At 48.3% G+C, this 142,426-nt stretch overlaps 1 protein-coding gene, 14 non-coding genes and 12 pseudogenes across 15 annotated transcripts; 14 read left to right on the top strand and 13 right to left on the bottom strand.

The window, feature by feature from the left end:
* Positions 1-15,056: 15,056 nt before the first annotated feature.
* LOC139229529 (small nucleolar RNA U3) lies at positions 15,057-15,273 on the top strand. Its single transcript, XR_011587733.1, has one exon. It is a non-coding gene; the product is annotated as a small nucleolar RNA U3 (small nucleolar RNA).
* Positions 15,274-18,710: 3,437 nt separating this feature from the next.
* LOC139229517 (U2 spliceosomal RNA) lies at positions 18,711-18,940 on the bottom strand (annotated as a pseudogene).
* A 141-nt stretch (positions 18,941-19,081) lies between these two features.
* LOC139229522 (U2 spliceosomal RNA) lies at positions 19,082-19,313 on the bottom strand (annotated as a pseudogene).
* Positions 19,314-38,461: 19,148 nt separating this feature from the next.
* On the top strand, positions 38,462-55,417 carry LOC139229322 (tumor necrosis factor receptor superfamily member 9-like). Its single transcript, XM_070861018.1, has 8 exons — positions 38,462-38,612; positions 41,213-41,338; positions 43,741-43,848; positions 44,151-44,240; positions 45,814-45,892; positions 48,736-48,821; positions 51,407-51,538; positions 53,129-55,417. The coding sequence occupies exons 1-8, from the start codon at positions 38,462-38,464 to the stop codon at positions 53,269-53,271; spliced, it is 915 nt and encodes a 304-aa protein (XP_070717119.1). The 3' UTR covers positions 53,272-55,417.
* A 10,189-nt stretch (positions 55,418-65,606) lies between these two features.
* Positions 65,607-65,823, top strand: LOC139229533 (small nucleolar RNA U3). Its single transcript, XR_011587736.1, has one exon. It is a non-coding gene; the product is annotated as a small nucleolar RNA U3 (small nucleolar RNA).
* Positions 65,824-68,776: 2,953 nt separating this feature from the next.
* LOC139229540 (small nucleolar RNA U3) lies at positions 68,777-68,993 on the bottom strand. Its single transcript, XR_011587743.1, has one exon. It is a non-coding gene; the product is annotated as a small nucleolar RNA U3 (small nucleolar RNA).
* Positions 68,994-76,142: 7,149 nt separating this feature from the next.
* On the top strand, positions 76,143-76,360 carry LOC139229542 (small nucleolar RNA U3). Its single transcript, XR_011587745.1, has one exon. It is a non-coding gene; the product is annotated as a small nucleolar RNA U3 (small nucleolar RNA).
* Positions 76,361-78,751: 2,391 nt separating this feature from the next.
* LOC139229570 (U2 spliceosomal RNA) lies at positions 78,752-78,931 on the bottom strand (annotated as a pseudogene).
* A 3,486-nt stretch (positions 78,932-82,417) lies between these two features.
* Positions 82,418-82,634, top strand: LOC139229538 (small nucleolar RNA U3). The gene has a single exon (XR_011587741.1). It is a non-coding gene; the product is annotated as a small nucleolar RNA U3 (small nucleolar RNA).
* A 2,386-nt stretch (positions 82,635-85,020) lies between these two features.
* On the bottom strand, positions 85,021-85,200 carry LOC139229568 (U2 spliceosomal RNA; annotated as a pseudogene).
* Positions 85,201-88,641: 3,441 nt separating this feature from the next.
* Positions 88,642-88,859, top strand: LOC139229534 (small nucleolar RNA U3). The gene has a single exon (XR_011587737.1). It is a non-coding gene; the product is annotated as a small nucleolar RNA U3 (small nucleolar RNA).
* A 2,401-nt stretch (positions 88,860-91,260) lies between these two features.
* On the bottom strand, positions 91,261-91,440 carry LOC139229574 (U2 spliceosomal RNA; annotated as a pseudogene).
* A 3,486-nt stretch (positions 91,441-94,926) lies between these two features.
* LOC139229541 (small nucleolar RNA U3) lies at positions 94,927-95,143 on the top strand. Its single transcript, XR_011587744.1, has one exon. It is a non-coding gene; the product is annotated as a small nucleolar RNA U3 (small nucleolar RNA).
* A 2,392-nt stretch (positions 95,144-97,535) lies between these two features.
* Positions 97,536-97,715, bottom strand: LOC139229567 (U2 spliceosomal RNA; annotated as a pseudogene).
* A 3,441-nt stretch (positions 97,716-101,156) lies between these two features.
* LOC139229535 (small nucleolar RNA U3) lies at positions 101,157-101,374 on the top strand. Its single transcript, XR_011587738.1, has one exon. It is a non-coding gene; the product is annotated as a small nucleolar RNA U3 (small nucleolar RNA).
* Positions 101,375-103,773: 2,399 nt separating this feature from the next.
* Positions 103,774-103,953, bottom strand: LOC139229572 (U2 spliceosomal RNA; annotated as a pseudogene).
* A 3,457-nt stretch (positions 103,954-107,410) lies between these two features.
* Positions 107,411-107,627, top strand: LOC139229539 (small nucleolar RNA U3). Its single transcript, XR_011587742.1, has one exon. It is a non-coding gene; the product is annotated as a small nucleolar RNA U3 (small nucleolar RNA).
* Positions 107,628-110,020: 2,393 nt separating this feature from the next.
* Positions 110,021-110,200, bottom strand: LOC139229391 (U2 spliceosomal RNA; annotated as a pseudogene).
* Positions 110,201-113,680: 3,480 nt separating this feature from the next.
* LOC139229532 (small nucleolar RNA U3) lies at positions 113,681-113,897 on the top strand. The gene has a single exon (XR_011587735.1). It is a non-coding gene; the product is annotated as a small nucleolar RNA U3 (small nucleolar RNA).
* Positions 113,898-116,298: 2,401 nt separating this feature from the next.
* LOC139229575 (U2 spliceosomal RNA) lies at positions 116,299-116,478 on the bottom strand (annotated as a pseudogene).
* A 3,486-nt stretch (positions 116,479-119,964) lies between these two features.
* LOC139229537 (small nucleolar RNA U3) lies at positions 119,965-120,181 on the top strand. Its single transcript, XR_011587740.1, has one exon. It is a non-coding gene; the product is annotated as a small nucleolar RNA U3 (small nucleolar RNA).
* A 2,392-nt stretch (positions 120,182-122,573) lies between these two features.
* LOC139229566 (U2 spliceosomal RNA) lies at positions 122,574-122,753 on the bottom strand (annotated as a pseudogene).
* A 3,441-nt stretch (positions 122,754-126,194) lies between these two features.
* LOC139229536 (small nucleolar RNA U3) lies at positions 126,195-126,412 on the top strand. Its single transcript, XR_011587739.1, has one exon. It is a non-coding gene; the product is annotated as a small nucleolar RNA U3 (small nucleolar RNA).
* Positions 126,413-128,813: 2,401 nt separating this feature from the next.
* LOC139229571 (U2 spliceosomal RNA) lies at positions 128,814-128,993 on the bottom strand (annotated as a pseudogene).
* Positions 128,994-132,450: 3,457 nt separating this feature from the next.
* LOC139229530 (small nucleolar RNA U3) lies at positions 132,451-132,667 on the top strand. The gene has a single exon (XR_011587734.1). It is a non-coding gene; the product is annotated as a small nucleolar RNA U3 (small nucleolar RNA).
* Positions 132,668-135,061: 2,394 nt separating this feature from the next.
* On the bottom strand, positions 135,062-135,241 carry LOC139229390 (U2 spliceosomal RNA; annotated as a pseudogene).
* A 5,958-nt stretch (positions 135,242-141,199) lies between these two features.
* LOC139229563 (U1 spliceosomal RNA) lies at positions 141,200-141,361 on the top strand. Its single transcript, XR_011587762.1, has one exon. It is a non-coding gene; the product is annotated as a U1 spliceosomal RNA (small nuclear RNA).
* The last annotated feature ends 1,065 nt before the right edge of the window (positions 141,362-142,426 follow it).

Raw genomic sequence — 142,426 nt, 5'->3', positions numbered from 1 at the left:
GAGAATTTGAGTATAAGAGTGAAGATGTCTTGCTGCAATTATATAGGGCCCTGGTGAGACCACACCTGGAGAACTGTGTGCAGTTTTGGTCTCCTTACCTAAGGAATGATATACTTGCCACACAGAGAGTGCAACAAATGTTCACCAGACTGATTCCTGGGATGGTGGGATTGTCCTATGAGGAGAGATGGAGTAGACTAGGCCTATATTCTCTAGAGTTTAGAAGATCTCATTGAAACATACAAAATTCTTACAGGGCTTGACAGCGTAGATGCAGAGAAGCTGTTTCCCCTGGCTGGAGAGTCCAGAACCAGGGGTCACAGTCTCAGAATAAGGGTTCGGCCATTTAGGACTGAGATAAGGAGAAATTTCTTTGCTCAGAGGGTGGTGAATCTTTTGAATTCTCTACCCCAGAGGGCTGTGCAGGCTCAGTCGTTGAGTATATTCAAGACAGAGATCAATAGATTTTTAGATAGTAAGGGAATTAAGGGATATGGGGATAGAGCAGGAAGGTGAAGTTGAGGTAGTAAATAAGCCATGATCTCATTGAATGGTGGAGTAGGCTCGAGGGGCCGAATGGCCGACTCCTGCTCCTATTTCTTCTGTTCTTATGTTCAACTCCTCAGAAATTGAAGCAAGCCATGCCGGCATGCAGTAAGACCTGGACGACATTCAGGCTTGAGCTGAAAAGTGGCAAGTAATATTTGCACTAAACAAGTGCCATGCAATGACCATCTCCAACAAGTGTGAGTCTAACCACCTCCCCTTGATATTCAACGGCATTACCATCATCAAATCACCCACCACCAATATCCTGGGGGTCACCATTGATCAGAAACTTAACTAGATCAGCCACATAAATTCCGTGGCAACAAGAGCAGGTCAGAGGCTGGGTATTCTGCGGCGAGTGTCTCACCTCCTGACTCCCCAAAGCCTTTCCACCATCTACAAGGCACAAGTCAGGAGTGTGATGGAACAGTCTCCACTTGCCTGGATGAGTGCAGCTTCAACAACACTCAAGAAACTTGACACCATCCAGGACAAAGCAGCCCACTTGATTGGCACCCCATCCACCACCTTCAATATTCACTCCCTCCACCACCATGGTTGCAGTGTGTACCATCTGCACAATGCACTGCAGCAATTTGTCAATGCTTCTTTGGCAGCACCTCCCAAACCCGCGACCTCTACCACCTGGAAGGACAAGGGCAGCAGACGCATGGGAACACCATCAATTGTAAGTTCCCATCCAAGTTACACACCATCCTAACTTGGAAATATATCGGCCGTTCCTTCATCGTTGTTGGGTCAAAATCCTGGAACTCCCTCCCTAACAGCACTGTGGGAGCACCTTCACCACACGGACTGCAGCGGTTCAAGAAGGCGGCTCACCACCACCTTCTCAAGGGCAATTAGGGATGGGCAACAAATACTGGCCTTGCCAGCGACGCCCACATCCCGGAATGAATAAGAAAAAAAAAAATTCTCTCCCTAAAGCGCTCTGTTTCTCCACCTCGCTTCCCTCCTTAAACCCTACCTCTTTGACCAAGCTTTTGATCATCTGTCCTAATATCTCCTTATGTGGCTCGGGTTAAAATTTTGCTTGATAATGCGCCTGTGAAGCACCTTGGGACGTTTTACTACGTTAAAGACGTTATATAAGTACAAGTTGTTATTGCTGTGGTTGTTAATCTTCATCAGCAAAGTCCAACAATCTGTATACAACAGTTAGTTGAAAATCAATTAAAACACAATCATTTCAGTTCATACCTAACCCGACAAATTCATGTAGGCTTAAGATGTGGATCCTCTATTGGTATATGGTGTGGTGTCTACCTGCCTTTCTTTCACCACATTCCTGTGCCACTCTTTGCCAGATTTACCATGCTTCCCTCCCCCTCTGCTATTTTAAAAAATGTATTCATTCACAGGATGTGGGCAGCGCTGGCAATGCCAGCATTTATTGCCCATCCCTAATTGCCCTTGAGAGGGTGGTGGCAAGCTGCCTTCTTTAACCGCTGCAGTCCCATGTGGTGACACACTCCTACAGTGCTGACTTTCTCGTAGCTTTTTTTTAAATTTCAAAATATACTTTATTCATATAAAAATTTGCACAATACATTCGAAAGCAGTTCAGTACATTTGGATACGGTCAGCAATTCCATACAATACATTTGGATGCTGACCGCAGTTCCGTTCAATACATTTCTTTACTTTACATTTCAAGGTACGATTCATACAATCCAGGATACATTGTGGTATGTTCATCAAGTTACATTACATGTGTCACCAAACGGTACACAGTGAGGGTACAGTTACATTTGTTTCCAACGTGCATTAAGCAACAGAACTTGCATTATACATGGCACTACATAGGTGTTTGCAGATTATAGTGCTCGATGTATACAAAAGGTTTACCATTGCAGCCCGAGGGGAGTTTTATACTGATTCCATCCCCTGGGTTTACCGTGGCAGAAGGGTTTTAAACTGTGGCCCTTCCCCACCGTGCCTTTGCGGCGACTGCACCAATTTTAAGTGCGTCCCTCAGCACGTAATCCTGGATCTTGGATTGCGCCAGTCTGCAACACGCAGACGTGGACATCTCCTTGCTCTGGAAGACCAGCAAGTTTCGGCAAGACCAAAGTGCGTCTTTGACCGAGTTGATGGCCCTCCAGCAGCAGGTGATGTCTGTCTCGGTGTGTGTCCCTGGGAACAGCCCGTAGAGCACAGAGTCCTGTGTTACGGAGCTGCTCGGGATGAACCTCGACAGCAACCACTGCATCTCCTTCCAAACCTGCATTGCAAAGGGGCAATCTTGAAGGAAGTGGGTGACAGACTCGTCCGCCCTGCAGCCGACTCGGGGGCACCGTGCCGTGTTGCTGAGACGTCGGCTGTGCATGAAGGCTCTGACGGGTAGGGCCCTCCTCACCGCCAACCAAGCTACGTCTTGGTGCTTGTGTGAAAGCTCTGGCGATGAGACGTTCTGCCAAATGAGTTCGACAGTCTGCTCAGGGAACCAGCCGACAGGGTCCACCCTCTCCTTTCGTAGGGCATCCAGCACCTTACGTGCTGACCACTGTTTTATGGCTTTGTGGTCCAACGGGTTTTTTGTGAAAAACCTTTCCACGAAGGACAGGTGGACAGGCATGGTCCAGCTGGTGGGCCGTTTCGCGGCAGCATGGCCAGGCCCATCCTTCGCAACACCGGGGACAGGTAGAACCTCAGCACGTGGTGACACTTGGTGTTTGCATACCGGGGGTCTGTGCACAGCTTGATGCAGCCGCACACAAAGGTGGCCATTGGGATGAGGGCCACGTTCGAAACATCCTTTCCTCCACTGTCCAGAGATTTGTACATCGTGTCTCTGTGGACACGGTCCGTTTTGGACCTCCAGACAAAGTGGAAAACGGCACGGGTGACTGCCGCAGCACAGGAGCGAGGGATGGACCAGACCTGTGCCACGTGCAGCAACCCCGAGAGCACCTCACTCCTGATGACCAGGTTCTTTCCTGCCATGGAGAGGAAGCGCAGCTTCCACCATCCCAGTTTTTGCTTCACTTTGGCGATACGCTCTTCCCAGTTTTTGGCGCACGCCCCGTCCGCTCCGAACCATATTCGCAACACCTTCAGGTAATCTGGCTTAACGGTGAAGAGAATAAAGGATCGGTCGGCCCAGTTGCCAAAGAACATGGTCTCGCTTTTGCTGCGATTGACCTTCGCTCCCGAGGACAGTTCAAACTGGTCGCAGATTGTGACCGACTGCGGATCCGAGCAAAATATGGCCACATCGTCCATGTACAGGGAGGTCTTGACCTGAGCGCCTCCGCTGCCTGGGATCGTCACCCCTCTAATGCCCACATCCTTCCTGATGGACCCGGCAAAGGGCTCGATACAACACACAAACAAGACAGACAAGAGAGGACAGCCTTGCCTGACTCCAGATCTGATCGGAAAGCTTTCAGTTTCCCACCCGTTGATTAGAACTGCGTTACTGATGTCTCTGTAGAGCAGTTGGATCCAATTTGCGGATATCCTCCCAAAACCCCATTTTGGAGAGCACGTCCATCAGGTACGTGTGCGATATCCTGTCAAAGGCCTTCTCCTGGTCTAAGCTGATTAAGCAGGTGTCCACCCTCCTGTCCTAAACGTAGGCGATCGTATCCCTGAGTAGCGCCAGGCTATCAGAGATCTTCCTGCCGGGGACAGCGCAGGTCTGGTCCGGGTGAATCACCAGCTCAAGAGCAGACTTGACCCTGTTGGTGCTGACCTTTGACAGGATCTTGTAGTCCACATTGAGCAGCGAAATGGGCCGCCAGTTTTTGATTTCCTCCCTCTCCCCCTTCTGCTTGTAGATGAGGGTGATGATGCCTTTCCTCATTGATTCTGACATACTGCCAACCAGAAGCATACCGTCGTACACTTCCAGCAGGTCTGGGCCCATCCAGTCCCACAGAGCCCAATACAACTCGACCGGTAAGCCGTCGCTTCCGGGAGTTTTACTTTGTCATAGCAGTTTGGTACAACTGAGCGGCTCGCTGGGCCATTTCAGAGGGCAGTTAAGAGTCACATTGATGTGGGTCTGGAGTCACATATAGGTCAGCCCGGTTAAAGATGGCAGCTTTCCTTCCCTAGGGGACACTCGTGAACCAGTTGGATATTTATGACAATCTGGGAGTTTCATGGTCACCATTACTGATACTAGCTTTTTCTTTAAATTCCAGATTTATTTAATTAACTGAATCTAAGTTCCCCAGCTGCCATGGTGGGATTTGAACTCATGTCTCACAGATTATTTGTCCAGGCTTCTGGATTACATCAGTCCAGTAGCATAACCACTCTGCCTCCGTTCCCCTTTTGGGTGTACCCATTCACGCATCCTCTGGACCCATCTCTTGTTTCCTTAATTATCACCTCTTTTTTGCCTTGTGCCATCATCACCTGTCATTTACTCATCTCCTGACCTCCACCTGTAGAGTATTTGCTTCATGGGTTCTTTGCTTAAGAATTCACAGCTATACATTTGCTATAAAGAACTAGTTGGTTTATTAGCAAAGGTTTAACAATCAAAAGGTGGTACTCAGTAAGATAATGGGATTAAAGGCAGATAAATCCCCTGGACCTGATGGCTTGCATCCTAGGGTCTTAAGAGAAGTAGCGGCAAGGATTGTGGATGCATTGGTTGTAATTTACCAAAATTCCCTGGATTCTGGGGAGGCAGACAAAAAGCAGGAAACTATAGACCAGTTAGCCTAACATCTGTGGTTGGGAAAATGTTGGAATCTATCATTAAAGAAACTGTAGCAGGACATTTGGAAAAGCAAAATTCGGTCAGGCAGAATCAGCATGGATTTATGAAGGGGAAGTCATGTTTGACAAATTTCCTGGAAGTCTTTGAGGATGTAACGAACAGGGTGGATAAAAGGGAACCAGTGGATGTGGTGTATTTGGACTTCCAGAAGGCATTTGACAAGGTGCCACATAAAAGGTTACTGTACAAGATAAAAGTTCAAGGAGTTGGGGGTAATAAATTAGCATGGATAGAGGATTGGCTAACTAACAGAAAACAGAGAGTTGGGATAAATGCTTCATTCTCGGGTTGGCAATCAGTAACTAGTGGGGTGCCGCATGGATCAGTGCTGGGATCCCAACTATTTACAATCTATATTAACGACTTGGAGGAAGGGACTGAGTGTAATGTAGCCAAGTTTGCTGATGATACAAAGATAGGAGGAAAAGCAATGTGTGAGGAGGACACAAAAAATCTACAAAAGGACATAGACAGGCTAAGTGAGTGGGCAAAAATTTGGCAGATGGAGTATAATGTTGGAGAGTGTGAGGTCATGCACTTTGACAGAAAAAAATCAAAGAGCAAGTTATTATTTAAATGGAGAAAGATTGCAAAGTGCTTCAGTACAGCGGGACCTAGGGGTACTTGTGCATGAAATGCAAAAGGATAGTATGCAGGTACAGCAAGTGATCAGGAAGTCCAATGGAATCTTGGCCTTTATTGCAAAGGGGATGGAGTATAAAAGCAGGGAAGTTTTGCTACAGTTATACAGGGTATTGGTGAGGCCGCACCTGGAATACTGTGTGCAGTTTTGGTTTCCATATTCACGAAAGGATATACTTGCTTTGGAGGCAGTTCAGAGAAGGTTCACTCGGTTGATTCCGGAGATGAGGGGGTTGACTTATGAGGAAAGGTTGAGGAGGTTGGGCCTCTACTCATTGGAATTCAGAAGAATGAGAGGTGATCTTATCGAAACATATAAGATTATGAGAGGGCTTGACAAGGTGGATGCAGAGAGGTTGTTTCCACTGATAGGGGAGACTAGAACTAGAGGGCATAATCTTAGAATAAGGGGCCGCCCATTTAAAACTGAGATGAGGAGAAATTTCTTCTCTCAGAGGGTTGTAAATCTGTGGAATTCGCTGCCTCAGAGAGCTGTGGAAGCTGGGACATTGAATAAATTTAAGACAGAAATAGACAGTTTCTTAAACGATAAGGGAATAAAGGGTTTACGGGGAGCGGGCGGGGAAGTGGACCTGAGTCCATGATCGGATCAGCCATGATCGTATTAAATGGCGGAGCAGGCTCGAGGGACTGTATGGCCTACTCCTGCTCCTATTTCTTATGTTCTTATGTAAACTGAACACTACCACTTCATCCACCAGGCTCACACTGCACACCTCATCGTGGCGAACCTGAACTCAATTAACTGGGACTTTATTGTGAACATCACGTTCACAATGCAAGTGCTCCACAAGTCCGTGAGCATGCTCACAGATACATAAATTACACCCCCCAATCACTTTTTCTTTTCCTGCCACCTACCCGTTTCCACCTAGCTCTGTGGCTGCTTACAAGTTCTTTGACCATAAAGGTCATCGACCTGAAATATCAACCCTTTGATTCTCTCTCCACAGTTGCTGCCTGACTTGCTGAGTGCTTTCTGCATTTTCTGTTTTTACTTCCTACAAAGTTCAATACTGTTTCCATGCAGATATTTATGAGGCCTCTTTTGAAAGAGTTAAGTGACTCAGCCTCAGCTGCTTTTGCTCCGAGGATGTTCCATATATTTTGTCAGAAATGTTGCTTTCAGAGCTGACATCAGCTTTTACTGTGGTTGATTTTCACTGTAAATCATTAGTCCTTGTCAATTACGTTCCTACCTATATGTATTTGGTTTCAGTGCTGCTTTCATTGCAGTCAAATACTTCCCATGAGAAATTTAAATAGTGGCATAAAAGGCATTTAACCTATCGTGCCTGTGTCGGCTCGTTCAAAGAGCAATCCAATTAGATCCACTCCCCCTGCTCTTTCCCCAGAGCTCAGCAAATTTTGCCTTTTGAACCATATATCCAATTCCATTTTGGAAAGTTACTCATAAATCTGCTTCCACCGCCCTTTCAGGCAGTGCTTTCCAGATCATAGAAAATAGGTACAGGAGTAGGCCATTCGGCCCTTCGAGCCTGCACCGCCATTCAATGAGTTCATGGCTGAACATGCAACTTCAGTACCCCATTCCTGCTTTCTCGCCATACCCCTTGATCCTCCGAGTAGTAAGGACTACATCTAACTCCTTTTTGAATATATTTAGTGAATTGGCCTCAACAACTTTCTGTGGTAGAGAATTCCACAGGTTCACCACTCTCTGGGTTTTGAAGAAGTTTCTCCTCACCTCAGTCCTAAATGGCTTAGCCCTTATCCTTAGACTGTGACCCCTGGTTCTGGACTTCCCCAAGATTGGGAACATTCTTCCTGCATCTAACCTGTCTAAACCCATCAGAATTTTAAACGTTTCTATGAGGTCCCCTCTCATTCTTCTGAACTCCAGTGAAAACAAGCCCAGTTGATCCAGTCTTTCTTGATATGTCAGTCCCGCCATCCCAGGAATCAGTCTGGTGAACCTTCGCTGCACTCCCTCAATAGCAAGAATGTCCTTCCTCAAGTTAGGAGACCAAAGCTGTACACAATACTCCAGGTGTGGCCTCACCAAGGCCCTGTACAACTGTAGTAACACCTCCCTGCCCCTGTACTCAAATCCCCTCGCTATGAAGGCCAACATGCCATTTGCCTTCTTAACCGCCTGTTGTACCTGCATGCCAACCTTCAATGACTGATGTACCATGACACCCAGGTCTCTTTGCACCTCCCCTTTTACTAATCTGTCACCATTCAGATAATAGTCTGTCTCTCTGTTTTTACCACCAAAGTGGATAACCTCACATTTATCCACATTATACTTCATCTGCCATGCATTTGCCCACTCACCTAACCAATCCAAGTCACTCTGCAGCCTCATAGCATCCTCCTCGCAGCTCACACTGCCACCCAACTTAGTGTCATCCGCAAATTTGGAGATACTACATTTAATCCCCTCGTCTAAATCATTAATGTACAATGTAAACAGCTGGGGCCCCAGCACAGAACCTTGCGGTACCCCATTAGTCATTGCCTGCCATTCTGAAAAGTACCCATTTACTCCTACTCTTTGCTACCTGGCTGCCAACCAGTTCTCAATCCACGTCAGCACACTACCCCCAATCCCATGTGCTTTAACTTTGCACATTAATCTCTTGTGTGGGACCTTGTCGAAAGCCTTCTGAAAGTCCAAATACACCACATCAACTGATTCTCCCTTGTCCACGCTACTGGAAACATCCTCAAAAAATTCCAGAGATTTGTCAAACATGATTTTCCTTTCACAAATCCATGCTGACTTGGACCTATCATGTCACCTCTTTCCCAATGCGCTGCTATGACATCCTTAATAATTGATTCCATCATTTTACCCACTACTGATGTCAGGCTGACTGGTCTATAATTCCCTGTTTTCTCTCTCCCTCCTTTTTTAAAAAGTGGGATTACATCGGCTACCCTCCACTCGATAGGAACTGATCCAGAGTCTATGGAATGTTGGAAAATGACTGTCAATGCATCCGCTATTTCCAAGGCCACCTCCTTAAGTACTCTGGGATGCAGTCCATCAGGCCCTGGGGATTTATCGGCCTTCAATCCCATCAATTTCCCCAACTCAATTTCCCGACTAATAAGGATTTCCCTCAGTTCCTCCTTCCTACTAGACCCTCTGACCCCGTTTATATCCGGAAGGTTGTTTGTGTCCTCCTTAGTGAATACCGAACCAAAGTACTTGTTCAATTGGTCTGCCATTTCTTTGTTCCCCATTATGACTTCCCCTGATTCTGACTGCAGGGGACCTACATTTGTCTTTACTAACCTTTTTCTCTTTACATATCTATAGAAACTTTTGCAGTCCGTCTTAATGTTCCCTGCGAGCTTCCTCTCGTACTCTATTTTCCCTGCCCTAATCAAACCCTTTGTCCTCCTCTGCTGAGTTCTAAATTTCTCCCAGTCCCCGGGTTCACTGCTATTTCTGGCCAATTTGTATGCCACTTCCTTGGCTTTAATACTATCCCTGATTTCCCTTGATAGGCACGGTTGAGCCACGTTCCCTTTTTTATTTTTACGCCAGACAGGGATGTACAATTGTTGTCGTTCATCCATGCGGTCTCTCAATGTCTGCCATTGCCCATCCAAGTCAACCCCTTAAGTATCATTCGCCAATCTATCCTAGCCAATTCACGCCTCATACCTTCAAAGTTACCCTTCTTTAAGTTCTGGACCATGGTCTCTGAATTAACTGTTTCATTCTCCATCCTAATGTAGAATTGCACCATATTATGGTTACTCTTCCCCAAGGAGCCTCGCACAACGAGATTGCTAATTAATCCTCTCTCATTACATAACACCCAGTCTAAGATGGCCTCCCCCCTAGTTGGTTCCTCGACATATTGGTCTAGAAAACCATCCCTTATGCACTCCAGGAAATCCTCCTCCACCGTATTGCTTCCAGTTTGGTTAGCTCAATCTATATGCACATTAAAGTCACCCATGATAACTGCTGCACCTTTATTGCATGCATCCCTAATTTCCTGTTTGATGCCCTCCCCAACATCACTACTGTTTGGAGGTCTGTACACAACTCCCACTAACATTTTTTTCCCTTTGGTGTTCTGCAGATCTACCCATATAGATTCCACATCATCCAAGCTAATGTCCTTCCTAACTATTGCATTAATCTCCTCATTAACCAGCAATGCTACCCCACCTCTTTTTCCTTTTATTCTATCCTTCATGAATGTTGAATACCCATGGATGTTGAGTTCCCAGCCCTGATCATCCTGGAGCCACGTCTCTGTAATTCCAATCACATCATATCTGTTAACATCTATTTGCACAGTTAATTCATCCACCTTATTACGGATACTCCTTGCATTAAGACACAAAGCCTTCAGGCTTGTTTTTTTAACATCCTTTGTCCTTTTAGAATTATGATGTAGTGTGGCCATTTTTGTTTCTTGCCTTTGTTTATTCGACTTTCTACTATGGCTTTTTACCTTTCTACCATCTGTTTCTGACTCCATATTACTTCGCCCTATCTCGCTGCATAGGTTCCCATCCCCCTGCCATATTAGTTTAAACAGTCCCGAATTGCATTCGCAAATGTTACCCCCAGGACATCAGTTCCAATCCTGCCCAAGTGCAGACCATCCCTTTTGTACAGGTCCCACTTCCCCCAGAACTGGTTCCAATGTCCCAGGAATTTGAATCCCTCCCTCTTGCACCACTGCTCAAGCCATGTATTTAATCTAACTATCCTGCCCCCTCTACTCTAATTAGCACGTGGCACCTCGCTGTGTAAAAAAATTCTCCTCATGTCGCTTCTGGTTCTTTTGCCAATTACCTTAAGTCTGTGTCCTCTGGTTACCGACCCTCTTAGAACCATAGAATGACACAGCAAAGGAGGACATGCGGCCCATCGTGCCTGTGCCGGCTCTTTGAAAGAGCGATCCAAGTGAGTCCCACTCCCCTGCTCTTTCCCCACAGCCCAGCTAATTATTTCTTTGCCTTCCCTCCTGCTCGCTATTTTGGTGGATCTGGCTGACATCAGCTTGTCTCTTGGTTTACAGGCTGAGCTTTTCAATGTCTTTTTTTTAAAGAAGCAGCCCATTGAGTTTCATTGATCTTTTAATCAATGTCACTTTCAATAACAAGCTCAAAAAGCGATATTGTGTGCTGCAATTAACCATTTTGATGTTAAAGTCTGAATTACAAATTACAAACCTATGTACTCTATCAAAACCCTTCATAAATGTGAACACTTTAAAGAAGACATCCGCTGTTAATGCGTTAATAATGATTTAGAGCATTTTTCTTTTTTTCTGAGTCTTTTGGGGACTTTATTGCACAGCAGGTGACTTCAAATGTTTTTTCTTCCTATTGGCAGTGACATCAAGGCCATACCCAAATAGGAAGGTAGATTCACCTCTTAAACACAGGGCAAAGAGCTTGGCACAGCAGAAACTGATCTGGGGAGCCAGTGCCTGATTTTGCGACGAGATCTTCTGCTCCGCAAGGCTCTTTGCCGTGACAGTGAAGAGGAAAATTAACCTGCCCTCTCCCCGCCCTGTTTATGTTTCGCATTGTGCAGTTTGAATGCACTGTCCATGTTCCCAACGTTTCAGCGGAAAGTGATGTTGCTCAGAACGTAACCTATGGTGATTCCCCCGACAGTCGAAGAGCGTGGCAACACCCGCCGCCTGCGCCCACGCACGAAGAATAGTCACATGGGTGAGATACTGGAGTGAGACCGGCAGCCAGCGCAACTCTCTGGAGGTCCCGCGTAGCCTGCTCGCCGGCTTTTCAAAGGAGAAACCGCGCATGAGGAGAATTTTGAACGGGCCACGCAGCCCGTTAATGGCGCAACAAAAAATTGGTCAGCAGTACTTCTGAAGCTGTCACGACCTCCGGGAGAAAGAGGCAAGAAAATAGGGGTTGGGGAGGAGAAGGTGAAACAGAACAAATAATAATCCGTTCATCAAAGTTCAGTGTAGTAAATACTCAGACTCCTCCTCTCCCCACAGAAAGCTATTTTGTGTGTGTTTAAAAAGCACCAAAAGCAGAACAGTCACGGGGGTGACTCGATGCTGACATACTATGGTTTTTTTTGACAAACCAGACTGCCCTTTAACTGCCATCATTGTCTAATACCATAAATAGCCACGTATTGTCTGAGACAGTTAGGAATGGCCAAGAACCAGATGTCACAGCCCTTCTAATTCCTCCCCTCACCTCTTGAAGATGGTATTTCATGATAGATATAGATCCACTGATACCCACACCCGTTCACTATCTTGTCCCATTCCTCAAGAGTCACATTTGGCTCATTTGGCACCTCATAAGAACTTAAGAGCAGAAGAATTAGGAGCGGGAGTAGGTCAAATGGCTCATCGAGTCTGCTCCGCCATTCAATAAGGTCATGGCTGATCTTCTACCTCAACATCACTTTCCCGCCCAATCTCCAAATCCCTTGAATCACGAAATCATAGAATGGTTACAGCACAGAAGGAGGCCATTCGGCCCGTCGAGCCTGTGCCGGCTCTCTGCAAGAACACTTCCCCGCCCTTTCCCCGTAGTCCTGTAATTTTTTTCCCTTCAGGTACTTATCCAATTCCCCGTTGAATACCATGATTGAATCAACGAACTGTCCACCATTTCGGACAGTGCATTCCAGATCCTAATTACTCGCTGCGTAAAAATGTTTTTCCTCATGTCGCCTTTGGTTCTTCTGGCAATCACCTTAAATCTGTGTCCTCTGTTTCTCGACCCTTGATTCCCCTAGAGTCCAAAAATCTATCTATCTCAGCCTTGAATATGCTCAATGACACAGCATCCACAGCCCTTTGCGGTAGAGAATTCCAACAATTCACACCCCTCTGAATGAAGAAATTCCTCATCTAAATCTTACATTTTTCGAGGAGGTAACCAGGAGGGTCGATGAGGGCAGTGCGCCTGATGTAGTGTATATGGGTTTTAGCAAAGCTTTTGATAAGGTCCCAGATGGTAGACTGGTCACAATAATAAAAGCCCATGGGATCCAGGGCAAAGTGGCAAGTTGGATCTAAAATTGGTTCAGAGGCAGGAAGCAAAGGGTAATGGTTGATGGGTGTTTTTGTGACTGGAAGGCTGTATCCAGTGGGGTTCCACAGGGTTCAGTGCTGGGTCCCTTGTTTTTTGTGGTATATGTCAATGACTTGGACTTGAATGTTGGGGGTATCATTAAGAAGTTTGCAGATGACATTAAAATAGGCTGTGTGGTTGATAATGAAGAAGAAAGCTGCAGACTGCAGGAAGATATATATGCACTGGCCAGGTGGACAGAACAATGGCAAATGGAATTCAATCCAGATAAGTGTGAGGTAATGCATTTGGGGAGGTCTAACAAGGCAAGAGAATACATATTAAATGGTATGACACTGCAGAGCGTAGAGGAACAAAGGGACATTGGAGTGCAGGTCCACAGATCCCTGAAGGTAGCAGGCCAGGTAGATAAGGTGGTTAAGAAGGCATATGGAATACTTGCCTTTATTAGTCAAGGCATGGAATACAAGAGCAAGGACTCTGTGCTCTACGGGCTGTTCCAGGGACACACACCGAGACAAGACATCACCTGCTGCTGGAGGGCCATCAACTCGGTCAAAGACGCTCTTGGGTCTTGCCGAAACTTGCTGGTCTTCCAGAGCAAGGAGATGTCCATGTCTGCGTGTTTCAGACTGACGCAATCCAAGATCCAGGAGTACGTGCTGAGGGACGCACTTAAAATTGGTGCAGTCGCCGCAAAGGCACGGTGGGGAAGGGCCACAGTTTAAAGCCCTTCTGCCACGGTAAACCCGGGGGCAGGAATCAGTATAAAACTCCCCTCGGGCTGTACTTGTAACTTCTTTTTTGTGTACATGGAGCACCATGATCTGTAAACACCTATGTAGTGCCATGTACAATGCAAGGTCTGTTTCGTAATGCACGTTGGAAAGGAAAAATGTAAATGTACCGTCACTCATTCCGTGTACTGTATAGTGACACATGTGATGTAATTTGTTGAATGTACTACAATGTATCCCGTATTGTATCGAATTGTACTTGAACTGGAAAGCAAGGAAATGTATCGAACGGAACTGCCGTCAGCACCCAAATGTAGTGTATGGGAATGCTGACCGCAGCTAAATGTACCGAATGTACTGCACAAATTTTTATATGAATAAAGTATATTTTGAAATTAAAAAAAAGGATTCTCCCGCTCGCTGTCGTCTAAGACCTACGAGGTAGACGACAAGAAAGACTGGGAGGCCGCGCGGTCTGTGGGCTTGACGTCATACAGCCCGGCATAGAAGGATTTGCTGATCCTCAGCATGTCAGGCTGTGAAGACGTCACAGAACCATCTTCTTCCTTTAGGCTGGTGATCACAGAGCTCCCTCTGTGTACCTTTTGGAAAAAGAAACGCGAACACGTCTCATCCTGCTCGACGGAGCAGAAGTTGATTTTGGAGGACTCTGAGGCAAAGAGCGAGGCTTGCTGGCCCTTCACCTCTTGGAGTTTCTCCGCGACATCGACCCCCATCGACTGCAACAGGAGCAGGTTTTGCATACTCTCCTGGAGTTGGGACAATTACCTCTGTCTCCCTCTCGCCTCCTGAACACCTTTGATGATGAAGAAACTCTCAATGTTTGTCTCGATTGTTTCCCACCAGTGCATCGGGGAATCAGAGGGGTTTTACGGCTCTCCAACCTTTGTAATCCCCCTTGAGTTCCTCAACGTTTTTTGGGGTCAACAGTTTCACGTTGAGCTTCCATATCCTGCCAACTTTCTGGTCTTCCTGTGGGAGGCAGTTGGCCAGTAGGAGGCAGTGGTCGGAGAAGAACACCGGCGAGACATCGGTGAATGAATAAACAGAACAGTTGCTGGAGACTGGTGGCTAATTTATGCAAATCACCTGCCTGCTGGGTAATGGCAGAACGACAGAAAACTGTATTTCTTTTTCACATAATTCTAACTTGACAAATGGTGAAATGAGATTAACTGTATTTATATTGGATTTTGTATTGGGCACTGTGAAAGGGCGAGAAGTGGATCGGAGCTCAGCCTGTGTTAAAGGGGGTTTGCTGAGGGTGGAGAGCGGCACGGCGGCAGTTTCAAGTTAAGACTATACTTTTAGGGATCATTTCTATAGGTTTTTACTTGAGAAATGTGTTCTAAAGTGTCTGGTCTCACGAACCACGAGGAGGAGTTACAGCATTTCCTTCTGAGCGTGAAGCAGGCCATGAGTGTTGCTTTTTGCAAGAGCTTGTGGCCATTGATGATCGTTCCCTTCTCTCAGTGTGAGAGCTGTGGAGGGAGGAAATGCATTCTGAGTGGTTAGTACTTTAAACATTAAAAATCAGATCTTTTTTATTTGTACAAATGAATTCTTGAGTTTGTAATTCAAGCTCTATTTCAACGTGTTCACTTGTATAAAAAGGTATCCAGGTTTTTTTTATTTCAAAATATACTTTATTCATATAAAAATTTACACAATACATTCGAAAGCAGTTCAGTATATTTGGATGCGCTCAGCAATTCCATACATTACATTTGGATGCTGACCGCAGTTCCGTTCAATACATTTCTTTACTTTACATTTCAAGGTACGATTCATACAATCCAGGATACATTGTGGTACGTTCATCAAGTTACATTACATGTGTCACCATACGGTACACAGTGAGCGTACAGTTACATTTCTTTCCAACGTGCATCACGCAACAGTTTTATGCTCCAACAAGCTGCTTGTATTGTATAACCCGTGTAAAAAACTTGTGCTCGCATGTGATGCGTCGTTGGACGGAGTCGTATGTGTATTACAACAAGCTAACGTTGCGGGGAAGTTGCAACCTGTCACCTATGTTTCGAGGAGCTTGTCTAAGGCCGAGAGGACCTACAGCATGATTGAGAAAGAGGCATTAGCGTGTGTGTTCGGGTTAAAGAACCTGTTTCCCTCAAATTTGAGCTGGAAACCGATCACAAGCCCCTCACATCCCTGTTCGCTGAAAACAAGGGGATAAATACTAATGCCTCAGCCCGCATACAAAGGTGGGCACTCGTGCTATCAGGATATACCATCCGCCACAGGCCAGGCACCGAGAACTGTGCGGATGCTCTCAGTTGGCTACCATTGCCCACCATGGGGGTGGAAATGGCGCCGTCTGCAAACTTGTTGATGGTGGCGCAGCCCGCAGACTTGTTGATGGTCATGGAAGCGTTTGAAACTGATAAATCACCTGTCACGGCCGGCCAGATTAGGACTTGGACCAGCCAAGATCCCTGCTGTCCCTATTAAAAAACTGTGTACTGCATGGGAGCTGGGCCAGCATCCCCGTTGAAATGCAAGAGCCAATCAAGCCGTTCCAGCGGCGAAAGGATGAGCTGTCCATTCAGGCAGACTGCCTGTTGTGGGGTAACCACGTAGAGCTACCAAAAAAGGGCAGGGAGACGTTCAACTCAGATCTCCACAGCACACTCCCAGGTATAGTATTGATGAAAGTGATAGCCAGATCCCATGTGTGGTGGCCCGATATCGACTCTGACTTAGAGTCCTGTGTACAGCAATGCAGCGTATGTGCTCAGTTGAGCAACACACCCAGAGAGGCACCACTAAGTTTGTGGTCCTGGCTCTCCAGACCATGGTCGAGGATCCATGTTGACTATGCGAGCCCGTTTCTCGGTAAAATGTTCCTGGTAGTCGTGGATGCTTTTTCAAAATGGATTGAATGTGAAATAATGTCAAGAAGCACCGCCACCACCACCATTGAAAGCCTGAGGGCCATGTTTGCCACCCACGGCCTGCCTGACATACTGGTCAGTGACAACGGGCCATGTTTCACCAGTGCCGAATTTAAAGAATTCATGACCCGCAATGGGATCAAACATGTCACCTCGGCCCCGTTTAAACCAGCCTCCAATGGGCAGGCAGAGCGGGCAGTACAAACCATCAAACAGAGCCTTAAATGAGTCACAGAAGGCTCACTCCAAACCCGCCTGTCCCGAGAACTGCTCAGCTACCGCACGAGACCCCACTCGATCACAGGAGTGTCCCCGGCTGAGCTACTCATGAAAAGGACACTTAAAACCAGACTCTCGCTGGTTCGCCGCAACCTGCATGATTAGGTAGAGAGCAGGCGGCAGCAACAAAATGTAAATGATGGTCGCGCCACTGTGACTGCAGCTAAATGTACTGAACAGCTTTTGAATGTACTGTACAAATTTTTATATGAATAAAGTATATTTTGAAATGTAAAAAAAGACACCACGCCGGACCAGGAAATCGAACCCATCACGCCCAACAGCCCAGCAAGGCCAGGCCAACAACACTCCAGCCCAGCGAGGGCACAGCCAACACACCAGAACAGACATTTGTACCGAGGCGGTCCACCAGGGAAAGAAAGGCTCCCAACCGCCTCACCTTGTAAATAATTTTCATTTTGACTTTGCGGGGGGAGTGATGTTGTTTATCTGTAAAGCATGCACTCCCATGTTCCGCCACCAGAGAGCTCATCCCCTGAAGTCCCAAGGGATCCCAGCATCCCTTGAGAGCACTGTATATAAGCCGGCCCCTAAGGCCTGTTCCTCATTCTGGAGTGTCTTATTAAAGACTGAGGTCACTGTTAATTTAACCTCCCTGTGTGTGGCCTCATCTGTGTTCAGAACACAATAGGATTTACTTTAGGTGTCTTAGTGGCGGCATTTATTGTTTGTCAACAATCAGTGTAATACTGATAGTTATTCGAATGGGGCCTGTCATTTTTCAGCCTGTCTTGATGACCACACACATGCTGCAGACTAGAGATGGCAGAAGGTATATTCGACAGCATTATGTGCCCAATCTAACATGTGCCCAGACTGATGAGGAGGACCAGACCTTACACCCCCCGTACTTACAGGGAGAAGCGGTCTTACCTCAACTTGTCCGATAATACCTGTCTTTGGAGACCTGGCTTCTACAAGGAGGTTATCAGTGAGATATGCCAGCTCATCGGGGGAGATCTGCAGCCTGCCAGCAACATCAGGACCGCACTGTCCGTCGAGGTCAAGATCACTGCAGCACTTTCGTTCTACGCATGAGGTTCCTTTCAGACCTCAGCTGGCGACATTTGCACTATATCTCGGCACGCCACACATTGCTGTATTCGTCAGGTCACTGAAGCCCTTTAGGCATGCAGGATGGACTTTATCAGCTTCCCTATGACCAGGGAGGCTCAGACTGAGAGGGCTTTAGGATTCTACCGATTTGCTAACTTCCCCAAGGTGAAGGGAACAATAGACTGTACGCACATCGCGATGCGGGCACCTTTGCAGGATGCAGAGGGTTTTAGGAACCGCAAGGGATTCCACTCCCTGAATGCAACTCGTTGTCGACCACCAGCAAATAATTATGGCAGTGAATGCCAAATTTGTGGGCAGCATCCATGATGCTCACATCCTGCGTGAGAGCGCTGTATCTGACATGTTTACCGGTCAGCCACAAGGTCAATACTGGATGCTTGGTGACAAACGATATGGCCTCGCTACCTGGCTGATGACTCCCCCTGCGTAACACCCTCACTGAAGCCGAGAAGCGATACAACAAGAGCCACAGAGCCATTCGCAATATCGTCGAGAAAACCATTGGAGTGCTTAAGCAGCGCTTTAGATTTTTTTTTTTTTTTATATTCATGTCCAATCGTTATCCAATCGTTCCAATTCTTTGTCAAACGCCAGAGGTCACCCTGCACCAGTCAAGGATCACTCTGCGCCAATGCTCTTAGCCAAAAGGCCTAGAGCCACTGCACCGTTCCTGGAAGTACTGCAATACCAGGTTCGTGCCATGGAGGTGGATGGGTCAGGTCCCCCACACACCTCCGTGGAGGTGGATGGGTCACCAATCCCACCCACCTCCTGTTTACAAAAATGTAAGCATATACCTTCCTGACCAGGGAGAAACCACCCGGAAGTCATGGTGGCTGGTCAGGTTAGTTATGCAGATCTTAGCCAAAAGGCCGAGAAGCAGCGCTTTAGATTTTTTTTTTTTTTTTTTTAAAAATTCATGTCCAATCGTTATCCAATCGTTACAATTCTTTGTCAAACGCCAGAGGTCACCCTGCACCAGTCAAGGATCACTCTGCGCCAATGCTCTTAGCCAAAAGGCCTAGAGCCACTGCACCGTTCCTGGAAGTACTGCAATACCAGGTTCGTGCCATGGAGGTGGATGGGTCAGGTCCCCCACACACCTCCGTGGAGGTGGATGGGTCAAGCCATCCCACCCACCTCCTGTTTACAAAAATGTAAGCATATACCTTCCTGACCAGGGAGAAACCACCCGGAAGTCATGGTGGCTGGTCAGGTTAGTTATGCAGATCTTAGCCAAAAGGCCGAGATATTAATTATTTAGACGAAGGAATTGAATGTAATATCTCCATTTTTGCAGATGACACTAAGCTGGGTGGCAGTGTGAGCTAAGAGGCTGTAGGGTGACTTGAACAGGTTAGGTGAGTGGACAAATGTATGGCAGATGCAGTATAGTGTGGATAAGTGTGAGGTTTTCCACTTTGGTGGCAAAAACAGGAAGGCAGAATATTATTTGGTGACAGATTAGAAAAAGGGGAGGTGCAATGAGACCTGGGTGTCATGGTACATCAGTCATTGAAAGTAGGCATGCAGGTACAGCAGGCAGTTAAGAAAGCAAATGGCATGTTGGCCTTCATAGTGAGAGGATTTGAGTATAGGAGCATGGAGGTCTTGCTGCAGTTGTACAGGCCTTAGTGAGACCACACCTTAAGTATTGTGTTCAGTTTTGGTCTCCTAATCTGAGGCAGGACATTCTTGCTATTGAGGGAGTGCAGTGAAGGTTCACCAGACTGATTCCCGGGATGGAAGGACTGACATGTGAAGAAAGACTGGATTGACTAGGCTTATATTCACTAGAATTTAGAAAAATGAGAGGGGATCTCATAGAAGCATATCAAATTCTGACGGGATTGGACAGGTTAGATGCAGGAAGAATGTTCCCAATGTTGGAGAAGTCCAGAACCAGAGGTCACAGTCTAAGGATAAGGGGTAGGCCATATTGGACCGAGATGAGGAGAAACCTTTTCACCCAGAGAATTGTGAACCTGTGGAATTCTTTACCACAGAACGTTGTTGAGGCCAGTTCATTGGATATATTCAAAAGGGAGTTAAATGTGGCCCTTATGGCTAAAGGGATCAGGGGGTATGGAGAGAAGGCAGGAGTGGGGTACTGAAGTTACATGATCATCCATTATCATATTGAATGATGGTGCAGGCTCAAAGGACCGAATGGCCTGCTCCTGCATCTATTTTCTATGTTTCTATGCTTCTATGTTTCTATGTTTCCCCGCCCGCTCCCCATAACCCCTTATCCCTTATCGCTTAAGAAACTGTCTATTTCTGTCTTAAATTTATTCAATGTCCCAGCTTCCACAGTTCTCTGAGGCAGCAAATTCCACAGATTTACAACCCTCTGAGAGAAGAAATTTCTCCTCATCTCTGTTTTAAATGGGCGGTCCCTTATTCTAAGATTATGCCCTCTAGTTCTAGTCACCCTATCAGTGGAAACATCTTCTCTGCATCCACCTTGTCAAGCCCCCTCATAATCTTATACGTTTCGATAAGATCACCTCTCATTCTTCTGAATTCCAATGAGTAGAGGCCCAACCTACTCAACCTTTCCACATAAGTTAACCCCCTCATCTCTGGAATCAACCAAGTGAACCTTCTCTGAACTGCCTCCAAAGCAAGTATATCCTTTCATAAATATGGAAACCAAAACTGCACGCATTATTCCAGGTGTGGCCTCACCAATACCCTGTATAACTGTAGCAAGACTTCCCTGCTTTTATACTCTTAAGTGTTTGCAGATCATGGTGCTCTATGTATACAAAAGGTTTACCATTGCAGCCCGAGGGGAGTTTTATACTGATTCCATCCATTGGGTTTACCGTGGCGGAAGGATTTAAACTGTGGCCCTTCCCCACCATGCCTTTGCGGCAACTGCACCAATTTTTAGTGCGTCCCTCAGCACATACTCCTGGATCTTGGATTGCGCCAGTCTGCAACACGCAGACGTGGACATCTCCTTGCTCTGGAAGACCAGCAAGTTTCGGCAAGACCAAAGAGCGTCTTTGACCGAGTTGATGGCCCTCCAGCAGCAGGTGATGTCTGTCTCGGTGTGTGTCCCTGGGAACAGCCCGTAGAGCACAGAGTCCTGTGTTACGGAGCTGCTCGGGATGAACCTCGACAGCAAACCACTGCATCCCTTTCCAGACCTGCCTTGCGAAGGCGCAATCTTAAAGGAGGTGGGTGACAGTCTCGTCTGCCCCACAGCCGACTCGGGGGCACCGTGCCATACTGCTGAGACGCCGGCTGTGCATGAACGCTCTGACGGGTAGGGCCCTCCTCACCGCCATGCTCAGAAAACTGTTGAAGTCACAATTTCTTTCTCAGTATATTGTATTCTTAAGCTTTCATTTCCCACCCCCAGTTTGGTCACTGATGCACTGCTGCAGCACAGATGCAGGATCACTGACAGGCCGCCAGTCGCTTGGGTGAGGCTCAGCAGATGTCTAGAGGGTATAAAATAGACTCGGGCAGCAGCGCGGAGTGGGCGACAGAGAACCGGCAGCACCTTTTTGCACTCTGCCCGATTTTCTTTGCTACTTTTGCGGAGTGCGAAAGCGGGCTGCCGATTCGCTATCGCCCGTTCTGCCGCCCGAGGCTAATTTATGCCCCTCGGTGTCCAGGTTGGGCGAAACCCAAGTATGAAAATGGAAGAGCGCGATTTGCGTCCACCAGACGAGAAGTGAGGCGACCCTGACGCTGTTTCCAGGGTCACGGTTCATTTGAATAATGGTGGTGGTGAGCTCCCGGCATCAGAAACACCACATCCGGTTTCCCGGTTAGGAAACTTGCATGCAATGTTCCCTCTAAATTTTTTTTCCTCCTGCACGGGTCCTTTAAATTTGCTGCATCGCCATTTTTTGGCGTATTTGAAGAGTTACGCCCTTTTTTTTAGGCCCGGCTTTGCCGGAAAAAAAACTTTAGCTTTTCCCCGGTCTCATTTTTTTTTAATTGGCGCCGTGTAGCCTGTCCTTTAGCTTTGGAGGGTGGAGCCTAAGGTCTGCGCCAAAAAAAGGAGGCCAGCCCCTTCTGCGTATGCACAAAAAAAATGAGGTTTTCTACGAGACTCGTATGGGCGCGCATGCCCAGTACACCTCTCGGTCTGCATTCAGCCATTTTTAAAGAGCCAGTTGTGTGTGAGATCTTTTATTCTGAGTGGAAAAAATCAGATCTGCAATATGCAATGCGGCTCAAGGACCAAGAATCTCTCACAGGATGACGTGGAGGCACTAGTTACTGTAATTGAGGCCAGATGGCACGAGCTGGACACCAGCAGAGGTCAAATAAAAGGTTCACCAAAAGAAATGAAGAGACGCTGGAATCAACTTTCACAAGATTACTGTGCAATGATGACCACACTGAGGACCAGAGGCCAGTGCAAAAAGAAATGGCAGGACCTTGGTCAAATAGTTAGTGTAAGTAATATTTTCACTTATTCACTGGAATTGCAATTGTAAATGTGACCATCTGTATGTCCCACCCAGCAGAAAGACACCCTCTCTAAAGTTATATTTTCATCTTTGCAGGGGAAGGTGGCCCACAACAAAAGAGAGAGAACTCGAACAGGAGGAGGCCCGGCAAATCTGCACCCACTGACACCCTTGGAAGAGAGGGTCGCTGCTTTGATGGGTCCTGCCTGGAGAAAAGCAACCCCCACTGCACAAGCTGGGCCGCACACTCGAGGGAGAGGGTAGGTCCTGAAAATTCCACAGTCTGGCTTTGCTAAACGTTAAGTGCTGCTTCGGTTCATGGGGATGTCTCCGTCAGCTACGCTTCGGTTGATACAATGTGCTATCATTCATCGTGGTCCTTCAAGTGAGCCTGCTGCCTGCGCTGTGTGAGCCTACACATGCCATCCTGCCCTCTCCGCTGCTGCTAACCATGTGTCTGTTCTGTTATATTTTGCAGAACTTGAGACCATCCCTGACGAGGCTGAAGCCAATGCAGAAAAAGATTCAAATGCAGACGAGCCGGAAGAGGAGACCATCTTCCAATCTGACCTTCCAGACCAAGAGTATGGGGTTGAGGGGGAGGGGGAGGATGAAGCCCCCTCTGTTGTACTCACTCTGGAGGAGGTGCTGGTGCCGTCCCTTTCCTGAGTGGTGCGAGTGTTGGGACATTTCATGGTTTCACACTGTCCGAGGCTGTGTGTTCCAGCGGGGTGCAGCGAGCCACACCCAGGGTGAGGAGGGGTAGGAGAGCTCGACAGCACTCTCCTGAGGTGTAGGATCTAACAGATGTGGTTCAGATGATGGCAATGAGTGGGGAGAGCATTGACCTTACGTGATCGTTCCTGGACACCATCAGTGGGGTGGGTGATGAGGCATCGGGACTGTCGGAAGAAGTAACAACACTCTCGCAAGAAATGGGAATACTGTCTGGGCATGTTAGGAATGGAATGTTGCAGGTAGCTGATACACTGCCGATGCACAAGAGGGAGATAATGTCGGAGGTAGTTGAGACGCTGACGGGGCACATGAGGGAGTGATTCTGCCGGCCGACACTCCGGCCCTCGAGCCCGTTGAGGAGAGGAGAGGTGGTGGGATGGTACTTTGAAAAAAATCAAAAATTCAAGAATTGCATTACACTTCCAATTAACTCTCCCTTTTGACTTTGAAAAAAATTTACATTTATGATGCATATCCTCTGTCTTCTTCACTCACTCCAAAACTTCGGCTAAAAACAATAGCCTCTTTCTGCACCGATTTTGTAATGTGCGCTGATGTTTGTTAAGTGCCCAGAAGGTTTTTTAGGAATGGTCAGATACGCTGACCGAGGAAAAATGTAAGTTGGCCAAACTTGCTTAAATCTCAAAAACTGGCGCAGACATCAGGTTACTCCCCCTATGACGCAAAACAATCGTAACCTTAGTGAATTACGTTGGCGCAAGAACTTTGGGGAAACTTGGAGATTTTTATTTACTCCAAAAAACGGTGCAGATAATTGGGGAAAATTGAGCCCATAATCTCTAATTAAAAGGACAAGACAGTTCAAGGAGATAGCCCACCTCCATCTCGGGGCAACTAATAATTGCCAATAATTGCTGCCTTGCCAGTGTCGCTCACACAATGAAAACATTTTTTTTTTTAAGTACATTTTTTTTGTTGGAAAGTTTGGTCATTACTTGGGGGCAGAAACTGCCTGTTCAGCTATGGAATTTAGTTTTGAGTTTAGCCCTGACTCATGAGGTTAAAAATCTCTATTCCTCGATGTTTGTGAGTGGAGTGAGTTTGCCATTCCAATTTGAGGAGGCACCTCTTTCTATCTCTGTAAGTCCCTTCAGACCTACAATCCTCTGCGATCCTCCAATTCTGGCCTCTTGTGCATCATCAATTTTCATCGCTCCACCATTGGCAACCGTGCCTTCAGTTGTCTAGATCCCAAGCTCTGGTACCCCCTCCCTAAACCTCTCTACCTCTCTTTCCTCCTTTAAGACGCTCCTTAAAACCTTTGGTCAAGCTTTTGGTCACCTGTCCTTAAGTGGCTTGGTGTCAACATTCCTTTGATAATCGCTCCTGTGGGACGTTTTGTTACATTAAATATAAATGCAAGTTGTTGTTGTTAGAAGGCAGATGCACATATTTCAAAATTGTCCACAACTGTTGATTTGGAAGTTGAAACAACTGTGGGGTTCAAGCTGTGGCAGGGAAACTATTACTCATGATTCTTGCTCCTGGGAACTACCCAAGGTCGCTTGCTGGAAAGTACGTTTGTGTGTGGGCAGGACTAGCCTCGACTGTAATGCCCTCAACAAAGTATTGTAAACAAGTATTGCCTAAGTTGTGTGGTGTAAGTGGTTTTGACCCTGGTGGTTTCGAATCACCCCTCTTACAATAGTTCTAGATACTGGAATTATAGTCGTGAACAGTGATATACAGTCATAGACAGATTTTTTTCAGTCTCCACCCCCACCGAATGCTTTTATTCAAGTTAAAACACACCTGCACCCAGTAAAAACACACCCTGGTAGTGTAATACAAACACAGTACAACACACAGTCTGGCCTGTCTAAACAGGCCCCTAACGTGAAGTACCCACGTCTAAAACACCCCTGCTCTGATTCAAAATTGCACCAATCTGTCCAATAGAATGTGCGTACGCTTATGATCCTTGCAAAAACCTCCCCACTAAAACCCCTAAGGCTTGGTCGGGACACACGGCACCCTTTCACACTATGCGGTGGTCCTAAAGATGCGTGGGCTGGGAAAACTGCTCACCAATTACCCCTCTGGCTTACTCATTGCTTCTCCCAATGGGGCGTACCTTCTGGGTCTTCAAGTCCAGTCTCAAGGTCAGCTTTCCAGTCGAAGTAGCGAGGCTCTCTTGTGTTTCTTCTCTCCGTCCCAGACAGAGTGCTCAGTCCTTGTGCTTTGCAAGCAGGCGTAGAAGAGGGGAGCAAGAGAGAGATGGCAACCAAAACTGCCTCTTTTATACTTGCAAAAATGCTCCTTTTCGCGCCAAAAGTCCAGCTGTACTTCCCCTGAGGCTGTGCAACTCAAAAGCAAACTCAAGTCTCTGGCTTGTTCCTTTGTCAACTGGGCTGTACCTCGATAAGTTGGTCCAATCAGTCTGTGGTCAAATCGCTTTCCTTTGCCTTTCGATGGCCTGAAACCCCGGCCACTTTACTTAATGTCTCACTGATGGGTTCCCATTCCATGACAAAAGGCGCCCATCAACCATGATGTTCCTGCTGTCAGCCATTCTCATTCCTGTCCAGCTGATGTGTATTCCTGTGGGGCATGTTTGGACCTGCCCCTGGTCAGTGCTGTCTGCTCTCTGCAGTAGCAGAAAATGTGTCCAAGCAATGTAAGCTTTTGCTGTCGGGTTTTCACCGAACCTTACAGTGGCAAGTCTCCTATAATTTCCGTCGGACAATCCCAGCGTGTGACAATCCCAGAAGACATTTACCATCCCAGCTCGCTCTAGTTGTGCTGGGAAATTGTACCTTGACAGGAAAAATAATGTTGGCAGAATGTCCCTGCCCTTGTAAAACAGCACGTCCTTTGATTCATCACCACAGCACCACAGAAGTTTCAGTGAAATAAATCCCTTTCTAAACCACTCACCCGTGTGCATAAATTAAGGTATTTCCTTTTCAGCATTTTAACATGAGGCGAATCAGCAGCCATGGTGGAGTTTTTAACCGGATTTTTGTTGTCAGCATCTTCAGATCTGTGCTCTTATAATGATAATGGAAATTATTGATGAGATTTATTTTACCCTCAACAGCTATTTTGTCACGGAGCTTTGCGAAGTTTGTTGAATACAATTATTTTAGTTAAATGTAATGATTTTGCACAGGGTCCCGCTTTGTAGATTGTTTACAGGAATCCTCTTCGTGCATAACAGTGAGAGAAATGAGTCAAGTATCAAAGGATTACCTCATCTGTTTTTGTGGTATTGCCCAACTCCTCTACAAAATTTTTTTGTAATTCCCATTGTCTGCCCACCTTCACATGTTCTACCCTTATCATGAAGATTAGTCGGCTTTGAATCTGTCATGCAATTACTTTGACATTTTCTTCAGGAAACCACAAACCTTGTTGAACATATACTTAAAAACATAAGAAATAGGAGCAGGGGTAGGCCATATGCCCCCCGAGCCTGCACCGCCATTCAATAAGATCATGGCTGATCTGATCTTGGCCTCAACTCCGCTTTCCTGCCCGCTCCCTATAACCCTTGACTCCCTTATCATTCAAAAATCTGTCTATCTCCACTTTAAACATATTCAATGACCCAACCTCCACAACTCTCCGGGATAGAGAATTCCAAAGATTCACGGCCCTCTGAGAGAAGAAATTCCTCCTCATCTCCGTTTTAAATGTGCAACCCCTTATTCTGAAGCTATGCCCCCTAGTGTGAGATTCCCCCACGAGGGGAAACATCCTCTCTGATCTAACCTGTCCAGCATCCTCAGAATCTAATATGTTTCAATAAGATCGCCTCTCATTCTTCTAAACTCCAATGAGTATAGGCCCAACCTGCTCAACCTTTCTTCATAAGTCAACCCCTTTATCTCAGTAATCAACCTAATGAATCTTCTCTGAACTGCCTCCAATGCAAGTATATCCCTCCTTAAATATCACTCAGTGTACCAGCCTGCACTATCACACCAGGTCCCACTGGAGATTGAGCAGTGGGAACTCCCAGCTTTAGGAATCCCCACCTCTGCCAACATCATTGGCCTTGTAAGGGACAGCCATAAATTCCACCCCTTACAAGGCATTGTGGAATCTCCTGGAAGGTCTCTGTCCTTTACATAGCTTTGGGTACTGTTGGGGGGGATGATTCACCAGGGGAGGGCAGCAGCAGCCAAGTTCATGGCACCATGGGTGGCGCTGCTGCACAGGAGGGCAGGAAAAAGAGTGGGAGAGCGATAGTGATAGGGGATTCAATTGTAAGGGGAATAGATAGACGTTTCTGCGGCCACAACCGAGACTCCAAGATGGTAGTTTGCCTCCCTGGTGCAAGGGTCAAGGATGTCTCGGAGCGGGTGCAGGGCATTGTGAAAAGGGAGGGTGAACAGCCCGTTGTCGTGGTGCATATAGGTACCAGTGATAATAGGTAAAGAAAGGGATGAGGTCCTACAAGACGAATTTAGGGAGCTAGGAGCTAAATTAATAAGTAGGACCTCAAAACTAGTAATCTCAGGATTGCTACCAGTGCCACGTGCTAGTCGGAGTAGGAATCGCAGGATTGCTCAGATGAATACGTGGCTTGAGGAGTGGTGCAACAGGGAGTGATTCAAATTCCTGGGACATTGGAACCGGTTCTGGGGGAGGTGGGACCAGTACAAACCGGACGGTCTGCACCTGGGCACGACCGGAACCAATGTCCTAGGGGGAGTGTTTGCTAGTGCTGTTTGGGAGGAATTAAACTAATATGGCAGGGGGATGGGAACCTATGCAGGGAGAGAGAGGGAAGTAGAATGGGGGCAGAAGGCGTCTTTTACATCTACTGGCCGCATTTCTTCTGCTGCTGCTAACGTCTTTCGCGGTATGTAGCACCAAAACAGTGCTGTCTTGTCAGCATTGTATATTTGCTCAGGTGAAAGGTTTTCATCAACAATTAGTTTGATGAACTCATCAATATAATTTTTAGCTGCCTCATGATGTGCTGAGGCTTTCTCACCACATACTTTCAGTTGCCTGATGCCATGACGCCTTTTAAATTTGGCTAGCCAACCAGAAGAGTACTCACATGGCGTTTCAATCCCCAGTTGTGCATGAAATATTTTAGCTTGTTGCAGCACAATTGGGCCAGACAAAGGAACCTTTTCACTTCGCCTCTGTCGCCACCATTCCATCACTGCTCGATCCAAATCTTCACATCTCGGCTTATGCATACTTTTTCTCTTACTCATTTCCTTATGAACATCACTTTCCGCATAAAACTTCATGAGCTGTTCTTTCTGTTTTCTAATATCATAAATGGTGGAGATTCCAACACCATACTCCTCACTCAATCTTCTCACTGAAACACCTCTATCTCATCTCTGAAGTAACTCAACTTTCTTGGCAATTGAAAGTGAACTATGCTTCCTCTTTCCTTTATCTGAACCCATTGGGATATCTGTTGGCCTTTTTGACATGTTTGCCATGACAACACAAATTCACAATCTTTACCTGTGTAGATCCTTAAATCGGGGAAAACACCACAGCGATTGAATCAGGTTGGATGGGGTCTCAGCATGGGGTGTAGGTGGGTCAGCTGGAGTAGCCCTATAATGTTTAATGCCACTATTTTTTTTTAAATGCTGAATTTAAAAGTGCTTGTACAGTACAGGTGCAGGTCGTATGTTTTATTACAGGTACATGTACAGGTGTGCAAACTTAAAATCGCAATCTGGTCGGGTGAGGTCAGGGCAGCTCCACTCGGAGTCATGGGGCATGGCGATCCGATCATGCGGTTGCTGCTTTGGGGAGCTGCAGTGTGCTGTGCAGAGTTTGATTCTGGCCGGGGACTTGCGCACGGGAGCTTGGTTGGTTTTGGCCAAAGGGACTTGTGTGCTGGGAGAAAAGGAAGAAGCTCGAAAGCTAAAGCAAAAAGAAACTGCTTTCAAAAGTATGCTCAAGCAAGCAACTCCTCCTCTTGAGCCAGAATCAAATTGGGATGAGGTCCGAGACAGATTTGTAAGCGAGTCTGCTTTTGAAGACATTACAGTAGAATCTGAAAGAAAAAGACTTTTCAAGGAATTTGTACAGATTCTTGAGCATGAATGCCAGCATCACCATTCGAAGAGCAAGAAACATTCCAAGAAGTCAAAAAAGCATCCCAGGAAGCATTCTCGCTCTCGTTCAGCCTCTGAATCAGAAGATGATGATTATCACCATTCTAAGAAAAAGAAGCATTCCCTAACTGCGGACACAGGAGCAGCGGTGCGGTGACTGAAGACCTGGCCTGGAAAGGGTAGGATTGGCGATTTTATTCTTGCAATTTTTGTCACTGTACAGTAGTTGGATTTCATTTTTTGACTTTTCAATGGGCCCGGCTGGCGGCGGAAATGGTTTGACAGGGTGTCCGGATTCCGGGACATTTTACGGATTCCGGACGACCCTGCCACCAATCATCCCGGAGTGCAGATTCCAGAACATTCCGTACTCCGGAACTCTGGATTTTGGATGCTCAACCTGTATCAGTAATGGTGACCATGAAACTACCGGATTGTCGTAAAAACCCACCTGGATCCCTAATGTCCTTTCGGGAAGGAAATCTGCCATCCTTACCCGGTCTGGACTCTCCCAGATCCACAGCACAGTGGTCGATTCTTAATTGCACTCTGAACTGGGCTAGCAAGCCACTCAGTTGTACCACACTGCTACAAAGACAGTGGTTCATGAAAGTGGCTCACCACCGCCTTCTCAAGGGCAGTTAGGGATGGGCAATAAATGTTGGCCTTGCCAGCGACACCCACATCCCGTGAACGAATAAATATATTTAAAAATCTCAATTATGTGGGCTCTGCATTACTTTAAAATGTAATATTCCTAGAACAATATATTTTTCTCCCTATCTCTCCTGAAGGCACTTATAAATGCTGTGCTACTGTTCCACAGCTATTCCTCATCCTCCACCAATCTTCGAAGAACTAGAGTGGTACTTAACCCCCAAACCACCTGGCAAGAGTGCCACCAACTCAGGCAAGCTGACACTGCATGTCGATGTCCGATGGGGATGGGACCGTGTTCCGCTGTGAAGCCCTCCCACCCCCTTGTTTGACACCGTCCAGTTTCAGACACGTAGAATGTCCACAAGCTACATCCTGGAGGGCTGGAGAGCTGCCACCTACACAATGAGTCAGCCCCTGCAGAAGAAGAGGGGAGAAAAAGGTAACCAACAAAAAGATGACAAAAAATACGCGAGATACAAAATTTGCGGGTGTGAAGTGCTGGCCAAGATTAGGCTGTTAGGCTGTTAAGCAGACCGTATCCATTTACGGTAAGTCAAATAGTACATATGTATATCAAATAAAGATGATTTTGATAAAACTGCTGTTTTACTTGCTGATACACACGTAATGTTTACGCTTTCCAAATCAGCTGAGAGGCTAACTACCAAAGGAAAACAGAAACGATTCTTAATGAAACTATTATATTTATTTTTGGACATAATGAAATATAAAACAGGAATACATATGTAGGTTAATTAACATTTAATAAAATAAAAACACTATTAAAACAAACTATTACAGGTAAACTAAAATCCTTCAAATTCGCTTTCATTGTTATCAGTGTCATCATCAAATAAAGCTTGGAATTCTTCTTCATCGAGGCAGTCGTCATACTGATCATCTTCCAGGTCTTCAATATTTTCATCCTCTTCTCCTGCATCTCCGAATAAAGCATCATCTTCACTTCCATCCAAAGCATTTGCTATTCCACATTTTTTAAATGCTTTAACAATCAAATCTCCATCTATCTCAGCCCATGCTTCTTTTACCACAAACACAGTCGAGGCAAATCCGGAGCCTTCATATTCCCTCCCTTCGTAAATGATTTCTCTCCTTCCATCATCCAGTCATTCCATTTCTTTCTTATATTGTCTTTAAATGGCTTATTAATGGATACGTCAAGTGGCTGAACGACACTAGTCAAGCCAGCTGGAATGATTGCTATATCGGTGTTCGATTCGCGAACAGCTTTCACAACAGAATCCACTCGATGTGACCTAAACATATCCCACACAAGTAAACTTTTTTGGCGTCGTAAACCACCTGCTCTTGATTCCCAAACTCTCTTCAGCCAAATCTTGCAGCCATTATCGTTCATCCTTGCTTTTTCATGGACATGGACAATGATACCATTTGGAAGTTTTAGTTTGGGCATTAATTTCCGTTTAAAGATAACCATTGGAGGAAGTTTCGCCCCATCTGCCATACACGTTAGTACAACCGTAAAATGTGTCTTTTCATACCCTGTAGTTTTGATAAAAATACTGTTCTCGTCGACTTTATTAACGGTTGAGTTTGATGGCATATCAAAATTCACGGGTGTCTCATCCATGTTTCCAATGCACGATAACTTATAGCTGTTAGCTTTGCGATGTTTGATTACAAATGTTTGAAAACTAGTCACTTTTTCTTCTAATTCTTTTGGGAGTTTCTGTGCAATTTTTGTTTTTCTTCTTAACACAAAGTCATGTCTTTTCATGAACCGCGTACACCATCCGGGACTTGCAGTAAACACACGAATGCCCATTTTTCTTGCTTCTCGTAAAGCATAAAGTCTTATTTTAGATCGTGTCATAATATAACCATTTTCTCGATTTTCGGACACCCACTTTGATACTTTATCTTCTAAATGCGGCCAATGACATTTCGACCCGCGATTTGCGCATTTATAGGAAGGAGTTTCCTTCAATTTTTCTTTTTGTTTTCTCCAGTTTTGGACACAGCTTTCTCCGACACCAAACAGCTTTGCAGCTTTAACGTTGTTGCTTTGTTCCGCTTCGGCAACAACTTGCAGCTTAAATTTGGCAGTATATTTCTTCGCAGATCTTTTCTCCATAGTGGCTAAGGGTAGAATGTAAAAATATATTTGTCATAGTTTACTACCTTAGATGAGATTTGGAATGAAATACGGTAACTGTTTATTATCGTAATGAGAAACAGCAAAACAGCTGTTTCTCATTCGGTTGTTTACGGCGGAAGAGTCGTTTCATGATTCGGTTGTTAAGGTCTGTATTCGATCGTTGTTATGTGTTAGGGTACTTGTTACGTGTTGGGTACTTGTTAAACTTGTTTGAAAGCCTAGCCTAGTGTCATCTGGTATCTCAAAAAAGTGACTCGCATGATACATAAGATATATGATAAAATCATGTTTTGGGGACGAAAATTTAGGGGTCGCATGATACGTGAGATCGTAGGATACGCGAGTATATACGGTAATACTTGAAAGCTGAAAAAGTCTTAGTGTTGTCAGGAAGTTAATCAGACGAGTATTTTCAGAAGATAATGCCTGTACATTAATTTTACTGAAAGAATAAAGTAAGTTAATTAGACACCTCAACCTGTAAATTCTAGCCAGTGTATCATAGTGGATTCATAACACAGACTCTCAACATCAACATGTTGTGGTATGACTAAATCATTATTGAGTCATCAGCACTAGGTTATTGATTAATGTAGGGGTGAGTCTAGAGGAGTCCGTGTTCCACGTATATGTTGTGAATGTGCGAGGTTGCAGCCCCTCTTCCATTATTTGAAGGGGCTGTTCCTCAAATTGCACTTCAATCCCGCACTCCTGATCTTTGGGCACCCTGTGCGGAGGGGAGCGGGCAGGTCGAAAGGCCTCTTCGCAGGACTGCTCCTGGGCACAGCCAAGGTGGCCATCAGCTGATCCAGGCAGCAAGCGGTCGAGGGGGTCATTCAGTCTGACTGCCTACCTCTCTTCCATGGTTACATCCGAGCCAGGGTATCCCTGGAGATGGAGCACGCGGTGTCCACCGGTACGCTCGCGACCTTCCGCTCGAGGTGGGCACCGGAGGGACTGGAGTGCATCATCACCCCCGGCAACCAAATCTTTATTTGAACCATGCATCTAAAGTTTAATTTGTTCAAGTTTGTCGGTTTTAGTGCCCTCTCTGCCTTTTAGCCAGGGGCAACTTGTATAATTTGTGTTTTGGTGCCCTCAAAAAAAACAAGGGGGCACTGGATTGAAAGTTTTTGGAATGTGAACCCCCTCCCCCCCTTTAACCAAGGGGCACTTGCTTACAGCTACACAAAAATAGTTGTCGGGAATGACTTTAATGACTAGAAAATGTCATACTCCCAGAAGATGTTGTTCTTCCCTCCTTTCCTGAAGATGCCCAATAATCCTCTGGCACCACTCCACACGCATTCATAGCTTGCCCACTCTTCCTTTTTAAGCCTAGATACTGAGTGCTAATAGTCTAGTTAACCATGGAGGGTAACACAGCCAAGCCCCATCCTATCCTTACTCAATGTCAACATTCATGTGTAGAATTACGTAGAATTTAGGGCACAGTAACAGGCCATTCCACCATTGCATTTTATCAAGGAGGCTTTGAAGGTATCCTTGAAATGTTTCCTTTGCCCACCTCGGGATTGCTTGCCGTGTAGGTGTTCCGAGCAGAGCACTTGCTTTGGGAGTCTTGTGTCAGGCATGTGAACAATGTGGCCTGTCCAACGGAGTTGGTCACGTGTGGTCAGTGCTTCGCTGCTGGGGATGTTGGCCTGATCGAGAACACTGACATTGGTGCATCTGTCCCTCCAGGGGATTTGCAGGATCTTGCGGAGATATTGTTGGTTGTATTTCTCCAGCGATTTGAGGTGTCTACTGTATATGGTCCAAGTCTCTGAGCTATACAGGAGGGCGGGTATCACTGCAGCCCTGTAGACCATAAGCTTGGCGGCAGATTTGAGGGCCTGATCTTTGAAAACTCTCTTCCTCAGGCGGCCGAAGGCTGCGCTGGTGCACTGGAGGCGGTGTTGAACCTAGCCGTCGTATGGAAAGTGGTCACCTGGCCAAAGACCGGCCTAAGTGGAGGAAGAGCATCCGGGAGGGCGCTGAGCACCTCGAGTCTCGTCACCGAGAGCTTGCAGAAAATAAGTGCAGGCAATGGAAGGGGCGTGCGGCAAACCAGACTCCCCACCTACCCTTTCCTTCAACCACTGTCTGTCCCACCTGTGACAGAGACTGTAATTCCCGTATTGGACTGTTCAGTCACCTGAGAACTCACTTTTGGAGTGGAATCAAGTCTTCCTCGATTTTGAGGGACTGCCTATGATGATGATGATGATTCCACCCAACTGATCTATGATGTTATAAAATGTAAACTGCCCATGGACAAAACCATCACGTTCAGAGGAGTTTGTAGCCTGCTCAGTTCAAATGTAAATTAGAGGGAACATTGCACGACACTATTCAAAGAGCAGGGGAGTTCTCCCTGGTGTTCTGGCCGATATTTATCTCTCAACCAACAAATGAGCCTGCTCCCACTCGAATTACCTCATCTCACCCTGCCCCCATGTCCCTCTGTTCCCATCCCCCTTGTGTAAGCATCAAGTCTCCCGTTATATGTGTCAACGCTCTCTGCTTCAACCACTCCATGTGGCAGCGAGTTCCACATTCTCACCGTGTTCTGTGTGTAATATATATAGCTCCACCCAGTGGGCTACTGTGGCATTGCAGCCATTGCTGTTTACAAGAATAAACAGGTAAGGTCACCTGACTGGTTCCTAAAGTTATCAGCTATCTTTAAGCCTGTGTGTTTGTGAGGGCATACCGAAAACATAACACTGTTTAAAGAAAATCCACTTAAATTCTTTATTTGATCAGTTGGTGGCTATCTTATATTTATTATTCCCCCTTGTGCTGGACTCGCCCACAAGTGGAAAGTGAACAGCAATCTGAAGTGGGAACGCTGGCTGATCATTCCTCCCACTCGCTAGCTAAGAACGACAGAGGTCAATTGCAGCACTCCCAACTGCTGTCCCAGCTAACTCAGCACAAACCAAGAATCAAACCTGGGATCTGTATGACAATGTTCCACTGGGCAGTGCCTTCACACACCGAGGTCCATTTCCATCTTTACTGATATCAGGTGGAGCTTCAGGAATTTGTGCCAGGAACAGTCGTCAGGTTTTCAGGTTGCTCGCCCAAACAATCTGCTCTCCATAAACCAGCAATCCAATACCGACTCTAGTCATGTGAAGCTCCCAGCCAAGTTTGCCTCACCAAATATCAGGGTGAGCTCTTAGAATGGCTTCCACGGCCACAGTTTAGAGATTACATCGATCAAACAATCAAGCCTTATCATGAAAGTGTTTATATCAGTTTAGCGTTGTGAGGTTGATTGAAACAGTCAGGTCAGCCTCATACTTTAATCAGCTATCTGTCCCCTGCTTCGAGAAGAAGTACAGCCAGAAGCCATCTCATGTGTCTGACGTAAGAAGTTAAAACGAGGCCCCATCTGCTCGCTAAGGTGGACATAAAAGATCCAATGGCATTATTTCAAAGGCGAGCAGACAAGTTCTCCCCAGTATCCTGGCCAATATTTATTCCTCACCCAACATCACTAAAACAGATTATCTGGTCAGTATTACATTGCTATTGAAGTACCAATAAAGTACTTTTGAAATGTATTCACTGTTGTATTGTGGGAAACACTGCAGTCAATTTATACACAGCAAGCTCCCACAAACAGCATTGAGACAATGACAACGAACCTTTCCATGCTACATTATCAATGTATTAGAGTCTATACGATGTAGAATGTTGTAATAGTTAAAATCATTGTTTTAAACAAAGAAAAACGCGTACATCCAACTGTACAATACTAACAGTGGCCTGTGCCACAGGGCTGATTTATGTGATCCGCGGAAATAGATGATTAAAGGTGATAATTTTGCAAATGATGGCTGGAGACTGTTCTTAGTCAACCGGAAAGGCTCCTTGTAACTTACTTTCATTCACCTGAGCCAATTCTATTGTTAAGTGTTTAGTAATCGGAATAGTCTCCACTGAGAGCTTGGTTTTATTACACACATAAATGCGTCTCCCTCACGAAAAACTTGCTGAAGTCAAAATTGACACAGATGTCGTGCGCCGTTAGTCGCACAAACGCCTTCCTCCAATATTTAAAGGGGCTGCTCCTGAAATTCTGGTTGCACTTCAGTCCCACACTCCTGATCTTTGGGCACCCTGTGCGGAGGGGAGCGGGTAGGTCCGAGGGCCTCCTCGTAGGACTGCTCCTGGGCACGGCCAAGGGTGCCATCAGCCGGTCCAGGCAGCGGGCGGTCGAGGGGGTCGTTCAGCCTGACTGCCTGCCTCTCTTCCGCGCGTACATCCGCGCCAGGGTGTCCTTGGAGATGGAGCACGCGGTGTCCACCGGTACGCTCGCGGCCTTCCGCGAGAGGTGGGCGCCGGAGGGACTGGAGTGCATCATCACCCCCGGCAACCAAATTTTAATTTGATTTTATGTTTTAAAGTTTAATTTGTTTTAATTGCCGGTGTTTTTAGTGTCCCCCTCTCCTTTTATAGGGGGCACTTGGAGAAAAAAAAATGTTGATTTTAGTGCCCAAAAAAAAACAAACGCCTTCCTTGCTTATCTGCATGAGCAGAAAGCAGATAACAGAACCCCATCTCAACAAGGCAGGTCGCTGCGAAGCGATCAGCAGCTAGCTGCACTTGTGAAGAAAGGATAGTGCGAGTAGAATACCACACAGTTACTAGATTCAAGTTTAGTAACAATTTTTGAGATTTGTGAGCCACGGTGACTCTTGGTTTAAGATGCATTCAGTGCAATCAGTCCATGCAAACCAGGTTTACTGTTTTAAAAATGTGTTTCCCCAAGAAGATTTGGCACGCACGCGTTTTTTTTTAATGTACAATGTCGTTTTATTTATCGTGTTTAGAATGTATGCAAATCTCTTTCAGCTCTTTCACTTTGGAGGGAGGGGCAAATAAAGGACATCGATTGAAGAGGGGTGAAGCGTTTGCGGAAAGCTGCTCGCTGCAGGTTGGGGAAGGTTGCAGATGTCTGCTTCTTCGCATGCGATTTAACCCCTGCAGGACAGCCAAAGGATCGAGTCTGGGATTGTTCAAACCGTGTCCCAGCATCCGTGCACTCCTGGAGCTAGCTGGCTGGCTAGAGCAGGATTTACAGATATTACCAACACCTTCTGCCACTCGAGTCCCTGGCTCAACCCTCTAAACTGCACCACAAAGCAACGTGTTGCATCCAGGCAAGAGCTGAAACCGCAATCAAATGAAATATTAATGGTGCACGATTAATGTTTCCCTCCGTTGATAGATTTAAAAAATCAGTTTTTCCCATATTTATGGGGCTCTTTTTACAAATAAAAACAGAACATGCTGGAAACACTCAGCGGGTCAGGCAGCATCTGTGGAGTGAGAAACAGAGTTATCGTTTCTGCTCCATGACCCTCCTGCAGAACTGGGAAAAGGTCGAGAAATGAAAAAGGTAAAAGAGACAAATGGAAATCCCGTCTGAGGGCAAAAGACTTGCATTTATATAGCGCCTTCCACATCTCAAAGTGCTTTACAGCCAATTAAGTACTTTTGGAGTGTAGTCACTGTTGTAATGTGGGAAATGCGGCAGTCAACTTGCGCACAGCAAGCTCCCACACACAGCAATGTGATAATGACCAGATAATCTGTTTTTGTTATGTTGTTTGAGGGATAAATATTGCCCAGGACACCGGAGATAATTCCCTTGCTCTTCTTCAAAATTGTGCCATGGGATCTTTTACCTCCACTTTTTTTTGTTTCAAAAATATACTTTATTCATATAAAATTTTCACAATACATTGGAAAACAGTTCAGTACATTGCAGTCACCAATTCCATACAATTCATTTGGATGCTGACAACAGTTCCATACAATGCACTAGCGTGCATTTCATTTCAAGGTACCTCCACTTGAGAGAGTTGACGGCCTCGGTTTAATATCTCATCCAAAAGACGGCACCTCCGACAGTGCAGCACTCCCTAAGCACTGCACTGGAGTGTCAGCCTGGATTTTTATGCTCATGTCCCTGGAGTGGGTCTTGAACCCACAACTTTTTGACTCAGAGGCGAGAGTGCTGCTCACTGAGCCACAGCTGACACTTGCAGCCCAGAGCCTTGGTAATAAAACTAAGTCCAATCAGTCGGAGATCTCATCTCTGTGATAGCCTATATGTAGCTCCTATCAACCCACTGTCACCAAGACCAAGAGGAATGAAAGCCAACTTCTTCCACCACTCGGGAGTGGGGTTTTACTGCGAAACTCATCGTCACGCAGAAACGGGGATGGTTTGGTCTTCCCTAAGGTCAGGTGATGAGTCACTATCTGCGCCGCTTAAAGGCAGGAAGCAGCCACTCCTGATCTCAGTCTCGCAGCTTCCTGAGCGCTATCTGGTTGATCTGGATGGAGTTGGTCGCTTGTTGGGCGCTCGCTGCGCTGTTCGCACTCTGTGCGCCTGGGACATCTTCTGCTGCCGTCTTCCCTGGGTGCCCCGAAAAATATGTCACGTACACCGGACGGGGCAAGACTCCGTGTTGCTCCAGATGTCGGCCAGGTGAGAGGCGAAGAGTGAACTCGGTGACAGCGACTGCGGTCGTTTTTTTTTTAACAAGTCAATTTTGCACCAGAGTGCAATTTTTCAGTCGTATTTTAATTGAGCAAAAGTAATAAATAGTTGCACTCCTAAACTGGTTGCACGGTTTGACTTGAGCGGCGCAATGCTACTTGGCTGAGTGACAACAGATGATTATCGAGAGTTTAGAAACTAAAAAATGTCTTCGGATGGTATTCCCTGCTCCCTATTATACAGGCCCATTTGTTTTAATACCCTCGCTTAAAAAAAGAGGAATGTTCGAAACACCTTCACCGTTTGTCAGCAGCCAGCTCTAAGTTTTGATGTATCCAGTCGCCCCTGTAAATGGATTTATTTTTTGCAGTTTAATTGTCACGTTTTAATATTGTGTCATTCCCTTACATAACAATGGAACAATATGCACTTGCATAGAACCATGGAATAGTATAGGGCAGAAGGGGTGGCCTCGCTCGAAGAGGAGTCCAGTCAGTCCCACTCCCCACGCTTTCCCCAGATCCCTGCAATTTTTTTCTCCTTCAAATATTTATCCCATTATCTTTCGAAGGCTGCTATTGAATCTGTCCACCACTTTATCAGGCAGTGCATTCCAAATCCTAGCCACTTATGTAAAAAAACATGTTGCCTCTGGTTCTTTTGCCAATCACCTTAAATCTGTGCCCTCTGGTTATCGACCCTTTGGCCAATGGACAAAGTCTCTATTTAAACACCTCATGATTTTTGAACACCTCTATCAAATCTCGTCTTCGCCTTCTCTGCTCCAAGGAAAACAACCCCCGGGGCTTCTTCAGCGAATCCATGTAACTGTAACCCCTCATCCCTAGAACCATTCTCATAAATCTCTTCTGCACCCCCTCCAGAACCTTCACTTCCATCCTAAAGTCTGGTGCCCAGAATTGGACACAATACTCCAGCTAGGGCCAAGCTAGTATTTTATATAAGCTTAGCATAACTGCCTGGCTTTTGTACTCTCTGCCTCTGCTTTGTAAAGCCCACTTGTATTATTAACATTGGTGAGTTCAGTCTTTAATTTTCAAAGCTCCACATAACTGCACGGTTGTAAGAAAAAACATATTTAATATTATATAGCCTTTTGTAAGCCCTTATTTGGGTTCAGTATTCTGATATAATGGTGGTGGTCTCATTTGAAAAGTGCCACACTACCAAAAAAAATTTAATTGTTCACAAAATATTTAGCTGAAACATTTGTTGTTAATTTGATATATTAAGTTTAACCTCTGCTGTTAGGGGAATGCTCCAGGCCATGTCACCTTCCTGAGTCAGAGGGTTATGGGCATGAATGTGTAATCTAGACACTCCAGTGCCTGCGGGCATGATGTTTTGCTACAGATGCTGTCCTGATGAGATGTAAATTCAAGTGGGATGTGAAGATCCCATGGCAGTATTGCTGGCCAAAATGACTCGGCCAACACTAGCAAAAAAGATCAGATCAGCTGGTCATTCATCTCATGGGATGTTACTGGCACAGAATGGTGGTCTACCTAACCCTTCAAAAGGAATTCTTTGTGTGGCGCGTTACTCCTGCAGCCTTTGACTTGCTCAGCTGTTCCCTCACCTCCACCTTTCATGCACTTGTCCTCAGCAAAACATTTACTCTCGCCCGTCATTCCCCCTGGTATGCCACCCCTGCCCCCCCCCCCCCAATCTTCGCTCCCTCAAGTCCAAGGAGCGCATACTTGAGCACAAACGGTTTAGCCATCGGTTAGCAGATCTGGCTGGATCACATCAGCGCTATCGGGCCTCACTTCTCTGTTAAAACCATGCACTATTCCAGGACTATCCTGGAGAGCAAACATAAACTCCGGCTTCTTTTCTCCACTACCAACCATAACTTTAAACTCCTGTTCCCTGCCCTCTCCAACAGCAAGTGTGAGGTACTCATGGACTTTGTTGCCACCTGCCGCCCCCCCCCCCCCCCACTCAGCCCACCCTCCCCCTTTGCCACCAAAACCAGTTTCTCCTCAGACACCACCCTGCCCTAGTGCTGAACCAGCATCTCTCTCTAGTTTCTCTCGTATCTCCCCTCATGCTCTTTCTGAGCTCGTCTCCACCACCAGACCTTCCTCCTCATCTCTTGACCTTATTTCCACTAAACACTGACCACCCAACATCCCTTCCTGGCCCTATGCTGGCTGCCATTGTAGGTGGTTCCTCTCCTCGGCTAGAATAAGTGTCTAGTCGTGATGCTCCGGCCATGGTGGTGTGGGGCAGGCTTGATGGACCAACTGGTCTTTTCCTGCCTGTCAATTTCATGTTCTGTTGCATCGCTCCGATTCGCATCAAGTAGAACGACAGAGCTGCGCATCTTCCAGCCCGTTAAGGTTTGGAGATCCAATACCCAAAAGAAAACCATCAGAGTAATGAGATCGTAACTAATCGTATCGACCGCTTTCACATGGAGAGGTAATCGTTGCTCAACGTGGCTAAAAGAATTTATAAAGATCCGCCTAACCAGTGGTGACACAGCAGTCTTATTACAGTAACTGGCAATCGCTTTAGCTGATGCCTGCTGCATTGCTATTTATTGTTAAATTATTTTCCAGGTACCTCGATGCAAGATGAATGTACTGAGACCTCCAAATCTGTCTGTACACCGTGTACAAATGGATCATATTCTGACATTTGGAACAACATGTTTACTTGTATCCGTTGTGCTGAATGCATCGATGGTAATGCTGCAAACATTTTTTTTTAATTCTATATTCTTCCTAAAATAAATGCGTAAACGTACTCCTACATTTATAATGGCTTCAACAAATGAGTAAGAATAATGCACTCTGTACACTGGGACTACCAGTGGGGAGCGGGCAGGGAAGTGGACCTGAGTCCATGATCAGATCAGCCATGATCGTATTCAATGGCGGAGCAGGCTCGCGAGGCCATATGGCCTACTCCTGCTCCTATTTCTTATGTTCTTATGAAACCTCGATTCCTCAAATCCAACCACAGCAATCGGAAGCAAAAATCCACCTGACCAATCTGATACCCTGGGCTGGGAATTGCCTGGAGCAGTGGGTGGGCGACAATCCCAGTTTCTGGGTCCCCGTCTTTGCATGAGTGAAATGCTCTCCCCATTGGGCGACATGCCTATCAGGAGGTGGGAAAGCGGGCACTGCTGCAGATTCTTAAAGGGCTGCAGCATTTTACAGGGGAATAGGGAAAATGACATGGCAACAATGTCACTTGACCCTGATTTGAATATAGCCATGAGGCACCCACCTGTTTCAGGAGCACTGGCTGCCAGGAGTTTAACCCCCACCCCGCCCAGGGAAAATTAGACAAGTTGTAAAAAAGGATGTTAACTGGGTGGGAGAAACTGACGCCGGCTATTTTATGGCCATTGCTGTCCGTTTCTTGGCGATTTGGATGTTTCCGGGGCCCAGAATCGGGAGAACCTGAGAGCCAACTTGGCCAGTGGGACGGAAGCAGTTTCCACTCTCTTTCCCCACCCTGGCCTAAAGTTTATAAATGGGGTTTTTGGCCCATCCCGCAATCTGCCCACCTAATTAAAATATATGGTAACCGAGGCCAGTGGCAATGGTTACCTTCAAATCCTGGTTTTGTGCTTGCAGTGCATGAGGAGTGAGTTAGCAGGAGAAACATCAGGAATCGGTTGTTGGGTGCATCAGCTGAAACTGGTGAAATTGAAAATTCTTACACGAGAGTCGAGAGTTTCACTGATGATTGCTGAAGCCAGGAGTGACTTTTCGGAGTGTTCCGCCCCCCCCCCCCCCCCCCCTCCATTTGGGATTCAGTCGAGACGGCCCTTGTTCTTACTTCTGACTGCATGTGGGGGAGTGTGCGACCATTGGGAGATTTTGCCCCAGCCATGGTGAGGGCTTGTCAGGAGCAGTGTGGCACGATCATGGAGGGTGAGGAGGAGCAGGAGAGGATGGAGGAAAGGAGAGAGAGAGGCAGCGTTTAAGGAGGATGTGCCTCCCCAGATATAACTCCCCCCGCCCTCAAAGAATATACAGACAACACAGGTCCTATCATCACAGCTTGTCACTCCATAATGGCTTTGGCTGAGGCCCCGTTAAGGCCAACGTCTTTGTCTTCTGTTGCAGTCTCAGTGCGTGCTGTTAGATTTGGTCCGTCCCATATGTTGCTACAATGGGAGATTAGCAGGGCTCATTACAAGAAGGTATCTGACTCGACCCAATGGTCTTGGTGAGGATCTCCTGTGTGTTAACAGGGTGTGCTTCACCAATGAGGCACTGGTAAGCTCTGCCACCTATTAGATGAGGACCCGCAGCCAGAGTCACCTGCCCGCACCGTTCTGTTTGTGACTATGAACATGACAGTCGCACCCAACATTTATGGCACTGGGTCATTTCAGGCAGTCACTGGGGGATGGGGGGTCTCTGTTATATTAGCAAGATTGCATCACAGGCGTGCATTTGTCCAGTGACTGATGTACTTTCCGACAGAGTTTTTCCCCTAGGTTCAGTTTGAGGGCCAGCATTGCTAGAGGTGGCAGGCTGCACATGTTCTGCTTGAGGGTCATGGACCGAGGTGATCCTCCTCTCGCACAGAAGCTTGCCCTGGGAGGAGCTCCTGCTGGCGGCATCTCTGCCGCTTGCTCTTGGGCAACTTGTTGCCTCCTGTGTCCCATTGACCATGGTGCTCTTGAGGGGAGGCAGTGGGGGAGGGGCTGAAAGCTTGGCATAAGCTGCTGTTCTGGAAGGCCACTGCCTTGGGCATGTCGCCATTCCACTGGGCCCTGGATCTACGTCCTCACTAATTAGCGAGATACTGTGCATTTTGACAACTCATCAAAGGTACATGTCCTAGAATCTTACAGCACAGAAAGAGGCCATTCGGCCTGTCGTGCCTGTGCCGGCTCTTTGAGAAAGCTATCCCTGCTCTTTCCCCACATCCCTGCAAATTAGTCCTCTTCAAATACATGTCCAATTAGCTTTTGAAAGTTATATGGAATCTGATTCCACCACCCTTCAGGTAATGTGTTCCAGATCATAACCACACCTCTGTGTGTTGGGTACAGTTTAATTATAAATATCATAATTATTTTAACTGCAGATGGTATTAACAAAACCTTATATTCCTACAGAAGGAATGAAGTATAAGAGAAAATGCACGAGTATCTCAAATGCTGTCTGTGAATGCAGTGTGGGCTACGCATGTGAAGACCAGGACTGCAAGAGCTGTGTTGTAACAGGTAATCTTTATTCTGACTTCTCTGGCCCATGCCGACTGAGTGCTGCAGTTAAATGACTGAAATTTGTGTGGTGATGCCTTGCGTCCTATTGCCTTCCCACCTGGCTATACGTTCCACCTACTGCCCTGCCCAAACCGCCGTGGTGGTGCTGTGGCCTTAATTACATCTTCGTCTCTTCCTTTACGTCTTTGGCATCTTCGCTTTTGACCACCGTGCCTTGCTCCACCTCGCTTTTAAATTGTTCGTTTCTACAGCGAATGACCATTAAACCTATCTGATTCGCTGATTCTCAAACCTTTTAGATTCTCAGCAGGGAGGAGACAGAAGTACAGAATCCCCCAAACACAGCTCTCGCCCGGATGGCATCCCGATTGATCATAGCCCAGGATCAGGTAAGTTTAATTGTCTTTGGGGGTAGAGATTGCGGGCCGTAGGGTAGGGTAAAGCGCATTTGGAGGGGTTGGGGCAGATCATGAGGTGGGGGTGTCAAAAGTCATGGGGGGGGGGTGTCGGGGGGAGTGTCGGAGAATGAAGGGGCAGAGATGGAGGGGTTGGTGATTAGGGGGTGTCAAAAATAGATTGTGGGGGTGGGGATGATTTACAGGTTAGCTTGTTGGGCGTGGATAAAACACTCCTGGACCACCAGCAGTAAATAAATGCACTTGCTTCATGAATTCAGCCCTTCTCACCTCCTTTTACCTGCCGGGATTCCCGAGGACAGGGAGACCCGTCCGAAATGGATAAACAATAGAAACCCTATAAAAAGGGAGGCACGCAGTCTCCTTAAAAGCTTTCAATGACCAACCCACTTCCTGAGAGCGAATTGGTCGCCCACTCTTCGTCCCCCCAAATGGCCTCCTTCTGTGCTGTAAGATTCTATGACCCACTTTTATTTCTCCTCCTCCCTCCCCTTTTGTCTCTTTCCCTCTCTCTCACTTGTGTCTCTTCCTTTTTCATTTTCCCTTTTTATATTACGGTCCGTGCCTCTTTCTCCCTCTGCAACAGTCTATTTTCCCTCTCCCTTGAGCAGCACAGGTGCTGGCATCTGAGGAACCAGCGGGAAGGCCGCGAGGGAACGGATAGAGTCTCTGTGTCAGCCAGGCAATGGGACTTTACAAATAATCTTCTGCTGAAATAATAACCAACAAGCCCTGCTGGTGCTACATATTGGGCAGGATTTTTTTCAACCATCCCATGTAACCACAGCACACTGATATCTGGTCATTACTGCAACTTGCATTTATATAGCGCCTTTAATGTAGTAAAACATAATCAGCCAAAGAAGGAGATATTAGGGCAGATAACCAAAAGTTTGGTCAAAGAGGTCCGTTCAATCACTCCCTCCATGGCCTTACCCCTCATTATCTCTCTAACCTCCTCCAGCCCTATAAATTCCCCTTAGACCTCATGCCCTCTGCCTTTTCTGACCTTTTGAACATTCCTGATTTTAAATGCTCCACCATTGGTGGCCGTGCCTTCTGCTGCCAAGGCCCTAAGCTCTGGAATTCCCTGCCTAAACCTCTCCACCTCGCTACCTCGTTCCTTCTTCCAGACGCTCCTTAAAACCTACGTCTTCGACCAAGCTTTTGGTCACCTGCCCTAACATCATTTTTTTATATAGCTCCGTGTCAATTTTGTTTTTTGATAACACTCCTGTGAAACACCTTGGGACATTTTAATTCCGTTAAAGGCGCTATATAAATAAAAGTTGTGGTTGGCATGCACACGCATGTGGGCTACTCGGAGGAGTAAGTAGAGGAAATAAATTGGGGAACAAAGGACCATGTCTGGATAAACTGGGACTTCTCTGTTTCAAAATGTGCACAGATCAGGAGTTTTCCTCAGACATGAATCTATATATAACTTTGACTAATTTGCTGTTTTTTGTTCCTGTAATATTTTACCTGGATAATGTTTGTTGCTACTGACAAAGTGATGTAATGAGCAATCTCTTCATTGTTTTAGATATACATGTGCAAAGCATTCCTTGCCCTACGGGGACATATTCTGACACGGAAACCAAGACCTGCCAATTGTGGACAAAGTATGTGTTGGAGATTTGCCTTATATTTGGACTTGTCAATTTTGTTATTGCCATCAAAAAACACTGAGTGACCCTGAAAATAAGTCTAGTCAAGGTGATTGAACCACTTCTTCAATAATGTTCCTTTTCAATATCATTCACTAAGACTGGACTTCAGCCCAGCTGTTTCCTGCTTTGTGACACATCTGTTTTCTTGTTAAATGACTAACACAAATTATTTTGGTGACTCAAGGTTACTATGAGCATTCACTATATCTAAGATTCTCCAGAGCAGCAAAGCACTTCCCTTGCCATATATCTTGCCTCCCTCTTTCAGACATTATCCTAGATATCAGCAGTTTGTATTGGGATTTGCAGAGTCTTCTTCCCCCTCCTCCCTCCCTCCCTTTTTTCCCACTGCCTCTCCCTTGCTGAGGTGAACATAAGAAATAGGAACAGGAGTAGGCCATACGGCCCCTCGAGCCTGCTCCACCTTTCAATATGATCATGGCTGATCTGATCATGGGCTCAGCTCCACTTCCCTGCCCCATCCCCATAAGACCTTATCACCTTATCGATTTAAGAAACAGTCTATTTCTGTCTTAAATTTATTCAATGACCCACCTTCCATAGCTCTGGGGCAGCGAATTCCACAGATTTACAACCCTCTGAGAGAAGAAATTTCTCCTCATCTCTGTTTTAAATGGGCGGCCCCTTATTCTAAGATCATGCTCTCTAGTTCTAGTCTCCCCCATCAGTGGAAATATCCTCTCTGCATCCACCTTGTCAAGCCCCCTCATAATCTTATATGTTTCGATAAAATCACCTCTCATTCTTCTGAATTCCAATGAGTAGAGGCCCAACCTACTCAACCTTTCCTCATAAGTCAACCCCCTCATACCTGGAATCAACCTAGTGAACCTTCTCTGAATTGCCTCCAAAGCAAGTATATCCTTTTGTAAATATGGAAACATAAAACTGCACGCAGTATTCCAGGTGTGGCTTCACCAATACCTTATATAGCTGTAGCAAGACTTCCCTGCTTTTATACTCCAGCCCCTTTGCAATAAAGAGACCAAGATACCATTGGCCTTCCTAATCACTTGCTGTACTTGTATACTATCCTTTTGTGTTTCATGCACAAGTACCCCCAGGTCCCGCTATACAGCTGCACTTTGCAGTCTTTCTCCATTTAAATAATAACTTGCTCGTTGCTTTTTTTTTCTGCCAAAGTGCATGACCTCACACTTTCTAACATTATACTCCATCTGCCAAATTTTTATCCACTCACTTAGTCTGTCTATGTCCTTTTGCAGATTTTTTGTGTCCTCCTCACACATTGCTTTTCCTCTCATCTTTATATCATCAGAAAACTTGACTACGTTACACTCGATCCCTTCTTCCAAGTCGTTAATACATATTGTAAATAATTGGTGTCCCAGCACTGATCCCTGTGGCACCCCACTAGTTACTGAATGAACCATTTATCCTGACTCTCTTTTCTGTTTGTTAGCCAATCCTCTATCCATGCTAATATATTATCCCCAACCCCTGAACTTTTATCTTGTGCAGTAACCTTTTATGTGGCACCTTGTCAAATGCCTTCTGGAAGTCCAAATACCACATCCACTGGTTCCCCTTTATCCATCCTATTCGTTACATCCTCAAAGAACTCCAGCAAATTTGTCAAACATGACTTCCCTTTCATAAATTCATGCTGACTCTGCCTGACCGAATTTTGCTTTTCCAAATATCCTGCTACTGCTTCTTTAATAATGGACTTCAACATCTTCCCAACCACAGATGTTGGGCTAACTGGTCTATAGTTTTCTGCTTTTTGTCTGCCTCCTTTTTTAAATAGGGGCATTACATTTGCAGTTTCCCAATCTGCTGGGACCTCCTCAGAAGCCAGGGAATTTTGGTAAATTACAACCAATGCATCCACAATCCCTGCCGCTACTTCTCTTAAGACCCTAGGATGAAAGCCATCAGGTTCAGGGGATTTATCTGCCTTTAATTCCATTATCTTACTGAGTGCCACCTCCTTAGTGATTGTGTTTGTGTTAAGTTGCGCCCCCCCCCCCCATCCCCCCCTAAGCCCCTTGACTATCCACTGTTGGAATATCGTTAGTGTCCTCTACCGTAAAAACTGATACAAAATATTTGTTCAGAGTTTCTGCCATCTTCATGTTCCCCATTACTAATTCCCGGGTCTCATCCTCTAAGGGACCAACATTGACATTCTTTTCCTTTTTATATACCTATAGAAACTCTTTCTATCTGTTTTTGTATTTCATAGAAACATAGAAAATAGGTGCAGGAGTAGGCCCTTCGAGCCTGCACCACCAATCAATAAGATCATGGCTGATCATTCACCTCAGTATCCCTTTCCTGATTTCTCTCCATACCTCTTGATCCCTTTAGCCATAAGGGCTATATCCAACTCCCTCTTGAATATATCTAGAACTGGCATCAACAACTCTCTGCGGAAGAGAATTCCACAGGTTAACAACTCTCTGAGTGAAGAAGTTTCTCCTCATCTCGGTCCTAAATGGCTTACCCCTTATCCTTCGACTGTGACCCCTGGCTCTGGACTCCCCCAACATCGGGAACATTCTTCCTGCATCTAACCTGTCCAGTCCCGTCAGAATTTTATATGTTTCTATGAGATCCCCTCTCATTCTTCTAAACTCCAGTGAATACAGGCCCAGTTGATCCAGTCTCTCCTCATATATGTCAGTCCTGCCATCCCAGGAATCAGTCTGGTGAACCTTCACCACACCCACTCAATAGCAAGAACATCCTTCCTCAGATTAGGAGACCAAAACTGAACACAGTATTTCATTCATGTTTTTCTTTTAAAGCTGCACTGCACTGGGTCATATCGAGATTACACCTGCAAATCAAACCAGTGATGCAATCTGCACTCCTACACCAAGCAGCCGTCCAGGTAAGCTGTGTTTAAAAACTCACGTTTACATCATTTGGCGATTATACGCAGGTTAAAACATTCCCCATTTACACTGTGCCATCAATCACTCCCAAATGTGCACTGCCCCAATCACCTGCCCCTCCATCCCACTATCCCAATCGGTGCTCCAAGTAGACCATATTTGGTGTTGCATACGAACAATGACGGACAGGTAAAGACCATCTGCTCCTTCGAGCCTGTCCCACACAATTGCGATACATTGTGTATCACAACATGTGCACTCCACCCCACCCGAAACCGTGTGATCGCCTGGGATAGGCAAAAAAAGATGAAAAACCCCAGGCCAATTTGGGGGGGGGAAATTCCTCTCCAACCCATCCAGGTGATCGAAAATTAGTCCATGAGATCACTCTGGCCATTAAATTCCCTGCAGTACCTACCCTCCTGTAAGAGGTGATCTCCCCCGCAGCCAGAAACAAATCCAACTTTCGCTTTAAGGAGTTCAGCAAGTCTGCATCCACCACATGAAACGGCAGCTTGTTCCCGAGGTCTACTATTCTTTGGGAACACAACTACCACCTGACATCTAACCTGGATCTAGCCCGATACAACTTAAATTTGTGACCGAGCGCACGATGTGGGATATATGCAATTGTCTCTCACGCTGTGCTTTTGACGGGGGTATATTATAGAGGACCTTGCGAGGTCGGGGCGAAGGAGCGGCGAGAGACTGTGGAGGGATGTGATCGGGGCCCAGGGGAGGCGTGAGTTCAGGGGCCCAGGGGCAGCACGGGCCAGCCCACACTGCGATGTGTGTGCGCACTAGGTCCGTGCAGCAGAGCTGGTCTCCAGTTGCCTTGGGTAATCCTTGCCACTGGACCAAGACCTAGCTCTGTCAAGCCCGTGTGGTGGTTGGTGTGCAATGGCCACCACACGTTTAAACAATCCACGCACAGGCATCTTCCACCCTTCAGGATGTAGTTCGAGTCCTTCATTCGAAACACCTGTGAACTCATCCTTCTTTGGTGTGGCAGCAAGTCATCCTCGTTTCGAGGGACTGCCTATGATTGTAGAGGAGGGAGCCTCAACCATGTATGTTGTACTGTTATAATCGAAGGGTGATGTATGAAAGAATAGAAAGGAGCTACTTACTGTTTCAGACTTTCTTCAAGTGAAGGGTGTGCACGTTTCCTTGATCGATAAACAAGGAACTTGAATTTATTGAGCACTTTATCAGGACATTCCAAAGCACCACATACAATGAATGTCTTTGAAGTGAAGTGACTGTTTTTGTAGGCAAACAAGGCAATTATTGTACACCGCAAGATCCCTTGTAGCTCATCGAAGAAAGGAACGTACATACTAATTTACAAATTAACAACAATTTGCATTTGTATAGCGCCTTTCATGTAGTAAAGCATCACGTGACGCTTCACATGAGCGTCAGCAACAAATGACACCGAGCCATAGAAGGAGACATTAGTAAAGGTGACCAAACACTTGGTCAAAGAGGTAGGTTTTAAGCCGAGTCTTAAAGGAGGTGACGAGGTTTAGGGAGGGAATTTCAGAGCTTGGGGCCCAAGCAACTGAAGGGAGGCCACCAATGGTGGGGCGAAGTAAGTGGGAGTGGCACAAGAGGCCAGAATTGGAGGAAGGCAGAGGTCGTGGAGGGCTGGATTAAGTCTATTAAACGGCTCAAAACATGAAGTGTGAATAAATCCCGATTGCGCAGTGAGTAATGCGCCACGTCGATGTAGTTCTGAGCAACATTCCCGTTTAGCTGCGCAGCCATGCAGCTCCTGTGCAGCCGGCACCATAGCGTTCTAATGGCAAACAAATGCACATGCTCGGTGCTTTGAATGCAGCCGTGCAGCCCATTAAAGGGGCAACGCAGCCAAAAAATATTACGGGGAACATTGATCCTGAGCCATTCCGATCATAAGGTCTCCGGTCTCCGTGCTGAGAACTCCCCTCGACTAGATCAGCAGCAATGGCCTTTACAATTGACATGGGATAGGAAAGAAAGACTTGCATTTATATAGCGCATTTTCACGACCACCAGACGTCTCAAAGCACTATACAGCCAATGAAGTGCATTTTGAAGTGTAGTCAATGTGGGAATCGCGGCAGCCAAGTTGCGCACAGCAAGCTCCCACAAACAGCAACGTGAAAATGACCAGATAATCTGTTTTTAGTGATGTTGGTTGAGGGATAAATATTGGCCCAGGACTCCGGGGAGAACTCTTCTTCGAAATAGTGCCACAGGATCGTTTATCTCCACCTGAGAACGCAGACGGAGCCTCGGTTTAATATCACATCCGAAAGACAGCACCTCTGACACTGCAGCACTCCCACAGTACTGCACTGGTGTGTCAGCCTAGATTTATGTGCTCAAGTGCCTGAAATGGGACTTGAACCCACAACCTTCTGACTCGGAGGCAAGGGTGCTGCCCACTGAGCCACAGCTGACACGGGAAGGTAGAATATCAGCTCTCTCCCAGGAGAGCCAGCAGTTTCGAGTGGAGAAATTGGATAAAGTTTGTTCAGTGTTGCACAGACTGCACACATTTTCTAATTCATTTCTGTTTTCTCTCTGACCAAAGAGTCACATAACGAAGTGAGGGTTGCAACAATCACTGTGGCCTTTATCTGTTTCTTCCTGCTGTGTCTGTCGGTCGGGCTACACATTGTCTCATGGAGAAGGAACAGAAGGAAAGAATTTAAGTTGTTACCAGGTACGTGAAGATTTTCACCGATCACTTCCTCCCCTTTGGTTTCATTACCAGTGAAGAAAATGAATTGGAGCTTCCCTTCAGTTGACCCAGTGAGAAAACCAATAACCTGCTGCGGTGCAAAGCCTCGTACACAGGCTCTAAGCTGGTTGAGTTCTCAGCTCAGTTTAATCAACCTCACCCATAGAGTTGAGCGTTGCAATCATCCTTGGTGTGTCCGAGATAGAGAAATGTAAAATCAAATGTTCCCTGTAAGTGGCGCTTTGTTCTGCACGGCCTGTTCCTTTTAGTGCGTAGTCCCTTCGCATTTCTGCGCATGCGCAGTACTTGCAATGTAAAAGCCGGTGAGCGGCCTGCGCGGGACCTTGCAGATTACTGCGCAGCCGTGCACGCACCATCGCGGGTACATTGCTTCTGACTCCTGGTCGCCATCTTGGCCTCTGGTCTCTGCTGCAAGTGTGAATGTGTGGACACCAGATGGGAGAATCGGGCACCCACGGTTGAAGGCTCCATTGACACGTGGGCCTGGATTTTAGCTCGGAGGCGCGTTCCGTGTGTGTGTGTGTGTGTGTGTGGGCAGGCGGGGGAAGTTTTGAGGTGGGGAACCCACTGAAGCACCAGTTTAATGTCTCTTAAGTTTCCCGCCTGCGGCCAGCCTGATTGACAGGTTGTAGGCCTGTGGGGCGGGAAAGCCTACCACACAAGGCTGCAGCCGAACTGGGCTGAGACCAGGTAGGCCTCGTGGGGGAGGGGGTGTGGGAAATCGCGGGCGGGGCGTTTCCAATGGCAGGGAGCAGGTGCTGGGCAGTGGAGGGGGTGGGGGGAGGGGGTTCCAGGTGGTGATCGGGGAGCAGACAGATCTCTTGGCGGGGTGGGTCAAGGGCAGCAGAGTTTTACTGGGTAGCTTGTTGGGCCTGGAGGAACCACGCCTGCTTTTCTTGGCCCACAAGCAGTGCTGTCAAGGCACTTACCTCATGGATTCAGCCCTTCTCGCCGCCTTTCGCCTGCTGGGGTTTCCCGAGGCCTGGGAAAACCCGGCCGACATGAGTTTAATAATAGAATCACTTTGTTTATGATGAAGGCACGCAGCCTCATTATAATATTTAAATGGACAACCCACCTCCTGCGAGCTGATTGGTCACCCACCCCTCATCCCGCCTCTGTTAAAACCGGAAGTCGGTGGATTGGGTATCTGTTATAGATCTTTTGAATTTTAATCACTGACCCGCCTCCAACTCCCCTGTTTTTGGGAGTTAAAATTCAACCCGTGATGTCTATGCTTACACCTAAAGAATGGCCACCCAGGCCGGCTAATGAAGAGCTTCACCCGTTCTCCAGCAACAGTCAATGCCTTCAGGAGAAGAGAGAATTGTGGTATCTTTTTTGTTTTTATAATAAAAAAGGAATATTCAATAAAATGGCCTCTATGACAAGTGGGACCAGCGTGTCGGAGCATACATTTACAAACTTGCTCAAAGTACCAAACGAGTGGAAGTCTCCACAAACCTGGTCACAAGGTTACCATAGATAGAGAATGGAAGTGTTTGGACAACCATGTTTACCCATGCACTTTTATCCTTTGCTTTGTGACAGGGGAGATATGCCCACGGCTTCTGAATGAACGGCTGGAAGACACCTGCAGCACGCACTTCCCACAGCAGGAGTGCGGAGGGATATCACACCAAGAGAAGAAGAGCACCGAGCAAGCCTATGTTGCTGTACACTGCAGTTGCTGATCTCTTTGTGCATGAGGAAGATCTAATTGGACACGGACAGTGGGGTTTATTCAGATGCAAACGCGACGCACCGGGCCAGAAATTGCTGCACTTTCGGGTTTGGTGCACTGGTCAATATTTATCCCTCAATCACACCACTAAAACAGATTATCTGGTCGTCATCAGCGATGTCAATGTCGCATCTGGGACCTCGTGAACTTCGCGCCCGTTGGCTTATCTCCTTTGACCAATGGAAGGAAAGGATAGAGAAAGAAACAGAGTGAAAGCCGGGCGAATTCAAGTCAGCTGGAAGAGGGGGCCGAGAGAGAGAGAGAGAGAGAGAGAGGGAGGGGGAAAAAAAGGGACAGAATGGAATAGTATGAAAAAGGGCAAACAGGAGCAAACCCAGTTGTGTTTGGGAATTGGTCCTTGAGGGGTTAATGACGTGTTCCACGTTTTTATGGAGTGTGCGAGGTTGCAGTCCCTGTTCCACTATTTAACGGGGCTGCTCCTCAATTTCTGGTTGCACTTCAGTCCCACACTCCTGATCTTTGGGCACCCTGTGCGGAGGGGAGCGGATAGGTCCGAGGGCCTCCTCGTGGGACTGCTCCTGGGCACGGCCAAGGGTGCCATCAGCCGGTCCAGGCAGCAGGGGGTCGTTCAGCCTGACTGCCTGCCTCTCTTCCGCGCGTACATCCGGGCCAGGGCATCCCTGGAGATGGAGCACGCGGTGTCCACCGGTAAGCTCGCGGCTTTCCGCGAGAGGTGGGCGCCGGAGGGACTGGAGTGCATTGTCACCCCCGGCAACCAAATTTTAATTTGATTTTATATGTTTTAAAGTTTAATTTGTTTTAATTGCCGGGTTTTTAGTGTCCCCCTCCCCTTTTTATAGGGGGCACTTGTAAATTATGGTTTTGGAGCCCCCAAAAAAACCTACAAAAAAAAAAAGGGCCTTGGGAAATGTTTGGAGTGTCCCCCGAATCGGGGGGCATGATTTAATGTTTGTTTATTGTTAACTCCAAAAGAGTTGAGGGGTTAATGAGCGAATGGCAGCTGTGCAAAATGTACAAACGTTCTTGACCCATGATGTATAGAACCAGGGGACCCATCCATCATCAGGAGCAGTGGAATAGCCAGTGACACTGCTATCATAACAACGTAGGAATTGCTAGACAATATTGTAGTTTGCTTTCTACCATCCTGGTAGGTGCGCGATACAATGATTTTTTTTTCATTCATTCATGGGATGTGGGTGTTGCCGGCAAGGCCAGCATTTATTGCCCATCCCTAACTGCCCTCGAGAAGCTGGTGGTGAGGCACTTTTTTTTTAAATTTCAAAATATACTTTATTCATATAAAAATTTGTACAGTACACTCAAAAGCAGTTCAGTCCATTTAGCTGCGGTCAGCAATTCCATACACTACATTTGGGTGCTGACGGCAGTTCCGTTCGATACATTTCCTTGTTTTTCAGTTCAAGTACAAATGCAACTGAGCGGCTTGCTAGGTCATTTCAGAGGGCAGTTAAGAGTCAACCACATTGCTATGGGTCTGGAGTCTATAGGCCAGACCGGGTAAGGGTGGCAGATTTCCTTCTCTGTAGGACATCAGTGAACCAGATGGGTTTTTACGCCAATCTGGTAGTTTCATGGTCACCATTACTGGTACTTACATTTTTTTTTTAATTCCAGATATATTTAATTAACTGAATTTAAATTCCCCAGCTGGTGGGATTTGAACTTTAATTTGATTTTATGTTTTAAAGTTTAATTTGTTTTAATTGCCGGTGTTTTTAGTGTCCCCCTCCCCTTTTATAGGGGGCACTTGGAGAAAAAAAAATATGATTTTAGTGCCCAAAAAAAAACTTTAAAAAAAAAACACAAAAAAAGGGCCTTGAAAATGTTTGGTGTGTCCCCCAGATCGGAGGAACACGATTTAATGTTTTAGTTTCCTCCCAAAAAGAGTCCTGAACTCATTAGTCCAGGCCTCTGGATTAACAGTCCCATAACATAACCACTATCAATAGTCTACAAGAGACCCAGAAATGAGGCACGGAAAATACCCAGTGGTGGAGAACCTTGGGAACCATCTTGGGAATTCACCATTTTCCTTCTAAGCACGCTGCACTCCCCACCTGGTGTGACTCAAATTACTCATGTAGTGTATCCCAAAATGTTATTTTCTGAAATAAACTATCTCATTTGAATGTGTGGCCCTTTCCTGAATGTCGAAACAGCTTTGCATCCTGAAAATTATTGCCAATTGACGAAAGTTTGGATGGCAATCGTGGCACAAAAATAATGGCAAGACTGATTTTAAAAAAAAACAATTTAATAAAACCTCCAGGAAAAATTCACTACCTGCTGGAGTGAGAGTCCCCAGCTTCATGGTCCCATTCTGGGCTGCCAGTGTTGATTGTCTCGTCAGGACCATAAATCAAGTCATTAACGGGATTATATACGACATTCGTTACTGGCTGCAGCAGGAATCATTGGCATAAATCCAGAAATTTCACGACCGCCGGTAATTTCGGCGTGGCACCTCATGGTGAGAAGGGGCTTTTTATCGGCCTTGGTGAGGCTCACGGCGGAGAGGCGCAAATCGTCCAGCAACTTGTGGAGAATCAGAAATCATGGCTTTTATTCCGCAAATTGCTGGATTTGTTTCCGAATTGCTTATGGTGAGCGGTGCGAATGCATCATTCTAGCGATGTGACTTCCCAGCAATCCCCGGTTCAATACCTGTTATCCCACTTGATCCCAGCCGGTGCAGTTGGAGGTGGGTGGAGGACGGGAGTGTTATACAGTGGAGGGGGGTAAAACCAGAGAGGGTTCCCACTATTGATTGCTTTCTAGGGATTCCCAGCTGGAACGTGGTGATTGTATGGACCACAGTCCACCAGATGCTAATATTGATTATCCAGGTTCATGCATGAAGAAGAGCTATTTATGCAAGTTCCAAAGTGGTAAACTTGGAGTTTAATTTCCTTTATATTAATTCATTCACGGGATGTGGGCGTTGCTGGCAAGGCCAATTGCCCTGAGAGAAGATGGTGGTGAGCCGCCTTCTTGAACCGCTGCAGTCCGTGTGATGAAGGTGCTCTCACAGTGCTGTTAGGGAGGGAGTTCCAGGATTTTGACCCAGCAACGATGAAGCAACAGCCTTTTTTTACAAAAATATACTTTATTCATGCAAAATGTTCACAATACATTGGAAAAAATTCAGTACCTTGCGGTCAGCAATTCCATACAATTCGTTTGGATGCTGACAGCAGTTCCATACAATGCACTAGCGTTTCATTTCAAGGTACAGCTTAGTACAATCCGTAAATCACGTTACATGTAGTATTGAGCAAATAAGGGTATTACATGGAGCAGATTGGAACAAGTTTGCATTACATTCCAGGATACATTTCGATACCGATCACGAATCACGTTACATGTAGCACTATGCAGATGAAAGCAGTACACGGAACGGATGGGAATACATTTACATTTCTTTACAAGTTACTAAACAGTGCAGAGACTTTCATTATACATGATGATGAAGCAACAGCCTTTTTTTTATTTCAAAATATTCTTTATTCATATAAAAATTTGCACAATACATTCGAAAGCAGTTCAGTACATTTGGATGCAGTCAGCAATTCCATACGTTACATTTGGATGCTAACCGCAGTTCCGTTCAATACATTACATTTCAAGGTACGATTCATACAATCCAGGATACATTGTGGTACGTTCATCAAGTTACATTACATGTGTCACCATACGGTACACAGTGAGGGTACAGTTACATTTCTTTCCAACATGCATTACGCAACAGAACTTGCATTGTACATGGCACTACATAGGTGTTTGCAGATCATGGTGCTCTTATGTATACAGAAGGTTTACCATTGCAGCCCGAGGGGGGTTTTATACTGATTCCTGCCCCTGGGTTTACCGTGGCAGAAGGGCTTTAAACTGTGGCCCTTCCCCACCGTGCCTTTGCGGCGACTGCACCAATTTTAAGTGCGTCCCTCAGCACGTAATCCTGGATCTTGGATTGCGCCAGTCTGCAACACGCAGACGTGGACATCTCCTTGCTCTGGAAGACCAGCAAGTTTCGGCAAGACCAAAGAGCGTCTTTGACCGAGTTGATGGCCCTCCAGCAGCAGGTGATGTCTGTCTCGGTGTGTGTGCCTGGGAACAGCCCATAGAGCACAGAGTCCTGTGTTACGGAGCTGCTCGGGATGAACCTCGACAGCAACCACTGCATCTCTTTCCAAACCTGCCTTGCGAAGGCACAATCCTGAAGGAGATGGGTAACAGTCTCGTCCGCCCTGCAGCCGACTCGGGGGCACCGTGCCATGTTGCTGAGACGTCGACTGTGCATGAAGGCTCTGATGGGTAAGGCCCTCCTCACCGCCAACCAAGCTATGTCTTGGTGCTTGTGTGAAAGCTCTGGCGATGAGACGTTCTGCCAAACGAGTTCGACAGTCCGCTCAGGGAACCACCCGACAGGGTCCACCCTCTCCTTTCGTAGGGCATCCAGGACGTTACGTGCTGACCACTGTTTTATGGTGGTCAAAGGGGTTTTTTGTGAAAAACTTTTCCACGAAGGACAGGTGGACAGGCATGGTCCAACTGGTGGGGCCGTTTCGCGGCAGCATGGCCAGACCCATCCTTCGCAACACCGGGGACAGGTAGAACCTCAGCACGTAGTGACACTTGGTGTTCCCAACACCTTCAGGTAATCTGGCTTAATGGTGAAGGGAATAAAGGATCGGTCGGCCCAGTTGCCAAAGAACATGGCCTCGCTTTTGCTGCGATTGACCTTCACTCCTGAGGCCAGTTCAAACTGGTCGCAGGTTGTGAGCAATCTGCAGACCGACTGCGGATCCGAGCAAAAGATGACGACGTCGTCCACTTACATGGAGGTCTTCACCTGAGCGCCTCCGCTGCCTGTGATCGTCACCCCTCTAATGCCCACATCCTTCCTGATGGACCCGGCAAAGGGCTCGATACAACACACAAACAAGACAGAGGAGAAAGGACAGCCTTGCCTGACTCCAGATCTGATCGGAAAGCTTTCACTTTCCCACCCGTTGATTAGAACTGCGCTACTGATGTCTCTGTAGAGCAGTTGGATCCAATTGCAGATACCCTCCCCAAACCCCATTTTGGAGAGCACTTCCATCAGGTACGTGTGCGATATCCTGTCAAAGGCCTTCTCCTGGTCTAAGCTGATTAAGCAGGTGTCCACCCTCCTGTCCCGCACGCAGGCGATCGTATCCCTGAGTAGCGCCAGGCTATCGGAGATCTTCCTGCCGGGGACAGCGAAGATCTGGTCCGGGTGAATCACCAGCTCATGAGCAGACTTGACCCTGTTGGCGATGACCTTTGACAGGATCTTGTAGTCCACATTGAGCAGCGAAATGGGCTGCCAGTGGCCAGGCCCATCCTTCGCAACATCGGGGACAGGTAGAACCTCAGCACGTAGTGACACTTGGTGTTTGCGTACCGGGTGTCTGTGCACAGCTTGATGCAGCCGCACACAAAGGTGGCCATCAGGATGAGGACCACGTTCGGAACATCCTTTCCTCCACTGTCCAAAGATTTGTGCATTGTGTCTCTGTGGACACGTTCCATTTTGGACCTCCAGACAAAGTGGAAGACGGCCCGGGTGACTGCCACGGCTCAGGAGCGAGGGATGGGCCAGACCTGTGTCACGTGCAGCAACCCCGAGAGCACCTCACTCCTGATGACCAGGTTCTTTCCTGCCATGGAGAGGGAGCGCAGCTTCCACCATCCCAGTTTTTGCTTCACTTTGGCGATACGCTCTTCCCAGTTTTTTGCCAGTCGCCCATGCCCCTGACCCATACAGGAGGGCGGGTATTACTTCAGCCCTATAGACCATGAGCTTGGTGGTAGGTTTGAGGGCCTGGTCTTCGAACAGTCTTTTCCTCAGGCAGCCGAAGGTTGCACTGGCGCACTGGAGGCGATGTTGAATCTCTGCATCAATGTCTGCCTTTGTTGGCAAGAAGCTCCCGAGGTATGGGACATGGTCCACGTTGTTGAGGGACGCGCCGTGAATCTTGATGACTGGGAGTCAGTGCTGTGCGGTGAGGACAGGTTGATGTCGGACCTTTGCCTTACAGATGTTAAGCATAAGGCCCATGCTTTCATATGCCTCGGTGAATACATTGACTATATCCTGGAGTTCAGTCTCCGAATGTGCGCAGACGCTGGCGTCGTCCACATACTGTAGCTCAACGACAGATGTTGGGGTGGTCTTGGACCTGGCCTGGAGGCGGCGTAGATTAAACAGCTTCCCACTGGTTCTGTGGTTTAGTTCCACTTCGGCAGGGAGCTTGTTGACAGTGAGGTGGAGCATGACAGCAAAGAAGATTGAAAAGAAGGTTGGAGCGATGACGCAGCCCTGTTTGACCCCGGTTCGGACGTGGAATGGGTCTGTAACGAATCTGCCGGTAAGGATCACAGCCTGCATGTCATCATGGAGCAGACGAAAGATGTTGACAAACATTTGGGGGCACCCAAAATGGAGGAGGATTCTCCAAGAGCCCTCACGGTCGACAGTGTCAAAGGCCGTGTATAAGGGCTGGCGCTGTTCCCTGTATTTTTCCTGCAGTTGTCGTGCTGCAAAGATCAGGTCCGTTGTTCCCCATAGGGGACAAAATCCGCACTGTGACTACACAGACATCAGTAGCACAGTTCTAATCAACGAGTGGGAAACTGAAAGCTTTCCGATCAGGTCTGGAGTCAGGCAAGGCTGTCCCCTCTCCTTTCTCTTGTTTGTACGCTGTATCGAGCCCTTTGCCGAGTCCATCAGGAATGATGCGGGCATTAGGGGGGCTGACAATCCCAGGCAGCGGAGACGCTCAGGTCAAGACCTCCCTGTACATGGACGACATCGGCGTCTTTTGCTCGGATCCGCAGTCGGTCCGCGGATTGCTCACAATCTGTGAGCAGTTTGAACTGGCCTCGGGGGCGAAGGTTTAAACACAGCAAGAGCGAGGCCATGTTCTTTGGAAGCTGGGCCGATCGATCCTTTATTCCCTTCACCGTGAAGTCAGATTATCTGAAGGTGTTGGGAATATGGTTCGGAGCGGATGGGACGTGCGCCAAAAACTGGAAGGAGTGTATCGCTAAAGCCAAACATAAACTGGGATGGTGGAAGCTGCGCTCCCTCTCCATGTCAGGAAAGAACCTGGTCATCAGGAGCGAGGTGCTCTCGCTGTTGTTGTACGTGGAACAGGTCTGGCCCATCTCTCGCTCCTGTGCCGTGACAGTCACCCAGGCCGCCTTCCATTTCATCTGGAGATCGAAAATGAACCGTGTCCACAGAGACACAATGTACAAATCTCTGGACAAGGGGGGAAGGACGTTCCGAAAGTGGCCCTCATCCTGATGGCCACCTTTGTGTGTTGTTGCATCAAGCTGTGCACCCTTCGTATGCAAACGCCAAGTGTCAGTACGTGCTGAGATTCTATCTGTCCCCGGTGTTGCGAAGGATGGGTCTGGCCAGGCTGCCGCGGAACGCTCCGAGCAGTTGGACCATGCCTCAGCACCTGTCTTTCATGGAAACGTTTTTCAAGAAAAACCCCTTTGACCACAAGGCCATAAAGCAGTGGTCGGCACGCAAGGTCCTGGACGCCCTATGGAAGAAGGTGATGATGGATCCTGTTGGACGGTTCCCCGAGCAGACTGTCGAACTCGTTTGGCAGAATGTCTCATCGCCAGAGCTTTCACACAAGCACCAAGACATAGCTTGGTTGGCGGTGAGGAGGGCCCTACCCGTCAGATCCTTCATGCACAGCCAGGGTTTCAAAGACACGGCACTCTGCCCCCGAGTTAGCTGTGGTGCGGATAAGACTGTCATTCATCTCCTTCGGGGTTGCCCCTTTGCAAGGCAGGTCTGGAAGGAGATGCAGTGGTTGCTGTCGAGGTCCATCCCAAGCAGCTCCATAACATAAGAACATAAGAACATAAGAATTAGGAACAGGAGTAGGCCATCTAGCCCCTCGAGCCTGCTCCGCCATTCAACAAGATCATGGCTGATCTGACCGTGGACTCGGCTCCACTTACCCGCCCGCTCCCCGTAACCCTTAATTCCCTTATTGGTTAAAAATCTATCTATCTGTGATTTGAATACATTCAATGAGCTAGCCTCAACTGCTTCCCTGGGCAGAGAATTCCACAGATTCACAACCCTCTGGGAGAATAAATTCCTTCTCAACTCGGTTTTAAATTGGCTCCCCCGTATTTTGAGGCTGTTTCCCCTAGTTCTAGTCTCCCCGACCAGTGGAAACAACCTCTCTGCCTCTATCTTTTCTATCCCTTTCATTATTTTAAATGTTTCTATAAGATCACCCCTCATCCTTCTGAACTCCAACGAGTAAAGACCCAGTCTACACAATCTATCATCGTAAGGTAACCCCCTCATCTCCGGAATCAGCTTAGTGAATCGTCTCTGTATCCCCTCCAAAGCTAATATATCCTTCCTTAAGTAAGGTGACCAAAACTGCACGCAATACACCAGGTGCGGCCTCACCAATACCCTATACAGTTGCAGCAGGACCTCCCTGCTTTTGTACTCCATCCCTCTCGCAATGAAGGCCAACATTCCATTCGCCTTCCTGATTACTTGCTGCATCTGCAAACTAACTTTTTGGGATTCATGCACAAGGACCCCCAGGTCCCTCTGCACCGCAGCATGTTGTAATTTCTCCCCATTCAAATAATATTCCCTTTTACTGTTTTTTTTCCCAAGGTGGATGACCTCAAATTTTACGACATTGTATTCCATCTGCCAAACCTTAGCCCATTCGCTTAACCTATCTAAATCTCTTTGCAGCCTCTCTGTGTCCTCTACACAACCCGCTTTCCCACTAATCTTTGTGTCATCTGCAAATTTGGTTACACTAGATTCTGTCCCCTCTTCCAGGTCATCTATGTATATTGTAAACAGTTGTGGTCCCAGCACCGATCCCTGTGGCACACCACTAACCATCGATTGCCAACCTGAAAAGGACCCATTCATCTCTGCTTTCTGTTAGTTAGCTAATTCTCTATCCATGCTAATACATTTCCTATGACTCCGCGTACCTTTATCTTCTGCAGTAACCATTTGTGTGGCACCTTATCGAATGCCTTTCGGAAATCCAAATACACCACATCCATCGGTACACCTCTATCCACCATGCTCGTTATATCCTCAAAGAATTCCAGTAAATTAATTAAACATGATTTCCCCTTCATGAATCCATGTTGCGTCTGCTTGATTGCACTATTCCTAACTAGATGTCCTGCTATTTCTTCCTTAATGATAGCTTCAAGCATTTTCCCCACTACAGATGTTAAACTAACTGGCCTATAGTTACCTGCTTTTTGTCTGCCCCCTTTTTTAAACAGAGGTGTTACATTAGCTGCTTTCCAATCCGAGGGTACCTCCCCAGATTCCAGAGAATTTTGGTAGATTATAATGAATGCATCTGCTATAACTTCCGCCATCTCTTTTAATACCCTGGAATGCATTTCATCAGGACCAGGGGACTTGTCTACCTTGAGTCCCATTAGCCTGTCCAGCATTACCTCCCTAGTGATAGTGATTGTCTCAAGGTCCTCCCTTCCCACATTCCCGTGACCAGCAATTTTTGGCATGGTTTTTGTGTCTTCCACTGTGAAGACCGAAGCAAAATAATTGTTTAATGTCTCAGTCATTTCCACATTTCCCATTATTAAATCCCCCTTCTCATCTTCTAAGGGACCAACATTTACTTTAGTCACTCTTTTCCATTTTATATATCGGTAAAAGCTTTTACTATCTGTTTTTATGTTTTGCGCAAGTTTACTTTCATAATCTATCTTTCCTTTCTTTATTGCTTTCATAGTCATTCTTTGCTGTTGTTTAAAATTTTCCCAATCTTCTAGTTTCCCACTAACCTTGGCCACCTTATACGCATTGGTTTTTAATTTGATACTCTCCTTTATTTCCTTGGTTATCCACGGCTGGTTATCGCTTCTCTTACCTTTTTTTTATTTCAAAATATACTTTATTCATTAAAAAAATCTGTACAGTACATTCAGAGGCATTTCAATACATTTAGCTGCAGTCAGCAATCCCATACACTATTATTTGGGTGCTGACGGCAGTTCCGTTCGTTACATTTCCTTGTTTTCCAGTTCAAGTGCAATTCAGTCCAATACGGGATACCTTGTAGTACATTCAAACAAATTACATTTCATGTGTCACTATACAGTACACGGAATGGTGACGGTACATTTAAATTTTTTCTTTTCAACATGCATTTCGCAACAGACCTTGCTTTGTACATGGCACTACATAGGTGTTTACAGATCATGGTGCTCCATGTACTTAAAAAGTAAATTACAAATACAGCCCGAGGGGAGTTTTGTACTGATTCCTGCCCCTGGGTTTACCGTGGCAGAAGGGCTTCAAACTGTGGCCCTTCCCCACCGTGCCTTTGCGGCGACTGCACCAATTTTAAGTGCGTCCCTCAGCACGTAGTCCTGGATCTTGGATTGCGCCTTGAATTGACACTTTGGTCTTCCCGAAACTTGCTGGTCTTCCACAGCAAGGAGATGTCTACGGCCGAATGTTGCAGACTGGCGCAATCCAAAAATCCAGGAGTACGTGCTGAGGGACGCACTAAAGATTGGTGCAGTCGCTGCAAAGCACAATGGGTAAGAGCCACAGTTTAAGGCCCTTCTGCCATGGTAAATCCAGGGGATGGAATCAGACCCCCCTCAGGCTGTACTTTTTTTTGCCCCAAAAAATATACTTTATTCATATAAAATGTTCACAATACATTGGAACTTAGTTTAGGTCACATTGAGCTTCCATATCCCCCTGCCCACTTTCTGGTCTTCCTGTGGGAGGCAGTTGGCCAGTAGGAGGCAGTGGTCGGAGAAGAACGTGACGTCGGTGGATCTGACCTTGAGCATGTGGGACACAAACAGGAAGTCTATTCTGGAACGGACGTACCCATTTGGTCTCGACCAGGTGTCTCTGAGCGGTGCTCCATCTGCAGGGTTGCTGAAGACGTCGCACAGCTTGGCATCTTTTACCGCGTCCATCAGGAGTTTGGACGTGGCGTCCAGTTTGCTGTCGGCTCTGCTGGATCGTCCAGCCGCATCGATGATGCCGTTGAAGTCACCGCCCAGAACGACCGGTCTGGATGTCGCCAGCAGCAGTGGTGGCTCGCTTCTGAGAGGCGAGGCATACACGTTAATTAGCCTTAGAGGAACATTTTTATATAGTACATCTGCTACGAGGAGGCGGCCGCCCACCACCTCCTTAATTTCGGTGATGGTGAAGTGACCTCCCCGCAGCAGAATGACCAGGCCGGAGGAATGGCAATCGTTGCCGCCTGACCAGACGGACCATTGCGACCACTGCCGGTAACTGCTGAGGCCACACTCCTGCAAGAACAGCAGGTCTGCCTTGACCTTGGCGAGGTACCCCAAGGTGGAAACACATCGCGTAGTCGACTTAACGCTATGCACGTTAATGCATGCAATCTTTAAATCCATTTTTAAATTGGTGATTACAGTCCAAACATTACTTTACAAACACGCAGTCCTTTGGCCCTGTGGCCTGTTCCTGCATACATAGGTTAGCTTTAATTTCCCATCCCTAATTGCCTTGAGAAGGTGGTGATGGTGAGCTGCCTTCTTGAACCGCTGCAGTCCGTGTGGTGAAGGTGCTCCCTCAATGCTGTTCGGGAGGGGTTTCCAGGATTTTGACCCAGCGACCATGTAAATGCAAGTTTTCCCGCTGGTTTCAGGTTCTGAGGAGCAGTCGTCGACCCGAAATGTTTACTCTGATTCTCGCTCCACAGACGCTGCCTGATCAGCATTTTGTTTTTATTTATTTAATTTGTTCTCCGAGTGTAATTCCACAAGAAACCAACAGAGGGTGCCTGACGGAATTGCCAGCATTTTCCTGCGCAAAGACAATTTATTTTCTTTCGATGTCTGTAAAAAACAGAAAACGATAGAAAATGGTGTTTGTTGGTTTCACTAACTTTTATAAAATAGATTAGACCCAGAAATTTAGCATAATGACTGTGAATGAATAAACAGAGCAGATGCTAGAGACTGGTGGCTAATTTATGCAAATCACCTGCCTGCTGGGTAATAGCAGAACGACAGAAAACTGTATTTCTTTTTCACATAATTCTAACTTGACAAATGGTGAAATGAGATTAACTGTATTTATATTGGATTTTGTATTGGGCACTGTGAATGGGCGAAAAGCGGGTCAGAGCTCAGCCTGTGTTAAAGGGGGTTTGCTGAGGGTGGAGAGCGGCACGGCGGCAGTTTTAAATTAAGACTATACTTTTAGGGATCATTTCTATAGGTTTTTACTTGAGGAATGTGTTCTAAAGTGTCTGGTCTCACGAACCACGAGGAGGAGTTACAGCATTTCCTTCTGAGCGTGAAGCAGGCCATGAGTGTTGCTTTTTGCAAGAGCTTGTGGCCATTGATGACTGTTCCCTTCTCTCAGTGTGAGAGCTGTGGAGGGAGGAAATGCATTCTGAGTGGTTAGTTCTTTAAACATTAAAAATCAGATCTTTTTTATTTGTACAAATGAATTCTTGAGTTTTTATTGCTGCAATTCAAGTTCTATTCCAACAGAGGTCACTGGTATAAAAGGGTTCTATCTATCCAGTTTTTTTTTTATTTCAAAGAATACTTTATTCATATAAAAATTTACACAATGCATTCAAAAGCAGTTCAGTACATATTCCATATGTTACATTTGGATGCTGACCACAGTTCCGTTCAATACATTATTTGACTTTACATTTTTTTTTCGTAGCCAATCTTTCCAATTCTTTGTCAAATCACAAACGCCAGAGGTCACCTTGCACACATCAAGGATCACTCTGCGCCAATGCTCTTAGCCAAAAGGCCGAGAGCCGCTGCACCGTTCCTGGAAGTACTGCAATACCAGGTTCGTGCCATGGAGGTGGATGGGTCAGCAACCCCACACATTCAGATGAATGTACAGCACATTCAAAAGCAGTTCAGTACATTTAGCTGCAGTCAGCATTCCCATACACTACATTTGGGTGCTGACGGCAGTTCCGTTCGATACATTTCCTTGCTTTTCATTTCAAGTACAATTCGGTACAATACGGGATACATTGTAGTACATTCAACAAATTACATCACATGTGTCACTATACAGTACACGGAATGGGTAACGGTACGTTTACATTTTTATTTTCAACATGCATTATGAAACAGACCTTGCATTGTACATGGCACTACATAGGTGTTTACAGATCATGGTGCTCCATGTACACAAAAAAGAAGTTACAAGTACAGCCCGAGGGGAGTTTTATACTGATTCCATCCCCTGGGTTTACTGTGGCAGAAGGGCTTTAAACTGTGGCCCTTCCCCACCGTGCCTTTGCGGCGACTGCACCAATTTTAAGTGCGTCCCTCAGCACGTAATCCTGGATCTTGGATTGCGCCAGTCTGCAACACGCAGACGTGGACATCTCCTTGCTCTGGAAGACCAGCAAGTTTCGGCAAGACCAAAGTGTGTGTCCCTGGGAACAGCCTGTAGAGCACAGCGTCCTGTGTTCCAGAATAGACTTCCCGTTTGTGTCCCACACGCTCAAGGTCAGATCCACTGACGTCACGCCGGTGTTCTTCTCTGGCCGACTGCCTCCCACAGGAAGACCAGAAAGTGGCCAGGGGGATATGGAAGTTCAACGTGACCTAAACTAAGTTCCAATGTATTGTAAAAATTTTATATGAATAAAGTATTTTTTTGGGGAAAAAAAAAAGTACAGGCTGAGGGGGGTCTAATTCCATCCCCTGGGTTTACGTGGCAGAAGGGCTTTAAACTGTGGCCCTTCCCCACCGTGCCTTTGCGGCGGCTGCACCAATTTTAAGTGCGTCCCTCAGCACGTAATCCTGGATCTTGGATTGCACCAGTCTGCAACACGCAGACGTGGACATCTCCTTGTTCTGGAAGACCAGCAAGTTTCGGCAAGACCAAAGTGCGTCTTTGACCGAGTTGATGGCCCTCCAGCAGCAGATGATGTCTGTCTCGGTGTGTGTCCCTGGGAACAGCCCGTAGAGCACAGAGTCCTGTGTTACGGAGCTGCTCGGGATGAACCTCGACAGCAACCACTGCATCTCCTTCCAAACCTGCCTTGCAAATGGGCAGTCCCAAAGGAGATGGATGACAGTCTCGTCCGCACCACAGCTGACTCGGGAGCAGAGTGCCGTGTCTCTGAAACCTCAGCTGTGCATGAAGGATCTGACGGGTAAGGCCCTCCTCACCGCCAACCAAGCTACGTCTTGGTGCTTGTGTGAAAGTTCTGGCGATGAGACGGTCTGCCAAACGAGTTCGACAGTCTGCTCAGGGAACCACCCGACAGGATCTATCATCGCCTTCTTTTGTAGGGCATACAGGACCTTGCGTGCCGACCACTGCTTTATGGCCTTGTGGTCAAAGGTGTTTTTCATGAAAAACTTTTCCACGAAGGACAGGTGCTGAGGCATGGTCCAACTGATCGGAGCATTCCGCGGCAGCATGGCCAGACCCATCCTTCGTTACACCGGGGACAGATAGAACCTCAGCACGTAGTGACACTTGGCCGCAAAGGCACGATGGGGAAGGGCCACAGTTTAAAGCCCTTCTGCCACAGTAAACCCAGGGGATGGAATCAGTATAAAACTCCCCTCGGGCTGTACTTGTAACTTCTTTTTTGTGTACATGGAGCACCATGATCTGTAAACACCTATGTAGTGCCATGTACAATGCAAGGTCTGTTTCATAATGCATGTTGAAAATAAAAATGTAAACGTACCGTTACCCATTCCGTGTACTGTATAGTGACACATGTAATGTAATTTGTTGAATGTACTACAATGTATCCCGTATTGTACCGAATTGTACTTGAAATGAAAAGCAAGGAAATGTATCGAACGGAACTGCCGTCAGCACCCAAATGTAGTGTATGGGAATGCTGACTGCAGCTAAATGTACTGAACTGCTTTTGAATGTGCTGTACATTCATCTGAATGTGTGGGGTTGCTGACCCATCCACCTCCATGGCACGAACCTGGTATTGCAGTACTTCCAGGAACGGTGCAGCGGCTCTCGGCCTTTTGGCTAAGAGCATTGGCGCAGAGTGATCCTTGATGTGTGCAAGGTGACCTCTGGCGTTTGTGATTTGACAAAGAATTGGAAAGATTGGCTACGAAAAAAAAATGTAAAGTCAAATAATGTATTGAACGGAACTGTGGTCAGCATCCAAATGTAACATATGGAATATGTACTGAACTGCTTTTGAATGCATTGTGTAAATTTTTATATGAATAAAGTATTCTTTGAAATAAAAAAAAAACTGGATAGATAGAACCCTTTTATACCAGTGACCTCTGTTGGAATAGAACTTGAATTGCAGCAATAAAAACTCAAGAATTCATTTGTACAAATAAAAAAGATCTGATTTTTAATGTTTAAAGTACTAACCACTCAGAATGCATTTCCTCCCTCCACAGCTCTCACACTGAGAGAAGGGAACAGTCATCAATGGCCACAAGCTCTTGCAAAAAGCAACACTCATGGCCTGCTTCACGCTCAGAAGGAAATGCTGTAACTCCTCCTCACGGTTCGTGAGACCAGACACTTTAGAACACATTTCTCAAGTAAAAACCTATAGAAATGATCCCTAAAAGTATAGTCTTAATTTAAAATTGCCGCCGTGCCGCTCTCCACCCTCAGCAAACCCCCTTTAACACAGGCTGAGCTCCGATCCACTTCTCGCCCTTTCACAGTGCCCAATACAAAATCCAATATAAATACAGTTAATCTCATTTCACCATTTGTCAAGTTAGAATTATGTGAAAAAGAAATACAGTTTTCTGTCGTTCTGCTATTACCCAGCAGGCAGGTGATTTGCATAAATTAGCCACCAGTCTCCAGCAACTGTTCTGTTTATTCATTCACCGATGTCTCGCCGGTGTTCTTCACCGACCACTGCCTCCTACTGGCCAACTGCCTCCCACAGGAAGACCAGAAAGTTGGCAGGATATGGAAGCTCAACGTGAAACTGTTGACCCCAAAAAACGTTGAGGAACTCAAGGGGGATTACAAAGGTTGGAGAGCCGTAAATCCCTTCTGTGATTTCCCGATTCACTGGTGGGAAACAATCGAGACAAACATTGAGAGTTTCTTCATCATCAAAGGTGTTCGGGAGGCGAGAGGGAGACAGAGGTAATTGTCCCAACTCCAGGAGAGTACGCAAAACCTGCTCCTGTTGCAGTCGATGGGGGTCGATGTCGCGGAGAAACTCCAAGAGGTGAAGGGCCAGCAAGCCTCGCTCTTTGCCTCAGAGTCCTCCAAAATCATCTTCTGCTCCGTCGAGCAGGATGAGACGTGTTCGCGTTTCTTCTTCCAAAAGGTACACGGAGGGAGCTCTGTGATCACCAGCCTAAAGGAAGAAGGTGGTTCTGTGACGTCTTCACAGCCTGACATGCAGAGGATCAGCAAATCCTTCTATGCCAGGCTTTATGACGTCAAGCCCACAGACTGCGCGGCCTCCCAGTCTTTCTTGTCGTCTACCTCGTAGGTCTTAGACAACAGCGAGCGGGAGCGTCTGGACCACCCGCTAACTCTGGACGAGCTGACAAAGGCTGTCCGGTCCCTCGAGACGAATAAAACTCCCGGAAGCGACGGCTCACCGGTCGAGTTGTATTCGCTCTGTGGGACTGGATGGGCCCAGACCTGCTGGAAGTGTACGGGGGTATGCTTCTGGCCGGCAGTATGTCAGAATCAATGAGGAAAGGCATCATCACCCTCATCTACAAGCAGAAGGGGGAGAGGGAGGAAATCAAAAACTGGCGGCCCATTTCGCTGCTCAATGTGGACTACAAGATCCTGTCGAAGGTCATCGCCAACAGGGTCAACTCTGCTCTTGAGCTGGTGATTCACCAGGACCAGACCTGCGCTGTCCCCGGCAGGAAGATCTCTGATAGCCTGGCGCTACTCAGGAATACGATCACCTACGTGCGGGACAGAAGGGTGGACACCTGCTTAATCAGCTTAGACCAGGAGAAGGCCTTTGACAGGATATCGCACACGTACCTGATGGATGTGCTTTCCAAGATGGGGTTTGGAGAGGGTATCCGCAATTGGCTCTCATCATAGGCAGTCCCTCGGAATCGAGGAAGACTTGCTTCCACTCCTAAAGTAAGTTCTTTGGTGGCTGAACAGTCCAACACAAGAACCACATACCATGTCACAGGTGGGACAGATATTAGTCGGGGGAAGGGAGGGGGTGGGACTGATTTGCCGCGCGCTCCTTCCGCTGCCTGCGCCTGACCTCTTCACGCTCGCAGCGTTGAAATTCGAAGAGCTCAGCGCCCTCCCGGATGCACTTTCTCCACTTCGGGCTGTCTTCGGCCAGGGTCTCCCAGGTGTCAGTGGTGATGTCGTACTTCACCAGGGAGGCTTTGAGGGTGTCCTTGTAATGTCTCTGCTGCCCACCTTTGGCTTGTTTGCCGTGAAGGAGCTCCGCATATAGTAGTTGTTTAGGGAGTCTCGTGTCTGGCATGCGATCTAAGTTGATCGAGTGTGGTCAGTGCTTCAGTGCTGGGGATGTTAGCCCGGGCGAGGACACTGATGTTGGTGCATCTGTGCTCCCAGGGGATTTGCAGGATCTTGCGAGACATCGTTGGTGATATATCTCCAGCGACTTGATGTGTCTTCTGTAAGTCGCCCATGTCTCTGACCCATACGGGAGGGCGGGTATTACTTCAGCCCTATAGACCATGAGCTTGGTGGTAGGTTTGAGGGCCTGGTCTTCGAACACTCTTTTCCTCAGGCGGCCGAAGGTTGCACTGGCGCACTGGCGGTGATGTCGAATCTCGTCATCAATGTCCGTCTTTGTTGACAAGAGGCCCCCAAGGTATGGGACATGGTCCACGTTGTTGAGGGACGCGCCGTGAATCTTGATGACTGGGGGTCAGTGCTGTGCGGTGAGGACAGGTTGATGTCGGACCTTTGCTTATGGATGTTAAGCATAAGGCCCATGCTTTCATATGCCTTGGTGAATACATTGACTATATCCTGGAGTTCAGCCTCAGAATGTGCGCAGACGCAGGCGTCGTCCACATAATGTAGCTCAACGACAGAGGTTGGGGTGGTCTTGGACCTGGCCTGGAGGCGGCGTAGGTTAAACAGCTTCCCACTGGTTCTGTGGTTCAGTTCCACTTCGGCAGGGAGCTTGTTGACAGTGAGGTGGAGCATGACAGCAAAGAAGATTGAAAAGAAGGTTGGAGCAATGACGCAGCCCTGTTTGACCCCGGTTCGGACGTGGAATGGGTTTGTGTTCACAGCTTGATGCAGCCGCACACAAAGGTGGCCATCAGGATGAGGGCCACGTTCGGAACGTCCTTTCCTCCACTGTCCAGAGATTTGTACATCGTGTCTCTGCGGACATGGTCCATTTTTAATCTCCAGACGAAATGGAAGGCGGCCCGGGTGACTGTCACGGCACAGGAGCGGGGTATGGGCCAGACCTGTGCCACGTACAACAACAGCGACAGCACCTCACTCCTGATGACCAGGTTCTTTCCTGCCATGGAGAGGAAGCGCAGCTTCCACCAGGGAACAGCCCGTAGAGCACAGAGTCCTGTGTTACGGAGCTGCTCGGGATGAACCTCGACAGCAACCACTGCATCTCCTTCCAGGTCTGCCTTGCAAAGGGGCAGTCCCAAAGGAGGTAGATGACAGTCTGGTCCGCCCCGCAGCCAACTCGGGGACAGAGTGCCGTGTCTCTGAAACCCCGGCTGTGCATGAAGGATATGACGGGTAGGGCCCTCCTCACCGCCAACCAAGCTACGTCTTGGTGCTTGTGTGAAAGCTCGGGCGATGAGACGTTCTGCCAAACGAGTTCGACAGTCTGCTCGGGGAACCGTCCGACAGGATCTATCATCGCCTTCTTTTGTAGGACGCCCAGGACCTTGCATGCCGACCACTGCTTTATGGCCTTGTGGTCAAGAGTGTTTTTCATGAAAAACTTTCCCAAGAAGGACAGGTGCTGAGGCATGGTCCAACTGCTCGGAGCATTCCGCGGCAGCCTGGCCAGACCCATCCTTCGCAACACTGGGGACAGGTAGAACCTCAGCACGTAGTGACACTTGGTGTTTGTGTACCGGGGTTCTGTGCACAGCTTGATGCAGCCGCACACAAAGGTGGCCATCAGGATGAGGGCCAGGTTCGGAACATCCTTTCCTCCACTGTCCAGAGATTTGTACATCATGTCTCTGTGGACACGTTCCATTTTTGATCTCCAGACGAAATGGAAGGCGGCCCGGGTGACTGCCGCGGCACAGGAGCGGGGTATGGGCCAGACCTGTGCCACGTACAACAACAGCGAGAGCACCTCACTCCTGAGGACCAGGTTCTTTCCTGACATGGAGAGTGAGCGCAGCTTCCACCATCCCAGTTTCTGTTTGGCTTTAGCGATACACTTCTTCCAGTTTTTGGCGCACGTCCCATCCGCTCCGAACCATATTCCCAACACCTTCAGGTAATCTGACTTCACGGTGAAGGGAATAAAGGATCGGTCGGCCCAGCTTCCAAAGAACATGGCCTCGCTCTTGCTGTGTTTGACCTTCGCCCCCGATGCCAGTTCAAACTGGTCGCAGATTGTGAGCAATCCGCGGACCGACTGCGGATCCGAGCAAAAGACGCCGATGTCGTCCATGTACAGGGAGGTCTTGACCTGGACGTCTCCGCTGCCTGGGATTGTCAGCCCCCCTAATGCCCGCATCATTCCTGATGGACTCGGCAAAGGGCTCGATACAGCGCACAAACAAGAGAAAGGAGAGGGGACAGCCTTGCCTGACTCCAGACCTGATCGGAAAGCTTTCAGTTTCCCACTCGTTGATTAGAACTGTGCTACTGATGTCTGTGTAGTCACAGTGCGGATTTTGTCCCCTACGGGGAACAACGGACATGATCTTTGCAGCACGAGAACTGCAGGAAAAATACAGGGAACAGCGCCAGCCCTTATACACGGCCTTTTTCGACCTTACAAAGGCCTTTGACACTGTCGACCGTGAGGGCTGTTGGAGAATCCGCCTCCATTTTGGGTGCCCCCAAAAGTTTGTCAACATCCTTCATCTGCTCCACGACGACATGCAGGCTGTGATCCTTACCGGCAGATTCGTTACAGACCCATTCCACGTCCGAACCGGGGTCAAACAGGGCTGCGTCATTGCTCCAACCTTCTTTTCAATCTTCTTTGCTGTCATGCTCCACCTCACTGTCAACAAGCTCCCTGCCGAAGTGGAACTAAACCACAGAACCAGTGGGAAGCTGTTTAACCTACGCCGCCTCCAGGCCAGGTCCAAGACCACCCCAACCTCTGTCGTTGAACTACAGTATGTGGACGACGCCTGCGTCTGTGCACATTCTGAGGCTGAACTCCAGGATATAGTCAATGTATTCACCAAGGTATATGAAAGCTTGGGCCTTATGCTTAACATCCATAAGCAAAGGTCCTACATCAACCTGTCCTCACCGCACAGCACTGACCCCAGTCATCAAGATTCACGGCGCGTCCCTCAACAACGTGGACCATGTCCCATACCTCGGGAGCCTCTTGTCAACAAAGACGGACATTGATGACGAGATTCGACATCACCGCCAGTGCGCCAGTGCAACCTTCAGCCGCCTGAGGAAAAGAGTGTTCGAAGACCAGGCCCTCAAACCTACCACTAAGCTCATGGTCTATAGGGCTGAAGTAATACCCGCCCTCCCGTATGGGTCAGAGACATGGGCGACTTACAGAAGATACATCAAGTCGCTGGAGATATATCACCAACGATGTCTCGCAAGATCCTGCAAATCCCCTGGGAGCACAGATGCGCCAACATCAGTGTCCTCGCCCGGGCTAACATCCCCAGCATTGAAGCACTGACCACACTCGATCAACTTAGTTCGCATGCCAGACACGAGACTCCCTAAACAACTACTATATGCGGAGCTCCTTCACGGCAAACAAGCCAAAGGTGGGCAGCAGAAACATTACAAGGACACCCTCAAAGCCTCCCTGGTGAAGTACGACATCACCACTGACACCTGGGAGACCCTGGCCGAAGACAGCCCGAAGTGGAGAAAGTGCATCCGGGAGGGCGCTGAGCTCTTCGAATTTCAACGCTGCGAGCGTGAAGAGGTCAGGCACAGGCAGCGGAAGGAGCGCGCGGCAAATCAGTCCCGCCCCCTCCCTTCCCCCGACTAATATCTGTCCCACCTGTGACATGGTATGTGGTTCTTGTGTTGGACTGTTCAGCCACCAAAGAACTCACTTTAGGAGTGGAAGCAAGTCTTCCTCGATTCCGAGGGACTGCCTATGATGAGAGCAGTTTGACCCAATTGCGGATACCCTCTCCAAACCCCATCTTGGAAAGCACATCCATCAGGTACGTGTGCGATATCCTGTCAAAGGCCTTCTCCTGGTCTAAGCTGATTAAGCAGGTGTCCATCCTCCTGTCCCGCACGTAGGCGATCGTATCCCTGAGTAGCGCCAGGCTATCAGAGATCTTCCTGCCGGGGACAGCGCAGGTCTGGTCCAGGTGAATCACCAGCTCAAGAGCAGAGTTGACCCTGTTGGCGATGACCTTTGACAGGATCTTGTAGTCCACATTGAGCAGCGAAATGGGCCGCCAGTTTTTGATTTCCTCCCTCTCCCCCTTCTGCTTGTAGATGAGGGTGATGATGCCTTTCCTCATTGATTCTGACATACTGCTGGCCAGAAGCATACCCTCGTACACTTCCAGCCGGTCTGGGCCCATCCAGTCCCACAGAGCCCAATACAACTCGACCGGTAAGCCGTCGTTTCCGGGAGTTTTATTCATCTCGAGGGACCGGACAGCCTTTGTCAGCTCGTCCAGAGTTAGCGGGTTGTCCAGATGCTCCCGCTTGCTGTTGTCTAAGACCTACGAGGTAGACGACAAGAAAGACTGGGAGGCCGCGCAGTCTGTGGGCTTGACGTCATAAAGCCTGGCATAGAAGGATTTGCTGATCCTCTGCATGTCAGGCTGTGAAGACGTCACAGAACCATCTTCTTCCTTTAGGCTGGTGATCACAGAGCTCCCTCCGTGTACCTTTTGGAAGAAGAAACGCGAACACGTCTCATCCTGCTCGACGGAGCAGAAGATGATTTTGGAGGACTCTGAGGCAAAGAGCGAGGCTTGCTGGCCCTTCACCTCTTGGAGTTTCTCCGCGACATCGACCCCCATCGACTGCAACAGGAGCAGGTTTTGCATACTCTCCTGGAGTTGGGACAATTCCCTCTGTCTCCCTCTCGCCTCCCGAACACCTTTGAGGATGAAGAAACTCTCAATGTTTGTCTCGATTGTTTCCCACCAGTGCATCGGGAAATCACAGAAGGGATTTACGGCTCTCCAACCTTTGTAATCCCCCTTGAGTTCCTCAACGTTTTTTGGGGTCGGTCAACAGTTTTACGTTGAGCTTCCATATCCTGCCAACTTTCTGATCTTCCTGTGGGAGGCAGTTGGCCAGTAGGAGGCAGTGGTCGGAGAAGAACACCGGCGAGACATCGGTGAATGAATAAACAGAACAGTTGCTGGAGACTGGTGGCTAATTTATGCAAATCACCTGCCTGCTGGGTGATAGCAGAACGACAGAAAACTGTTTTTCTATTTCACATAATTCTAACTTGACAAATGGTGAAATGAGATTAACTGTATTTATATTGGATTTTGTATTGGGCACTGTGAATGGGCGAGAAGTGGATCGGAGCTCAGCCTGTGTTAAAGGGGGTTTGCTGAGGGTGGAGAGCGGCACGGCGGCAATTTTAAATTAAGACTATACTTTTAGGGATCATTTCTATAGGTTTTTAACTTGAGAAATGTGTTCTAAAGTGTCTGGTCTCACGAACCATGAGGAGGAGTTACAGCATTTCCTTCTGAGCGTGAAGCAGGCCATGAGTGTTGCTTTTTGCAAGAGCTTGTGGCTATTGATGACTGTTCCCTTCTCAAAGTGTGAGAGCTGTGGAGGGAGGAAATGCATTCTGAGTGGTTAGTACTTTAAACATTAAAAATCAGATCTTTTTTATTTGTAGAAATGAATTCTTGAGTTTGACATCACTGTAATTCAAGCTTTATTCCAACACAGGTTGTGGCTATGCAATGCTCCAGTTAGTTGAACCGTTTCCAACCGCCTGTGCATTGTAGAAAAGTTTGTACAGGAATCACCTTTGACTGCAAGTGGGTCTGCACGTCGTGTCCTTGAGGCCATATGGATAAAGGACATGGAACCTAGCGGATGGTTCCCTCAGCAGACAGCCAAATTTGGCAGAATGTCTCATCACCAGAACTTTCAAACAATCTTTTTTAAAAATTTCAAAATATACTTTATTCATATAAAAATTTGCACAATACATTGGAAAGCAGTTCAGTACATTTGGATGCACTCAGCAATTGCATGCAATACATTTGGATGCTGACGGCAGTTCCGTTCAATACATTTGCTTGCTTTACATATCGAGGTACATTTCAGTACAATCCAGGATACATTGTAATACAGTCATCAAATGAATCTACTAGTGCCACTATACGGTACACGGAATGGGTGAGGGAACAGTTACATTTCTTTGCAACATACATTACCAAACAGAACTTGCATTATACATGGCACTACATAGGTTTTTTTAGATCACGGTGCTCTATGTATACAAAAAGTTTACAAGGAGGGGAGTTTGTCTCATTGCCAGAACTTTCAAACAAGCACCAAGACGTAGACTCGCTGGTGGTCAGAAACACCCTGGTCATTCTGGGCGGTGACTTCAACTGCATCATCGATGTGGCTGGACGATCCAGCAGAGCCGACAGCAAGCTGGACACCACGTCCAGACTCCTGATGGATGCGGTAAAAGACGCCAAGCTGTGCGACGTCTTCCGCAACCCTGCAGACGGAGCACCGCGCAGATACACCTGGTCGAGACCAGACGGATCCGTCCGTTCCAGAATAGACTTCCTGTTTGTGTCCCACACGCTCAAGGTCAGATCCACCGACGTCACGCCGGTGTTCTTCTCTGACCACTGCCTCCTACTGGCCGACTGTCGCCCACAGGAAAACCAGAAAGTTGGCAGAGGGATATGGAAGCTGAACGTGAAACTGTTGACTCCGGAAAACGTGAAGGAACTGAAGAGGGATTACAAAGGTTGGAGAACCGTAAAACCCCTCTGAGATTCCCCGATGCACTGGTGGGAAACAATCAAGACAAACATCAAGAGGTTCTTCATCTTCAAAGGTGTTCAGGAGGCGACAGGGAGACAGTCCAGCCATCCCAAGAATCAGTCTGGTGAATCTTCGCTGCACTCCCTCAATAGCAAGAATGTCCTTTCTGAGATTAAGGAACAAATACTGAACACAATATTCCAGGTGAGGCCTCACCAAGGCCCTGTACAACTGCAGTAACACGGGAAATCTCACCCGGCCCGGACACGGAAAGGTTTGACAGATTGATAGCTCTTTCTCGATTCTGTGGGTGGTGGTGCATGGCTGTCCTTAGTTGGTGGAGCGATTTGTCTGGTTAATTCCGATAACGAACGAGACTCCTCCATGCTAAATAGTTACGTGACATCCGAGCGGTCCGCGTCCAACTTCTTAGAGGGACAAGTGGCATATAGCCAGACGAGATTGAGCAATAACAGGTCTGTGATGCCCTTAGATATCCGGAGCTGCACACGCTACACTGAATGGATCAGCGTGTGTCTACCCTACGCCGCCAGGTGTGGGTAACCCGTTGAACCCCATTCGTGATAGGGATTGGGAATTGCAATTATTTCCCATGAACGAGGAATTCCCAGTAAGTGCGGGTCATAAGCTCGCGTTGATTAAGTCCCTGCCCTTTGTACACACTGCCCGTCGCTGCTACCGATTGGATGGTTTAGTGAGGTCCTCGGATCGGCCCCGCCGGAGTCGGCAACGGCCCTGGCGGAGCACCGAGAAGACGATCCAACTTGACTATCTGGAGGAAGTAAAAGTCGGAACAAGGTTTCCGTCGGTGAACCTGCGGAAGGATCATTATCGGCCGGGGGCCCGCACGTGGCGGCCTGTCACACCCGTTTTACACTTCAGCCTGAGGCGTGGAGGCCAGCAGGAGTGCTTCCCGGGATGCTGCAGGCTCGAAGGGCTGAATGGCCTACTCCTGCACCTATTTCCTAAGTTTCAATGTTCCTTGTCTTTGACTCTTGATTAGTCATCCTTTGTTGTTTTCCTTGTTTTAAACTCTTTCAGTCTGATACTTTCTACTCTTTTTTTACTCTTTTTGGCTGTTTGCGTTTTCCTCCGTCCACTATTTGTTATATCTGGATTTTTTTTTTTTGTTCATTCTTGTCAGATCAACTCCAGCGCCAAAGATCACTTTGCGCTATTTACACTTGATCTTAGCCAAAAGGCCGAGAGGGGAAGCTGCACCGTTCCTGGAAACACTGCAATACCAGGTCGGTGCGTGGAGTGGACGGGGCAAGCCCCTGTTCCATCTCCCTGTTCCAAAAAACAATTCAATATTTGGTCCCCATAGGGGATATTAAACTGATAAGAACAGATACTACACTTGATCTTAGCCAAAAGGCCGAGAAGCGAGGGCTGTCTTGTGCCATGTGTCCAAGAGAGAGAAGAGAGGAGAGAAAAGTTCCTGGCTTGCGTTTTTTTTTCAAAATATACTTTATTCATAAAAAAAATCTGTACAGTACATTCAATGGCATTTCAGTACATTTCGCTGCGGTCAGCAATCCCATATAATACATCTGGGTGCTGACGGCAGTTCCGTTCGTTACATTTCTTGTTTTTCAGTTCAAGTGCGATTCGGTACAATAAACGGGATACATTGTGGTACATTCACACAAATTACATTTCATGTGTTACAATACAGTGCCCGGAATGGGTGATGTATATTTACATTTTTCTTTTCAAACATGCATTTCGTAACACACCTTGCATTGTACATGGCACGACATAGGTGTTTACAGATTTGGTGCTCTATGTACACAAAGAGTAAATTACAAATACGGCCCGAGGGGAGTTTTGTACTGATTCCTGCCCCCGGGTTTACTGTGGCAGAAGGGCTTTAAACTGTGGCCCTTCCCCACCGTGCCTTTGCGGCGACTGCACCAATTTTAAGTGCGACCCTCAGCACGTAATCCTGGATCTTGAATTGCGCCAGTCTGCAACACACAGACGTGGACATCTCCTTGCTCTGGAAGACCAGCAAGTTTCGGCAAGACCAAAGAGCATCTTTGACCGAGTTGATGGCCCTCCAGCAGCAGGTGATGTCTGTCTCGGTGTGTGTCCCTGGGAACAGCCCGTAGAGCACAGAGTCCTGTGTTACGGAGCTGCTCGTGATGAACCTCGACAGCAACCACTGCAACTCTTTCCAGACCTGCGTTGCAAAGGCGCAATCCTGAAGGAGATACGTGACAGTCTCGTCCGCCCCGCGGCTGGCCCGGGGGCACCGTGCCGTGCTGCTGAGGCGTCAGCTGTGCATGAACGCTCTGACGGGTAGGGCCCTCCTCACCGCCAACCAAGCTACGTCTTGGTGCTTGTGTGTAAGCTCTGGCGATGAGACGTTCTGCCAAATAAGTTCGACAGTCTGCTCGGGGAACCACCCTACAGGGTCCACCCTCTCCTTCTTTCGTAGGGCGTCCAGGACCTTACGTGCTGACCACTGTTTGATGGCCTTGTGGTCAAAGGGGTTTCTTTTGAAAAACTTTTCCACGAAGGACAGGTGGACAGGCATAGTCCAACTGGTGGGGGCGTTTCGCGGCAGCATGGCCAGACCCATCCTTCTCAACACCGGGGACAGGTAGAACCTCAGCACGTAGTGACACTTGGTGTTTGTGCACCGGGGGTCTGTGCACAGCTTGATGCAGCCGCATACAAAGGTGGCCATCAGGATGAGGGCTACATTCGGAACATCCTTTCCTCCACTGTCCAGAGATTTGTACATCGTGTCTCTGCGGACTCGGTCCATTTTGGACCTCCAGACAAAGTGGAAGACGGCCCGGGTGACTGCCGCGGCAAAGGAGCGTGAGATGGGCCAGACCTGTGCCACGTACAACAACACCGAGAGCACCTCACTCCTGATGACCAGGTTCTTGCCTGTGATGGAAAGGGAGCGCTGCTCCAAAAATGCCAGCTTCTGTTTGACCTTGGCGATACGCTCGTCCCAGTTTTTGGCGCACGCCCCGTCCGCTCCGAACCATATTCCCAGCACCTTCAGGAAATCTGGCTTGACGGTGAAGGGAATGGAGGCTCGGTCGGTCCAGTGACCAAAGAACATGGCCTCGCTCTTGGTGCGATTGATCTTTGCCCCCGAGGCCAGTTCAAACTGGTCGCAGATTGCGAGCAATCTGCGGACCGACTGCGGGTCCGAGCAAAAGACGGCGACGTCGTCCATGTTCAGGGAGGTCTTGACCTGGGCGCCTCCGCTGCCTGGGATTGTCACCCCTCTAATGCCCGCATCCTTCCTGATGGACTCGGCAAAGGGCTCGATACAACACACAAACAAGACAGACGAGAGAGGACAGCCTTGCCTGACTCCAGATCTGATCGGAAAGCTTTCAGTTTCCCACCCGTTGATTAGAACTGCGCTACTGATGTCTGTGTAGAGCAGTTGGACCCAATTGCGGATGCCCTCCCCAAATCCCATTTTGGAGAGCACATCCATCAGGTACGTGTGCGATATCCTGTCAAAGGCCTTCTCCTGGTCTAAGCTGATTAAGCAGGTGTCCACCCTCCTGTCCCGCACGTAGGCGATCGTATCCCTGAGTAGCGTGAGGCTATCAGAGATCTTCCTGCCGGGGACAGCGCAGGTCTGGTCCGGGTGAATCACCAGCTCAAGAGCAGAGTTGACCCTGTTGGCGATGACCTTCGACAGGATCTTGTAGTCCACATTGAGCAGCGAAATGGGCCGCCAGTTTTTGATTTCCTCCCTCTCCCCCTTCTGCTTGTAGATGAGGGTGATGATGCCGTTCCTCATTGATTCTGACATACTGCCGGCCAGAAGCATACCCTCGTACACTTCCAGCAGGTCTGGGCCCATCCAGTCCCACAGAGCCGAGTACAACTCGACCGGTAAGCCGTCGCTTCCGGGAGTTTTACTTTGTCTCGAGGGACCGGACAGCCTTTGTCAGCTCGTCCAGAGTTAGCGGGTGGTCCAGACGCTCCCGCTTGCTGTTGTCTAAGACCTACGAGGTAGACGACAAGAAAGACTGGGAGGCCGCGCAGTCTGTGGGCTTGACGTCATAAAGCCTGGCATAGAAGGATTTGCTGATCCTCAGCATGTCAGGCTGTGAAGACGTCACAGAACCACCTTCTTCCTTTAGGCTGGTGATCACAGAGCTCCCTCCGTGTACCTTTTGGAAGAAGAAACGCGAACACGTCTCATCCTGCTCGACGGAGCAGAAGATGATTTTGGAGGACTCTGAGGCAAAGAGCGAGGCTTGCTGGCCCTTCACCTCTTGGAGTTCCTCCGCGACATCGACCCCCATCGACTGCAACAGGAGCAGGTTTTGCATACTCTCCTGGAGTTGGGACAATTACCTCTGTCTCCCTCTCGCCTCCCGAACACCTTTGATGATGAAGAAACTCTCAATGTTTGTCTCGATTGTTTCCCACCAGTGAATCGGGAAATCACAGAAGGGATTTACGGCTCTCCAACCTTTGTAACCCCCCTTGAGTTCCTCAACGTTTTTTGGGGTCAACAGTTTCACGTTGAGCTTCCATATCCTGCCAACTTTCTGATCTTCCTGTGGGAGGCAGTTGGCCAGTAGGAGGCAGTGGTCGGAGAAGAACACCGGCGAGACATCGGTGAATGAATAAACAGAACAGTTGCTGGAGACTGGTGGCTAATTTATGCAAATCACCTGCCTGCTGGGTAATGGCAGAACGACAGAAAACTGTTTTTCTATTTCACATAATTCTAACTTGACAAATGGTGAAATGAGATTAACTGTATTTATATTGGATTTTGTATTGGGCACTGTGAATGGGCGAGAAGTGGATCGGAGCTCAGCCTGTGTTAAAGGGGGTTTGCTGAGGGTGGAGAGCGGCACGGCGGCAGTTTTAAATTAAGACTATACTTTTAGGGATCATTTCTATAGGTTTTTACTTGAGAAATGTGTTCTAAAGTGTCTGGTCTCACGAACCACGAGGAGGATTTACAGCATTTCCTTCTGAGCATGAAGCAGGTCATGAGTGTTGCTTTTTGCAAGAGCTTGTGGCCATTGATGACTGTTCCCTTCTCTCAGTGTGAGAGCTGTGGAGGGAGGAAATGCATTCTGAGTGGTTAGTACTTTAAACATTAAAAATCAGATTTTGTAGAAATGAATTCTTGAGTTTGACATCACTGTAATTCAAGCTTTATTCCAACACAGGTTGTGGCTATGCAATGCTCCAGTTAGTTGAACCGTTTCCAACCGCCTGTGCATTGTAGAAAAGTTTGTACAGGAATCACCTTTGACTGCAAGTGGGTCTGCACGTCGTGTCCTTGAGGCCATATGGATGAAGGACATGGAACCTAGCGGATGGTTCCCTCAGCAGACAGCCAAATTTGGCAGAATGTCTCATCACCAGAACTTTCAAACAATCTTTTTTAAAAATTTCAAAATATACTTTATTCATATAAAAATTTGCACAATACATTGGAAAGCAGTTCAGTACATTTGGATGCACTCAGCAATTGCATGCAATACATTTGGATGCTGACGGCAGTTCCGTTCAATACATTTGCTTGCTTTACATATCAAGGTACATTTCAGTACAATCCAGGATACATTGTAATACAGTCATCAAATGAATCTACTAGTGCCACTATACGGTACACGGAATGGGTGAGGGAACAGTTACATTTCTTTGCAACATACATTACCAAACAGAACTTGCATTATATATGGCACTACATAGGTTTTTTTAGATCACGGTGCTCTATGTATACAAAAAGTTTACAAGGAGGGGAGTTTGTCTCATCGCCAGAACTTTCAAACAAGCACCAAGACGTAGACTCGCTGGTGGTCAGAAACACCCTGGTCATTCTGGGCGGTGACTTCAACGGCATCATCGATGCGGCTGGATGATCCAGCAGAGCCGACAGCAAACTGGACACCACGTCCAGACTCCTGATGGATGCGGTAAAAGATGCCAAGCTGTGCGACGTCTTCCGCAACCCTGCAGACGGAGCACCGCGCAGATACACCTGGTCGAGACCAGACGGGTCCGTCCGTTCCAGAATAGACTTCCTGTTTGTGTCCCACACGCTCAAGGTCAGATCCACCGACGTCACGCCGGTGTTCTTCTCTGACCACTGCCTCCTACTGGCCGACTGTCGCCCACAGGAAAACCAGAAAGTTGGCAGAGGGATATGGAAGCTGAACGTGAAACTGTTGACTCCGGAAAACGTGGAGGAACTCAAGAGGGATTACAAAGGTTGGAGAACCGTAAAACCCCTCTGCGATTCCCCGATGCACTGGTGGGAAACAATCAAGACAAACATCAAGAGGTTCTTCATCTTCAAAGGTGTTCAGGAGGCGACAGGGAGACAGTCCAGCCATCCCAGGAATAAGTCTGGTGAATCTTCGCTGCACTCCCTCAATAGCAAGAATGTCCTTCCTGAGATTAAGGAACAAATACTGAGCACAATATTCCAGGTGAGGCCTCACCAAGGCCCTGTACAACTGCAGTAACACGGGAAATCTCACCCGGCCCGGACACGGAAAGGATTGACAGATTGATAGCTCTTTCTCGATTCTGTGGGTGGTGGTGCATGGCTGTTCTTAGTTGGTGGAGCGATTTGTCTGGTTAATTCCGATAACGAACGAGACTCCTCCATGCTAAATAGTTACGTGACACCCAAGCGGTCCGCGTCCAACTTCTTAGAGGGACAAGTGGCGTATAGCCAGACGAGATTGAGCAATAACAGGTCTGTGATGCCCTTAGATGTCCGGGGCTGCACACGCGCTACACTGAATGGATCAGCGTGTGTTTACCCTACGCCGCCAGGTGTGGGTAACCCGTTGAACCCCATTCGTGATAGGGATTGGGAATTGCAATTATTTCCCATGAACGAGGAATTCCCAGTAAGTGCGGGTCATAAGCTCGCGTTGATTAAGTCCCTGCCCTTTGTACACACTGCCCGTCGCTGCTACCGATTGGATGGTTTAGTGAGGTCCTCGGATCGGCCCCGCCGGAGTCGGCAACGGCCCTGGCGGAGCACCGAGAAGACGATCCAACTTGACTATCTGGAGGAAGTAAAAGTCGGAACAAGGTTTCCATCGGTGAACCTGCGGAAGGATCATTATCGGCCGGGGGCCCGCACGTGGCGGCCTGTCACACCCGTTTTACACTTCAGCCTGAGGCGTGGAGGCCAGCAGGAGTGCCTCCCGGGATGCTGCAGGCTCGAAGGGCTGAATGGCCTACTCCTGCACCTATTTCCTAAGTTTCAATGTTCCTTGCCTTTGACTCTTGATTAGTCATTCTTTGTTGTTTTCCTTGTTTTAAACTCTTTCAGTCTGATACTTTCTACTCTTTTTTTTACTCTTTTTGGCTGTTTGTGTTTTCCTCCGTCCACTATTTGTTATATCTGGATTTTTTTTTTTTGTTCATTCTTGTCAGATCAACTCCAGCGCCAAAGATCACTTTGCGCTATTTACACTTGATCTTAGCCAAAAGGCCGAGAGGGGAAGCTGCACCGTTCCTGGAAACACTGCAATACCAGGTCGGTGCGTGGAGTGGACGGGGCAAGCCCCTGTTCCATCTCCCTGTTCCAAAAAACAATTCAATATTTGGTCCCCATAGGGGATATTAAACTGATAAGAACAGATACTACACTTGATCTTAGCCAAAAGGCCGAGAAGCGAGGGCTGTCTTGTGCCATGTGTCCAAGAGAGAGAAGAGAGGAGAGAAAAGTTCCTGGCTTGCGTTTTTTTTTCAAAATATACTTTATTCATAAAAAAAATCTGTACAGTACATTCAATGGCATTTCAGTACATTTCGCTGCGGTCAGCAATCCCATATAATACATCTGGGTGCTGACGGCAGTTCCGTTCGTTACATTTCTTGTTTTTCAGTTCAAGTGCGATTCGGTACAATAAACGGGATACATTGTGGTACATTCACACAAATTACATTTCATGTGTTACAATACAGTGCTCGGAATGGGTGACGGTATATTTACATTTTACATGGCACGACATTGGTGTTTATAGATTTGGTGCTCTATGTACACAAAGAGTAAATTACAAGTACAGCCCGAGGGGGGTTTTGTACTGATTCCAGCCCCTGGGTTTACCGTGGTGGAAGGACTTTAAACTGTGGCCCTTCCCCACCGTGCCTTTGCGGCGACTGCACCAATTTTAAGTGCGACCCTCAGCACGTAATCCTGGATCTTGGATTGCGCCAGTCTGCAACACGCAGATGTGGACATCTCCTTGCTCTGGAAGACCAGCAAGTTTCGGCAAGACCAAAGAGCATCTTTGACCGAGTTGATGGCCCTCCAGCAGCAGGTGATGTCTGTCTCGGTGTGTGTCCCTGGGAACAGCCCGTAGAGCACAGAGTCCTGTGTTACGGAGCTGCTTGGGATGAACCTCGACAGCAACCACTGCAACTCTTTCCAGACCTGCGTTGCAAAGGCGCAATCCTGAAGGAGATACGTGACAGTCTCGTCCGCCCCGCAGCTGGCCCGGGGGCACCGTGCCGTGCTGCTGAGGCGTCAGCTGTGCATGAACGTTCTGACGGGTAGGGCCCTTCTCACCGCCAACCAAGCTACGTCTTGGTGCTTGTGTGTAAGCTCTGGCGATGAGACGTTCTGCCAAATAAGTTCGACAGTCTGCTCGGGGAACCACTCGACAGGGTCCACCCTCTCCTTCTTTCGTAGGGCGTCCAGGACCTTACGTGCTGACCACTGTTTGATGGCCTTGTGGTCAAAGGGGTTTCTTTTGAAAAACTTTTCCACGAAGGCAGGTGGACAGGCATGGTCCAACTGGTGGGGGCGTTTCGCGGCAGCGTGGCCAGACCCATCCTTCTCAACACCGGGGACAGGTAGAACCTCAGCACGTAGTGACACTTGGTGTTTGTGCACCGGGGGTCTGTGCACAGCTTGATGCAGCCGCACACAAAGGTGGCCGTCAGGATGAGGGCCACATTCGGAACATCCTTTCCTACACTGTCCAGAGATTTGTACATCGTGTCTCTGCGGACTCGGTCCATTTTGGACCTCCAGACAAAGTGGAAGACGGCCCGGGTGACTGCCGCGGCAAAGGAGCGTGAGATGGGCCAGACCTGTGCCACGTACAACAACACCGAGAGCACCTCAGTCCTGATGACCAGGTTCTTGCCTGTGATGGAAAGGGAGCGCTGCTCCCAAAATGCCAGTTTCTGTTTGATTTGGCGATACGCTCGTCCCAGTTTTTGGCGCACGCCCCGTCCGCTCCGAACCATATTCCCAGCACCTTCAGGAAATCTGGCTTGACGGTGAAGGGAATGGAGGCTCGGTCGGTCCAGTGACCAAAGAACATGGCCTCGCTCTTGGTGCGATTGATCTTTGCCCCCGAGGCCAGTTCAAACTGGTCGCAGATTGCGAGCAATCTGCGGACCGACTGCGGGTCCGAGCAAAAGACGGCGACGTCGTCCATGTTCAGGGAGGTCTTGACCTGGGCGCCTCCGCTGCCTGGGATCGTCACCCCTCTAATGCCCGCATCCTTCCTGATGGACTCGGCAAAGGGCTCGATACAACACACAAACAAGACAGACGAGAGAGGACAGCCTTGCCTGACTCCAGATCTGATCGGAAAGCTTTCAGTTTCCCACCCGTTGATTAGAACTGCACTACTGATGTCTGTGTAGCGCAGTTTGACCCAATTGCGGATGCCCTCCCCAAATTCCATTTTGGAGAGCACATCCATCAGGTACGTGTGCGATATCCTGTCAAAGGCCTTCTCCTGGTCTAAGCTGATTAAGCAGGTGTCCACCCCCTCCCGCACGTAGGCGATCGTATCCCTGAGTAGCGCCAGGCTATCAGAGATCTTCCTGCCGGGGACAGCGCAGGTCTGGTCCAGGTGAATCACCAGCTCAAGAGCAGAGTTGACCCTGTTGGCGATGACCTTTGACAGGATCTTGTAGTCCACATTGAGCAGCGAAATGGGCCGCCAGTTTTTGATTTCCTCCCTCTCCCCCTTCTGCTTGTAGATGAGGGTGATGATGCTTTTCCTCATCGATTCTGACATACTGCCGGCCAGAAGCATACCCTCGTACACTTCCAGCAGGTCTGGGCCCATCCAGTCCCACAGAGCGAATACAACTCAACCGGTAAGCCGTCGCTTCCGGGAGTTTTATTCGTCTCGAGGGACCGGACAGCCTTTGTCAGCTCGTCCAGAGTTAGCGGGTGGTCCAGACGCTCCCGCTTGCTGTTGTCTAAGACCTACGAGGTAGACGACAAGAAAGACTGGGAGGCCGCGCAGTCTGTGGGCTTGACGTCATAAAGCCTGGCATAGAAGGATTTGCTGATCCTCTGCATGTCAGGCTGTGAAGACGTCACAGAACCACCTTCTTCCTTTAGGCTGGTGATCACAGAGCTCCCTCTGTGTACCTTTTGGAAGAAGAAACGCGAACACGTCTCATCCTGCTCGACGGAGCAGAAGATGATTTTGGAGGACTCTGAGGCAAAGAGCGAGGCTTGCTGGCCCTTCACCTCTTCGAGTTCCTCCGCGACATCGACCCCCATCGACTGCAACAGGAGCAGGTTTTGCGTACTCTCCTGGAGTTGGGACAATTACCTCTGTCTCCCTCTCGCCTCCCGAACACCTTTGATGATGAAGAAACTCTCAATGTTTGTCTCGATTGTTTCCCACCAGTGAATCGGGAAATCACAGAAGGGATTTACGGCTCTCCAACCTTTGTAATCCCCCTTGAGTTCCTCAACATTTTTTGGGGTCAACAGTTTCACGTTGAGCTTCCATATCCTGCCAACTTTCTGATCTTCCTGTGGGAGGCAGTTGGCCAGTAGGAGGCAGTGGTCGGAGAAGAACACCGGCGAGACATCGGTGAATGAATAAACAGAACAGTTGCTGGAGACTGGTGGCTAATTTATGCAAATCACCTGCCTGCTGGGTGATAGCAGAACGACAGAAAACTGTTTTTCTATTTCACATAATTCTAACTTGACAAATGGTGAAATGAGATTAACTGTATTTATATTGGATTTTGTATTGGGCACTGTGAATGGGCGAGAAGCGGATCGGAGCTCAGCCTGTGTTAAAGGGGGTTTGCTGAGGGTGGAGAGCGGCACGGCGGCAGTTTTAAATTAAGACTATACTTTTAGGGATCATTTCTATAGGTTTTTTACTTGAGAAATGTGTTCTAAAGTGTCTGGTCTCACGAACCACGAGGAGGAGTTACAGCATTTCCTTCTGAGCGTGAAGCAGGCCATGAGTGTTGCTTTTTGCAAGAGCTTGTGGCCATTGATGATTGTTCCCTTCTCTCAGTGTGAGAGCTGTGGAGGGAGGAAATGCATTCTGAGTGGTTAGTACTTTAAACATTAAAAATCAGATCTTTTTTTGTTTGTAGAAATGAATTCTTGAGTCTGACATCACTGTAATTCAAGCTTTATTCCAACACAGGTTGTGGCTATGCAATGCTCCAGTTAGTTGAACTGTTTCCAACCGCCTGTGCATTGTAGAAAAGTTTGTACAGGAATCACCTTTGACTGCAAGTGGGTCTGCACGTCGTGTCCTTGAGGCCATATGGATAAAGGACATGGAACCTAGCGGATGGTTCCCTCAGCAGACAGCCAAATTTGGCAGAATGTCTCATCACCAGAACTTTCAAACAATCTTTTTTAAAAATTTCAAAATATACTTTATTCATATAAAAATTTGCACAATACATTGGAAAGCAGTTCAGTACATTTGGATGCGCTCAGCAATTCCATGCAATACATTTGGATGCTGACGGCAGTTCCGTTCAATACATTTGCTTGCTTTACATTTCGAGGTACATTTCAGTACAATCCAGGATACATTGTAATACAGTCATCAAATTAATTTACGAGTGGCACTATACGGTACACGGAATGGGTGAGGGAACAGTTACATTTCTTTGCAACATACATTACCAAACAGAACTTGCATTATACATGGCACTACATAGGTTTTTTTAGATCACGGTGCTCTATGTATACAAAAACTTTACAAGGACAGCCTGAGGGGAGTTTGTCTCATTGCCAGAACTTTCAAACAAGCACCAAGACGTAGACTCGCTGGTGGTCAGAAACACCCTGGTCATTCTGGGCGGTGACTATAACTGCATCATCGATGCGGCTGGACGATCCAGCAGAGCTGACAGCAAGCTGGGCACCACGTCCAGACTCCTGATGGATGCGGTAAAAGACACCAAGCTGTGCGACGTCTTCAGCAACCCTGCAGACGGAGCACCGCTCAGATACACCTGGTCGAGACCAGACAGGTCCGTCCGTTCCAGAATAGACTTCCTGTTTGTGTCCCACACGCTCAAGGTCAGATCCACCGACGTCACGCCGGTGTTCTTCTCTGACCACTGCCTCCTACTGGCCGACTGTCGCCCACAGGAAAACCAGAAAGTTGGCAGAGGGATATGGAAGCTGAACGTGAAACTGTTGACTCCGGAAAACGTGAAGGAACTCAAGAGGGATTACAAAGGTTGGAGAACCGTAAAACCCCTCTGAGATTCCCCGATGCACTGGTGGGAAACAATCAAGACAAACATCAAGAGGTTCTTCATCTTCAAAGGTGTTCAGGAGGCGACAGGGAGACAGTCCAGCCATCCCAGGAATAAGTCTGGTGAATCTTCACTGCACTCCCTCAATAGCAAGAATGTCCTTCCTGAGATTAAAGGACAAATACTGAACACAATATTCCAGGTGAGGCCTCACCAAGGCCCTGTACAACTGCAGTAACACGGGAAATCTCACCCGGCCCGGACACGGAAAGGATTGACAGATTGATAGCTCTTTCTCGATTCTGTGGGTGGTGGTGCATGGCTGTTCTTAGTTGGTGAAGCGATATGTCTGGTTAATTCCGATAACGAACGAGACTCCTCCATGCTAAATAGTTACGTGACATCCGAGCGGTCCGCGTCCAACTTCTTAGAGGGACAAGTGGCGTATAGCCAGACGAGATTGAGCAATAACAGGTCTGTGATGCCCTTAGATGTCCGGGGCTGCACACGCTACACTGAATGGATCAACGTGTGTCTACCCTACGCCGCCAGGTGTGGGTAACCCGTTGAACCCCATTCGTGATAGGGATTGGGAATTGCAATTATTTCCCATGAACGAGGAATTCCCAGTAAGTGCGGGTCATAAGCTCGCGTTGATTAAGTCCCTGCCCTTTGTACACACTGCCCGTCGCTGCTACCGATTGGATGGTTTAGTGAGGTCCTCGGATCGGCCCCGCCGGAGTCGGCAACGGCCCTGGCGGAGCACCGAGAAGACAATCCAACTTGACTATCTGGAGGAAGTAAAAGTCGGAACAAGGTTTCCGTCGGTGAACCTGCGGAAGGATCATTATCGGCCGGGGGCCCGCACGTGGCGGCCTGTCACACCCGTTTTACACTTCAGCCTGAGGCGTGGAGGCCAGCAGGAGTGCTTCCCGGGATGCTGCAGGCTCGAAGGGCTGAATGGCCTACTCCTGCACCTATTTCCTAAGTTTCAATGTTCCTTGCCTTTGACTCTTGATTAGTCATCCTTTGTTGTTTTCCTTGTTTTAAACTCTTTCAGTCTGATACTTTCTACTCTTTTTTTTACTCTTTTTGGCTGTTTGTGTTTTCCTCCGTCCACTATTTGTTATATCTGGATTTTTTTTTTTTGTTCATTCTTGTCAGATCAACTCCAGCGCCAAAGATCACTTTGCGCTATTTACACTTGATCTTAGCCAAAAGGCCGAGAGGGGAAGCTACACCGTTCCTGGAAACACTGCAATACCAGGTCGGTGCGTGGAGTGGACGGGGCAAGCCCCTGTTCCATCTCCCTGTTCCAAAAAACAATTCAATATTTGGTCCCCATAGGGGATATTAAACTGATAAGAACAGATACTACACTTGATCTTAGCCAAAAGGCCGAGAAGCGAGAGCTGTCTTGTGCCATGTGTCCAAGAGAGAGAAGAGAGGAGAGAAAAGTTCCTGGCTTGCGTTTTTTTTTCAAAATATACTTTATTCATAAAAAAAATCTGTACAGTACATTCAATGGCATTTCAGTACATTTCGCTGCGGTCAGCAATCCCATATAATACATCTGGGTGCTGACGGCAGTTCCGTTCGTTACATTTCTTGTTTTTCAGTTCAAGTGCGATTCGGTACAATAAACGGGATACATTGTGGTACATTCACACAAATTACATTTCATGTGTTACAATACAGTGCCCGGAATGGGTAACGGTATATTTACATTTTTCTTTTCAAACATGCATTTCGTAACACACCTTGCATTGTACATGGCACGACATTGGTGTTTACAGATTTGGTGCTCTATGTACACAAAGAGTAAATTACAAGTACAGCCCGAGGGGAGTTTTATACTGATTCCTGCCCCTGGGTTTACCGTGGTGGAAGGACTTTAAACTGTGGCCCTTCCCCACCGTGCCTTTGCGGCGGCTGCACCAATTTTAAGTGCGTCCCTCAGCACGTAATCCTGGATCTTGGATTGCGCCAGTCTGCAACACGCAGACGTGGACATCTCCTTGCTCTGGAAGACCAGCAAGTTTCGGCAAGACCAAAGAGCGTCTTTGACCGAGTTGATGGCCCTCCAGCAGCAGGTGATGTCTGTCTCGGTGTGTGTCCCTGGGAACAGCCCGTCGAGCACAGAGTCCTGTGTTACGGAGCTGCTTGGGATGAACCTCGACAGCAACCACTGCAACTCTTTCCAGACCTGCGTTGCAAAGGCGCAATCCTGAAGGAGATACGTGACAGTCTCGTCCGCCCCGCGGCTGGCCCGGGGGCACCGTGCCGTGTTGCTGAGGCGTCAGCTGTGCATGAACGCTCTGACGGGTAGGGCCCTCCTCACCGCCAACCAAGCTACGTCTTGGTGCTTGTGTGTAAGCTCTGGCGATGAGACGTTCTGCCAAATAAGTTCGACAGTCTGCTCGGGGAACCACCCGACAGGGTCCACCCTCTCCTTCTTTCGTAGGGCGTCCAGGACCTTATGTGCTGACCACTGTTTTATGGCCTTGTGGTCAAAGGGGTTTCTTTTGAAAAACTTTTCCACGAAGGACAGGTGGACAGGCATGGTCCAACTGGTGGGGACATTTCGCGGCAGCGTGGCCAGACCCATCCTTCTCAACACCGGGGACAGGTAGAACCTCAGCACGTAGTGACACTTGGTGTTTGTGCACCGGGGGTCTGTGCACAGCTTGATGCAGCCGCATACAAAGGTGGCCATCAGGATGAGGGCTACATTCGGAACATCCTTTCCTCCACTGTCCAGAGATTTGTACATCGTGTCTCTGCGGACTCCGTCCATTTTGGACCTCCAGACAAAGTGGAAGACGGCCCGGGTGACTGCCGCGGCAAAGGAGCGTGAGATGGGCCAGACCTGTGCCACGTACAACAACACTGAGAGCACCTCACTCCTGATGACCAGGTTCTTGCCTGTGATGGAAAGGGAGCGCTGCTCCCAAAATGCCAGCTTCTGTTTGACCTTGGCGATACGCTCGTCCCAGTTTTTGGCGCACGCCCCGTCCGCTCCGAACCATATTCCCAGCACCTTCAGGAAATCTGGCTTGACGGTGAAGGGAATGGAGGCTCGGTCGGTCCAGTGACCAAAGAACATGGCCTCGCTCTTGGTGCGATTGATCTTTGCCCCCGAGGCCAGTTCAAACTGGTCGCAGATTGCGAGCAATCTGCGGACCGACTGCAGGTCCGAGCAAAAGACGGCGACGTCGTCCATGTACAGGGAGGTCTTGACCTGGGCGCCTCCGCTGCCTGGGATTGTCACCCCTCTAATGCCCGCATCCTTCCTGATGGACTCGGCAAAGGGCTCGATACAACACACAAACAAGATAGACGAGAGAGGACAGCCTTGCCTGACTCCAGATCTGATCGGAAAGCTTTCAGTTTCCCACCCGTTGATTAGAACTGCGCTACTGATGTCTGTGTAGAGCAGTTGGACCCAATTGCGGATGCCCTCCCCAAATCCCATTTTGGAGAGCACATCCATCAGGTACGTGTGCGATATCCTGTCAAAGGCCTTCTCCTGGTCTAAGCTGATTAAGCAGGTGTCCACCCTCCTGTCCCGCACGTAGGCGATCGTATCCCTGAGTAGCGTCAGGCTATCAGAGATCTTCCTGCCGGGGACAGCGCAGGTCTGGTCCGGGTGAATCACCAGCTCAAGAGCAGAGTTGACCCTGTTGGCGATGACCTTCGACAGGATCTTGTAGTCCACATTGAGCAGCGAAATGGGCCGCCAGTTTTTGATTTCCTCCCTCTCCCCCTTCTGCTTGTAGATGAGGGTGATGATGCCGTTCCTCATTGATTCTGACATACTGCCAGCCAGAAGCATACCCCCGTACACTTCCAGCAGGTCTGGGCCCATCCAGTCCCACAGAGCGAATACAACTCGACCGGTGAGCCGTCGCTTCCGGGAGTTTTACTTTGTCTCGAGGGACCGGACAGCCTTTGTCAGCTCGTCCAGAGTTAGCGGGTGGTCCAGACGCTCCCGCTCGCTGTTGTCTAAGACCTACGAGGTAGACGACAAGAAAGACTGGGAGGCCGTGCAGTCTGTGGGCTTGACGTCATAAAGCCTGGCATAGAAGGATTTGCTGATCCTCTGCATGTCAGGCTGTGAAGACGTCACAGAACCACCTTCTTCCTTTAGGCTGGTGATCACAGAGCTCCCTCCGTGTACCTTTTGGAAGAAGAAACGCGAACACGTCTCATCCTGCTCGACGGAGCAGAAGATGATTTTGGAGGACTCTGAGGCAAAGAGCGAGGCTTGCTGGCCCTTCACCTCTTGGAGTTCCTCCGCGACATCGACCCCCATCGACTGCAACAGGAGCAGGTTTTGCATACTCTCCTGGAGTTGGGACAATTACCTCTGTCTCCCTCTCGCCTCCCGAACACCTTTGATGATGAAGAAACTCTCAATGTTTGTCTCGATTGTTTCCCACCAGTGAATCGGGAAATCACAGAAGGGATTTACGGCTCTCCAACCTTTGTAATCCCCCTTGAGTTCCTCAACATTTTTTGGGGTCAACAGTTTCACGTTGAGCTTCCATATCCTCCCAACTTTCTGGTCTTCCTGTGGGAGGCAGTTGGCCAGTAGGAGGCAGTGGTCGGAGAAGAACACCGGCGAGACATCGGTGAATGAATAAACAGAACAGTTGCTGGAGACTGGTGGCTAATTTATGCAAATCACCTGCCTGCTGGGTGATAGCAGAACGACAGAAAACTGTTTTTCTATTTCACATAATTCTAACTTGACAAATGGTGAAATGAGATTAACTGTATTTATATTGGATTTTGTATTGGGCACTGTGAATGGGCGAGAAGTGGATCGGAGCTCAGCCTGTGTTAAAGGGGGTTTGCTGAGGGTGGAGAGCGGCACGGCGGCAGTTTTAAATTAAGACTATACTTTTAGGGATTATTTCTATAGGTTTTTACTTGAGAAATGTGTTCTAAAGTGTCTGGTCTCACGAACCACGAGGAGGAGTTACAGCATTTCCTTCTGAGCGTGAAGCAGGCCATGAGTGTTGCTTTTTGCAAGAGCTTGTGGCCATTGATGACTGTTCCCTTCTCTCAGTGTGAGAGCTGTGGAGGGAGGAAATGCATTCTGAGTGGTTAGTACTTTAAAAATTAAAAATCAGATTTTTTTGTTTGTAGAAATGAATTCTTGAGTCTGACATCACTGTAATTCAAGCTTTATTCCAACACAGGTTGTGGCTATGCAATGCTCCAGTTAGTTGAACCGTTTCCAACTGCCTGTGCATTGTAGAAAAGTTTGTACAGGAATCACCTTTGACTGCAAGTGGGTCTGCAGGTCGTGTCCTTGAGGCCATATGGATAAAGAACATGGAACCTAGCGGATGGTTCCCTCAGCAGACAGCCAAATTTGGCAGAATGTCTCATCACCAGAACTTTCAAACAACCTTTTTTAAAAATTTCAAAATATACTTTATTCATATAAAAATTTGCACAATACATTGGAAAGCAGTTCAGTACATTTGGATGCACTCAGCAATTGCATGCAATACATTTGGATGCTGATGGCAGTTCCGTTCAATAAATTTGCTTGCTTTACATATCGAGGTACATTTCAGTACAATCCAGGATACATTGTAATACAGTCATCAAATGAATCTACGAGTGCCACTATACGGTACACGCAATGGGTGAGGGAACAGTTACATTTCTTTGCAACATACATTACCAAACAGAACTTGCATTATACATGGCACTACATAGGTTTTTTTAGATCACGGTGCTCTATGTATACAAAAAGTTTACAAGGAGGGGAGTTTGTCTCATCGCCAGAACTTTCAAACAAGCACCAAGACGTAGACTCGCTGGTGGTCAGAAACACCCTGGTCATTCTGGGCGGTGACTTCAACTGCATCATCGATGTGGCTGGATGATCCAGCAGAGCCGACAGCAAACTGGACACCACATCCAAACTCCTGATGGATGCGGTAAAAGATGCCAAGCTGTGCGACGTCTTCAGCAACCCTGCAGACGGAGCACCGCTCAGATACACCTGGTCGAGACCAGACGGGTCCGTCCGTTCCAGAATAGACTTCCTGTTTGTGTCCCACACGCTCAAGGTCAGATCCACCGACGTCACGCCGGTGTTCTTCTCTGACCACTGCCTCCTACTGGCCGACTGTCGCCCACAGGAAAACCAGAAAGTTGGCAGAGGGGTATGGAAGCTGAACGTGAAACTGTTGACTCCGGAAAACGTGAAGGAACTGAAGAGGGATTACAAAGGTTGGAGTACCATAAAACCCCTCTGAGATTCCCCGATGCACTGGTGGGAAACAATCAAGACAAACATCAAGAGGTTCTTCATCTTCAAAGGTGTTCAGGAGGCGACAGGGTGACAGTCCAGCCATCCCAGGAATAAGTCTGGTGAATCTTCGCTGCACTCCCTCAATAGCAAGAATGTCCTTCCTGAGATTAAAGGACAAATACTGAGCACAATATTCCAGGTGAGGCCTCACCAAGGCCCTGTACAACTGCAGTAACACGGGAAATCTCACCCGGCCCGGACACGGAAAGGATTGACAGATTGATAGCTCTTTCTCGATTCTGTGGGTGGTGGTGCATGGCTGTCCTCAGTTGGTGGAGCGATTTGTCTGGTTAATTCCGATAACGAACGAGACTCCTCCATGCTAAATAGTTACGTGACACCCGAGCGGTCCGCGTCCAACTTCTTAGAGGGACAAGTGGCGTATAGCCAGACGAGATTGAGCAATAACAGGTCTGTGATGCCCTTAGATGTCCGGGGCTGCACACGCGCTACACTGAATGGATCAGCGTGTGTCTACCCTACGCCGCCAGGTGTGGGTAACCCGTTGAACCCCATTCGTGATAGGGATTGGGAATTGCAATTATTTCCCATGAACGAGGAATTCCCAGTAAGTGCGGGTCATAAGCTCGCGTTGATTAAGTCCCTGCCCTTTGTACACACTGCCCGTCGCTACTACCGATTGGATGGTTTAGTGAGGTCCTCGGATCGGCCCCGCCGGAGTCGGCAACGGCCCTGGCGGAGCACCGAGAAGACGATCCAACTTGACTATCTGGAGGAAGTAAAAGTCGGAACAAGGTTTCCATCGGTGAACCTGCGGAAGGATCATTATCGGCCGGGGGCCCGCACGTGGCGGCCTGTCACACCCGTTTTACACTTCAGCCTGAGGCGTGGAGGCCAGCAGGAGTGCTTCCCGGGATGCTGCAGGCTCGAAGGGCTGAATGGCCTACTCCTGCACCTATTTCCTAAGTTTCAATGTTCCTTGTCTTTGACTCTTGATTAGTCATCCTTTGTTGTTTTCCTTGTTTTAAACTCTTTCAGTCTGATACTTTCTACTCTTTTTTTACTCTTTTTGGCTGTTTGTGTTTTCCTCCGTCCACTATTTGTTATATCTGGATTTTTTTTTTTTGTTCATTCTTGTCAGATCAACTCCAGCGCCAAAGATCACTTTGCGCTATTTACACTTGATCTTAGCCAAAAGGCCGAGAGGGGAAGCTGCACCGTTCCTGGAAACACTGCAATACCAGGTCGGTGCGTGGAGTGGACGGGGCAAGCCCCTGTTCCATCTCCCTGTTCCAAAAAACAATTCAATATTTGGTCCCCATAGGGGATATTAAACTGATAAGAACAGATACTACACTTGATCTTAGCCAAAAGGCCGAGAAGCGAGGGCTGTCTTGTGCCATGTGTCCAAGAGAGAGAAGAGAGGAGAGAAAAGTTCCTGGCTTGCGTTTTTTTTTCAAAATATACTTTATTCATAAAAAAAATCTGTACAGTACATTCAATGGCATTTCAGTACATTTCGCTGCGGTCAGCAATCCCATATAATACATCTGGGTGCTGACGGCAGTTCCGTTCGTTACATTTCTTGTTTTTCAGTTCAAGTGCGATTCGGTACAATAAACGGGATACATTGTGGTACATTCACACAAATTACATTTCATGTGTTACAATACAGTGCTCGGAATGGGTGACGGTATATTTACATTTTACATGGCACGACATTGGTGTTTATAGATTTGGTGCTCTATGTACACAAAGAGTAAATTACAAGTACAGCCCGAGGGGGGTTTTGTACTGATTCCAGCCCCTGGGTTTACCGTGGTGGAAGGACTTTAAACTGTGGCCCTTCCCCACCGTGCCTTTGCGGCGACTGCACCAATTTTAAGTGCGACCCTCAGCACGTAATCCTGGATCTTGGATTGCGCCAGTCTGCAACACGCAGATGTGGACATCTCCTTGCTCTGGAAGACCAGCAAGTTTCGGCAAGACCAAAGAGCGTCTTTGACCGAGTTGATGGCCCTCCAGCAGCAGGTGATGTCTGTCTCGGTGTGTGTCCCTGGGAACAGCCCGTAGAGCACAGAGTCCTGTGTTACGGAGCTGCTTGGGATGAACCTCGACAGCAACCACTGCAACTCTTTCCAGACCTGCGTTGCAAAGGCGCAATCCTGAAGGAGATACGTGACAGTCTCGTCCGCCCCGCAGCTGGCCCGGGGGCACCGTGCCGTGCTGCTGAGGCGTCAGCTGTGCATGAACGTTCTGACGGGTAGGGCGCTTCTCACCGCCAACCAAGCTACGTCTTGGTGCTTGTGTGTAAGCTCTGGCGATGAGACGTTCTGCCAAATAAGTTCGACAGTCTGCTCGGGGAACCACCCGACAGAGTCCACCCTCTCCTTCTTTCGTAGGGCGTCCAGGACCTTACGTGCTGACCACTGTTTGATGGCCTTGTGGTCAAAGGGGTTTCTTTTGAAAAACTTTTCCACGAAGGCAGGTGGACAGGCATGGTCCAACTGGTGGGGGCGTTTCGCGGCAGCGTGGCCAGACCCATCCTTCTCAACACCGGGGACAGGTAGAACCTCAGCACGTAGTGACACTTGGTGTTTGTGCACCGGGGGTCTGTGCACAGCTTGATGCAGCCGCACACAAAGGTGGCCGTCAGGATGAGGGCCACATTCGGAACATCCTTTCCTACACTGTCCAGAGATTTGTACATCGTGTCTCTGCGGACTCGGTCCATTTTGGACCTCCAGACAAAGTGGAAGACGGCCCGGGTGACTGCCGCGGCAAAGGAGCGTGAGATGGGCCAGACCTGTGCCACGTACAACAACACCGAGAGCACCTCAGTCCTGATGACCAGGTTCTTGCCTGTGATGGAAAGGGAGCGCTGCTCCCAAAATGCCAGTTTCTGTTTGATTTGGCGATACGCTCGTCCCAGTTTTTGGCGCACGCCACGTCCGCTCCGAACCATATTCCCAGCACCTTCAGGAAATCTGGCTTGACGGTGAAGGGAATGGAGGCTCGGTCGGTCCAGTGACCAAAGAGCATGGCCTCGCTCTTGGTGCGATTGACCTTTGCTCCCGAGGCCAGTTCAAACTGGTCGCAGATTGCGAGCAATCTGCGGACCGACTGCGGGTCCGAGCAAAAGACGGCGACGTCGTCCATGTTCAGGGAGGTCTTGACCTGGGCGCCTCCGCTGCCTGGGATCGTCACCCCTCTAATGCCCGCATCCTTCCTGATGGACTCGGCAAAGGGCTCGATACAACACACAAACAAGACAGACGAGAGAGGACAGCCTTGCCTGACTCCAGATCTGATCGGAAAGCTTTCAGTTTCCCACCCGTTGATTAGAACTGCGCTACTGATGTCTGTGTAGAGCAGTTTGACCCAATTGCGGATGCCCTCCCCAAATTCCATTTTGGAGAGCACATCCATCAGGTACGTGTGCGATATCCTGTCAAAGGCCTTCTCCTGGTCTAAGCTGATTAAGCAGGTGTCCACCCCCTCCCGCACGTAGGCGATCGTATCCCTGAGTAGCGCCAGGCTATCAGAGATCTTCCTGCCGGGGACAGCGCAGGTCTGGTCCAGGTGAATCACCAGCTCAAGAGCAGAGTTGACCCTGTTGGCGATGACCTTTGACAGGATCTTGTAGTCCACATTGAGCAGCGAAATGGGCCGCCAGTTTTTGATTTCCTCCCTCTCCCCCTTCTGCTTGTAGATGAGGGTGATGATGCTTTTCCTCATCGATTCTGACATACTGCCGGCCAGAAGCATACCCCCGTACACTTCCAGCCGGTCTGGGCCCATCCAGTCCCACAGAGCGAATACAACTCGACCGGTAAGCCGTCACTTCCGGGAGTTTTATTCGTCTCGAGGGACCGGACAGCCTTTGTCAGCTCGTCCAGAGTTAGCGGGTGGTCCAGATGCTCCCGCTCGCTGTTGTCTAAGACCTACGAGGTAGACGACAAGAAAGACTGGGAGGCCGCGCAGTCTGTGGGCTTGACGTCATAAAGCCTGGCATAGAAGGATTTGCTGATCCTCAGCATGTCAGGCTGTGAAGACGTCACAGAACCACCTTCTTCCTTTAGGCTGGTGATCACAGAGCTCCCTCCGTGTACCTTTTGGAAGAAGAAACGCGAACACGTCTCATCCTGCTCGACGGAGCAGAAGATGATTTTGGAGGACTCTGAGGCAAAGAGCGAGGCTTGCTGGCCCTTCACCTCTTGGAGTTTCTCCGCGACATCGACCCCCATCGACTGCAACAGGAGCAGGTTTTGCGTACTCTCCTGGAGTTGGGACAATTACCTCTGTCTCCCTCTCGCCTCCCGAACACCTTTGATGATGAAGAAACTCTCAATGTTTGTCTCGATTGTTTCCCACCAGTGAATCGGGAAATCACAGAAGGGATTTACGGCTCTCCAACCTTTGTAATCCCCCTTGAGTTCCTCAACATTTTTTGGGGTCAACAGTTTCACGTTGAGCTTCCATATCCTGCCAACTTTCTGATCTTCCTGTGGGAGGCAGTTGGCCAGTAGGAGGCAGTGGTCGGAGAAGAACACCGGCGAGACATCGGTGAATGAATAAACAGAACAGTTGCTGGAGACTGGTGGCTAATTTATGCAAATCACCTGCCTGCTGGGTGATAGCAGAACGACAGAAAACTGTTTTTCTATTTCACATAATTCTAACTTGACAAATGGTGAAATGAGATTAACTGTATTTATATTGGATTTTGTATTGGGCACTGTGAATGGGCGAGAAGTGGATCGGAGCTCAGCCTGTGTTAAAGGGGGTTTGCTGAGGGTGGAGAGCGGCACGGCGGCAGTTTTAAATTAAGACTATACTTTTAGGGATCATTTCTATAGGTTTTTTACTTGAGAAATGTGTTCTAAAGTGTCTGGTCTCATGAACCACGAGGAGGAGTTACAGCATTTCCTTCTGAGCGTGAAGCAGGCCATGAGTGTTGCTTTTTGCAAGAGCTTGTGGCCATTGATGACTGTTCCCTTCTCTCAGTGTGAGAGCTGTGGAGGGAGGAAATGCATTCTGAGTGGTTAGTACTTTAAACATTAAAAATCAGATCTTTTTTATTTGTACAAATGAATTCTTGAGTTTGACATCACTGTAATTCAAGCTTTATTCCAACACAGGGTGTGGCTATGCAATGCTCCAGTTAGTTGAACCGTTTCCAACTGCCTGTGCATTGTAGAAAAGTTTGTACAGGAATCACCTTTGACTGCAAGTGGGTCTGCACGTCGTGTCCTTGAGGCCATATGGATAAAGGACATGGAACCTAGCGGATGGTTCCCTCAGCAGACAGCCAAATTTGGCAGAATGTCTCATCACCAGAACTTTCAAACAATCTTTTTTAAAAATTTCAAAATATACTTTATTCATATAAAAATTTGCACAATACATTGGAAAGCAGTTCAGTACATTTGGATGCGCTCAGCAATTCCATGCAATACATTTGGATGCTGACGGCAGTTCCGTTCAATACATTTGCTTGCTTTACATTTCGAGGTACATTTCAGTACAATCCAGGATACATTGTAATACAGTCATCAAATTAATTTACGAGTGGCACTATACGGTACACGGAATGGGTGAGGGAACAGTTACATTTCTTTGCAACATACATTACCAAACAGAACTTGCATTATACATGGCACTACATAGGTTTTTTTAGATCACGGTGCTCTATGTATACAAAAAGTTTACAAGGACAGCCTGAGGGGAGTTTGTCTCATTGCCAGAACTTTCAAACAAGCACCAAGACGTAGACTCGCTGGTGGTCAGAAACACCCTGGTCATTCTGGGCGGTGACTTCAACTGCATCATCGATGCGGCTGGATGATCCAGCAGAGCCGACAGCAAACTGGATGCCACGTCCAAACTCCTGATGAATGCGGTAAAAGACGCCAAGCTGTGCGACATCTTCCGCAACCCTGCAGACGGAGCACCGCTCAGATACACCTGGTCGAGACCAGACGGGTCCGTCCGTTCCAGAATAGACTTCCTGTTTGTGTCCCACACGCTCAAGGTCAGATCCACCGACGTCACGCCGGTGTTCTTCTCTGACCACTGCCTCCTACTGGCCGACTGTCGCCCACAGGAAAACCAGAAAGTTGGCAGAGGGATATGGAAGCTGAACGTGAAACTGTTGACTCCGGAAAACGTGAAGGAACTCAAGAGGGATTACAAAGGTTGGAGAACCGTAAAACCCCTCTGAGATTCCCCGATGCACTGGTGGGAAACAATCAAGACAAACATCAAGAGGTTCTTCATCTTCAAAGGTGTTCAGGAGGCGACAGGGAGACAGTCCAGCCATCCCAAGAATCAGTCTGGTGAATCTTCGCTGCACTCCCTCAATAGCAAGAATGTCCTTTCTGAGATTAAGGAACAAATACTGAACACAATATTCCAGGTGAGGCCTCACCAAGGCCCTGTACAACTGCAGTAACACGGGAAATCTCACCCGGCCCGGACACGGAAAGGATTGACAGATTGATAGCTCTTTCTCGATTCTGTGGGTGGTGGTGCATGGCTGTCCTTAGTTGGTGGAGCGATTTGTCTGGTTAATTCCGATAACGAACGAGACTCCTCCATGCTAAATAGTTACGTGACATCCGAGCGGTCCGCGTCCAACTTCTTAGAGGGACAAGTGGCATATAGCCAGACGAGATTGAGCAATAACAGGTCTGTGATGCCCTTAGATATCCGGAGCTGCACACGCTACACTGAATGGATCAGCGTGTGTCTACCCTACGCCGCCAGGTGTGGGTAACCCGTTGAACCCCATTCGTGATAGGGATTGGGAATTGCAATTATTTCCCATGAACGAGGAATTCCCAGTAAGTGCGGGTCATAAGCTCGCGTTGATTAAGTCCCTGCCCTTTGTACACACTGCCCGTCGCTACTACCGATTGGATGGTTTAGTGAGGTCCTCGGATCGGCCCCGCCGGAGTCGGCAACGGCCCTGGCGGAGCGCCGAGAAGACGATCCAACTTGACTATCTGGAGGAAGTAAAAGTCGGAACAAGGTTTCCGTCGGTGAACCTGCGGAAGGATCATTATCGGCCGGGGGCCCGCACGTGGCGGCCTGTCACACCCGTTTTACACTTCAGCCTGAGGCGTGGAGGCCAGCAGGAGTGCTTCCCGGGATGCTGCAGGCTCGAAGGGCTGAATGGCCTACTCCTGCACCTATTTCCTAAGTTTCAATGTTCCTTGCCTTTGACTCTTGATTAGTCATCCTTTGTTGTTTTCCTTGTTTTAAACTCTTTCAGTCTGATACTTTCTACTCTTTTTTTACTCTTTTTGGCTGTTTGTGTTTTCCTCCGTCCACTATTTGTTATATCTGGATTTATTTTTTTTGTTCATTCTTGTCAGATCAACTCCAGCGCCAAAGATCACTTTGCGCTATTTACACTTGATCTTAGCCAAAAGGCCGAGAGGGGAAGCTGCACCGTTCCTGGAAACACTGCAATACCAGGTCGGTGCGTGGAGTGGACGGGGCAAGCCCCTGTTCCATCTCCCTGTTCCAAAAAACAATTCAATATTTGGTCCCCATAGGGGATATTAAACTGATAAGAACAGATACTACACTTGATCTTAGCCAAAAGGCTGAGAAGCGAGGGCTGTCTTGTGCCATGTGTCCAAGAGAGAGAAGAGAGGAGAGAAAATATACTTTATTCATAAAAAAAATCTGTACAGTACATTCAATGGCATTTCAGTACATTTCGCTGCGGTCAGCAATCCCATATAATACATCTGGGTGCTGACGGCAGTTCCGTTCGTTACATTTCTTGTTTTTCAGTTCAAGTGCGATTCGGTACAAAAAAACGGGATACATTGTGGTACATGCACACAAATTACATTTCATGTGTTACAATACAGTGCCCGGAATGGGTGACGGTATATTTACATTTTTCTTTTCAAACATGCATTTCGTAACACACCTTGCATTGTACATGGCACGACATTGGTGTTTATAGATTTGGTGCTCTATGTACACAAAGAGTAAATTACAAGTACAGCCCGAGAGGGGTTTTGTACTGATTCCATCCCCTGGGTTTACCGTGGTGGAAGGACTTTAAACTGTGGCCCTTCCCCACCGTGCCTTTGCGGCGACTGCACCAATTTTAAGTGCGTCCCTCAGCACGTAATCCTGGATCTTGGATTGCGCCAGTCTGCAACACACAGACGTGGACATCTCCTTGCTCTGGAAGACCAGCAAGTTTCGGCAAGACCAAAGAGTGTCTTTGACCGAATTGATGGCCCTCCAGCAGCAGGTGATGTCTGTCTCGGTGTGTGTCCCTGGGAACAGCCCGTAGAGCACAGAGTCCTGTGTTACGGAGCTGCTTGGGATGAACCTCGACAGCAACCACTGCAACTCTTTCCAGACCTGCGTTGCAAAGGCGCAATCCTGAAGGAGATACGTGACAGTCTCGTCCGCCCCGCAGCTGGCCCGGGGGCACCGTGCCGTGCTGCTGAGGCGTCAGCTGTGCATGAACGCTCTGACGGGTAGGGCCCTCCTCACCGCCAACCAAGCTACGTCTTGGTGCTTGTGTGTAAGCTCTGGCGATGAGACGTTCTGCCAAATAAGTTCGACAGTCTGCTCAGGGAACCACCCGACAGGGTCCACCCTCTCCTTTCGTAGGGCGTCCAGGACCTTACGTGCTGACCACTGTTTGATGGCCTTGTGGTCAAAGGGGTTTCTTTTGAAAAACTTTTCCACGAAGGACAGGTGGACAGGCATGGTCCAACTGGTGGGGGCGTTTCGCGGCAGCGTGGCCAGACCCATCCTTCTCAACACCGGGGACAGGTAGAACCTCAGCACGTAGTGACACTTGGTGTTTGTGCACCGGGGGTCTGTGCACAGCTTGATGCAGCCGCACACAAAGGTGGCCGTCAGGATGAGGGCCACATTCGGAACATCCTTTCCTCCACTGTCCAGAGATTTGTACATCGTGTCTCTGCGGACACGGTCCATTTTGGACCTCCAGACAAAGTGGAAGACGGCCCGGGTGACTGCCGCGGCAAAGGAGCGTGAGATGGACCATACCTGTGCCACGTACAACAACACCGAGAGCACCTCAGTCCTGATGACCAGGTTCTTGCCTGTGATGGAAAGGGAGCGCTGCTCCCAAAATGCCAGTTTCTGTTTGACCTTGGCGATACGCTCGTCCCAGTTTTTGGCGCACGCCCCGTCCGCTCCGAACCATATTCCCAGCACCTTCAGGAAATCTGGCTTGACGGTGTAGGGAATGGAGGCTCGTTCGGTCCAGTGACCAAAGAACATGGCCTCGCTCTTGGTGCGATTAACCTTTGCCCCCGAGGCCAGTTCAAACTGGTCGCAGATTGCGAGCAATCTGCGGACCGACTGTGGGTCCGAGCAAAAGACGGCGACGTCGTCCATGTACAGGGAGGTCTTGACCTGGGCGCCTCCGCTGCCTGGGATTGTCACCCCTCTAATGCCCGCATCCTTCCTGATGGACTCGGCAAAGGGCTCGATACAACACACAAACAAGACAGACGAGAGAGGACAGCCTTGCCTGACTCCAGATCTGATCGGAAAGCTTTCAGTTTCCCACCCGTTGATTAGAACTGCGCTACTGATGTCTGTGTAGAGCAGTTTGACCCAATTGCGGATGCCCTCCCCAAATCCCATTTTGGAGAGCACATCCATCAGGTACGTGTGCGATATCCTGTCAAAGGCCTTCTCCTGGTCTAACCTGATTAAGCAGGTGTCCACCCGCCTCCCGCACGTAGGCGATCGTATCCCTGAGTAGCGCCAGGCTATCAGAGATCTTCCTGCCGGGGACAGCGCAGGTCTGGTCCGGGTGAATCACCAGCTCAAGAGCAGACTTGACCCTGTTGGTGATGACCTTTGACAGGATCTTGTAGTCCACATTGAGCAGCGAAATGGGCCGCCAGTTTTTGATTTCCTCCCTCTCCCCCTTCTGCTTGTAGATGAGGGTGATGATGCCTTTCCTCATTGATTCTGACATACTGCTGGCCAGAAGCATACCCTCGTACACTTCCAGCAGGTCTGGGCCCATCCAGTCCCACAGAGCCGAATACAACTCGACCAGTAAGCCGTCGCTTCCGGGAGTTTTATTCATCTCGAGGGACCGGACAGCCTTTGTCAGCTCGTCCAGAGTTAGCGGGTGGTCCAGACGCTCCCGCTTGCTGTTGTCTAAGACCTACGAGGTAGACGACAAGAAAGACTGGGAGGCCGCGCAGTCTGTGGGCTTGACGTCATAAAGCCTGGCATAGAAGGATTTGCTGATCCTCTGCATGTCAGGCTGTGAAGACGTCACAGAACCACCTTCTTCCTTTAGGCTGGTGATCACAGAGCTCCCTCCGTGTACCTTTTGGAAGAAGAAACGCGAACACGTCTCATCCTGCTCGACGGAGCAGAAGATGATTTTGGAGGACTCTGAGGCAAAGAGCGAGGCTTGCTGGCCCTTCACCTCTTGGAGTTCCTCCGCGACATCGACCCCCATCGACTGCAACAGGAGCAGGTTTTGCGTACTCTCCTGGAGTTGGGACAATTACCTCTGTCTCCCTCTCGCCTCCCGAACACCTTTGATGATGAAGAAACTCTCAATGTTTGTCTCGATTGTTTCCCACCAGTGAATCGGGAAATCACAGAAGGGATTTACGGCTCTCCAACCTTTGTAATCCCCCTTGAGTTCCTCAACATTTTTTGGGGTCAACAGTTTCACATTGAGCTTCCATATCCCCCTGCCAACTTTCTGATCTTCCTGTGGGAGGCAGTTGGCCAGTAGGAGGCAGTGGTCGGAGAAGAACACCGGCGAGACATCGGTGAATGAATAAACAGAACAGTTGCTGGAGACTGGTGGCTAATTTATGCAAATCACCTGCCTGCTGGGTAATAGCAGAACGACAGAAAACTGTTTTTCTATTTCACATAATTCTAACTTGACAAATGGTGAAATGAGATTAACTGTATTTATATTGGATTTTGTATTGGGCACTGTGAATGGGCGAGAAGTGGATCGGAGCTCAGCCTGTGTTAAAGGCGGTTTGCTGAGGGTGGAGAGCGGCACGGTGGCAGTTTTAAATTAAGACTATACTTTTAGGGATCATTTCTATAGGTTTTTACTTGAGAAATGTGTTCTAAAGTGTCTGGTCTCACGAACCGTGAGGAGGAGTTACAGCATTTCCTTCTGAGCGTGAAGCAGGCCATGAGTGTTGCTTTTTGCAAGAGCTTGTGGCCATTGATGACTGTTCCCTTCTCTCAGTGTGAGAGCTGTGGAGGGAGGAAATGCATTCTGAGTGGTTAGTACTTTAAACATTAAAAATCAGATCTTTTTTATTTGTACAAATGAATTCTTGAGTTTGACATCACTGTAATTCAAGCTTTATTCCAACACAGGGTGTGGCTATGCAATGCTCCAGTTAGTTGAACCGTTTCCAACCGCCTGTGCATTGTAGAAAAGTTTGTACAGGAATCACCTTTGACTGCAAGTGGGTCTGCACGTCCTGTCCTTGTGGCCATATGGATAAAGGACATGGAACCTAGCGGATGGTTCCCTCAGCAGACAGCCAAATTTGGCAGAATGTCTCATCACCAGAACTTTCAAACAATCTTTTTTAAAAATTTCAAAATATACTTTATTCATATAAAAATTTGCACAATACATTGGAAAGCAGTTCAGTACATTTGGATGCGCTCAGCAATTGCATGCAATACATTTGGATGCTGACGGCAGTTCCGTTCAATACATTTGCTTGCTTTACATATCGAGGTACATTTCAGTACAATCCAGGATACATTGTAATACAGTCATCAAATGAATCTACTAGTGCCACTATACGGTACACGGAATGGGTGAGGGAACAGTTACATTTCTTTGCAACATACATTACCAAACAGAACTTGCATTATACATGGCACTACATAGGTTTTTTTAGATCACGGTGCTCTATGTATACAAAAAGTTTACAAGGAGGGGAGTTTGTCTCATCGCCAGAACTTTCAAACAAGCACCAAGACGTAGACTCGCTGGTGGTCAGAAACACCCTGGTCATTCTGGGCGGTGACTTCAACTGCATCATCGATGTGGCTGGATGATCCAGCAGAGCCGACAACAAACTGGACGCCACGTCCAGACTCCTGATGGATGCGGTAAAAGACGCCAAGCTGTGCGACGTCTTCAGCAACCCTGCAGACGGAGCACCGCACAGATACACCTGGTCGAGACCAGACGGGTCCGTCCGTTCCAGAATAGACTTCCTGTTTGTGTCCCACACGCTCAAGGTCAGATCCACCGACGTCACGCCGGTGTTCTTCTCTGACCACTGCCTCCTACTGGCCGACTGTCGCCCACAGGAAAACCAGAAAGTTGGCAGAGGGATATGGAAGCTGAACGTGAAACTGTTGACTCCGGAAAACGTGAAGGAACTCAAGAGGGATTACAAAGGTTGGAGAACCGTAAAACCCTTCTGAGATTCCCCGATGCACTGGTGGGAAACAATCAAGACAAACATAAAGATGTTCTTCATCTTCAAAGGTGTTCAGGAGGCGACAGGGAGACAGTCCAGCCATCCCAGGAATCAGTCTGGTGAATCTTCACTGCACTCCCTCAATAGCAAGAATGTCCTTCCTGAGATTAAGGGACAAATACTGAGCACAATATTCCAGGTGAGGCCTCACCAAGGCCCTGTACAACTGCAGTAACACGGGAAATCTCACCCGGCCCGGACACGGAAAGGATTGACAGATTGATAGCTCTTTCTCGATTCTGTGGGTGGTGGTGCATGGCCGTTCTTAGTTGGTGGAGCGATTTGTCTGGTTAATTCCGATAACGAACGAGACTCCTCCATGCTAAATAGTTACGTGACATCCGAGCGGTCCGCGTCCAACTTCTTAGAGGGACAAGTGGCGTATAGCCAGACGAGATTGAGCAATAACAGGTCTGTGATGCCCTTAGATGTCCGGGGCTGCACACGCGCTACACTGAATGGATCAGCGTGTGTCTACCCTACGCCGCCAGGTGTGGGTAACCCGTTGAACCCCATTCGTGATAGGGATTGGGAATTGCAATTATTTCCCATGAACGAGGAATTCCCAGTAAGTGCGGGTCATAAGCTCGCGTTGATTAAGTCCCTGTCCTTTGTACACACTGCCCGTCGCTACTACCGATTGGATGGTTTAGTGAGGTCCTCGGATCGGCCCCGCCGGAGTCGGCAACGGCCCTGGCGGAGCACCGAGAAGACGATCCAACTTGACTATCTGGAGGAAGTAAAAGTCGGAACAAGGTTTCCGTCGGTGAACCTGCGGAAGGATCATTATCGGCCGGGGGCCCGCACGTGGCGGCCTGTCACACCCGTTTTACACTTCAGCCTGAAGCGTGGAGGCCAGCAGGAGTGCTTCCCGGGATGCTGCAGGCTCGAAGGGCTGAATGGCCTACTCCTGCACCTATTTCCTAAGTTTCAATGTTCCTTGCCTTTGACTCTTGATTAGTCATCCTTTGTTGTTTTCCTTGTTTTAAACTCTTTCAGTCTGATACTTTCTACTCTTTTTTTACTCTTTTTGGCTGTTTGTGTTTTCCTCCGTCCACTATTTGTTATATCTGGATTTTTTTTTTTTGTTCGTTCTTGTCAGATCAACTCCAGCGCCAAAGATCACTTTGCGCTATTTACACTTGATCTTAGCCAAAAGGCCGAGAGGGGAAGCTGCACTGTTCCTGGAAACACTGCAATACCAGGTCGGTGCGTGGAGTGGACGGGGCAAGCCCCTGTTCCATCTCCCTGTTCCAAAAAACAATTCAATATTTGGTCCCCATAGGGGATATTAAACTGATAAGAACAGATACTACACTTGATCTTAGCCAAAAGGCCGAGAAGCGAGGGCTGTCTTGTGCCATGTGTCCAAGAGAGAGAAGAGAGGAGAGAAAAGTTCCTGGCTTGCGTTTTTTTTTCAAAATATACTTTATTCATAAAAAAAATCTGTACAGTACATTCAATGGCATTTCAGTACATTTCGCTGCGGTCAGCAATCCCATATAATACATCTGGGTGCTGACGGCAGTTCCGTTCGTTACATTTCTTGTTTTTCAGTTCAAGTGCGAGTCGGTACAATAAACGGGATACATTGTGGTACATTCACACAAATGACATTTCATGTGTTACAATACAGTGCCCGGAATGGGTGACGGTATATTTACATTTTTCTTTTCAAACATGCATTTCGTAACACACCTTGCATTGTACATGGCACGACATAGGTGTTTACAGATTTGGTGCTCTATGTACACAAAGAGTAAATTACAAGTACAGCCCGAGGGGGGTTTTGTACTGATTCCAGCCCCTGGGTTTACCGTGGTGGAAGGACTTTAAACTGTGGCCCTTCCCCACCGTGCCTTTGCGGCGACTGCACCAATTTTAAGTGCGTCCCTCAGCACGTAATCCTGGATCTTGGATTGCGCCAGTCTGCAACACGCAGACGTGGACATCTCCTTGCTCTGGAAGACCAGCAAGTTTCGGCAAGACCAAAGAGCGTCTTTGACCGAGTTGATGGCCCTCCAGCAGCAGGTGATGTCTGTCTCGGTGTGTGTCCCTGGGAACAGCCCATAGAGCACAGAGTCCTGTGTTACGGAGCTGCTTGGGATGAACCTCGACAGCAACCACTGCAACTCTTTCCAGACCTGCGTTGCAAAGGCGCAATCCTGAAGGAGATACGTGACAGTCTCGTCCGCCCCGCGGCTGGCCCGGGGGCACCGTGCCGTGCTGCTGAGGCGTCAGCTGTGCATGAACGCTCTGACGGGTAGGGCCCTTCTCACCGCCAACCAAGCTACGTCTTGGTGCTTGTGTGTAAGCTCTGGCGATGAGACGTTCTGCCAAATAAGTTCGACAGTCTGCTCGGGGAACCACCCGACAGGGTCCACCCTCTCCTTCTTTCGTAGGGCGTCCAGGACCTTACGTGCTGACCACTGTTTGATGGCCTTGTGGTCAAAGGGGTTTCTTTTGAAAAACTTTTCCACGAAGGCAGGTGGACAGGCATGGTCCAACTGGTGGGGGCGTTTCGCGGCAGCGTGGCCAGACCCATCCTTCTCAACACCGGGGACAGGTAGAACCTCAGCACGTAGTGACACTTGGTGTTTGTGCACCGGGGGTCTGTGCACAGCTTGATGCAGCCGCACACAAAGGTGGCCGTCAGGATGAGGGCCACATTCGGAACATCCTTTCCTACACTGTCCAGAGATTTGTACATCGTGTCTCTGCGGACTCGGTCCATTTTGGACCTCCAGACAAAGTGGAAGACGGCCCGGGTGACTGCCGCGGCAAAGGAGCGTGAGATGGGCCAGACCTGTGCCACGTACAACAACACCGAGAGCACCTCAGTCCTGATGACCAGGTTCTTGCCTGTGATGGAAAGGGAGCGCTGCTCCCAAAATGCCAGTTTCTGTTTGATTTGGCGATACGCTCGTCCCAGTTTTTGGCGCACGCCACGTCCGCTCCGAACCATATTCCCAGCACCTTCAGGAAATCTGGCTTGACGGTGAAGGGAATGGAGGCTCGGTCGGTCCAGTGACCAAAGAGCATGGCCTCGCTCTTGGTGCGATTGACCTTTGCTCCCGAGGCCAGTTCAAACTGGTCGCAGATTGCGAGCAATCTGCGGACCGACTGCGGGTCCGAGCAAAAGACGGCGACGTCGTCCATGTTCAGGGAGGTCTTGACCTGGGCGCCTCCGCTGCCTGGGATCGTCACCCCTCTAATGCCCGCATCCTTCCTGATGGACTCGGCAAAGGGCTCGATACAACACACAAACAAGACAGACGAGAGAGGACAGCCTTGCCTGACTCCAGATCTGATCGGAAAGCTTTCAGTTTCCCACCCGTTGATTAGAACTGCGCTACTGATGTCTGTGTAGAGCAGTTTGACCCAATTGCGGATGCCCTCCCCAAATTCCATTTTGGAGAGCACATCCATCAGGTACGTGTGCGATATCCTGTCAAAGGCCTTCTCCTGGTCTAAGCTGATTAAGCAGGTGTCCACCCCCTCCCGCACGTAGGCGATCGTATCCCTGAGTAGCGCCAGGCTATCAGAGATCTTCCTGCCGGGGACAGCGCAGGTCTGGTCCAGGTGAATCACCAGCTCAAGAGCAGAGTTGACCCTGTTGGCGATGACCTTTGACAGGATCTTGTAGTCCACATTGAGCAGCGAAATGGGCCGCCAGTTTTTGATTTCCTCCCTCTCCCCCTTCTGCTTGTAGATGAGGGTGATGATGCTTTTCCTCATCGATTCTGACATACTGCCGGCCAGAAGCATACCCTCGTACACTTCCAGCAGGTCTGGGCCCATCCAGTCCCACAGAGCGAATACAACTCAACCGGTAAGCCGTCGCTTCCGGGAGTTTTATTCGTCTCGAGGGACCGGACAGCCTTTGTCAGCTCGTCCAGAGTTAGCGGGTGGTCCAGACGCTCCCGCTTGCTGTTGTCTAAGACCTACGAGGTAGACGACAAGAAAGACTGGGAGGCCGCGCAGTCTGTGGGCTTGACGTCATAAAGCCTGGCATAGAAGGATTTGCTGATCCTCTGCATGTCAGGCTGTGAAGACGTCACAGAACCACCTTCTTCCTTTAGGCTGGTGATCACAGAGCTCCCTCCGTGTACCTTTTGGAAGAAGAAACGCGAACACGTCTCATCCTGCTCGACGGAGCAGAAGATGATTTTGGAGGACTCTGAGGCAAAGAGCGAGGCTTGCTGGCCCTTCACCTCTTGGAGTTCCTCCGCGACATCGACCCCCATCGACTGCAACAGGAGCAGGTTTTGCATACTCTCCTGGAGTTGGGACAATTACCTCTGTCTCCCTCTCGCCTCCCGAACACCTTTGATGATGAAGAAACTCTCAATGTTTGTCTCGATTGTTTCCCACCAGTGAATCGGGAAATCACAGAAGGGATTTACGGCTCTCCAACCTTTGTAATCCCCCTTGAGTTCCTCAACATTTTTTGGGGTCAACAGTTTTACGTTGAGCTTCCATATCCTGCCAACTTTCTGATCTTCCTGTGGGAGGCAGTTGGCCAGTAGGAGGCAGTGGTCGGAGAAGAACACCGGCGAGACATCGGTGAATGAATAAACAGAACAGTTGCTGGAGACTGGTGGCTAATTTATGCAAATCACCTGCCTGCTGGGTGATAGCAGAACGACAGAAAACTGTTTTTCTATTTCACATAATTCTAACTTGACAAATGGTGAAATGAGATTAACTGTATTTATATTGGATTTTGTATTGGGCACTGTGAATGGGCGAGAAGTGGATCGGAGCTCAGCCTGTGTTAAAGGGGGTTTGCTGAGGGTGGAGAGCGGCACGGCGGCAGTTTTAAATTAAGACTATACTTTTAGGGATCATTTCTATAGGTTTTTACTTGAGAAATGTGTTCTAAAGTGTCTGGTCTCACGAACCACGAGGAGGAGTTACAGCATTTCCTTCTGAGCGTGAAGCAGGCCATGAGTGTTGCTTTTTGCAAGAGCTTGTGGCCATTGATGACTGTTCCCTTCTCTCAGTGTGAGAGCTGTGGAGGGAGGAAATGCATTCTGAGTGGTTAGTACTTTAAACATTAAAAATCAGATCTTTTTTATTTGTAGAAATGAATTCTTGAGTTTGACATCACTGTAATTCAAGCTTTATTCCAACACAGGGTGTGGCTATGCAATGCTCCAGTTAGTTGAACCGTTTCCAACTGCCTGTGCATTGTAGAAAAGTTTGTACAGGAATCACCTTTGACTGCAAGTGGGTCTGCACGTCGTGTCCTTGAGGCCATATGGATAAAGGACATGGAACCTAGCGGATGGTTCCCTCAGCAGACAGCCAAATTTGGCAGAATGTCTCATCACCAGAACTTTCAAACAATCTTTTTTAAAAATTTCAAAATATACTTTATTCATATAAAAATTTGCACAATACATTGGAAAGCAGTTCAGTACATTTGGATGCGCTCAGCAATTCCATGCAATACATTTGGATGCTGACGGCAGTTCCGTTCAATACATTTGCTTGCTTTACATTTCGAGGTACATTTCAGTACAATCCAGGATACATTGTAATACAGTCATCAAATTAATTTACGAGTGGCACTATACGGTACACGGAATGGGTGAGGGAACAGTTACATTTCTTTGCAACATACATTACCAAACAGAACTTGCATTATACATGGCACTACATAGGTTTTTTTAGATCACGGTGCTCTATGTATACAAAAAGTTTACAAGGACAGCCTGAGGGGAGTTTGTCTCATTGCCAGAACTTTCAAACAAGCACCAAGACGTAGACTCGCTGGTGGTCAGAAACACCCTGGTCATTCTGGGCGGTGACTTCAACTGCATCATCGATGCGGCTGGATGATCCAGCAGAGCCGACAGCAAACTGGATGCCACGTCCAAACTCCTGATGAATGCGGTAAAAGACGCCAAGCTGTGCGACATCTTCCGCAACCCTGCAGACGGAGCACCGCTCAGATACACCTGGTCGAGACTAGACGGGTCCGTCCGTTCCAGAATAGACTTCCTGTTTGTGTCCCACACGCTCAAGGTCAGATCCACCGACGTCACGCCGGTGTTCTTCTCTGACCACTGCCTCCTACTGGCCGACTGTCGCCCACAGGAAAACCAGAAAGTTGGCAGAGGGATATGGAAGCTGAACGTGAAACTGTTGACTCCGGAAAACGTGAAGGAACTCAAGAGGGATTACAAAGGTTGGAGAACCGTAAAACCCCTCTGAGATTCCCCGATGCACTGGTGGGAAACAATCAAGACAAACATCAAGAGGTTCTTCATCTTCAAAGGTGTTCAGGAGGCGACAGGGAGACAGTCCAGCCATCCCAGGAATCAGTCTGGTGAATCTTCACTGCACTCCCTCAATAGCAAGAATGTCCTTCCTGAGATTAAAGGACAAATACTGAACACAATATTCCAGGTGAGGCCTCACCAAGGCCCTGTACAACTGCAGTAACACGGGAAATCTCACCCGGCCCGGACACGGAAAGGATTGACAGATTGATAGCTCTTTCTCGATTCTGTGGGTGGTGGTGCATGGCTGTTCTTAGTTGGTGGAGCGATTTGTCTGGTTAATTCCGATAACGAACGAGACTCCTCCATGCTAAATAGTTACGTGACATCCGAGCGGTCCGCGTCCAACTTCTTAGAGGGACAAGTGGCGTATAGCCAGACGAGATTGAGCAATAACAGGTCTGTGATGCCCTCAGATGTCCGGGGCTGCACACGCGCTACACTGAATGGATCAGCGTGTGTCTACCCTACGCCGCCAGGTATGGGTAACCCGTTGAACCCCATTCGTGATAGGGATTGGGAATTGCAATTATTTCCCATGAACGAGGAATTCCCAGTAAGTGCGGGTCATAAGCTCGCGTTGATTAAGTCCCTGCCCTTTGTACACACTGCCCGTCGCTGCTACCGATTGGATGGTTTAGTGAGGTCCTCGGATCGGCCCCGCCGGAGTCGGCAACGGCCCTGGCGGAGCGCCGAGAAGACGATCCAACTTGACTACCTGGAGGAAGTAAAAGTCGGAACAAGGTTTCCGTCGGTGAACCTGCGGAAGGATCATTATCGGCCGGGGGCCCGCACGTGGCGGCCTGTCACACCCGTTTTACACTTCAGCCTGAGGCGTGGAGGCCAGCAGGAGTGCTTCCCGGGATGCTGCAGGCTCGAAGGGCTGAATGGCCTACTCCTGCACCTATTTCCTAAGTTTCAATGTTCCTTGCCTTTGACTCTTGATTAGTCATCCTTTGTTGTTTTCCTTGTTTTAAACTCTTTCAGTCTGATACTTTCTACTCTTTTTTTACTCTTTTTGGCTGTTTGTGTTTTCCTCCGTCCACTATTTGTTATATCTGGATTTTTTTTTTTTGTTCGTTCTTGTCAGATCAACTCCAGCGCCAAAGATCACTTTGCGCTATTTACACTTGATCTTAGCCAAAAGGCCGAGAGGGGAAGCTGCACTGTTCCTGGAAACACTGCAATACCAGGTCGGTGCGTGGAGTGGACGGGGCAAGCCCCTGTTCCATCTCCCTGTTCCAAAAAACAATTCAATATTTGGTCCCCATTGGGGATATTAAACTGATAAGAACAGATACTACACTTGATCTTAGCCAAAAGGCCGAGAAGCGAGGGCTGTCTTGTGCCATGTGTCCAAGAGAGAGAAGAGAGGAGAGAAAAGTTCCTGGCTTGCGTTTTTTTTTCAAAATATACTTTATTCATAAAAAAAATCTGTACAGTACATTCAATGGCATTTCAGTACATTTCGCTGCGGTCAGCAATCCCATATAATACATCTGGGTGCTGACGGCAGTTCCGTTCGTTACATTTCTTGTTTTTCAGTTCAAGTGCGATTCGGTACAATAAACGGGATACATTGTGGTACATTCACACAAATTACATTTCATGTGTTACAATACAGTGCCCGGAATGGGTGATGTATATTTACATTTTTCTTTTCAAACATGCATTTCGTAACACACCTTGCATTGTACATGGCACGACATAGGTGTTTACAGATTTGGTGCTCTATGTACACAAAGAGTAAATTACAAATACGGCCCGAGGGGAGTTTTGTACTGATTCCTGCCCCCGGGTTTACTGTGGCAGAAGGGCTTTAAACTGTGGCCCTTCCCCACCGTGCCTTTGCGGCGACTGCACCAATTTTAAGTGCGACCCTCAGCACGTAATCCTGGATCTTGAATTGCGCCAGTCTGCAACACACAGACGTGGACATCTCCTTGCTCTGGAAGACCAGCAAGTTTCGGCAAGACCAAAGAGCATCTTTGACCGAGTTGATGGCCCTCCAGCAGCAGGTGATGTCTGTCTCGGTGTGTGTCCCTGGGAACAGCCCGTAGAGCACAGAGTCCTGTGTTACGGAGCTGCTCGGGATGAACCTCGACAGCAACCACTGCAACTCTTTCCAGACCTGCGTTGCAAAGGCGCAATCCTGAAGGAGATACGTGACAGTCTCGTCCGCCCCGCGGCTGGCCCGGGGGCACCGTGCCGTGCTGCTGAGGCGTCAGCTGTGCATGAACGCTCTGACGGGTAGGGCCCTCCTCACCGCCAACCAAGCTACGTCTTGGTGCTTGTGTGTAAGCTCTGGCGATGAGACGTTCTGCCAAATAAGTTCAACAGTCTGCTCGGGGAACCACCCTACAGGGTCCACCCTCTCCTTCTTTCGCAGGGCGTCCAGGACCTTACGTGCTGACCACTGTTTGATGGCCTTGTGGTCAAAGGGGTTTCTTTTGAAAAACTTTTCCACGAAGGACAGGTGGACAGGCATAGTCCAACTGGTGGGGGCGTTTCGCGGCAGCATGGCCAGACCCATCCTTCTCAACACCGGGGACAGGTAGAACCTCAGCACGTAGTGACACTTGGTGTTTGTGCACCGGGGGTCTGTGCACAGCTTGATGCAGCCGCATACAAAGGTGGCCATCAGGATGAGGGCTACATTCGGAACATCCTTTCCTCCACTGTCCAGAGATTTGTACATCGTGTCTCTGCGGACTCGGTCCATTTTGGACCTCCAGACAAAGTGGAAGACGGCCCGGGTGACTGCCGCGGCAAAGGAGCGTGAGATGGGCCAGACCTGTGCCACGTACAACAACACCGAGAGCACCTCACTCCTGATGACCAGGTTCTTGCCTGTGATGGAAAGGGAGCGCTGCTCCCAAAATGCCAGCTTCTGTTTGACCTTGGCGATACGCTCGTCCCAGTTTTTGGCGCACGCCCCGTCCGCTCCGAACCATATTCCCAGCACCTTCAGGAAATCTGGCTTGACGGTGAAGGGAATGGAGGCTCGGTCGGTCCAGTGACCAAAGAACATGGCCTCGCTCTTGGTGCGATTGATCTTTGCCCCCGAGGCCAGTTCAAACTGGTCGCAGATTGCGAGCAATCTGCGGACCGACTGCGGGTCCGAGCAAAAGACGGCGACGTCGTCCATGTTCAGGGAGGTCTTGACCTGGGCGCCTCCGCTGCCTGGGATTGTCACCCCTCTAATGCCCGCATCCTTCCTGATGGACTCGGCAAAGGGCTCGATACAACACACAAACAAGACAGACGAGAGAGGACAGCCTTGCCTGACTCCAGATCTGATCGGAAAGCTTTCAGTTTCCCACCCGTTGATTAGAACTGCGCTACTGATGTCTGTGTAGAGCAGTTGGACCCAATTGCGGATGCCCTCCCCAAATCCCATTTTGGAGAGCACATCCATCAGGTACGTGTGCGATATCCTGTCAAAGGCCTTCTCCTGGTCTAAGCTGATTAAGCAGGTGTCCACCCTCCTGTCCCGCACGTAGGCGATCGTATCCCTGAGTAGCGTGAGGCTATCAGAGATCTTCCTGCCGGGGACAGCGCAGGTCTGGTCCGGGTGAATCACCAGCTCAAGAGCAGAGTTGACCCTGTTGGCGATGACCTTCGACAGGATCTTGTAGTCCACATTGAGCAGCGAAATGGGCCGCCAGTTTTTGATTTCCTCCCTCTCCCCCTTCTGCTTGTAGATGAGGGTGATGATGCCGTTCCTCATTGATTCTGACATACTGCCGGCCAGAAGCATACCCTCGTACACTTCCAGCAGGTCTGGGCCCATCCAGTCCCACAGAGCCGAGTACAACTCGACCGGTAAGCCGTCGCTTCCGGGAGTTTTACTTTGTCTCGAGGGACCGGACAGCCTTTGTCAGCTCGTCCAGAGTTAGCGGGTGGTCCAGACGCTCCCGCTTGCTGTTGTCTAAGACCTACGAGGTAGACGACAAGAAAGACTGGGAGGCCGCGCAGTCTGTGGGCTTGACGTCATAAAGCCTGGCATAGAAGGATTTGCTGATCCTCAGCATGTCAGGCTGTGAAGACGTCACAGAACCACCTTCTTCCTTTAGGCTGGTGATCACTGAGCTCCCTCCGTGTACCTTTTGGAAGAAGAAACGCGAACACGTCTCATCCTGCTCGACGGAGCAGAAGATGATTTTGGAGGACTCTGAGGCAAAGAGCGAGGCTTGCTGGCCCTTCACCTCTTGGAGTTCCTCCGCGACATCGACCCCCATCGACTGCAACAGGAGCAGGTTTTGCGTACTCTCCTGGAGTTGGGACAATTACCTCTGTCTCCCTCTCGCCTCCCGAACACCTTTGATGATGAAGAAACTCTCAATGTTTGTCTCGATTGTTTCCCACCAGTGAATCGGGAAATCACAGAAGGGATTTACGGCTCTCCAACCTTTGTAACCCCCCTTGAGTTCCTCAACGTTTTTTGGGGTCAACAGTTTCACGTTGAGCTTCCATATCCTGCCAACTTTCTGATCTTCCTGTGGGAGGCAGTTGGCCAGTAGGAGGCAGTGGTCGGAGAAGAACACCGGCGAGACATCGGTGAATGAATAAACAGAACAGTTGCTGGAGACTGGTGGCTAATTTATGCAAATCACCTGCCTGCTGGGTGATAGCAGAACGACAGAAAACTGTTTTTCTATTTCACATAATTCTAACTTGACAAATGGTGAAATGAGATTAACTGTATTTATATTGGATTTTGTATTGGGCACTGTGAATGGGCGAGAAGTGGATCGGAGCTCAGCCTGTGTTAAAGGGGGTTTGCTGAGGGTGGAGAGCGGCACGGCGGCAGTTTTAAATTAAGACTATACTTTTAGGGATCATTTCTATAGGTTTTTACTTGAGAAATGTGTTCTAAAGTGTCTGGTCTCACGAACCACGAGGAGGATATACAGCATTTCCTTCTGAGCATGAAGCAGGTCATGAGTGTTGCTTTTTGCAAGAGCTTGTGGCCATTGATGATTGTTCCCTTCTCTCAGTGTGAGAGCTGTGGAGGGAGGAAATGCATTCTGAGTGGTTAGTACTTTAAACATTAAAAATCAGATTTTGTAGAAATGAATTCTTGAGTTTGACATCACTGTAATTCAAGCTTTATTCCAACACAGGTTGTGGCTATGCAATGCTCCAGTTAGTTGAACCGTTTCCAACCGCCTGTGCATTGTAGAAAAGTTTGTACAGGAATCACCTTTGACTGCAAGTGGGTCTGCACGTCGTGTCCTTGAGGCCATATGGATGAAGGACATGGAACCTAGCGGATGGTTCCCTCAGCAGACAGCCAAATTTGGCAGAATGTCTCATCACCAGAACTTTCAAACAATCTTTTTTAAAAATTTCAAAATATACTTTATTCATATAAAAATTTGCACAATACATTGGAAAGCAGTTCAGTACATTTGGATGCACTCAGCAATTGCATGCAATACATTTGGATGCTGACGGCAGTTCCGTTCAATACATTTGCTTGCTTTACATATCAAGGTACATTTCAGTACAATCCAGGATACATTGTAATACAGTCATCAAATGAATCTACTAGTGCCACTATACGGTACACGGAATGGGTGAGGGAACAGTTACATTTCTTTGCAACATACATTACCAAACAGAACTTGCATTATACATGGCACTACATAGGTTTTTTTAGATCACGGTGCTCTATGTATACAAAAAGTTTACAAGGACAGCCTGAGGGGAGTTTGTCTCATCGCCAGAACTTTCAAACAAGCACCAAGACGTAGACTCGCTGGTGGTCAGAAACACCCTGGTCATTCTGGGCGGTGACTTCAACGGCATCATCGATGCGGCTGGATGATCCAGCAGAGCCGACAGCAAACTGGACACCACGTCCAGACTCCTGATGGATGCGGTAAAAGATGCCAAGCTGTGCGACGTCTTCCGCAACCCTGCAGACGGAGCACCGCGCAGATACACCTGGTCGAGACCAGACGGGTCCGTCCGTTCCAGAATAGACTTCCTGTTTGTGTCCCACACGCTCAAGGTCAGATCCACCGACGTCACGCCGGTGTTCTTCTCTGACCACTGCCTCCTACTGGCCGACTGTCGCCCACAGGAAAACCAGAAAGTTGGCAGAGGGATATGGAAGCTGAACGTGAAACTGTTGACTCTGGAAAACGTGGAGGAACTCAAGAGGGATTACAAAGGTTGGAGAACCGTAAAACCCCTCTGCGATTCCCCGATGCACTGGTGGGAAACAATCAAGACAAACATCAAGAGGTTCTTCATCTTCAAAGGTGTTCAGGAGGCGACAGGGAGACAGTCCAGCCATCCCAGGAATCAGTCTGGTGAATCTTCGCTGCACTCCCTCAATAGCAAGAATGTCCTTCCTGAGATTAAGGGACAAATACTGAGCACAATATTCCAGGTGAGGCCTCACCAAGGCCCTGTACAACTGCAGTAACACGGGAAATCTCACCCGGCCCGGACACGGAAAGGATTGACAGATTGATAGCTCTTTCTCGATTCTGTGGGTGGTGGTGCATGGCTGTTCTTAGTTGGTGGAGCGATTTGTCTGGTTAATTCCGATAACGAACGAGGCTCCTCCATGCTAAATAGTTACGTGACATCCGAGCGGTCCGCGTCCAACTTCTTAGAGGGACAAGTGGCGTATAGCCAGACGAGATTGAGCAATAACAGGTCTGTGATGCCCTTAGATGTCCGGGGCTGCACACGCGCTACACTGAATGAATCAGCGTGTGTCTACCCTACGCCGCCAGGTGTGGGTAACCCGTTGAACCCCATTCGTGATAGGGATTGGGAATTGCAATTATTTCCCATGAACGAGGAATTCCCAGTAAGTGCGGGTCATAAGCTCGCGTTGATTAAGTCCCTGCCCTTTGTACACACTGCCCGTCGCTACTACCGATTGGATGGTTTAGTGAGGTCCTCGGATCGGCCCCGCCGGAGTCGGCAACGGCCCTGGCGGAGCACCGAGAAGACGATCCAACTTGACTATCTGGAGGAAGTAAAAGTCGGAACAAGGTTTCCATCGGTGAACCTGCGGAAGGATCATTATCGGCCGGGGGCCCGCACGTGGCGGCCTGTCACACCCGTTTTACACTTCAGCCTGAGGCGTGGAGGCCAGCAGGAGTGCTTCCCGGGATGCTGCAGGCTCGAAGGGCTGAATGGCCTACTCCTGCACCTATTTCCTAAGTTTCAATGTTCCTTGTCTTTGACTCTTGATTAGTCATCCTTTGTTGTTTTCCTTGTTTTAAACTCTTTCAGTCTGATACTTTCTACTCTTTTTTTACTCTTTTTGGCTGTTTGCGTTTTCCTCCGTCCACTATTTGTTATATCTGGATTTTTTTTTTTGTTCATTCTTGTCAGATCAACTCCAGCGCCAAAGATCACTTTGCGCTATTTACACTTGATCTTAGCCAAAAGGCCGAGAGGGGAAGCTGCACCGTTCCTGGAAACACTGCAATACCAGGTCGGTGCGTGGAGTGGACGGGGCAAGCCCCTGTTCCATCTCCCTGTTCCAAAAAACAATTCAATATTTGGTCCCCATAGGGGATATTAAACTGATAAGAACAGATACTACACTTGATCTTAGCCAAAAGGCCGAGAAGCGAGGGCTGTCTTGTGCCATGTGTCCAAGAGAGAGAAGAGAGGAGAGAAAAGTTCCTGGCTTGCGTTTTTTTTTCAAAATATACTTTATTCATAAAAAAAATCTGTACAGTACATTCAATGGCATTTCAGTACATTTCGCTGCGGTCAGCAATCCCATATAATACATCTGGGTGCTGACGGCAGTTCCGTTCGTTACATTTCTTGTTTTTCAGTTCAAGTGCGATTCGGTACAATAAACGGGATACATTGTGGTACATTCACACAAATTACATTTCATGTGTTACAATACAGTGCTCGGAATGGGTGACGGTATATTTACATTTTACATGGCACGACATTGGTGTTTATAGATTTGGTGCTCTATGTACACAAAGAGTAAATTACAAGTACAGCCCGAGGGGGGTTTTGTACTGATTCCAGCCCCTGGGTTTACCGTGGTGGAAGGACTTTAAACTGTGGCCCTTCCCCACCGTGCCTTTGCGGCGACTGCACCAATTTTAAGTGCGACCCTCAGCACGTAATCCTGGATCTTGGATTGCGCCAGTCTGCAACACGCAGATGTGGACATCTCCTTGCTCTGGAAGACCAGCAAGTTTCGGCAAGACCAAAGAGCATCTTTGACCGAGTTGATGGCCCTCCAGCAGCAGGTGATGTCTGTCTCGGTGTGTGTCCCTGGGAACAGCCCGTAGAGCACAGAGTCCTGTGTTACGGAGCTGCTTGGGATGAACCTCGACAGCAACCACTGCAACTCTTTCCAGACCTGCGTTGCAAAGGCGCAATCCTGAAGGAGATACGTGACAGTCTCGTCCGCCCCGCAGCTGGCCCGGGGGCACCGTGCCGTGCTGCTGAGGCGTCAGCTGTGCATGAACGTTCTGACGGGTAGGGCGCTTCTCACCGCCAACCAAGCTACGTCTTGGTGCTTGTGTGTAAGCTCTGGCGATGAGACGTTCTGCCAAATAAGTTCGACAGTCTGCTCGGGGAACCACTCGACAGGGTCCACCCTCTCCTTCTTTCGTAGGGCGTCCAGGACCTTACGTGCTGACCACTGTTTGATGGCCTTGTGGTCAAAGGGGTTTCTTTTGAAAAACTTTTCCACGAAGGCAGGTGGACAGGCATGGTCCAACTGGTGGGGGCGTTTCGCGGCAGCGTGGCCAGACCCATCCTTCTCAACACCGGGGACAGGTAGAACCTCAGCACGTAGTGACACTTGGTGTTTGTGCACCGGGGGTCTGTGCACAGCTTGATGCAGCCGCACACAAAGGTGGCCGTCAGGATGAGGGCCACATTCGGAACATCCTTTCCTACACTGTCCAGAGATTTGTACATCGTGTCTCTGCGGACTCGGTCCATTTTGGACCTCCAGACAAAGTGGAAGACGGCCCGGGTGACTGCCGCGGCAAAGGAGCGTGAGATGGGCCAGACCTGTGCCACGTACAACAACACCAAGAGCACCTCAGTCCTGATGACCAGGTTCTTGCCTGTGATGGAAAGGGAGCGCTGCTCCCAAAATGCCAGTTTCTGTTTGATTTGGCGATACGCTCGTCCCAGTTTTTGGCGCACGCCACGTCCGCTCCGAACCATATTCCCAGCACCTTCAGGAAATCTGGCTTGACGGTGAAGGGAATGGAGGCTCGGTCGGTCCAGTGACCAAAGAGCATGGCCTCGCTCTTGGTGCGATTGACCTTTGCTCCCGAGGCCAGTTCAAACTGGTCGCAGATTGCGAGCAATCTGCGGACCGACTGCGGGTCCGAGCAAAAGACGGCGACGTCGTCCATGTTCAGGGAGGTCTTGACCTGGGCGCCTCCGCTGCCTGGGATCGTCACCCCTCTAATGCCCGCATCCTTCCTGATGGACTCGGCAAAGGGCTCGATACAACACACAAACAAGACAGACGAGAGAGGACAGCCTTGCCTGACTCCAGATCTGATCGGAAAGCTTTCAGTTTCCCACCCGTTGATTAGAACTGCACTACTGATGTCTGTGTAGCGCAGTTTGACCCAATTGCGGATGCCCTCCCCAAATTCCATTTTGGAGAGCACATCCATCAGGTACGTGTGCGATATCCTGTCAAAGGCCTTCTCCTGGTCTAAGCTGATTAAGCAGGTGTCCACCCCCTCCCGCACGTAGGCGATCGTATCCCTGAGTAGCGCCAGGCTATCAGAGATCTTCCTGCCGGGGACAGCGCAGGTCTGGTCCAGGTGAATCACCAGCTCAAGAGCAGAGTTGACCCTGTTGGCGATGACCTTTGACAGGATCTTGTAGTCCACATTGAGCAGCGAAATGGGCCGCCAGTTTTTGATTTCCTCCCTCTCCCCCTTCTGCTTGTAGATGAGGGTGATGATGCTTTTCCTCATCGATTCTGACATACTGCCGGCCAGAAGCATACCCTCGTACACTTCCAGCAGGTCTGGGCCCATCCAGTCCCACAGAGCGAATACAACTCAACCGGTAAGCCGTCGCTTCCGGGAGTTTTATTCGTCTCGAGGGACCGGACAGCCTTTGTCAGCTCGTCCAGAGTTAGCGGGTGGTCCAGACGCTCCCGCTTGCTGTTGTCTAAGACCTACGAGGTAGACGACAAGAAAGACTGGGAGGCCGCGCAGTCTGTGGGCTTGACGTCATAAAGCCTGGCATAGAAGGATTTGCTGATCCTCAGCATGTCAGGCTGTGAAGACGTCACAGAACCACCTTCTTCCTTTAGGCTGGTGATCACAGAGCTCCCTCCGTGTACCTTTTGGAAGAAGAAACGCGAACACGTCTCATCCTGCTCGACGGAGCAGAAGATGATTTTGGAGGACTCTGAGGCAAAGAGCGAGGCTTGCTGGCCCTTCACCTCTTGGAGTTTCTCCGCGACATCGACCCCCATCGACTGCAACAGGAGCAGGTTTTGCATACTCTCCTGGAGTTGGGACAATTACCTCTGTCTCCCTCTCGCCTCCCGAACACCTTTGATGATGAAGAAACTCTCAATGTTTGTCTCGATTGTTTCCCACCAGTGAATCGGGAAATCACAGAAGGGATTTACGGCTCTCCAACCTTTGTAATCCCCCTTGAGTTCCTCAACATTTTTTGGGGTCAACAGTTTCACGTTGAGCTTCCATATCCTGCCAACTTTCTGATCTTCCTGTGGGAGGCAGTTGGCCAGTAGGAGGCAGTGGTCGGAGAAGAACACCGGCGAGACATCGGTGAATGAATAAACAGAACAGTTGCTGGAGACTGGTGGCTAATTTATGCAAATCACCTGCCTGCTGGGTGATAGCAGAACGACAGAAAACTGTTTTTCTATTTCACATAATTCTAACTTGACAAATGGTGAAATGAGATTAACTGTATTTATATTGGATTTTGTATTGGGCACTGTGAATGGGCGAGAAGTGGATCGGAGCTCAGCCTGTGTTAAAGGGGGTTTGCTGAGGGTGGAGAGCGGCACGGCGGCAGTTTTAAATTAAGACTATACTTTTAGGGATCATTTCTATAGGTTTTTTACTTGAGAAATGTGTTCTAAAGTGTCTGGTCTCACGAACCACGAGGAGGAGTTACAGCATTTCCTTCTGAGCGTGAAGCAGGCCATGAGTGTTGCTTTTTGCAAGAGCTTGTGGCCATTGATGACTGTTCCCTTCTCTCAGTGTGAGAGCTGTGGAGGGAGGAAATGCATTCTGAGTGGTTAGTACTTTAAACATTAAAAATCAGATCTTTTTTATTTGTAGAAATGAATTCTTGAGTTTGACATCACTGTAATTCAAGCTTTATTCCAACACAGGGTGTGGCTATGCAATGCTCCAGTTAGTTGAACCGTTTCCAACTGCCTGTGCATTGTAGAAAAGTTTGTACAGGAATCACCTTTGACTGCAAGTGGGTCTGCACGTCGTGTCCTTGAGGCCATATGGATAAAGGACATGGAACCTAGCGGATGGTTCCCTCAGCAGACAGCCAAATTTGGCAGAATGTCTCATCACCAGAACTTTCAAACAATCTTTTTTAAAAATTTCAAAATATACTTTATTCATATAAAAATTTGCACAATACATTGGAAAGCAGTTCAGTACATTTGGATGCGCTCAGCAATTCCATGCAATACATTTGGATGCTGACGGCAGTTCCGTTCAATACATTTGCTTGCTTTACATTTCGAGGTACATTTCAGTACAATCCAGGATACATTGTAATACAGTCATCAAATTAATTTACGAGTGGCACTATACGGTACACGGAATGGGTGAGGGAACAGTTACATTTCTTTGCAACATACATTACCAAACAGAACTTGCATTATACATGGCACTACATAGGTTTTTTTAGATCACGGTGCTCTATGTATACAAAAAGTTTACAAGGACAGCCTGAGGGGAGTTTGTCTCATTGCCAGAACTTTCAAACAAGCACCAAGACGTAGACTCGCTGGTGGTCAGAAACACCCTGGTCATTCTGGGCGGTGACTTCAACTGCATCATCGATGCGGCTGGATGATCCAGCAGAGCCGACAGCAAACTGGATGCCACGTCCAAACTCCTGATGAATGCGGTAAAAGACGCCAAGCTGTGCGACATCTTCCGCAACCCTGCAGACGGAGCACCGCTCAGATACACCTGGTCGAGACCAGACGGGTCCGTCCGTTCCAGAATAGACTTCCTGTTTGTGTCCCACACGCTCAAGGTCAGATCCACCGACGTCACGCCGGTGTTCTTCTCTGACCACTGCCTCCTACTGGCCGACTGTCGCCCACAGGAAAACCAGAAAGTTGGCAGAGGGATATGGAAGCTGAACGTGAAACTGTTGACTCCGGAAAACGTGAAGGAACTCAAGAGGGATTACAAAGGTTGGAGAACCGTAAAACCCCTCTGAGATTCCCCGATGCACTGGTGGGAAACAATCAAGACAAACATCAAGAGGTTCTTCATCTTCAAAGGTGTTCAGGAGGCGACAGGGAGACAGTCCAGCCATCCCAGGAATCAGTCTGGTGAATCTTCACTGCACTCCCTCAATAGCAAGAATGTCCTTCCTGAGATTAAAGGACAAATACTGAACACAATATTCCAGGTGAGGCCTCACCAAGGCCCTGTACAACTGCAGTAACACGGGAAATCTCACCCGGCCCGGACACGGAAAGGATTGACAGATTGATAGCTCTTTCTCGATTCTGTGGGTGGTGGTGCATGGCTGTTCTTAGTTGGTGGAGCGATTTGTCTGGTTAATTCCGATAACGAACGAGACTCCTCCATGCTAAATAGTTACGTGACATCCGAGCGGTCCGCGTCCAACTTCTTAGAGGGACAAGTGGCGTATAGCCAGACGAGATTGAGCAATAACAGGTCTGTGATGCCCTCAGATGTCCGGGGCTGCACACGCGCTACACTGAATGGATCAGCGTGTGTCTACCCTACGCCGCCAGGTATGGGTAACCCGTTGAACCCCATTCGTGATAGGGATTGGGAATTGCAATTATTTCCCATGAACGAGGAATTCCCAGTAAGTGCGGGTCATAAGCTCGCGTTGATTAAGTCCCTGCCCTTTGTACACACTGCCCGTCGCTGCTACCGATTGGATGGTTTAGTGAGGTCCTCGGATCGGCCCCGCCGGAGTCGGCAACGGCCCTGGCGGAGCGCCGAGAAGACGATCCAACTTGACTATCTGGAGGAAGTAAAAGTCGGAACAAGGTTTCCGTCGGTGAACCTGCGGAAGGATCATTATCGGCCGGGGGCCCGCACGTGGCGGCCTGTCACACCCGTTTTACACTTCAGCCTGAGGCGTGGAGGCCAGCAGGAGTGCTTCCCGGGATGCTGCAGGCTCGAAGGGCTGAATGGCCTACTCCTGCACCTATTTCCTAAGTTTCAATGTTCCTTGTCTTTGACTCTTGATTAGTCATCCTTTGTTGTTTTCCTTGTTTTAAACTCTTTCAGTCTGATACTTTCTACTCTTTTTTTACTCTTTTTGGCTGTTTGTGTTTTCCTCCGTCCACTATTTGTTATATCTGGATTTTTTTTTTTTGTTCATTCTTGTCAGATCAACTCCAGCGCCAAAGATCACTTTGCGCTATTTACACTTGATCTTAGCCAAAAGGCCGAGAGGGGAAGCTGCACCGTTCCTGGAAACACTGCAATACCAGGTCGGTGCGTGGAGTGGACGGGGCAAGCCCCTGTTCCATCTCCCTGTTCCAAAAAACAATTCAATATTTGGTCCCCATAGGGGATATTAAACTGATAAGAACAGATACTACACTTGATCTTAGCCAAAAGGCCAAGAAGCGAGGGCTGTCTTGTGCCATGTGTCCAAGAGAGAGAAGAGAGGAGAGAAAATATACTTTATTCATAAAAAAAATCTGTACAGTACATTCAATGGCATTTCAGTACATTTCGCTGCGGTCAGCAATCCCATATAATACATCTGGGTGCTGACGGCAGTTCCGTTCGTTACATTTCTTGTTTTTCAGTTCAAGTGTGATTCGGTACAAAAAAATGGGATACATTGTGGTACATTCACACAAATTACATTTCATGTGTTACAATACAGTGCCCGGAATGGGTGACGGTATATTTACATTTTTCTTTTCAAACATGCATTTCGTAACACACCTTGCATTGTACATGGCACGACATTGGTGTTTACAGATTTGGTGCTCTATGTACACAAAGAGTAAATTACAAGTACAGCCCGAGGGGGGTTTTGTACTGATTCCAGCCCCTGGGTTTACCGTGGTGGAAGGACTTTAAACTGTGGCCCTTCCCCACCGTGCCTTTGCGGCGACTGCACCAATTTTAAGTGCGTCCCTCAGCACGTAATCCTGGATCTTGGATTGCGCCAGTCTGCAACACGCAGACGTGGACATCTCCTTGCTCTGAAAGACCAGCAAGTTTCGGCAAGACCAAAGAGCGTCTTTGACCGAGTTGATGGCCCTCCAGCAGCAGGTGATGTCTGTCTCAGTGTGTGTCCCTGGGAACAGCCCGTAGAGCACAGAGTCCTGTGTTACGGAGCTGCTTGGGATGAACCTCGACAGCAACCACTGCAACTCTTTCCAGACCTGCGTTGCAAAGGCGCAATCCTGAAGGAGATACGTGACAGTCTCATCCGCCCCGCAGCTGGCCCGGGGGCACCGTGCCGTGCTGCTGAGGCGTCAGCTGTGCATGAACGCTCTGACGGGTAGGGCCCTCCTTACCGCCAACCAAGCTACATCTTGGTGCTTGTGTGAAAGCTCTGGCGATGAGACGTTCTGCCAAACGAGTTCGACAGTCTGCTCGGGGAACCACCCGACAGGGTCCACCCTCTCCTTCTTTCGTAGGGCGTCCAGGACCTTACGTGCTGACCACTGTTTGATGGCCTTGTGGTCAAAGGGGTTTCTTTTGAAAAACTTTTCCACGAAGGACAGGTGGACAGGCATGGTCCAACTGGTGGGGGCATTTCGCGGCAGCGTGGCCAGACCCATCCTTCTCAACACCGGCGACAGGTAGAACCTCAGCACGTAGTGACACTTGGTGTTTGTGCACCGGGGGTCTGTGCACAGCTTGATGCAGCTGCACACAAAGGTGGCCATCAGGATGAGGGCCACATTCGGAACATCCTTTCCTCCACTGTCCAGAGATTTGTACATCGTGTCTCTGCGGACACGGTCCATTTTGGACCTCCAGGCAAAGTGGAAGACGGCCCGGGTGACTGCCGCGGCAAAGGAGCGTGAGATGGGCCAGACCTGTGCCACGTACAACAACACCGAGAGCACCTCAGTCCTGATGACCAGGTTCTTGCCTGTGATGGAAAGGGAGCGCTGCTCCCAAAATGCCAGTTTCTGTTTGACCTTGGCGATAAGCTCGTCCCAGTTTTTGGCGCACGCCCCGTCCGCTCCGAACCATATTCCCAGCACCTTCAGGAAATCTGGCTTGACGGTGAAGGGAATGGAGGCTCGGTCGGTCCAGTGACCAAAGAGCATGGCCTCGCTCTTCGTACGATTGACCTTTGCTCCCGAGGCCAGTTCAAACTGGTCGCAGATTGCGAGCAATCTGCGGACCGACTGTGGGTCCGAGCAAAAGACGGCGACGTCGTCCATGTACAGGGAGGTCTTGACCTGGGCGCCTCCGCTGCCTGGGATTGTCACCCCTCTAATGCCCGCATCCTTCCTGATGGACTCGGCAAAGGGCTCGATACAACACACAAACAAGACAGAGGAGAGAGGACAGCCTTGCCTGACTCCAGATCTGATCGGAAAGCTTTCAGTTTCCCACCCGTTGATTAGAACTGCGCTACTGATGTCTGTGTAGAGCAGTTTGACCCAATTGCGGATGCCCTCCCCAAATCCCATTTTGGAGAGCACATCCATCAGGTACGTGTGCGATATCCTGTCAAAGGCCTTCTCCTGGTCTAACCTGATTAAGCAGGTGTCCACCCGCCTCCCGCACGTAGGCGATCGTATCCCTGAGTAGCGCCAGGCTATCAGAGATCTTCCTGCCGGGGACAGCGCAGGTCTGGTCCGGGTGAATCACCAGCTCAAGAGCAGAGTTGACCCTGTTGGCGATGACCTTTGACAGGATCTTGTAGTCCGCATTGAGCAGCGAAATGGGCCGCCAGTTTTTGATTTCCTCCCTCTCCCCCTTCTGCTTGTAGATGAGGGTGATGATGCCTTTCCTCATTGATTCTGACATACTACCAGCCAGAAGCATACCCTCGTACACTTCCAGCAGGTCTGGGCCCATCCAGTCCCACAGAGCCGAGTACAACTCGACCGGTAAGCCGTCGCTTCCGGGAGTTTTATTCGTCTCGAGGGACCGGACAGCCTTTGTCAGCTCGTCCAGAGTTAGCGGGTGGTCCAGACGCTCCCGCTTGCTGTTGTCTAAGACCTACGAGGTAGACGACAAGAAAGACTGGGAGGCCGCGCAGTCTGTGGGCTTGACGTCATAAAGCCTGGCATAGAAGGATTTGCTGATCCTCAGCATGTCAGGCTGTGAAGACGTCACAGAACCACCTTCTTCCTTTAGGCTGGTGATCACAGAGCTCCCTCCGTGTACCTTTTGGAAGAAGAAACGCGAACACGTCTCATCCTGCTCGACGGAGCAGAAGATGATTTTGGAGGACTCTGAGGCAAAGAGCGAGGCTTGCTGGCCCTTCACCTCTTGGAGTTCCTCCGCGACATCGACCCCCATCGACTGCAACAGGAGCAGGTTTTGCGTACTCTCCTGGAGTTGGGACAATTACCTCTGTCTCCCTCTCGCCTCCCGAACACCTTTGATGATGAAGAAACTCTCAATATTTGTCTCGATTGTTTCCCACCAGTGAATCGGGAAATCACAGAAGGGATTTACGGCTCTCCAACCTTTGTAATCCCCCTTGAGTTCCTCAACATTTTTTGGGGTCAACAGTTTCACATTGAGCTTCCATATCCTGCCAACTTTCTGATCTTCCTGTGGGAGGCAGTTGGCCAGTAGGAGGCAGTGGTCGGTGAAGAACACCGGCGAGACATCGGTGAATGAATAAACAGAACAGTTGCTGGAGACTGGTGGCTAATTTATGCAAATCACCTGCCTGCTGGGTAATAGCAGAACGACAGAAAACTGTTTTTCTATTTCACATAATTCTAACTTGACAAATGGTGAAATGAGATTAACTGTATTTATATTGGATTTTGTATTGGGCACTGTGAATGGGCGAGAAGTGGATCGGAGCTCAGCCTGTGTTAAAGGGGGTTTGCTGAGGGTGGAGAGCGGCACGGTGGCAGTTTTAAATTAAGACTATACTTTTAGGGATCATTTCTATAGGTTTTTACTTGAGAAATGTGTTCTAAAGTGTCTGGTCTCACGAACCACGAGGAGGAGTTGCAGCATTTCCTTCTGAGCGTGAAGCAGGCCATGAGTGTTGCTTTTTGCAAGAGCTTGTGGCCATTGATGACTGTTCCCTTCTCTCAGTGTGAGAGCTGTGGAGGGAGGAAATGCATTCTGAGTGGTTAGTACTTTAAACATTAAAAATCAGATCTTTTTTATTTGTACAAATGAATTCTTGAGTTTGACATCACTGTAATTCAAGCTTTATTCCAACACAGGGTGTGGCTATGCAATGCTCCAGTTAGTTGAACCGTTTCCAACCGCCTGTGCATTGTAGAAAAGTTTGTACAGGAATCACCTTTGACTGCAAGTGGGTCTGCACGTCGTGTCCTTGTGGCCATATGGATAAAGGACATGGAACCTAGCGGATGGTTCCCTCAGCAGACAGCCAAATTTGGCAGAATGTCTCATCACCAGAACTTTCAAACAATCTTTTTTAAAAATTTCAAAATATACTTTATTCATATAAAAATTTGCACAATACATTGGAAAGCAGTTCAGTACATTTGGATGCGCTCAGCAATTCCATGCAATACATTTGGATGCTGACGGCAGTTCCGTTCAATACATTTGCTTGCTTTACATTTCGAGGTACATTTCAGTACAATCCAGGATACATTGTAATACAGTCATCAAATTAATATACGAGTGGCACGATACGGTACACAGAATGGGTGAGGGAACAGTTACATTTCTTTGCAACATACATTACCAAACAGAACTTGCATTATACATGGCACTACATAGGTTTTTTTTAGATCACGGTGCTCTATGTATACAAAAAGTTTACAAGGAGGGGAGTTTGTCTCATTGCCAGAACTTTCAAACTAGCACCAAGACGTAGACTCGCTGGTGGTCAGAAACACCCTGGTCATTCTGGGCGGTGATTCAACTGCATCATCGATGTGGCTGGATGATCCAGCAGAGCCGACAGCAAACTGGACGCCACGTCCAGACTCCTGATGGACGTGGTAAAAGACGCCAAGCTGTGCGACGTCTTCAGCAACCCTGCAGACGGAGCACCGCTCAGATACACCTGGTCGAGACCAGACGGGTCCGTCCGTTCCAGAATAGACTTCCTGTTTGTGTCCCACACGCTCAAGGTCAGATCCACCGACGTCACGCCGGTGTTCTTCTCTGACCACTGCCTCCTACTGGCCGACTGTCGCCCACAGGAAAACCAGAAAGTTGGCAGAGGGATATGGAAGCTGAACGTGAAACTGTTGACTCCGGAAAACGTGGAGGAACTCAAGAGGGATTACAAAGGTTGGAGAACTGTAAAACCCCTCTGAGATTCCCCGATGCACTGGTGGGAAACAATCAAGACAAACATCAAGAGGTTCTTCATCTTCAAAGGTGTTCAGGAGGCGACAGGGAGACAGTCCAGCCATCCCAGGAATCAGTCTGGTGAATCTTCACTGCACTCCCTCAATAGCAAGAATGTCCTTCCTGAGATTAAAGGACAAATACTGAACACAATATTCCAGGTGAGGCCTCACCAAGGCCCTGTACAACTGCAGTAACACGGGAAATCTCACCCGGCCCGGACACGGAAAGGATTGACAGATTGATAGCTCTTTCTCGATTCTGTGGGTGGTGGTGCATGGCTGTTCTTAGTTGGTGGAGCGATTTGTCTGGTTAATTCCGATAACGAACGAGACTCCTCCATGCTAAATAGTTACGTGACATCCGAGCGGTCCGCGTCCAACTTCTTAGAGGGACAAGTGGCGTATAGCCAGACGAGATTGAGCAATAACAGGTCTGTGATGCCCTTAGATGTCCGGGGCTGCACACGCGCTACACTGAATGGATCAGCGTGTGTCTACCCTACGCCGCCAGGTGTGGGTAACCCGTTGAACCCCATTCGTGATAGGGATTGGGAATTGCAATTATTTCCCATGAACGAGGAATTCCCAGTAAGTGCGGGTCATAAGCTCGCGTTGATTAAGTCCCTGCCCTTTGTACACACTGCCCGTCGCTACTACCGATTGGATGGTTTAGTGAGGTCCTCGGATCGGCCCCGCCGGAGTCGGCAACGGCCCTGGCGGAGCGCCGAGAAGACGATCCAACTTGACTATCTGGAGGAAGTAAAAGTCGGAACAAGGTTTCCGTCGGTGAACCTGCGGAAGGATCATTATCGGCCGGGGGCCCGCACGTGGCGGCCTGTCACACCCGTTTTACACTTCAGCCTGAGGCGTGGAGGCCAGCAGGAGTGCTTCCCGGGATGCTGCAGGCTCGAAGGGCTGAATGGCCTACTCCTGCACCTATTTCCTAAGTTTCAATGTTCCTTGCCTTTGACTCTTGATTAGTCATCCTTTGTTGTTTTCCTTGTTTTAAACTCTTTCAGTCTGATACTTTCTACTCTTTTTTTTACTCTTTTTGGCTGTTTGCGTTTTCCTCCGTCCACTATTTGTTATATCTGGATTTTTTTTTTTTGTTCATTCTTGTCAGATCAACTCCAGCGCCAAAGATCACTTTGCGCTATTTACACTTGATCTTAGCCAAAAGGCCGAGAGGGGAAGCTGCACTGTTCCTGGAAACACTGCAATACCAGGTCGGTGCGTGGAGTGGACGGGGCAAGCCCCTGTTCCATCTCCCTGTTCCAAAAAACAATTCAATATTTGGTCCCCATAGGGGATATTAAACTGATAAGAACAGATACTACACTTGATCTTAGCCAAAAGGCCGAGAAGCGAGGGCTGTCTTGTGCCATGTGTCCAAGAGAGAGAAGAGAGGAGAGAAAAGTTCCTGGCTTGCGTTTTTTATAACGTTCAAGGCCATTGTCCTCAGAAAGCCTCCCGTTTGGATCTTGGCTCCAGGGCAACTCCTTATTGGCTCTCCTCACACATGTGACTGTCTGGTCTGGCTCAGCCATTTCTGATTAGATTAAATGGCTTTCCAATACACAATACCCATGCTTGCAATCTGTGGGCTTCCATTTTATCTCAACACAAACAGGCCTTTCCGTTAATCTACACTTTTAACATATATCTGGATTGCTGTGGCTTCATGTGTCTTTCTGGACACTTACGCCTTTTTTCCATTTTTATTCTGGGTCCTGGTCAATGTTATCCTCTTAGGGTTAGGGTCTTTTTGGTTTGGGGTCGTTGGTTAGGGTTAGGGAGTTAAGTTTCAGATTTTGCGTATTGTGATCAAGGTTAGGGTTGGGGTGTTGTAAACTGTTTCTTCCATTTTATTTTAGGTTTTAAGGTTGGGGTTCGGGTTGTCGGCAATCGTCAGGGTTAGGTTTGGGGTGGGGTTATTGTGGGCGGTGCCTTTCCGTTCTTGCTTTCTCTTTTTGGTTGTTTGGTTTTCTTCCGTCTCGTTATTTGTTGTGCTTGAGCTACTGTGGCCTTGTGTGTCTTTGTGAACACTGATGCCTTGCCCCAATTTTATTCTGGATATTGGTTTGACGTATTGGTGTTCTGTGTCTGTACCGCTGTGCATTTGTGTGTCATCCTGGACATTGATGCATCGCTCTACCTTTAGATTTAGCTTAGTTAATGTTCCAGCGTTATATTAGTCATTCAGTTTGGTCACCACAGCGATGGCGCTGCACTGCGGTGACGCAAGCTGGCAGTGGGCCTGAGGTAGGTGCTGAATATAAACAGAGTGGGCACCGAGTGCTTGGAGCTGGAGCGGATACAATCAGTGCTTCAACCGTTGGTTCACCGAGAAGTTCCTGAAGGGCGAATGGAGCGCCGATCCAAGGAACCAACATCTTCAGATAGGAGGTGTGTGGGGGGCCTGACCCATCCACCTCCATGGCACGAACCTGGTATTGCAGTACTTCCAGAAACGGTGCAGTGGCTCTAGGCCTTTTGGCTAAGAGCATTGGTGCAGAGTGATCCTTGAATGGGCCCAAGGTGACCTCTGGCGTTTGTGATTTGACAAAGAATTGGAAAGATTGGCTACGAATTTCAAAAAAAAAACATCTTCAAAAAGTACCTTTTATTTTTAAAAATATACTTTATTCATATAAAATGTTCACAATACATTGGAAAATAGTTCAGTATCTTGCGGTCAGCATTTCCATACAATTCGTTTGGATGTTGACAGCAGTTCCATATAATGCACTAGCGTGCGTTTCATTTCAATGCAATCCGTAAATCACGTTACATGTAGTACTGTGCAAATAAGGTACCAGCAGTGCGTGAGGGAAGCCATCCAGGAAAAGGAAATCCCTATTGAAGGACTGGAATTCATGGGACCCAAGCGGGAAAAGCCTTGTGGAAGTGGCGGTTCATCTTGATGTGACAATGGCACCGGATTCTTGCCGTAATTTTTTCTTGTGGTTAAATTAGCACCACTGTGGTAAAGACATCTACACAGCCAAGTGTCGGGAATATCCAGATCTCGGATGCAGAGGGCAGGATTTAATAGAATGCTGTTGGACTCTGTAGTTATTGCTTAAAAATGTAATTTCCAGAATGACAGCACGAATCATCAGAGAGGGGTGGGAGTGAAGGAGGGAACGCAGTTCCTGACCCACCCCTAGTGGAACACACACCACCGGGCAGGCGTTTGGCTTTCTTTTGAACATCAGCAACTGCTCATCTGAGCCAGGGGCAGTGGCTAGTCTGGTATTGGGAGCTCAGGCTGTTGGTTGAGGAAGGGGTCTGCCTTCCTCGTGCCAGGCGCTTAGCAACAGCATATGACCAGTATTGCTGCTGCAGGGATTTTAAATCTAGGTGATCTGTTGGGGAAGCCTTGCTAACAGGATTGCAGGGCTCAACAACTATATCCTCTATCTCCCCATCAATTGCAGCATCCTTGGCTGCTCTGTCTGCTCTGGAATTTCTCTCACTATGTGGACCCTCTTTTCTATGGGCTGCTACCCTTCCTGTGAAGCAGGGCTGGGATCGCTGTTTAAGGTATGACCAGAGCAGGCATAACCAGGGCCCATGGTCCAGGGCCTTACCGTCTATCGTACAATAGTCATTTTTGTGTTATAGGGACAAGGAGAGCATGGTGTTTATAGCATAGGTACTATTGGACCAAATATTCACGGGTCTATCTGAGGTTTCCTTCACAGCAGTTAGAAGTGTGGCGATTTCTGCATATTGTGAAGACTGTCTGTTGCATCTTCGCTGGATGGTTCTTTCTGGCAATACCACAGCATACCCGGTGTGAGGGAAATCTTCAATGTGATATGAGAACCCATCGATGTAGAAATCTGGGGCCCCCTGTATGGGCTCTTTCTGCACAGGATGGGTCTCAAAGTTAATCGGGGTAACAGACATTCATGCGGGTCCCCCTCATAGATCAGAAATTGTGGCAGCAAGGTGCTGGGTTTGGAAATGTATCAATGTCTCTTTCCATAAATTCCAATGTCCATTTGCTGAGGCGCTGCGAGGAAACTAGCGAGTCTCCAGGTTTCATCAGTAGCTTCAGAGATGTGTGTCCGCTGTGCAGGATTGTAGCCTGTAACCCAGTAATAAAGGTAAAGTGATGTATCGCCCAGGAGATGGCCAGTAGGTGGCGCTCGCATGCGGTATACATCTTTTCTGCCCCCTGCAGGATTTGAGACACATATGCAATGGGCTGTAGTCGATCAGCTCGCATTTGGCACAGAACTGCAGTGAGGCTTTGCTCTGTGGCCCCGACCTCCAAATGGAAGGGCTGCATGGGGTCAGGAGGGATCAGACATGCGGCCTATATCACGGCAGTTTTTAATTTAGCTACACACTGGGTGTGGGTATCAGTCCATGCCGGGCGTATGTCATCACCCTGCAGTTTCATTAAATCATACAGGGGCTTTGCACACTCTGCAAAGCCTGGGATAAAGTTCCTTTGGTACCCCACCAAACCCAAGAATGATTGTAGGGCTGTTTTCAAAGTGGGTAATGGCAGTCGCTGTATTATCTCCACCTTGTGAGAGTCGGGGGAATGATCCCTTGGGAGAAATGGACACTCCTAGAAAGGTGACCCGTTCTTTTACTAATTGAGCCTTACGGGGATTCACCTTTAGTCCCGCCTGAGCCAACAATGTGAAAAGTTCGTACAAAACAGACAGGTGCTCCTCCATGCTGTCGGTTGCCAACAGTAGGTTGTAAACGTCCTGCAGCAAGCAGGTAGGGCGGGAAAAGTCTTTTAAAATTGCAGCCATTCTTTTGTGGAATATCGTGGGAGCATTGTGGAACCCCTGAGACAAGCATGTCCATGTGTCGCTCTGGTCCTCAAATGTGAACGCAAATTTGTACTGGTCTTCCCCATTAGCAGGGATACTCCAGAATCCATTGGCGATGTCGAGGGTCGAGAAGTACTTGGAACCAGCAGGAATTTGAGATAATATGGTAGGGGTTTCTCTTACTACTGGTGAGCAGGCTGATGTTACAGAAGAAAGCCAAACGCCTGCCCGGTAGTGAGTGTTCCACCAGAAGTGGGTCAGGAACTGCTTTGCCTCTTTCACTCCCACCCCACAGCAGGGCACTATTCTGCCCTTGTAAGCTTCTATAAGTTAGCATCCACAGCTTGGTGGCCTTCCATGAGGGAAACAATCGACCAATACGTGGCACGATGCCTACCGTGCCTGCAACACAATCCTCCCGCATGCACTAACCGAGCCTTGCTTCAAAGCGCATCCCCACCTCAAGGGCCACGGACTCACCTCCAGATAGATGTCATTGGGCCACTTCCACAGGCGCAAGGCAATTTTCAGCATGCCCTAGTGGTGGTGGATCCATTCACTAAATGGATCGAAGCAATCCCCTGCCGCTCCAACACCGCAATCACAGCAGCCAAAACACTATTGAATCATGTGTTTTGTAGGTGGGGAGTACCAGTACAAGTGAACAGCGATCAAGGTTCACACTTTACCGGTAACCACCTGCAGGAAATGTTGGGGATAAAACACAAATTACATCTTGCTCACCGCCCCCAGTCATCCGGAGGGGTCGAAAGGGGGAACAGGGCCCTCAAGTTAATGTTAAAAAAATTATGTGCGGACCACCCCACTCAATGGGCTAACATGCTGCCAATGTGTTTAATGGCAATGAGGTCCACCCCATAATCAGGCTATAACAGGGAGGCTCATGAGAACACCAGGCCAGCTGACACTAACAGGGATGAGTCCCCAACAATGAAAACATGTAGTTCCAAGTGGCTGGAACAAGTGGTAGATCACACCGATCAGACCAATCGATTTGTGGCCACCAAATTGGAGAAGTCAAGAAGACAAATGAAAAGGTACTTTGACAAGAAAGTACGTCCCTTTGAATACGAGGTGGGAGACTGAGTAATGATTCCAAATTATGCCTCTGAGCCCAGGTGGTGGGGACCGCATACGATTATAGACCGATTGAACCCCGCGGTTTATTTGATTCAGTTACCGGGGAAGAAGGGTGTTAAGTACGAGAAGTGGTTTCACATTAATCAGTTAAAAACTGCCAAAGAGTAAATATTGCACTGATCTTGTTTCCCACAGACCATGTTACGGATCCTCACGATTGTCAGGACGCCACTGGCCAAGACCGAAGCCGAGGGAAGATGGAGAAGCGGGAGTTGCAGCATGACTCACGAACATCATCAATCATGAACGTGCTTCGAGAAGCGACGGTGCACTGAGGATACGGGAAGGGGAGAGTCTCCGCTGGAGATGTTATCGGACTGTTATTAAATCCCCTACACCTTACGAGGCGGGGACCAAGTCAGGCCACCCACCTTTCTCTCTCTCCTTCTCAATGTCTATAATATGTGATCCCTGAGGCGATATGTCATATGAGGGGTCAATGTAAAGCAAGCAAATGTATTGAAGGGAACGGCCGTCAGCATTCAAATGTATTGAATGGAATTGCCAAATGTACTGAACTGCTTTCCAATGTATCGTGCAAATTTTTATATGAATAAAGTATAATTTGAAATAAAAACAAATATGAGGGGTCAATAAGGATATTTCCCCCTCAAGGTGGGGAGTTTGTAAGAATAAAAGTGTTTATTAATTGATTCTGTGTATGTATAAATGTTAAAAGTGTAGATTAACGGAAAGGCCTGTTTGTGTTGAGATAAAATGGAAGCCCACAGATTGCCAGCATGGGCTAAGTTTTGCAAGAAATAAAATGAAAGCCCCCAGAGCTGCCGCATGGGTTTTGTGTATTGGAAAGCCATTTAAACTAATCAGAGATGGCTGAGCCAGACCAGACAGTCACATGTGTGAGGAGAGCCAATAAGGAGCTACCCTGGAGCCAAGATCCAAACGGGAGGCTTTCTGAGGACAATGGCCTTGAACGTTATAAAAAACGCAAGCCAGGAACTTTTCTCTCCTCTCTTCTCTCTCTTGGACACATGGCACAAGACAGCCCTGTGTTGTGCTATGTATAATGAAAGTCTCTGCACTGTTTAGTAACTTGTAAAGAAATGTAAATGTATTCTCATCCGTTCCGTGTACTGCTTTTATCGACATAGTACCACATGTAACGTGATTTGTGATCGGTATTGAAATGTATCCTGGAATGTAATGTAAACTTGTTCTTAGCTGCTCCATGTAATACCTTTATTTGCACAATACTACATGTAACGTGATTTATGGATTGTACTAAACTGTACCTTGAAATGAAATGCACGCTAGTGCATTGTATGGAACTGCTGTCAGCATCCAAACGAACTGTATGGAATTGCTGACCGCAAGGTACTGAACTATTTTCCAAAGTATTGTGAAAATTTTATATGAATAAAGTATATTTTTGAAAAAAAATGGTTCTTTCAGGAGGAGGCCAGCCCATTGCACTTTGGGTGCACTGACGCCTGCAATGTCCCAAACGCCGGATATTTGACTGCATAATTTTTGGTAGTGGGGGACTGCGTTTGCGCTCTCCCATGGCTTGCAACTTATGATAGATACAACCAATTCTGCATCATGTGGATTGAACTGGCCTGTTAAAGGTACAAAGTTGCCTTCTGCATTCACAATTGCTTTATTGAGGGGTTTCATTTGCAATACCACTCCTTTCCAAAAGGGGGAGGAAGTGTTCAATGCTGGAGATGCTTGACAAAAATCACAGTTTTCATAATTGCAGTTATATTGCTGCAATCAGAAAGATCCAAATTTAAGCAGAGACTTTAATCCTAATCTGTTTTCTGTGTACTTCCAGCATTTCCTACTTTTATTTAAAATTTCTGGTATTGCTGATTTATTAATCTCTTATGATTATAACACACTCGCTCCCTCAGTAGTGCACTGGTGTGTCAGCCTGGATTTATGCACTCAAGTCTCTGGAGTGGGACTTGAATCCACAACCTTCTGACTCAGAGGCGAGAGTGCTATCCACTGAGCCACAGCTGGCGACTGTTAATGTATTAAAATGTCCCAAGGTGCTTCAGGGGAGCATTATCAGACAAAATCGGCACAGTCATTAGAGGAAGCATTGTGCGGCAGCATACCACTGCAGGGAGCAGCGCGTGCTGCTGAAGGAGGGCGATGGCTGATTGCAGTGCGGGCAATGCGAAGTCAGGGCGAAGGAGCAGCAAGAGTTCGTAGAGGGATGTGACCGGGGCCCAGGAGAGGCAAAGGTTCGGGGCCCAGCAGAGGCGAGAGCCCAGGGGCAGCACGGGCCAGCCCACAGTGCGATATGTGCGCGCACTAGGTCCGTGCAGCAGAGCTTGGTCTCCAGTCGTCTTGTTTAGTCCTTGCCACTGGACCAAGACCTCGCTCTGTCAAGCCCGTGTGGTGGCTGGTGTGCAACGGCCACCACACGTTTAAAAAATCCACGCACAGGCATCTTCCACCCTTCAGGATGTAGTTCGGGATCCTGAATTTGACTGAAACACCTGTGAACTCATCCATTGTCGGCGTGGGAGCAAGTCATCCTTGTTTCGAGGGACTGCCCATGATGTGATGATGATCAGACAAAAGGTAGATTTAAAGGAGAGACTTAGAGCAGAAAG

This window comes from Pristiophorus japonicus, chromosome 18 (assembly GCF_044704955.1).
Source record: "Pristiophorus japonicus isolate sPriJap1 chromosome 18, sPriJap1.hap1, whole genome shotgun sequence".
Lineage (NCBI taxonomy): Eukaryota > Metazoa > Chordata > Chondrichthyes > Pristiophoridae > Pristiophorus > Pristiophorus japonicus.
Note: the sequence above shows the minus strand (reverse complement) of the source record. Positions and strands in the feature narration are given on the sequence as shown.

Excerpts from the sequence above, each read along its gene's own strand:
- LOC139229322 (XM_070861018.1), top strand. The coding sequence starts at position 38,462 with ATGGAGTTGGTCGCTTGTTGGGCGCTCGCTGCGCTGTTCGCACTCTGT. Across the intron at positions 44,241-45,813 it reads TGATCATAGCCCAGGATCAG|ATATACATGTGCAAAGCATT; the intron begins GTAAGTTTAATT and ends TCATTGTTTTAG. Across the intron at positions 45,893-48,735 it reads ACCTGCCAATTGTGGACAAA|CTGCACTGCACTGGGTCATA; the intron begins GTATGTGTTGGA and ends TTTCTTTTAAAG.